The sequence below is a fragment of the Numenius arquata genome, chromosome 7 (assembly GCF_964106895.1).
Source record: "Numenius arquata chromosome 7, bNumArq3.hap1.1, whole genome shotgun sequence".
NCBI lineage: Eukaryota > Metazoa > Chordata > Aves > Charadriiformes > Scolopacidae > Numenius > Numenius arquata.
The window spans coordinates 14,431,438-14,553,333 of record NC_133582.1 but is presented as its reverse complement, the minus strand read 5'-3'; the positions used below and the strand labels follow the sequence as shown (position 1 = coordinate 14,553,333).

General features: G+C 39.2%; 1 protein-coding gene across 1 annotated transcript; it reads left to right on the top strand.

Annotated features, from left to right (window-relative positions):
• Positions 1-913: 913 nt before the first annotated feature.
• Positions 914-118,356, top strand: PDSS2 (decaprenyl diphosphate synthase subunit 2). Its single transcript, XM_074150787.1, has 8 exons — positions 914-1,143; positions 50,330-50,461; positions 74,721-74,919; positions 92,138-92,212; positions 100,840-101,010; positions 102,453-102,584; positions 109,224-109,259; positions 118,198-118,356. Exons 1-8 carry the CDS (start codon positions 914-916, stop codon positions 118,354-118,356), a joined length of 1,134 nt encoding a protein of 377 aa, XP_074006888.1.
• Positions 118,357-121,896: the final 3,540 nt, after the last annotated feature.

Here is a 121,896-nt window from a genome sequence, read left to right as displayed (position 1 = left end):
TCACTTTTTATGTTAACCACTTGGTAGAAAGTACCTCTTCAGCTCACAGAGGGGCTGTTCATAAACCCCTCAGCTGCATCACAGAGAAGCACCACAGGAACAAACCTACAAGGAAAAGCAGAGAATGCAGTAAATAAGGCTTGCTGGTGCCACATCCCTAACAACTACGGGAAAAGAATGCTCATGCAGAGAGCACTGCAATAATAAATATAAAACGTGACTGTGTACCTAAAGACTATGTGCTTTATGTGGGAACTTGAACTCTCTTCCCCGTTGGTCTCTGTACGCACCACTGGGAGCAGACAGCGCGTATCGCTTTCTGTGGGGCATCCCCAGCCAGCCCAGAGACCTGGCCCAGCCAGGGGAGCCCTCCCCCTCCAGCTGGACCCTCTGCCATGGCCGGGCTGGGGAGGCCGGCCCATACACGCCGCTCTGGGGGGCAGCGTGGAGAGGATTAGGCGGCAGCCCTTTGCCCAGTACAAGGGCTAAGGGTGAAGAAAAAGCGGCGGGATGAGAGGGCGGGGAACATACCCAGTACACACCAGAACCCCTCCCTCAGGAGCCCACCTCCCTCGCCCATGGACCCTCAACTCCGGTACCGCCACGGCCGTCAGGCGAGGAAGCCGGGTGGGCGGGGGAAGAGAGAGACCTGCCGCCCTCGCTTTACGGCTCGCCGTGTTTTGCGACGCCCAAGATGGCTGCCCCCAGGGCACAATGAGCCCGCTCCGGCCGCCGCCGCGCCGCCGAGGGGGAGGCGGGCAGGCAGGGCGGCTGCCGTGCGGTCCCGCCGCCCGAGGTTGAGCCGGCCGCTGACGGCGGGGTGCGGGGCAGCGAGCGAGGAGGGAGGACTCGTCCGCGGCCTTCTTGGTCTGTGGGGCCCCGGGGGGGGCGAGTAAGCCGGCGCCCAGGGGGAATGTGGGGTGCCCTGCTGCGGCGCGGGGGCCGCGGCGCCGCCGGCGGCCTGCGGGGGCTGGTGTCGGTCGGTCCGCCCTGGAGCCAAGTGGTGTCGGAGGCCGAGAAGATCGTGGGGTACCCGACGTCCTTCATGAGCCTGCGGTGCCTGCTGAGCGACGAGCTGAGCAACATCGCCATGCAGGTCCGCAAGCTGGTGGGCACCAAGCACCCGCTGCTCGACACCGCCCGGTAAGCGCCCGCCCGGGGGGTCCCGGAGCGCTGGGGCCTCGTCGCCGGCCTCCGGGGTGGGAACGGCCGGCAGCCCTCGGGAGGCTTGTCAAAACTTATGGGAAGTTTTGGGGCTCCGTTAGTCGTGGGGAGCTGGCGCTCGGGTCGCTGGCGGTGGTCGGTGTCCCTTCATGGGGCGGGTGGGCTCCTTGGTCGTGGCAGGTGGGGTGGCCCGGAGCAGCCGTGGAGGTGACATAACTGGTGTGTCCCTAGGGAAACCCTGCGGTGAGCCGTGAGGTTTTGTGTAGGTGGCCAGCTCTCTGCTCCAGGATCTTCATTTCGTTGCCGCAACAGGTTTTCCTTCAGTCATCTGCTGTCATTCGGAAGTTACTTGGTTGTAACGCCACGTGTGATGAATGAGTTTCCTTCCCCATGCAATATGCAAAAAAAAAAAAATTCCCTTGATCATGGAAGAAGTATGGCCGTCTCACTGACAGTTACATATTTTTTAATATTAAGGATTGTATTGTGAGGAAACCAGTGGAAAAGCGGAGGAATTAATTAACTCAAAAGCTCAAAGTGACACTGCTGTGAAGTGTGTGTTTTGTTACTAAGAGCTTTAGAAAACATTTTCTGTTTTGGAATATCCAGCTGGGAGCTTTTGTATGTTGTTGAGATTTTTAGGGTTGCTAAGTTGATTATCCACTCTTTGGATTTTTTAAGGCAAACTGGTGGAAGGCTTGCATTTCTGCCAATAAGTAAAAGTTGGGATTTTTGGGCAGCGTTTTCTTTGAGTGTAAAACAAGAACTGATTGGTGGTGGGTTTTTTAAACAACAAAATGCCAGAGACTTAACAAAAAACCCCAAACCAACAAACGTATAGTGCAGTTTTCCAATGGCATTAGGCTGTAGCTTTAGGGGGTTTTGGGTGGTGGGTTTTTTGGGGGGTAGTTAGTGGTTTTTGTTTGATTGAACTGTGTTTGCTATGACTACAAGTAGAGCAATGTTAATAGAACCCAAGTTTAATATGTACGGTATTTTTTGAACAGGTGTAAAACAAAAATTAGCATTTGTTCAAAACAAATGCTGTGCTTTTCTTTTAAAGAATAAAAATTGTAGCTGCGTAGTGGTCCTTGGCAACTCCGCAGTGTTGTGTAATGTTATAAAAACAAGATTTGTTTTTTAGGCTTTCTGTCTCTGAATCTAATTGTCTTGAGTGAACAAAAGAAGTAAAGGGGACAAACATAGCTTTTTAAAAGAAATACTATTTTCAGGGAGGGGGATTTAGATATGGGCTTTAAGTAGACTTTTCTGGAAGAAAATCAACTTGTTAATAAAAATGGAAAATACCTGATTTCAGAAAATGCTGGTGGAGGGGGTTTTGTTGAATTGTTTATAAATGCAGGTTGTGATATTATGGTAAGCTTGGCAAAGATTTTGGTTTTTCTTTTTTAAGAGGAGGGACAAGAAGAAAATATTTTTCTGCCTTTGGATCCAACTTTAAGGTCGGTTGATGGAATGCAGGGAATAGGAGGACCGAAGTGCAGTGTATTTGGGCTCTCAAGCTTCCACTGCAGCCGCAGAGGTATCAGAGACCCCCAAGGCTGAAGTGGGACTTCAACATTAGCTTTAGATAGTTTGTTCAACGTGTAGTAGTTGCTGGTTTATTTGTGAATTAAGTTTAAATACGGTATTTTGGGGCATGGTTGGAGGTTTTGTGGTGGAGCTGTGATGTGTGATGAGGCTTTTTTTGTTGTTGTTTTAAGTGGGCTGCTTCAGGCTTAACTCTGTAAACCTGTGGCTTGTGGAACACCAGTAGGAGTATGATCATGCACAGGGTCAACAGCATTGAATCCATCCATTTTTTAAATTCATATATATTTCAGACTATGCCACTAACCTGATGTGTCTTGCTGGAAACAAGTCAGTATCTACTCACATAAAATCAAAACTGTGTGTCCTTATTTTGGATGTTCTTATTTGCTTCGCTGGTATTTCCAAAGGTTTTGTTGCAGGTGCATTTCTAATGGCCTTGACCTTTGTATTATAAGAAGAGTTAATTTCCTGCTGACAAGCTTTATTACAGCTGTAGCAATGCGCAAATTCTACCTCACCTTGTTTTATGGTATGATTTTGCAATAAGGTGAATTTTGACCTTGTTCTATCTTAATAATTTCTTTCTGAATTTGACTGTTGTATATAAATTTGACTGTAAAGGAGATTGATTTTTGTTATGGGTCTGAGATCTATGCTCTGACTTACCGTAGCAGTTTAGGAAACAGGTCTTGATTATTCAATACCAGACAGATGTTTTAAATCTCTGGCTCATTACCCATGCTTATAACATAGCATAGGTTTCCTGTTGTGTATTCAGGCAAATGTTTTAAAGCATGGGTATCTAAAATTATGTTCTTTGGTGATTTTTTTGAAAAACTGAAGTGATTGATATGTTCCACAACTCTAGTCTTTCAGACTGTGAGTACATAAATACTGTATACGTCTATTAAGTACTCTAGCACTTGAGATTTTTCTATTTGTGGAAACATCTGAAAAATCTGTGTAGTAAAATTGATTAATTGCACGTGCTGTTTCTCAAGTTTCTACTAATTTATTTTTGAGGCTGTAAGTGGTGGCAATCAAATTATGATTGCTTGCTGTCATCTCTAAGTGATACTCATTCTCTTTAACTTCTTTAACCTTCTCTGACCGGTGGCATTTTGTCATTAGTGTTTTTGTGTCTGCCTTCCCTTCCTGTCCAAACACTTTGCTAGCCTTTGAAGTCTTCCTTAGACCATTGGGGTTTCATAAGCATTGGTAGGAAACCTTCTACTTTATCTGTGCAGAATAGGTTCTGAGCTAAGACAGCATAAGATGTAATTGCTGCCACATTGAAAGCCGTTAGTGTAACAGGAGTACTGGTGAGCATTTTTAACCTTTTGCTGAGCTTTGGGTCGCTAGGCTGTTGCAACGCGTAGCCTGTGCTGAGAACCTTAAAGAAGGCAGCTTAAAGATAACTGTCCACGTGAGCCAGGACATGTGGAAGAACAGCTGTTGGGGCAGTATACGTTGCTCCGATGATCCCATCCATTTCTTCCTCTCGTTTGAATGCGGCAGTGGCAGCTCCTGGGTGTAAGTGCCTGCCATGAATCAGGGCTGCAGCAGGTGTTCTTCTGGGATGATGTGCGACCCTGATACCTCCTACCGAGCCTGTGCCTGGCCAGCAGCTTTAAATCTGTGAGCTATTGCTGACTCTGCGCTTGGGAGGGCAGAGATGGGTAACTGAGCCCTACACTGAGGGATTTGGAGTTCTGTAATCCCTGTGGTAAAGTCAAGTTTATCTTTTTTTTTTTTTTTTTTAATTTTCTTTTTAGGTTTTTGGTTTCTTGAAAGTCAGCCACATGAAGTGAACATCCTCAGTACTAGCTTTGCCAGACTTGCTAGAAAGAGGGTGAAATGTGAGGGAAAGGTTACATTTCACTTTAGAAAGGCTAATGTTTAGTGGTTAACAGATCATTGGAAGCTGGGATATCTGGATTATATTCACAGCTGTGCTTTTGGCTCTCTGACTAGGGCAAGTCACTTAATTTTTCATATTTGCATTTACTTATCTGTAAGATGAATAATATAGCATCTGTTTTCTGAAGGTGTTACACTTCGTTCATTACAGCCTATATCAATCACTGTGATCTTTGAGTGGAAAATGGTGCATAAGCAATATTAATAAAGAATACTTTAAACAAATGTTATCATTAAAATACTTACCACTAATGGATACTCTGGAAATCTGACTACTTCTGGATCTTTCTGTTTGTAGTCCTGTGAGTCACTGTATGGTTCTTCAGAGCTTTCAGTTTTCTTTCCCTATAATGAAGTGTTTTCAGCAGCTACTCAAAACTAACCTTTAAATTTTTTTTCTCTTCAGGCTTTGTTGGACTAAAGGAAAACTTTTTCAATGCATGAACGTATGACCTCCTTTTCAGCTGGGAATCAAACAAATCTCAATCTTCTCTCTTCTCTCCCTCCCTCCTTTCTAGGCTAGCACACATCCTTCTTAATATAGGAAAGAATCTGTAATTGGCACAGCGGTCTGCTTTTCTCAAATACATAGTGTGAATAACGTTTTCTTGATTATTTAATCTCCCTTGAGAAGGGTATAGCTTGCTGCAGATTGTAAACAGTAAATGTTATGGCCAATGCATCACTTTTATAATCTCACTAAATGAAATGGAACACTTCATACACGTAAAATTATTATGGGATACCGTTTAGCTCTAGCCATTCTGTCATTAGCACATGGGAGGAACGATTATATTTTAGTTCTGTCAGAATTGTTTGTTGGTGATAAATGCTTAAGTAGACTTAGTTATAGTTTTCCTGGATTGTTACAGAAATAAAAAGGCTCAATAGACCAGGTTTTGTGCTGTTGCAGCCTGCTCCATTTAGATCTCTAGCCATTTTAAGCACTGAACATAAAATGCAATCCAGAGTAGCTTCAAGATTGTATGCTTTTTGGTTAAAATGTCTGATAGCATTGGTTTCCTGGTAGTTTTGTTTTTCCTGTCAGCTGGAAATGGCTTAGTTCAGTAACGCATATCTTGTAACTTCAGATGTGGCGTGCACTTGCCCTCCTGTGCGGGTGACTGATTTCAGCACAGACCTAGGGATTTTTTTCCAGCCTGATGTTGACGGAATTGTTATGGTCAATTTCTAGTTTGTCTTAACAGAATGGTGACCTCAAAACTATCACTTTTTTTTATAATTGTACATGCTGTGATTGATTATGAGTTGCTTTTTAGCAACTTCTTTCAAATGTTAATTAATTTTTTTTTTCTGGGCTAGAAAAATGAAAGTGTCAATTTACTTGGCAGTGGCTAATGAGGTAACGTTCTCTGAAAACAACCAGCAGCTGGATACTCAAAGTGACAAGCAGCGTCTGGTCAACTTACAGCTTCTAAAACTAGAGCTTACTACAGTCTTTTAAGTTTTACTGAATTGCTCCATCTGTAGTGGACCTTGGGGGCATAAATTCCCTCTCCTGCTGTTGCTGGATCAGAAATTGAAACATGTTAGCATTCACTAAATTTTATTATTTTTTCAGCCTGCTGTAACACTTTGTAAAAATATTTTTTTTGTGGTAGAGAGATGTGATTTTTATAATTGTGGTCAGAATGCCTGTGAGGTTAGCAATGAGGCAGGAGTTGTGTCATTTCCTACGTTTACCGCAGAGATCTGTTGGACTTCCTGGAAGCACAGGCCACCAAAGCACGCAGGGCACCTCTGCAGAAAGTCTTAGTTGTAATGTCTGAAATGTAGAAATATTTTACCTGCTTGATATGTCTGATGCTATTTGCAAAAATACTGAAATACTGGTGGTTATAGCAAGTTTGCCTTTGTCCGGGAAGACTGTTCCCCAAAGCACTCTGTATAGCTGATGGAAACAGAGGTGCTCTCAGGAGAGCTGCAGATGAAGCACCAGAGTTAAATTCTTGCTTTGACTCACCTCATCAAGAAACTTCTCTCTCTCAAGAAAGGCTGGTCTCTCTTAGCTAAATTAGATTTTGTGAATAATATTTTTCAGTCTATTTTGATCGACTTGAGTAGGAACTTCAAAAACCTTCATCATGTTATGTGTCTTATTTTTAAAAGGAAAGAGGGGTAGATTTAGATTAGATATTGGGAAAAAATTCTTTACTCTAAAATTCTTTACTCTGAGGGTGGTGAGACACTGGAACAGGTTGCCCAGGGTAATTGTGTATGCCTCAAAGTGTTCCAGACCAGGTTGGATGGGGCTTTGAGCAACCTGGTCTAGTAGAAGGTGTCCCTGCCCATGGCAGGGGGGTTGGAACTAGATGATCTTTCAGGTCCCTTCTGACCCTAACCATTCTATGATACTGTGATTGTACATGTTAGTACTTTCTAGGGTTTCTGTTATCATACTCACCATCAAGTAAACTATTCTTAGACACCAAAAGTCAGTTTCTTGTGTGTTTTAGCTGAATGAACTTACAAAGAGCGGAAGAGTTAACCTTAGCAGGTAAAAAGACATGGAGGAAATTAAACTGTTGTAGGTTCTGAATATATGGACTGAAACTTCCTTCTGTATCTGATTCCTTCCATGTTCTTCCTTGTACCTGTGGCTTTCGCTGTGATTTTCAGTTAGCTGTTACTTAACACTGTCTTGTGTTAAGTAACAGCTTAGGGGAAGAGACAGTGTTTTTGTAGGTCGCACTCATCCTTTGTGCTGTAGTAAGGTGGAATGGAATGAATAGATGTGTGCTGTTTGTTATTTCTCCCAAATTTTGTTTTTTGTTTCTCTTCCTGCATAAGTTTCGCCAGTGTATGTTTTTATTAGTTTTCTCCACCAGCAACATTACATTAATATACTTAAATGCTCATATCTGTCAGTTATTACTGCTCTTTTGAAGACATGTCGGCAGGAATATGAGAGTTGTATCAGAATTTGTACATCTGGGCTTGAGGTTCACATTTAAGGGCCCTTAACTTTCCTTTTTTTTTTTTTAAAAAAATAAATTACATTTTTAAACAATTGGGAACCTAAGACAAAAAAATCTGACATACCTTGCTCAGAATACTATTGTATGTAAGTTGACAGTCTTAAGTTGTAGTGCCCCTCCTGTTTGCCACCTCTGTAGTGGGAAAACTGTAGTACAGTGATGAAGACATCCCAAAGGAGTAAAAGAATTGTCTACTCAAGTTTGGTGCTTTTATTCTCAAAGAATAATTTTTATTTTTTTTTTAAACTGTATTAGTAAACCCTAGCTCAGGAAGTAAAGGCAGTCATCATCATGATCATGGCTTTACTACAAAAGTTGGGAGAGGCTAAATTGGTGAATAAACAGTTAGTTTTCAGCTGTAGTGGTGCTGAGTTCTTGTCTTGCCATTCACTGATAGTATTTGTGTGGAAGAATGTATGCAAAGGGTGTTTAATTGTATGGTACAATACCCAGTTTTGCTGAATATTTTGCCACCGTAAGCAAAGTGGGATCAAGTAGCAAATTTGCAGTATGGATGTGCAAAAGGTAGGCTGCAAATTAAATTATCTTGCATTTGAATAGAATGGTTTGGGTTGGAAGGTACCTTAAGGATCATCGAGTTCCAATCCCCCTGCCATGGGCAGGGACACCTCCCGCTAAACCAGGTTGCTCAAAGCCCCATCCAGCCTGGCAGAACTTCATGTGCAACCCATTCTGATTAAATGAAAGAACTTGGAATTTGTGAAGCTAGAGTTTCAAGCATGTGGAAAAGAAACTGAATGTATAATGAACAGATCCAAGGGCCAGTCAGTCCTGAAAGGATGTAGTATACCACACCTAGAGCAAACTTGGTTTTACTTTCGGCACACAGTAGCCTAAGCATCTTTTTAAAACACAGGTAATTTTCAAATCTGCTTTTTTTTAATGCTTTCAAGTGCAATTGATTTGTAACACATGTAAATATTGAATACCAAGTTTAATGTAGCAGTGAATGACTGTTATGTCAGTGTTTGCTCTGCACAGGAAAAGAGCACTGAATAAGTGGAAATAGTTTCAAAATAATTATTTCTGTAGCCCAGAAGAGGGTCACCAAATACGCCTTTATATAAAGTGCAAATCAGAACTGATGTCATAGAGTAATCAAAATTCATATTTGGGTCACTGGAAATGGTTTTCACTCAGTGAATCTTCTATTTGGCTATGATAAGTTAACTTCCTTGCCTTAAAAGAATAAGGGAAAAAGTACTTTTCCAAGGACTTTTACTCTTTCTGAGGTTTATATTTTGTAGCTTGCAAAAAGTGTTATCTGCTACTCAAAGTGTTTTCCCCTTCCACTGCCTTTTTGTTAATGGTGCCTCCCAGTTGACTTCTCTCCTTGTTTTGGAGGCTGTGGCAGTGGCAGGAGACCCTGTTAACAAGTCACCATGAGCATTTCAGAACTTCTCCCCAAACCATGGATAACACAGTATCCTCTACAGCACTTTGTAAATCTATTCAGGAAAGTACAAAGTTCACAAAGGACAAACCTTAGCTCAGGAGTCAGATAGTTCTGTACTTGCGCTATTGCTTTCTCCTAGGGGTGGCAGACCATTGTCTTAAATTATTAATATTTTTCCTTTACCCCACATCTGAGTGTCTTAGTTTCCCTCAGGGTAGGCAGACTGTCTGCAGTGCTTGCCCTAAAGGAACTAATGCTAGAGACAAACCTGACAGACTATAAAGGAGCACCATGAATTTAAAAGTCGGATCTATTACAAAAATTAAGTTTAAAATCTGTAGCAGCTGCTTTGCTGTCCTTGAATTGTCCCTGCCAATTTTCTGGCCTTGACAATCACTTTAGCTTAATTTTTTTTCTTCTCTCTTGCTGACTGGAAGATTCATTTTAGGAAAGAAAAACTGATCATATAGGAAAACTGGTGAGACTCACTTTATCAAACACATACTGTGAACTAGCTAGATTTTACTAATAGCGATAGGGCTTAGTCAGGTATTGAAGCAAATTTCTAAACTGAGAAACTCTAGGACCTGTTCATCCCGCTGGAGGTCCTTCAGGTGAGCCACAGTCATCTTTTCTTCAATCCTCAGCTATTCCTAAAGAAGCATCAGGGGTTCCAGCTTTTATATTAATCTTTCTTGTTTCTTTTCCACTTAAATTACATGTGATGGTTGTTCCCATTTTGCTTTCTCATTCCTCCAGTTCCTCTCCTCAAAATAGCAGTAGTTGGTTCTTCTCCGTAGCTGCTCTTCCGTTTTGAGGAAAACCAAAGAAATGCTTACAGGTAATCTGTTTTGTAATAGAATGAAAATGCATAGTAAACATTTAGTTTGTTCTGTTCCCCTTGACTTCTTCCCAGCCAGGGAAAGAAGTCATACCTAGGAATTATTGATTCAGCTTTATTTTTCTAGTTAAAAAACAGGTACAAGCCAACCCCATAGCCTCCACCCCTAATTTGTTTCAAAAAGTACTCCCTTTAGAAGGAGCTTTCTTCAAGATTAAATAGAAATTATTTTTTGTTGTTACTTAGACCTATAAATATGAATTGATTGGCTTCATATCTGCCTCTAATATACTAAAAATTAATTAATTTTATAGAATTTGAACTCTTAAAAAAAAAAAAGTTCCTTCTAACAACTTCCATTGTCTTTTTTCTAGACCTTCACACTCATGGTGCAAACTTGCTGGAATGGCAGCTGTCTTTTTCATTAACCACCTATTCTGTACACCCCACAAAATAATTGTAATTAAAGGATTAATGCACCTATACGCTGTCACTAGTCCTTGAAGTAGATGGCATATTGCACCTTTTACCAAATAAATAAATAAATCTGTATTTCAGTCACAAAGTAGATCTGGGTCTGCAACAGGATGTGCTTGTGTAGACCCGTCCTGCAAATGCTCAGTCCTGATTAAGGCAATCTGGGGGTAATGGTCTGTGCCAACAGGCTTTGTGTCTGGTTGTCATCTGAATGATTAGCCAGTACCAGAAGCACCCTAATGAGTTGATTTGGTAAGACTGCTTTTAATCAAACTTAACAGAAAGTTCAAGTTGTGAAGAGCTAAATGGAATACTTGTTAGGTCAAATACACAAGGCAAAGCTTTGTAATCGCAAGTGGAAAATCATCTCTTTTGCGTGTTTGAAAAATGATTGTGCTAGCATGTATATCAGTGCAACCTGTGTTTTATACAGGGGAAAGGTCTTATGCCAGTAACCTTCTTCTCTGATTCCCAACTGCTTTTCATTTAATGTTGTTTGTGAAGACGAAAGTATACTGTGTGTGTATTTTAAAAGGATTTCAGTGATGCTAAGGCTACATTATGAAGTTCATATTTGGATCATTCTTTTAGAAGTTGACTTCTGAATGTGAATCTGTCTGGTATGACATATTTCAGTAATTAAAACTTACTATACAGGAAAAACACATCTTCCCTAAACCTGTGTTGCCTTGTAGAGGGGAAGCTGAAGTGTAAAGGGCCAAGAGATCAATTAATCATCTGTTCTTGATCCCCACTTGTTAGAGCCTGAAGTAGCGGGGAGGGTGTCTACTCCATGTTTTATTGTCCACAGGAAGAATTTGTCACTTTCTAAACTTTTATGAGTTTGGATAATATGGGAGTCATTGACAGGCTCTGCAAGAAATCAGATGTCATCGATCAGTAGGAGTAATAATGCAAAAAGACCTTTTTCAGAAATAAGACTCAGAAGACTCGAGGAAGCTGGAAGTACAGAGACCTTTAGGGTAATTGTGGGGGAAGCCCTTCTTCCAATATAAGTTTATTCAAGGAATGATGGAAGGCATTAAAGGACTTTCAACTATTAGAATTTATAGTATATTTTATGTGTCTTTTGTCCATAATATAACTTCATAAAACTGAAGCAAATAGTCTTGCCAGTTGGAAAGTAGGAAATGAATCCCTGTAACGACTATAATGTGCCGTAGCAACCAAGTTTTAAAATAGTCAAATTCCAAAATAATGTTATAAAAATGACATCAGAGGAAAAAAGAGTATTATGTGTTATGTTATAACAACAGAAACATAGGCTTGTTTTTTGCTTGTGAATCACTTAGGATCATATTGCTGCTTGTGGATTTTGGGGGGCTGGAGGGGGAGGTTTATGTCCTAACACATAGCGCACATTCGGGAGGTAGGGGGAACATATTTTTTTGGCCATCCTTGTTTTCATTTGAGAGCTTTGATTTCTAATTTTGATTGCTGTCATGCTCAGTCAATAGCGTTCTTTCAGATATACTCTCTTCCAAATAGCATATTTATAAAAAAAAAAAAAAACCAACCAAAAAAACCCAAACTTTTTTAGGCAACTGCTGAGAATTAAATGTGAATTGTCTCAAGAAGTTGAGGTGTCTTCACAACTGGAATTGTTTCCCTCTCTTTCCCTCTTCTTTTGTAATTGCCAGCTGACTTACTTGCTAGAAATATCAAGCCTGGACTAATATATTGTCCCTGGATGGTACCACTGCTTCAGATTACCTTGGTGTGCATGTAGGTATTAAATATTGAAAGGTGTTTTCATGTTCTCATGTGGTGAAGCTCTGTGTAAACAAGTCTTATTTACTGAGCAGTTTGGGAAGCGTGTACACACCGGTATGCCTTAGGAAATCTGCCATTTAAGCCTTTGTCCTGATTTTCTCTGGCTATGATAAATGGAGTGGTAGAAAAGGAACCACGATAGTGAGTGTTATTGAAAGGAAGAAGCATTGTCCTGAGAATATTTGTGATCTTAAATAGATTTCTTCACAACTTAAATGCTTACCAACTACTGTCACTAGTCCTCATGAAACATTTTCAATCTGTTTTTCAAAGGATTTTGAAAGAAAAAGTTTCTGATGTTGTAAAAATAGCATCTTTGTACTTTAAAGATTTGTTCCTTGTGTTAATCTGAAGACAGACAAATGCAAGTCTTCCTTGTGAATGTAAATATTAGGAAAGCAATAAAATACATTGAAGAAGATTGAAGATGACATTAATACTTTAAATCTACATGGAATGAATGCTGACATGCTATAGAATGTAATGCAAACATGTGAAACCTGTGAATGGTATTGCTAATTACTAGAGAGAGTGTAGTTGTGCACTTCACACTTAAAAAAAAAACCCAAGAAAACCAAAAAAACCCCACTTCAGGAAGTGATGATGTGCAAGTTTTGTTTTCTACCTCCAAATATGTATTGCTTAAGACAGCAGATGTTGAAACCTTATATATGTTTAACCCTTGCCTTATTATGAGTAATTTGGTGGTGTTTTTACGCTTCTATATCAAGAATGGAAAAGCCTTTCCTTCTTTGAGTGCTAAATAAACCTTTCAGAGCTGGTCTAGCTCTAGAAAGAGTTAGAGGAAGAAATAGAGCTAGGTTTTGTGGATTTTTGTAGCTCTAAATTCTCTATTTATGATTTTTATGGATTCACAAACCACTGATTGGTTATTTATTTATTTATTTTAACTACTGAGACAAAAGGCAGAAACTTGCAGGCTGGTTATGGCGAAAGGAAGTGTAACTGCGGGTAGCCTATTGTGTTTCCATACCTGATGTCATTTTATTTCAAAATGGAATTTTGCATTAAATTACCTCAAAAATGTCATCATTTGTTGAAGTGAATAGTTTTAAATTCTTCCCTCCCCTGTGAATGATGAATTATTCTTTTGTGAGACATCTAGATTATTTTAATTAATTACTTGGGGCTTTAAATCTTTAAATTTTAAATTAGGTTACAGGTGAGTTAAGCTCTTCCCTGAGGAGCTTTTACTGTGTTAGCAGTGGAGAAGGATAATATTTGCTGCATAATTCTCTAATAGGCTGTTGTATGCTGCTCCGTTGAACGAGACTGCTGTTTTGCTTTTGATTTCTGGTCTGTGTCCAGAATTTCAGGGAACAACTTGGACAATTAGAAGATATCACCAGAAACATATTTTCCTGTCAGCTGTGGAAGAGAAAGATTAAGACCCATTAAAATATATTGCTTTGGGAAGTTGTTGAGGACCGCAGAAATTTAATGTAAAACTAAATGTGGTACTGATAACCACATATATGAAAATTCTGTAGACCATGGGCAAAATACAGAAACAGGATTATTGTTGTTAATTTCGTATCCTGATTTCATTAGGTATTCCCCCTGCCTTGCTTTAACTATTTCTTGTGTATATATACATAACTATATACAATATATATATTATAAAAAGAGGTAACCTTATCAGTTGTTTATGGGCTGTGGGGTTTGAACCAATGCTTATTTTCCTGTTCTCGAGTATGATTACTTGTTGAAGGTGTGGTAAATTTGGCTCATATTTGGCATGCGTTTAAACTGAGCCTGAGACTGACTTATGAAAAAGAGGGAATAACAAACACAAGTTGTGTGTTTCCCCTTGTGTGGCTATTGCAGCCAAGCTGCAATTTATTTTGTAGCATCTTAAGTTATAATAAAAGATACATTCATAAAATAAAGTAGGGTAAAGAGTTCAGTGATTAAGCCTTCTTTTTTTTTTTAAGTTAGCTTTCATCATTGTGCCTTTAATTGTGTTAATCACTTCAAAGAATTTTCTTGGAAGCTAGTCGAAGAACAGAATCAAAGGGGAGGCAAAATTGCCTTAAGCAAAGACTTTTGTGTGAGAACATTCTTACAGTAACTTATGGGAGATACATCACTAAAACAGTCACTTTTAAATTCTCTCCCCCTCCAGCCCCCCTGCTTTTTTTTTAATCTTAATATTTTTGGTTTCCTAATAATATTCCAGAATACCATATTTCAATGCCTGCAGCCAACAGTAGAGAGTAGAGTGTTTGCCTGTAATTAAAATTTTCCCATGTATTTTGATTTTTGTATCTGTTGAGGACAGGATACTAAGTAAGATGAATTTTTGTGGAATTCTGTGTGCTCTCTGGGCTAGTTGTTTTTCTTCTTTTCTTACTCGCTCTAATATTCAATGGTTAAGGTACCAGCCTCTCATGTAAGAGGCCCAGATTGGGTTCTTCACTCTGCCCCTGTGACTGTCAGCAAGGCTTTTATTCTGGGCAAATATTGGCAACTTCATGTGCGCAACACCAGTTAGGGGTGCGGGCTCAGAACCCTGGGAGAATCGTACTGACATCTGTGTCTCCCAGTCTACAAACTTTACGTTAGCTCCTTATTTTCCAGAGCTAACCTGGTTATCTCTACGTGCGGGACTCCCCTAAAGGCGGTATAGGCAGAGGCGGTCTGAAGAAGACACCCCCGATTACCTTGAGGTCAGAACATGTGTGTAATGGATATTAGGAAATATTTCTTCACGGAAAGGGTTATCAAGCATTGGAACAGGCTGCCCAGGGAAGTGGTGGAATGACCATCCCTGGAGGTATTTAAAAGACGGGGATACGTGGTGCTGAGGGACGTGGTTTTGTCAGTTGATGTTGGACTTGATGATCTTAAAGGTCCCTTCCAACCTAGACAGTTCTGTGAAAAACAGGTGCTGTGGCCTGGAGCCACTGCTTGTCAGGGTGCAAGAGCTAGAATATTAGCAGAAAAGTTTGTGGAAAAATTTAAATGTAGGTAACTGCATTTTGTAAGTTTAAGTTGTTGTGAGGTTTTTTGGTGTAATTGGGTATCCTAGGAGGCAAGTGATTAGAACTTGCCCATGAAGTTTTGCAAATGATATAATTGAGGTTTTTGTTTGGTTGGTTTTTTTAAATTTATTTTTGCTGTCAGCTGTTGTGAAGTCCTCCATTCAAACACTGCTTGCAGTTAACTGCTTCTTTGTCATGTTGTGGGTTTTTTTTTTTTACTACAAATGATGCAAGATTGCTTTGGGTGTTACAAATTCAATATTATTCTAAGTTATTAATATTGAAATACAGTAGCAGTTTGGGATGTCAAATAACGAAAAATTATTTACAGAAAATGTTGAAATTCATGATGCCAAGTAAATGAGAACTTTTTATTGGCATCCTGTGATACTAAAAAAAAAATTCTTGTTTATTTCATGTGTAAAGAAAGTTACATCCAAACCAATTTATTTATTTTTTTGCTTCATGCACAAGTGGTCCTAACACGTTTTTAGACTGAGGCAGAAAGTAATCTCCAGGTAACAATATTCTGTGCTATTTTAAGGATGTATGCCCTACTGATGATTTTTAAAGCACAAAATAATGATGACATACCATGCAGAGGTCTTGCTTGCCTGAGGCAAATGATCTGAATGCACTAGATGCAGACTTCTGTTTGCTGATGAAAGTGTTGAAAAGGAGCTGGGTTTCCTTGTTTTGTGGTGGTTTTTTGTGTGTTTGGGATTTTTTTAAGTGACATTTATCTTTTTTAGTTTGCCGTTAATTATACTGCATTCAATTGACAACTGAAATATTTTACACAGAATAAGAAAAGAGGTGGAAGGGCTTCTGGGAGAGGAGTTTGGAGCTCAATTTTGGCAAAAGTAAGGTTCAGTTGATTGCTCGATAATGGCAAGAAGAATGCCAGGCAGTTTGGACCAGGTGTACCAAGCCAGGGGCAAGGCAGCTTTTCATGCAGAGGATAAGGGTCCTGACAGATTTCCCAGCAAGTCGGGAATAGTATTGTTACCACTAAATTATTAGAGAAACAGCTAATGAGAGAGGAAGGAGTCAAGAAGGCTAAGAAACCCACAGATTTCAAGAAGAAAAAGTAAGAAGAGTCAGAAGTCAGATTAAAGAGTTGTTTGGAGTGTGCACGCACTAAGTGTTGATCACAGGGAGGTTGTTGGGGATAAGTAGGAAACAACTCCAGTTTGCGTCCAGAGCGTTCCAGTGGTTTCAAGAGGTTCTCGGCTGTGTAGTGCTTTTAAAAGATAAACACTGTATGCTCCTTTCATCACTTTAAATTGAAAACAACAGAAAGACATAGTTGAGTGGACTAAAAGCTCCCCTTACGGATGGTAGTTTGTGAACTTTGTCTGTCTTGCAGTCCAGGTCTGTATTGTGCATACACGGTCTGACAGCCTTTTTTCAGCATCCGTGTGTACCTGTCAAGTAAAATTGGAAATGCTTAGCATTTTTCATACTAATCTTCAGGGAACGTATGATACTTAGAGTAATGCAGTGACTTTTTTTAATTGAAGAGGTATGTGAATAATGTACTATAAGAGCTATAGGGAAGGAGAACCTTTACTAATTAAAACTTTGACATAATACAGAAGTGGTGGTGGAGTCTGAGCGTGCAGTGACCAAGCATTAGCTTATTGCAAATTTATTTGGACACAGGAATAGGAAGTGCTTTCCTATTCTGTTGGGACTTACAAATATTTAGTGTAATAGCTTTCCATTTTGTAGTGAAGTAACTTTAATTTTAGTTTCATGATTTGCTGAGGGATTTAATAGTTCATCTGAAATCTTGTATCGACTTTTGTAACAACTCTTGGAATTTGAATCTCTGTAATAGAAGTATTAAAACCCTTAAGGCTTTTGCTTTGGCAAGGAAAGTTCTCAGTTATAGTGGTCTCTGGAAAGTTTTACTCCCGTTGCCTTAGTCGTTGCATTCTTGCTTCTCAATCTTCTGGTTCAAAAGAGCTCTATGGAGGAAAAAAAAACTCTGTAGCAAAATGAGAGAGAGCAAGAAAATCCCAAAGAAATGTGAATCTCCTTTTCCTGGTGGACAAATGAAAGCTATACTGAAATTGAGGAATTTTGTGGAAAATGAGGTTTGTATCAGACTACCGTGTCAGAAATTATAAACCCATATAGTCACCAGAGTTCAGAAATAAATCAAACCAAATGGTGTTTTTTTTCTTTTCCCAATTGAATATCAAGAACATTTGTTCTGTATAGGATTAGTACGTAAGATGTATTTATTATTGCCATATTATTGTTATTTGAGTTTTAATTGCCTCTTTTGAGGAAGAAAATCTTTGCACCTACAAGATGATGACTAATACTTTTGTGAGCTTCTAAATAGTTGAGTTTTTAATTATTCGGGGGAAACTTGCAGATAAACACTTTTATTAACTGGAAATCTTTCTGGATATATTGCATAGTTTAGTTCAGAAAACATGCAAGAAATCCTTTTGTTTTGGTTGGCTGCTAAGTGATGCAGTAGGATAGTTTCAGCACGTGGGTTGAGGCTCATTGTGTTGAGTGGAAGAAGTGGAATTGGCCAGAGAGAGGTCTTGGGTTGTGGTTTCACAAGCAGCTGAGTTGGTCTGATGGCTGTTGCTGTTGGAAGGGAGAGATCAGGCTTTTCTCTTCCCTGCTCTTCCCTGCGCAGGTCTACCCCTCCTGTGCATTGGCAATAGTGTTGGTGTTTGCCCTTCTGTGAACTACTGTAACTTGTTAATCCAGGAAAAGAGAAAAACAGATGTTGTCATCATCGAGTTGGTAGGGGAGCACAGCTGTTGACGTTCCTTGTACGTGTCTGGCAGGAGTGATCCTTCTCTATTTCATGCTAATTTCATCTTAATACAGAGCTCAGCGTAGGAAAGGATTTGTTTGTATTTTATAGGCTGTATAGCCTTGTGAGGTGAATAGGTGTCAAAAATGCCTTGAATATTTTAACTAGATTTGTCTCAGCCATAAAAAGAGAAGATTACAAGTCTGTTTTCCTCTTAAAGATAGCCAAGGTCGTGCCGAGTCAGCTCTATATGTTTTCTGAAGTTTGAGTTGCCTTAGGAACTAAATGCATTTCAATGCTATTTTTTTAAATACCTTGTGTGAAGAATCTCAGATAAGCCGAGATGAGAATGGCTATCCTCCCAGACGGGGTAAGTGGGATGCTTAAAACCTTCCAGCTGTTTGTCAGATACTTAACTCCCTGCTCTGAAACTGCTGTACCATCTGTCTAGCTAAAAAAGGTGCACTGAGCAAGAAGAAAAGCATCTTTCCAATTCAGATGAGTCTACTGCATCCTGTGAGATAATCAAGTCACAGATGATTACGGGAACAGTGAATTTTAAATTTTATAGGAATAGCTTCATAAAAGACATGAAAGATGAAGTTTGAACGAATTCAGCTTCTGGGTATCTCAAAGGAGCAACATGATACTATCCTAAGTTTAAAGTCACATTTTTTGTTTGCTACATGAATTTATTTGTTATTCAACCTTGCATGTAGATAATGGGGTTTGTTTCTTCTCTAAAATGTTCTGTTTTATTTAAATCAATGGTGCTAGCTATCCATTATTTTATATTGTCTATTACAAACGCCTTATATTTGATGAATAAAGATTTTTTTTTTTTCTGAAATTTCTGAAGAGATCTGAATGGGGCAGCGGGAGTACAGCGTAAATTTTATAGATTTGAAATATTCAAGTTGCTTAAAAGATGGGTTCTACAGGACAATTCAGTGAACATGAAATGAATGAAGTGTAAAAGGCCTCCGACAAGAAAAACAGGAAAGAAATTTCTTAGCCCCTAGTGCCATCTGCAGGATTACCCCTGGAACAGTAGGGGAACAGAAATTTGGGTGGCAGGTTGCAGTGTCTGATAAGTTAACAAGAAAGTAGTGTCTCCAGCAAAACCTGATGAAACACGATTTCTTTGTCACACAGAGTTTCATAAAAATGTTTATGTCAATTTGTTTTCAGCTTGTGAACAGCATTAGGTTTGTTGGGTAGGGAATGCGCCTCATCATGAGGTTTCTCCACACGTTTTGTTTCCTGCTTCTGCAATAGCAGGTGGCTTAACGAAGCTTTCTTTCTTTAGTCGTCTTGAAAGAAACATCAATTATTTAAAATCATACATTCACTATGAGCCAGTTTTGGGATGACTGGCCCTTTGGCTCTGCTTCCTTCCTTGTTGAAAGGTGTCTCCTCAGAGAGGAGTAATGGATTCTAAATATTTTCCTAATATTCCTTCCATTGGCATTTATATAAAGGTGTGTGTCAGAAATCATGATGTAAATCTGCAGTTCCGCTGCTAGGTCTATTTCTTCTGTGGTATGAGGACTGTTTTCCTCACAGACCAGTAGGCACACTGCGCGTAGACTTGCCTGCTAGCAGTAGGCAAATGATGTATACATAAAAGGATATAAATAACAACCAAGAAGAATCAAAGTTGGGATTTTGGGAGAGGGTGGAGTGTAAGCTGAAACCAAATGTGGGTAGGATGGAGGTGATAATGGTGATGGTATCTGGAAAATTGTTAAGCTCCACAAAGTGCCATTGGTTAACAGTACATACTTGCTGTTTGGCATGTGGCTTCAGCGAGACATCTGGGAGTGCTCCCATGTGCTCTGTGAGAGCTTAGCATTCCCAAAGAATGTTTTCTCTTGCCTCTTGCTGAGAGGGGGAAATGCTCCCTTGTCAGAAGTTGACCTGACCTCAATTACTTACCTATTCATCACTTTCCTCCAGACCATTGCAATGTGATACTCCTGGGCACGGAGGCTGCAGTTCCTCAGAAGCTCCAGCTGGTTTAGGGTCTTGTTGTGTGTCATCTCGGCAGCGCTGGCTGCCACAGGTTGAATCTGATCTTCCTTTCTGTGTTGACATTCTGCAGAACAGCAAGCGAAGGTATTGGTCCTTAATCTTCAGGGTGCGTGCTGGTTGGGGTTCAGCACCTGTAAAAAGCTGCAGGAAGCTGCAAAGGGAAAGCTGTGGCTGCTTGCTGGGCCTTCTGGCATTTGGGAGTCCTTTGGGGTGAAAATTGTATGTGGCAGAACATCCTCTGAGACTGGTCTCTTGCCGGAGAGGTAGGTCCCTTTGGGACTAAGGACCTCTTCAACCTGCGTTGGGCAGTTTTTTGATAGGTCTCTGCTGTACACAGAAAGTTAATCATGTAAATTTTTGGAGTATCTTGGACTTGGGACAGAAATTTCAGCCTGTGTGTTTACATGTCTGTCAGGAGTTTTACTATTAAGTCAGTGTCTGTATCTGAGCTTATTGCTGTGGACAGGCTTTATAATGAGCATAGGGGAAATGAATGCTTCAGAAAGCACAATCTGTGGCATCCTGTGCTATGTTACTAACGTAAGCTCGATGGATGTCTTTTTGAGGAGCTACACAGGAGAGAGGTGAATGATGCGTGCTGACAGTGTTTCAGGTCTACAGGCACCACTACTTCGGCTAAAACTGTGTGAATCTCTAAAATTCACTTTGTTTGAAGGAGTCCTTGGATCAGGGTAGGAAAGTGGATATGGGAGGGGAAGATTTCAAAGTGAGATCAGAGCTCCATTGAGGACTTTGCTGCAGAAGCAGAGATCAGGCATATGATGGTAAGTCAGGCGTACAGGGTTGGTCCTGTACTTTTGTCTTGTGAAAGCCCGAATCAAGAGAGATTCTCTTAATCCTGGGAGAGCAGATTTATTTTTTTTTTTCCCTAGATACATGCACTACCACAGAAGGGACACTAAGACTTGCACAACAGAAGCTGGGTTAATAAAGCAGCTTCAACAGTGAAAGAGTATCTTTACTCACGAGACTGTTCTGGTGATCTGAAAGCGAGGAAGAAGCACTCTAGCAGGACCCGCGATAGGAAGAGGCAAAGGCCTTACAAAGCAAAGACCTTCTTTGTAAGTAAGCCTTTCCTTGTTTAAAAAAAGAAAAAAGCTGTAGTAGAACTGTATGTGCATGTGAGTGAAACAGTACGCCTCTCTGGCCTGATTAACCTGCCATTATGTTTCAGAATTGTAAGAAGTTTGCAATTTCTGAATCAGTTCTTTGCTTGGACCAGAGCAAAACTGAAGTTCTGAAGTGAGTTATTGCTTTTAGAAGCCACCAGAGGAAAGAAAGCAAATAGGAAAACTAAACTGTATTCTATGTGCACAGTCTTTGTCAAGATGCACATTAAACAAGTGGACTCCTGGCCTTCAGTTCTCCTAGGAATGCTATGCCTTTTTTATTTTGCTGTTTTTTTTAATGAAAAATTGAATATGAAAACAAACTTCTGATGTAGATCAGACATTATCAAGCAAGGATGTGTAGAAATGATGCTGATGATAAATGGACAAATTATGGGAAGGTTGCCATTGGGCACTTGCTCATTCTTCACATTTGAAAGGCAAGAGTCTGCTCATACGAGAACATCTGGAATGAGATGTTTCCATACAGAAGCATCAGTCCATTTCTTGTAGCAGTAGTATTTTAATCTGCAGCATAATGCTGGCTTTCCTTGTCATTTGTGTCCTGTTTGTTTTGATTGTGTCTTGGTTTAGAATATTATTGGTGTTTAGAAAGCATGCAGGGGTAAAGAAAAGTCTCAAACAGCAGGTTGTAGTATGTGACATCAGTTCTGCTTCATTAAAAAAAAAAATTGTCCCTTTATATCTTTTAAAAGTCTAAGAGAAATTGGTATTTGCTGTAGCTTATTAAGAACTAAGTGGTAATCATGAACCATTTGAGATCAGTGGAGCAGTTTGGACCAAGCAGATGATGTTTCATTGTTTAAAGGTGGATGCTAAATGGCATGTCGTGTACTGTTCTTTAGCTGAACGTATATGTATATAAGCTCGCTCTCAATAATTTATTTCCAAGGGCCTGTGGAGAAGAGAATAATTCCATTAGGCAAGTTCTTGTAATGAAAATGTATGTACTTTTGGCCCAGGTTCTCTAATTTAAATGATTTTCTTCAAAAAGAATTTGCCTATGAATGCATGTGCACCGAAAAGCAAGGTTAGCATTAGCAAGAAAGAGTAAAAGCAGATGCCAAAGTTGATCCTCGATTAGAAGAGCTTTCCTCTCGGTTTTAAGTGACATGATTAGTCCTTCACAATGACACGGTGGGGAAGGTTTTCAGCGCAGCCTGCAAGAGTGCAACAATGAGTTCCTGTTCACAATGGGAACGGCGTAGTTAAATCCTCACACGTCGTGCTGAATGTCTGTCACATCATGTCAGTTATTAAGATATGAACCTACTGGGCAAACCAAAGAGCAAAACTTAAAACACTTCTCAGGATAGTATTTTTACAGCTATTGAAAACTTTTATATTAGCAGGGCACCAAATTTATGTTAAGGTATTTGTGTGAATATTTTTCTTTCTATGTCCCTTTATATGCAAGAACTTCAGAGGTTGCTGTAGAGGTTATTAGGACTGATAATTAGTTTTGTAAGTTAGCTGTACATGTATAGTCATCGCTTGTTCTGTGCTTGGATTGCAATGAATAAAGTGACACTTAAAAAAAATCCATACAGTAGGGTGCTTATGTCCTTGCTGCTTAAGTAGTCAACATTTTGATATTTCTATTCAAAAGCAAGGGCATAGAAGGAGATAGATGATTTTTTTTTTTTTTTTCTTTAACCCTCCTAAGATAATTTGACAAAAAACAATTATTATTCTTCCTTTCATGATAGTGAAAGAGCCTGTCTGGACCATGAAAATGCTGTGTTCCAGGTTTTGGTTTCATCTCCTAGCTTCTTTGAGCCTTTTCTCCCCTCTTTGTCTTTTCTTGTTAAAGAACTAACTAGCTGCCTTTTTTTTTTTTTTTTTTTTTTTGTTATTTCAGCTGGATTCATGGCTGCAGGAATCCTGCTGGTGGTGAAAGTCCTGAAAGTGAAATTGTTTTTCTAGTGTAGGGCCACTTTCTTGACACAAAGCTTACACTCCGCTTAAGTGAGAAGCACCAGCTCATAAAAGCTGAAGATTTCTCTGTGGCGAGGAGTCAAGAAAAGCCCTGGAGCCAGAGAGAACAGGGGGCTTTCCCTATATGGATTCCTAGTTAAAATGTAAATTGTGGCACTCCTATTTCCTCTCGCTTTCTGTAGAACCCTCCAGGAGACCCTGTACCTGTAGAGTGGTGGCATGATGGGATGGTGCTTCGCTGCGTTTCTGAGAAAAGAGATAACTTCCATGGGAAGTCAAGTGCCTTTTTAGGGAGGATAAATCAACTCCTTTAGGACTCCTTTTGTTTCCTCATGTTGTTGGTGGTGTGTTTTTCCCCTCTCCTCCCTATTGTCTTCACTTCTTTCTGTGGCACCTTCCATTGTTCAACAGTTGCATATTGTTCAAAATGTTTCTGCAACAGCTTTCCAAAAGGAAAAAGCGAAGAGCTCTGACCAGGAGCAGAGGAGATTTTCCTGATTGTGAACTACTGTGCTTATCTTGAGAACTCCAAAAACATGTATGGATCCATACAGTTGGAAACACTTATAAAATGGACATTTGGATCTGGTAAAGTTAAAGGATACTTTTGTGGAAAAAATTCTGTTCTCTGCAAGTAACTGGATCTTTCCAAGCTGTCATAAAATTAATTTGGGTATTCATTTGGGTGCAGATTGTAGGAATATCTCACTTTAAATGGTAATCTGCACTTAACAAAAATGGTGTTGTTTTTCAACCCTATTTAACAACAAAAAAAATAAATTAATTTAAGTCCTACAGGAGAAAGGCTGGGCAGATATTAAGCACAGACTCACAGTGGCCCTTATAGTGAAAATTTTGTGAATTCCTTCCATGGTTTTAAAATGTAATCAGCTGCACAAGAGTGATTTTATTTTATTTTATTTTTTTGTGTGTGTGTTCACAAAAGCAAAACCATGTGCTAAGTTTTTGGGTTCTGTCCTTTGTGTTGCCAGTGGTAGCACACTGTGACTGTACAATGTTATCTCGACACATGGGATTGAGTCTTAAAACCAGAATTGTTTATAAAGGGTGTGCAGTCCGGTTACTGCTCATAAGATGAGCTGTGAACATTGAATAATGTGCATTCACCTAGCCCAAAGCAAATGCAAAATAATGCAGTGTGGCTTGACCTTTTCTCATTGCGGGTTAACCTGCGTCTAATTATCTTGGATTTGCCTCAAGCTAAGAGTGGACAGGAATCACAGCTTGGCTGAGTAGTAACTTTTTAACTCTTAGTAACTTGCTTTTGTGTTTACATCCTGTGCTACCATGGAAGAGACAAGGAATTGGGAGTAGAATAAAGGAGGACAAACCAGAAGTGCTTGTAGCAGCAGTGGTAGTCACCTGCTGTAAATCTTAACTGAAGTTCAGGGTGTTGGGTGTTGTGCTATAAGAGTCTCCAGTAACTTACAGTCCAAACAGCTTTAGGACCAATCCCAAAAATAAAAAAACATCAGTAGCTTTGTATCAGCAGCACTGGTTTGTGGGGAGTTTTTTTCATATTTTTTTCCCTTTTTTATATTGTGAGAAAATGAAGCCGAATTATAAATATGTAGTGTCGAAACTTATACAGATGTCTAAAGTGAAGTTCTCAAGTTTTAATTTTATTTGGCTTTGTGGTATTGGGAGAAATACATTTTAAGTATCACATTGATTTCTTTAAATTTGTGTTATTTGAATTATGAAAGTGGTTTTATTTCATAAGTCTGTTTTCTTCACTGACTCCAAATGAGACCACTGAATTGGAGATTCCGTGCTCCAGGTTTAAAGTTTGGAACAAAGAAATATCCAGTTTTGAGAGGCTTTTTTTTTCTGTGCCCTGTAAATTCATAAATTTGCTACTTTGCTCTGAAAGTACTCTAGATAGAGTTAACGAAGCTCTTAGTCATGTGCTGAGGTAGCTGCTGTGTCAATGCACTAACAGAACTTTCCCTTTCAAAATACCACTAGGAGCTTTTTACTTTCTTTTGAATGGTGAGTGGTTTCCTTGCTGTGTGTTCTGCAGTGAGATCTTGGTCATTGCATCTTGAGATACCAATTGAAAAATCTGTACCTTATACCATCAAGTCACTTCCAGAAGTTCATGTGGATTTTTGAAGGTTGTACTTTTGCCAGTGTAGCTGAAAACCAGGAATTTCACTACCTCATTGCAATTAACGTGTAAGGTCATGAAACTGAGAAATATATGGCTACATTCTAAATTTGTGAAGTGCCGTACAGCTCAGCATGAAATTCTCTTTCACAAGTTATCAAAAAAATCCACTGTGTAAAGCTTAAAACCCCACACTTACAAATAACTTAGTTAAACTAGTGATGGTATGTGCCAGGTATTCTCAATGTGTTTATGCCTTTATTTTGAGTGTGGTTCAAAATCTCCAACGCTTCAGTCTAGTTTTTGTAGCTAGGAATAAATATACCAAATAAGCAGCTTCCAAATAGGAATGGATTTATGCCACAGCTTTTCATGTAGCCATAGCAAAATGAGAAGTGAAGTAGGGAACTCTTGACTGATGAATTGGACTTCAAAACTATGTTAGCAAGTTTGCCATGAATTATTTGAAAATGCTGTGTATCTCTGGACATATGAGACTTTTCATAACATGATACGGACGATTTAATGCTACACTTGCCATGTGTGCAGCAGCTACAGCATCCCTGGGGAATTGTTGAAAAGATTAAGAAAAACATTCTAGCTTTATTTTGAAGAAACAGTAGTCTTTTTTTTTTTTTCTTGTTAAGATTATGGCCAACATCCATGCTATCCTGTTTCTTGACTCTGCTTTGAAAAAAAATAGTTTTGGTCTGGAAAATGATCGGTTTTACCCTGAAGAAAAAGGTTTCTGTAAGACTGTAAGAAAAAGGGTGAAGTCTGAATTATGGTACACTTGCAATTTTGTTGTATATTTTTTTTCTTTTAACTCAAAAAACAGTCTTCTGTTTTCATCTGAAACAGCTTTATTTGAAATTATTTTCAACATCTCTTCAGAATTGTGTAGAGTCTATAGCTGAAGAAAAAAAAACAGTATAAGCCCATTCATTGATACTTTCAATGATAATTTTGAGCCAAATTCTGCTCATTTTTTTGGACATCAGGAAAAATTTTTATTGTACTTTGCCATTGACACAGCAATGTACAATACATCTAGTAATACACAGTATGTTGCCATTGACCTAGGAAACAGAAGGATCAGCCAATTGATTGCTTAAATGGAAAGGTAACCTGTTCACAGCACCTGCTCCCTACATAAAACTAACACACTAGACCATGTGCATGTTTTGTTGGTGGTGGTTTTTTGGTATTTTTTTTTAATAGGAACCTGCCTAGCAATGGTGGTTTTTATACGCACAGAATTGACTGGCACAACTATAGCACAAGAAGCTATTCCGGAATAGGGTGTAGACTCTCTTACAGGTTAGAAGTGGTTTTATTCCAGAAAAATTGTGGCCCTTTTTGAACGGTGCGATTGCTTAAAACCACTTTCTGACGTGGTGTTTGCCTATAGTTGCTGACATGAGTACTCTAAAGACCTGTAGCTGTGGTCCCCAAGCAGCATCTTGTGAACAACATCTTCCTTATGTGGTTCGTTGTAGCCCTGGGAAAGAACAAGTCAGGACTAATGCTGCCACTGCTATATTGAGATGGTGAGCAAGTTATGGTGGTAAAAGTTTGTACCCCAGCTTGCTGAACATTTTCCCTGGGTCAGCAAATGTTCTGTATTACTGCTTGTAGTTATTGCTAGAGAAGCTAGCTAGAGAAGCTTCATCCTTCAACTTACTGTTTTCTTGTAAGAGAGAAAAGAGTTGTCATCATTTCAGTTGATGCCTGGTGATGCTCAGGATGTGGTATGTAGTTCCCTACACCTAGCTGAATTTATGCTTTCTGCATATGTTTCTGCATATAAGAAGCCTTGATGAATGGTGGAGTCTGTGAACGGGGTTAAGGCTTCTTGAGGAGGAAAGTAAGGAAAGCCAGTGAACATCAGCTGTGCTCTCTGGTATTGGATATTTTGGTCTCCCCCTGAAAAAAAAATAATCTATTTTCCTGACTCCTTGAACAGTGCAGTAGATCACCTCATCCCATATGCTTAAGGATGTAATGCTTAAGGACACACTTAACTGCTGTCCGGTCTCTAAAATTTTAATTATTTTGCACAGAAATGGGATTGCTGATCATTGACCTGCAGTAGCATGTAACATAAGCCAACATCGTTGGATATTCATAACCCTCATGTTTAGATGAGGACACATTTCTGGAGGCATTCAAAATTATTAGATGGCTATGAAATCATGCGAGAGCTCGGTGCTTATATATATACATAGCTTTGTGAAGGGTTATTCAGCTTCCCTGTGGTGCTACGTTAGGAGTGAGTGACCCAGCACTGTGGTGGCTCTGATCCTCTTTCTTAGCAGAACCCAGCACAGTGACTTAACAACAGTTATTCCCTCGCACTCTGAGCTCCAAGGATGGCTTCTGAGTTCCTCCAGGGTAATGTGCTGCTTGGAGAGATATATGAAAGTAGAAACCAGGTATTGTTAGCTGGAATGTTCTTGCTGTGAATCTTCTGGGACTTCAATTCCAGAGGAGATTTAGGGAAATTTTGTTTTGTTGTTCCTAGATAATAGCAAATACCGTTGTTGAAAGATCCTTCCACTGAAAGAATATTAGTAACAATCATCTTTCATTAACCTTAATAGTCAAGGGGGAAAACATGCTTCTAAATCAGTTGAAAGCGAGTTGTATTAATTGGAAAAGGAAAATAAAGTTTTTCTCAAGCTAAGTTTTGCCCTAAAATGTAACAGGTGCCAGAGACTGAATGTACGCAAATATGGAGTTTCCTGTTGATTCCATGTGAGGGGTACAAGAAGTAGTGATGGACCTCAGGCAGTTATATCCTAGGGTCACTAAAAGAAAAGAATGCAAAATTAAGAGTTAATAAACATTTCTGCCTTTCACTGTTTTCCAGTGTACAATGTTTTTTCCCTTCCCTGTGTGCTTGATGGAATCATTTTGACTGTAAAACTTAATTGGCTTAATGCAGTTTGGCATGACTGCCACCTTTTCCAAGATGAGACAGGAGACTGCCTCCTGAAGGCTGCTTCAGCAGCCAACCTCCTCCTCCTCCTCCTCCATTCCCAGCTTACGCAGGGCTAGGCTGTTTCTGGAGAAGGAGCTGGTGACTGTTAATCCGCCTACACGTAACCTCGGCCACAAGAAGAGCAGCTTCAATGGGTGATGTGACCTGTGGCATGGCCGCCAGCCTGGCTCTACCCTTTAGTTTTTGCTTTCCTTTCAGTCCCGTCCCCCTCCCCTTGGGCTGTAAGAGCAAGGACAGGAGCTTTAGCATGTGTGGCAGGAACTGCTGCGGTGAGGAGGAGCACGGTTAATAGCAGCATGACGTGGACAAGGAAAGGGGACGTTGGGCCAGCACTGCTGCGGGATGCACTGGAGAAGGGTCAGTGAGAGAGTAGCCCAGAGCTCTGGTGCAACCACAAAAGCTGCCAAGATTGTGTTTTTTCAAGGGCCTCCAAAAAGGTCTCCTGTAGCCTAGATTAAGAAGTTGTTAACCTTAAACTGTATTGTATTCTTTGCTAGGGATTGAAGATAGTGGTGACAGAAAATGAAACAATAATAAGAATTATAAAAAAAATCAGTTAGGCACTGAGTCACATTCCTCGGAACACCACCTTATTGGTACTGGTGGCGATACTAAGTTGTATTACATATCAGACATACATGCTTCGTGGTGTATACGATGCTGCATTAGCTATGATTCTTTTATTAGGTGTAGTTTGTGTTGGGAGAGATCCAATTTGAGTTGCTGTGTGCTTTAGTACATATCATTTACAGGGACAGTATCCTGGTGACATCTAGTTAAATAAGTTGTTGCTCTCCCCTCTATCTCGCCCTTCAAGAAAACTCTGTGAATTTTTTTGTTGTGGTTTTTTTTTTTTTTTGTTTGTTTAAAAAAGAGTAAATAGTAAGATACATGTCTGGACCATCAACATTCAGGAAATGCTGATGTTGTGTTTGTAGTCTTGCGTATATATTCTTGGAATAGTTGTTGTACCCTCTTACATGAAAGGATAAAATACAACAGATGTTTTTGGTTTTCTTTTTGGCTGCAGACTAATAGTGGGATTTTAGCAGATCCCTAGGAATAAGAGAGTGTACCAGAAGCACCTAGTCCATGGTATTTGAGATAAGAGCTCATTTTTTTTTTATTAATGGCACTTTATCCTTTAGTTAAATCAGTCCTGCAAAAAAGTAAAATCATACAGACTTCATCACTCTGTTAGAGTTACAGGATACAGCTACTCTCTGCAAAATTGGAAGGAAACACAAGATTAGCAGGGAGTACTTTTTCCCTTCTCTGTTTATCTCCTAAGTTACATTGAAGACTTCCCTAGAAAGAGAGAGAATTCTAAGAGACTGTCAGAAGAACTTTAATTGCACAGTCCTAAAACTGGGAAATTAGTATTCGCTACAAACCATTTTTCACATGAAACTGATGGAATATCATGATCAAAGGAAGAATTAAAGTCCCAAGACAAGTTTCTTTTGCATTAGCACATTGTATATTTACTATAGAGGTTTTAATACGAGAATATAATGCAAAACTAAAATTCTCTGTTCTGTTTATGTTCATGGCTACTATTGTGTTTGAATATAACAAGCATAATCTATGCAGATATAAAAGTACTGCGTAATTTCTATATGATGAAAAAGGGAAATTATTTGAAAAGAATGAAGTAATTTAAGTCATCAGAGTCTGACATCTTGATAATTTGGATATACCTGGAATTACAGATTATGTATGTTACTTGTCATTTATACAAGCTAACTTGGATTTTCTGCTTGATGCACTGTCTCAAATGCTCTTCTTCACAGCTAAATCAAAGTGTTATAAATTCCTAAGTCTTCATTTTTATGGATTTTGAAGATATGTTTGGTAAATTTGATGCAACATTATTGATTGACAAAAAAGAATTTAGATGTTCCATGTTTAGGTGTTATTTTATATAAATGCTGTTATATACTACTTGTATTATTTTTCAGAAAGAATGTTTTAAAATGTTGTGTTTTGATACTTATACAGGCATAATAGGCCTGATAAGACTGGAACACCAGTAATACAAAAACATTGCCACATGTGGTAGTAAGAACTTGAAAATATAAATTAGAGGCAGTGGGATATTTGGCTTATCTTAATGTGGAGTCTTTGAAAGAGGGATTGTCCTAATAGATGACTGTGCACGGGAACCCTGGTCAAGGACAGTATATTCTAGTAAATTTAATATTAAAATTAGCGGATAAAACACCAAGAATTATCATGTCTGTCCTCCCTTTTATTGCCTGGAAGAAGCATTTATGTTAAATCATGACATTGTCATTCAAGTCTCTAGGTGGCATTAGCAATGTCCTCTGACAGAGTCTCCAAATTTCTGTCTCATATGAAGACTGAATACACTGTTTTTATTCTTTTATCAAAATAGGCTCCGTAGAGTCAATTCTAAAAAGGTCAATAAGGGGAGCTAATTAAACTTTACTTGTTGAGAGTTTGCACCAGGATTGACATTTTCTATATACAGTCTATTAACATTTACATGTCCTTATTTTTAGATTTCTGACTTATCTATAACTTTGAGATGCACCCTTGACAGTTGAATTATCGTTTTCAGTCATTAAATCTAGAGAACAAGAATCTGATTACTTAAAGGCTGCAAACCTGGATTTGGTCTCAAGTTCTGCTCAATTGAATAAAACTAGTAACTACTGTTGTCATTAAATTCAGTTATCACACGTCATTCTAGATCCTGCCATAGTGTTAAAAGTGCCATCAGAAGTTGCTGTGCTTTCAAAGCAGTCATTTCAGTATGTGAAGAGAAAGGACTTCTCATGAATGGGTGTTTCTATATGTATTTTTAGTGTTTCAGAATGTGAAATACTTCTGCTTATGGACGTCATTCTCTGTATTTTTGCTCTTTGTAAGTTATTGAAACCTTATAACCTTCTCTGTGAGATAACAGACTGCCAGTAATTTGAAGTTTATTCTCTGTCCAAGATGGCCAAAACTGAGGCTCTCTCCAAAGATGTTATTTTTGAGAGTTATCCTCCTTATAACTGTCACTATGGTACTATCATTCTGTTTTGTAGCACTAGTCAGTAGAAGTGTATTTTTGTAGAGAGGACAGTGGTCTTCCAAAAACGTGCAAATGCCAAAGTGGACCTGAAGGTTTGTTACCTGAAACAAAAGCTCTCAAAACCAGAAGCAGTTTAGAGAGGAGACGTTGCTTTATTCGATGTTGGGTGCTAGGTGGAAATCCACAAATCCAGTGCACCTTATCGGGGACATTCAACCACTATTTATACACAAAAGATTCTCATTATCCTGCCTACCTAATCCGTAACTCCACCTAGGCTTACATATTCATTAGAATGACCGAATAGCCCTTTTGCACATGCATATTAGATTTTGCAGTGTCTGCAAAACAATCCTGCGCCGGTGTGAGTTCCTCGGTGGTTGTTTGGGGAAGGATAGCCTTCCTCACATTATCCTTTTAAGGTATTGAGTCATCTCAGGACAGTAGAAGTTTACTGTAAGTTTGCCAATTTCTTGAGGATGATAAGGATGTCCTTTGAAGTAGCCCCAGCTCTGACTTAATTTGTGTAAGAGGACATGCTTTGACATATGAGAGAACCTTGAGGTAATTAACTACTACTTGTTATCCCATCCTTATCACTATCAGCTCAGTGACCAACTGTTTTCTCACACAGTAAGAAGCTCAGTAATTAACTCATTTTAGTTAGCATATGGTTATAGGACTGCCTTTGGTAACAGGATCACATTTGATTTTTATCTGCTTCGCTCTGTCTTGCTTCTAGTCCTGAAAGAACAGGAACCCTGGCTCATAACTGATTGCAAAGTTTGGGGGTTTGGGGTTTGTTTTGGTTTTTTGTGGGATTTTTTTTTTTTTTTTTGGTTGTTTGTTTTGGCTTGTTAGTAAGAGCCTGCCCTTCTCTAGTTTATAACGTGGTGAAAATGGAAGTAATTTGGGAGCTTGTTGAGGCTGAGGTGGGCACTGCCTGGTCTCTGGTCTGCTGACACAGCAAAGCTCTTGCAAGTTTGCTTTTGGAGCGGAGCCCGCTTGGAGTGTGCAAATAACTTGTTTTGTTCTTTCAGTTTTTAAAATTGGGGAAAGTTAAGGATGCTGGTAAGCATAAAATGTACAAGAAAGTTTACTGTAGTGTTATCAGGCTATAATTAAAGTTGTACCTCAGTACTTTTTAGTAGTTTGGGGATTGAACTGAAAGCTTGCCTAGCAGGTTGGAGGGAAGAGTCAGGCTACCCTCAATGTATATTGATGGCCTGACTTCCTCAGTGGCTTTTGCAGATTTATCTGAAGAATTATCCAGTTTGTGAAAAACAGTATGTGTGTTCTTGGGTGTTTTTTTGCCTTCTGAGAGATTGAATAATGTTTGTGGCAGGAGGTGAAGGATCCACAATTGTCTTTCCACATAGGCATCTCTCCTGAGGCTTGGCTATTAAGGAACAGTGTAGATGAGCAGGAGTGCGTATACAGGAGTATTTTCTGAATTATGTCTTGCCTCTGGGTCAGACTGTTCATTGTGTCTGCAGATTTTTGTACAGCTTCTACTTTCTTTTTTCCAAAGCGTTTTCAGTTTCCTCACAGCATGGTTGCACGTCTCTGCAGAAATGTGTCATGAGAGGAAAGACCTTTATGATTTTTATTTTTTCTTGAGGAATGAGTAGCCAAGATAGAATAAAACATAGAAACCGATACTGGTTTTTAGGGGAGAATCCAATTTGTTTGTTTTCTGCCTTTTCTTTATTTCTTATCACTGACACTTCACCACAAAATACTAGTTGCATTTCATAGAAACCTCAGGATCCGCTGTGGCTGGCCTCATCTGCAGAAAGGAGACATCTGAGCACAAACACAGAGGCACCAAAAGGTTCTAGCATTCTAACTGGCTACCTTGGAGTCTGGTGAACAGATAAAATGAGGTCTCTGAAATTTTTTTTGAATGCCATCTAACAATGCTAAAGGCAGTATATTGCCAACTGGCAAAAGCAAAGTTGATAGGTAAAGAAAACTGTTGAGAATACTGTGTATTAGAATTGTAGTGGTACTGTTTTTGGTTTTGGTTTTGTTTTTTTTTTTTTTTTTAAAGCTCTAATATATATATTTCCAGTGACATGCTTCTTAGATATCTGTACATTTTTCATTTACATTTTGACATTTAAATTTACATCGTTTTATGATCCTGTAATTTTGCAGCTCGTCTTACATACGCTTTTTTCAATGGCAAATTGAAATCACAGATGAAGTGCTCTTAACTGAGTAACGAAGAAAAAAAAATGTTTAGTAGGATGGGGGAAAAAAAAAAGTCATAGCACACAAACATATTCCTTGGCTGCAAGCTTGTATGTGCAAATTAGGCTCACTTATGAGAACGACCTTTTTCTTTTTTCTTGTGCTAACAAATCCCAAGGAAAGTGCATATGGTTCCTGAAAGTATTAGAATGTATCCCGCTGTTGGCATGGTAGGGAACATAGTTTGTAATACTCGAGAACTTGCCAGCAAACTGCAGTAAAAGTATAACTGGACTATTGGATTTTTGGTGAAAGTTTAGCAAGCTTGCTAGAAGTACTTTTACTGTGATCCAAACTTAAGTTCTATCCTTCAGGTGTAAGATAATATAGGAGAGAAAAAAAAAGTTCTTTGTTTATCTCTTTTGTCATCTCTTAATTCTTTTTGAAATATGTTAATTTTGTAAGTCATGTATCTTGGAAGCATTTTCTGCTGAAGTATTTGCCCTAATATTTGTCTTCTAAAAGAAATGGAGTAATTACACATCTATACATTAGAGATAAAAAACAGCACCATTATATGCAGTGTAGTGATAAGAGAAAAATATTTGAATGCACAGTATTGTTTTGACTAAAGATAGCATAATGGAAGACTAGAACAGGCTGGCACTCATCATAAATTTAAAATCTGGAGTATGCAATCTTAGTTTTTTTCCTCGGAGTGGAATTGTATAGAGAGTATTTAATTCATCATATCAAGCTTAATCAAATTATTTTATGTGTAAGTAGCACAAAATGGCTATTTCTAAAATCTTATAGAATGATGTAGAAATTGAAGTGAGAGTTTGAAGGCTGTTCAGTTGTACTGAGATGGTAGCTCTCCTCAAATTCGTTCAGACTTACGGGAATGTTTGTAGTTGCATGTCATAAGCAGAATGTAGTTAGCAGCCTTGTAGTGATTAATCAAGTGAGGGCACATCAGGCAATGTGTATATTGGATTTTGTCTTTTCCACTGTCTCATGTGAACTAAATGAGGTCAGGCATAGTTGGTGTTTAGCTAAAGTAACAGCTGGAGAACTGGTGAAGGGAAAACCAATGTTAACAGGTAACTTGTTAACTTGTTTCGTTTCTGCAATTGGGCACTCTACTAATATTGACAAAGTATCATTCGGGAAAAACTGTTTCACAGAAGCTGCTAAATTTGGGGTGAAAGTTTAAAAAGGTCTTGAAATCTGAGATTTGATTTTCGTATAATTTTTTCTGCAGATGACATGTAGCACTGCCAGTTCTGTGCAACAGTCGAAACAGGTTTTCTGGAGCATTTTTGGTTTTTCAGAAGGTGGTGGTGATTTGTCTGAACCACTTTGTGGTTTTTGTTTTTTTTTCTTAAGGTCTTGCTTTAACTTTTTGAGTGAATTGCTAGAGGTAACCTTGAAATGGTATTTGTATTTCATTCTAGAGGTGGCTTATACGACAAAAAATATAAAAGATAAAATAATGGGATTCTGGAAATTGTTGTCTTTTTTTTTCATGATTGTATTTGTTGATTTTTATTTTCTGAAACGTCTGTACACTTGAGAGAATAAAAAGCCTGGGAGTTATCGTAGTTTTCACTGAGTTATATCTTTATGTGGGTTCCTTTTGCCATTAGTAATAGTAACAGTTTGCTTTTGGTGTAACTAAAAAATAGTTGAAATAAATGCAGTATTACTTTCAAAAGCATTTGGCATCTTTTGTCAGTAGAGTGTTGTTGGTTTGGATAATGTTACATAGTGTGGCTGTAAGCAGCTTTTTGTTGATCTTCATTCCAGACAGAATAGAAACCGTTCTTTTTTTTGTTTGTTTTGTTTAGATATTTTTATGACAATGTTGAATTTCAGTTTGTGAATGAAAGTATTAAACAGAAACCTTCTTTCAGATCTTTAAAGAAGAAATAGGTATTCTTCAAAATAAGCTGGACCTCCTGTAGCAATTTGAGTCCACACTTTGCATATAACACAAATTCTATCATAATTTGTCAAAGATTGAACTACTGCTGAAAATGCCAGTCCTATTCTGAGTTACTGCGAATGGGAACTTCTAGTGTTGTGAGCTACATGGCAAGATGTGCGCAAGGTTAGAATAAAATATCAGGTTCCCCTGAATAATCTACATAGTTTTATAAATCGTGTTTAAAAAAAGAAAAAAAGAAAAATCAGTTCTCTTCCAGCATGCACAGCAAAAGGTTTCTCTTTCCTCACACCCACTCCACTTTTTTCTCAGCAAAGGTTTAATATCAGTGCTGTATTCCTTTGTCAGAGCCTGGCATTTCATTTTTCTTTGCCTCTGTATCTCTTGAAGGCAGGATCAGATCAGTGACTTAAATTTCCTTCCTTGTGACTCTTAATTCTGGGGTAGTTTTGCCACCCCAGAAGCTTTGCCTTGAGTTCTCTTCAGTTTTCTCTAGGTGAGAGACCTTGGAAAATATTTATTTGCCTGAAGAAGATTCCTCTCTTTTCACCTTTCCCATTATGATGTTTGTCTTGGAAATTTTTCCATGGTTGCCCAAGTTGTATAGCGAATAACAGTTTTCCTTGTATGTGGGCACTTGAAGTGGTAGATAAGATTCTTTAAAGCAAATTGACAAGTCTGGCATGTCATTAATTTTTCATTTCTCTTTTCATTCTTGCTTCTACTCCAAGAATGACATTTTTAGTAAGGTGCCCTCCTTTTTGGCAGTTCTGGCATGTCTCTCTCTTTCCCTCTGTTAGCAGTGCTGCTTTCCACTTGTTTGCTGCGCAGTCGAAGCCTCTCCGTTGGGAAGAAATGAGGTTCCTGCTTCACATTCCAGCATTGCTTCCTCTTGCCAGGTTTTTCTCGTGGACGCCAGTAATTCCTACAGGCTACGTTCCTTAACTTTGCCCTCTAGACTCTGGCACCAGGCAGTCCAGGAAAAATTGAGGTGGTCAGTACCACCAGCGCCTTTCCTGAATAACTACATAACTTTAGTACAGAAGCTCCATCTCTTCTTTATTTGTGTTGGTGTACTGTTTTGAAATTGTGGTCGCTTTTCATATTATGTTTTATGTTAAATAAAGCAGTCAGTGTGAGGGCTGGATTGTCTTATGTTACGCGTGAAGCCTAGAATCCTTTTGAATGATACTAAACATGTTTTTGCCTTTCACTCACCATCCCATTCCAAATTTGGTGATGTTCTGTATACTCACCAAACTGAAGTTCAGGCCCTTCACACAATGCTTGTTCTGGTTTGCCACCCCTTTTAAAAGGAACTCTTCTAAATTGAAGTCTTTTATTTGGAATGCAAGTTAAAGGTTTTACCCCTACCTGTGTATCTCCAGCTATCTTTGTAGCTTTAGTTGCATTTTCTGATTGGTCTTAAGTGTATTCTCTCTTGTGCAAAAAGAGAGGACACACTTACTGCAGACCTGCTAATATTAAAGTCGAAATAATTTCTTCTTCTAGTCTCTGTCAGCTGTAGAAATTGCAGATTTTTTTTCAAAAACCTTAAAACATTTAGAGAAAAATAAATAGGTAAGCCACAGGCAGTGAAAGAGGATGAAAAAAAAAAAGCTTATACTCGAACTTAGTAATCATCCTGTTTAGAATCATTTTACCAACTCACTCTGAACCTGCTATTCCAGCGCAGTTTAACACTGATAGCTGCGTTGTGCTCATTCAAGGAAGAATGGGATTACATATCCTGTTGTCTTCATTTCCTTCCATGGGTTGACTGTGCGCATCGATTTCCCTGAGCTTTCGCTTCTTGAGGTTAAACAGCCCCAGCTCTCTGAACCTCTCCCCTATGAGGAACATTCCAATTGCACAAACATCTTTGTGGCTACTTGCACACAGTGTGTCTGTGTCTGCTGTACTGGGGACCCTGGACCTGGTCTTAGTAGAGGGGAAGGATCATCTCCCTCGACCTGCTGGCAGTGCTCTGCCCAGTGCTGCTCAGGAGGCTGTTGGCCGCTTTTTCTGTAAGGGCACATTTGCTGGCTCATGTTCATCTTGGTGTTCACTGGGACCCCAGAGGTCCTTCTCTGCAAAGCTATTTGGTCTTCTACCTGTACTGGTGCCTGGGGTTATTTGTCCCCAGATGCTGGACTTTGCGTTTATCTTTGTGGGACTTCCTGAGATTTCTGTTTGATCATTTCTCCAGCCTGTCCACATCCCTCTGAATGGCAGAACAACTCTCTGGTGCATTAGTCACTTGTCCCAGGTTTGTATTGTCTGCAGTCTCACTGAGGGTGTGCTTTATCCTGTCATCCAGGCTGTTAATGAAGGTATTAAACAATATTAGCCCCAATATCAACCTCTGGGGTATACTGCTAGTCACTGACCTACAGCTGGACTTCATGCAGCTGATGGTAACCCTTTGAACCCAGGTGTTCAGCTGGTTTCTGATCCACCTCATTGTCCACTTACTTGTACTTCATCAGTTTATCTATGAGGATGCTATGGGAGATAGTGTTGAAAGTCTTGTTAAAGTTGAGACAAACAACATCTGCTGTTCTCTCCTCATTCACTGGCCTAGCTATCTCACTGTAGAAGGCTATCAAGTTGGTCAGGCATGATTTCCCCTTCATAATCCATGCTGACTGCTGCCATTCATCACCTTGTCCCTCATGTGTTTTCAAAATTGTTTCCAAGGATACTTGCTCCTTTACCTTCATGGGACTGAGTCTGACCAGCCTGTGATTTCCCAGCTTCTTCCTTGCCATTCTTGAGGGTAGGAGTGACACTTGCTTTCTTCCAGACCTTGGAAACCTCCCGTGATCACCATGAGCTTTAAAGATTATGAGGTGACCTGGCAATAACATCAGGTAGTTTCTTCAGCACTTGTGGATGCATCCCATTGACTTGTTCACATCTGATTTGTTTAAATGTTCCCTAACCTCATCCTCCTCCACCTGATATTGATAAGTTTACATATCATACATAAAAGACTAACACTGGATTTATCTTATGGTGGAACTAAATCACCTGGAGCATGGAAATGGTGGCTTTTGGTGTAGCCAGCAAGTGAACAACATTATCCTAAAATGACAAAAGTGTATTGGCATTGCTGGAATGTTGGTCACAGCAGTGGCTTGATGCTTGAAAGCAAAGACACAACAATAGGGACTTCCTTCCGTCTGAATGTGTACTTCTGAATGGGCTTGGGCAACCAAGTCAAGCTAGGAATCTTATGTTAAGTAGCATTAGGTATATACAGTTTAAGCACTGTTGGAAACCGTTGGCATTTTGGCAGAATGGACCCCACTGTTAAATTGTACTTGTGTATCATTTGGCTGGTATCAAACGGATAAATAGAAAACTTGCAACATAAAAATTGAGTGTTGAACTTGTTGCTTAATCCGGTCCCATTTGATGTGCAGGAAGACTTCTCATCCATACCCTGGCACATTTCTGGCTCCTTTGTGTATATTGAATCCTTGTTATCCTCTTGATCTTTGCGAAACAGATACACATCTTTACTAGTTCACATTTAGGAAAAATGTATTATTGGTAGCAGATTGGATAGGAGCAAACCTGGAAATTTGTATTTGAGGTAAAGAAAAGATAACTTCTTAGGCATTACATTTGTCCTTGAGATGCTACTGCTTAGTGGAAAACCCAGCAGACTTCACAAATTCCCCATTGTTTATTTTTGTTAACTATTTTGTGGGGACTTCATGTGCAAGCACTGGTTGAAACTAGAAAACGGCATGAATTTCAGTGGGAGTTGGATCAGAATTACTGATATTTTATAATGTAATTTGTAATCTTGTTAGAATACAGGTGATACTTTCATCTAAAAATGTGTAATTTGGACTTCTGATACAGTTGGTAAACCCAATGGGAATTCTGTTTCTGCCTTTCTTCTTTTTTTTTTTTTTTTTTTTTTTTTTTCCCCCCCCAATTTATGGCATGAAACCTTTTAGCTAAAACACTGGAGGAATAAGTTGAATGTGCACTGCTAGTAGTTAGTGCTTCAAATTTTTTCAGGGAGGTATCAAATCAGATTCTCTTGATACTTCCAGACGTCTTTATAACAAGAACACTTGCACATGGTGTAACATGGTGTAATTGAAAGGTTAAAACATAAGAAATCGCCTGCAAGAGTAGCCTCTGCTTATTGCGACATGATGAAGGTGAGCTTACAGTTTGCTACATCTTCTCTGAATAATTCTGAATGTAATACAACAAAAACATAATTCTAAAGCAGACTTTAATACCAGTGGGTGTAAATATAGTCACATTTCTATTTCCTGTTCGAATTCATTATTTTAATCCCTGTCAGGTCCATATTTGTGGTAGTAATGTACCCTGCATGGCAAGTGCTGAGAAAACATTTATAAAAAGCTTTGCCAGAGAAATCTGACTATGTAGACTACAGTGACTTTACTGTTGAGAATCTTCATGTGTTTATGGAAAAAAAGGTACTAGTTAAGCATGTCTGATTTGTAGATTTTGTTGCTCAAATACCTAAGTTTCTTAATAACTCTAATAGATGAGATAGAGTAGTACAGCAGTTCTATTGATATGCTGGCAAAGAAGCAAACATGACCGGTCTTTACCATCTGTTTATAATGCTATATAAAGAAGACCTTACTGGTTGCCATGGAAACCAGCATTTCCAAAACCACAAGTGTTTGCTTAAAATCTCAAGCCTTCTAAAGTCTTGTCTTTTCTGGGGGAAAAAGAATAGAAAATTTTTAAAGTTTTCCAGTGATATTTTCTTTTTTTCCTAACAGTTGCTTTGCTGTAAAATGCTTTCAGCATTTTTGCACTCTATCTTCTTTAATGACTTCATAAATTTAAAGCATGCCTCCGGTAACTTAATGAGCTTATTTGATGCTTAGCAATAGTCCAGGAAAAGGGATTGGTTATTTGTTGTGGTTTGTGTTTGTCTTTGTAAAAGGAGGTTTTCCTGTTCAGAGAAACTTGCCTGATTGTGATATTGACAAAGTGGAGTGAAAACCATGGAATTTGGGCGGAGGTCACATTGAAAATACGTCTTTCCTGAGCAAAAACCCAGGTTCATCTTAATTATCAGTGTCAGCCACCTGGGTCTCACTGAGAAAAGACTCTCTGGAATCTGTAATCTAGAGAAAAACATCAAAATGAAGATTATACGGGTAAGAGTTATGGTCTAGGTTTGTCTGTATTCTCCATTATTGGCTTAAAATTGATTTTTTGCTTGAAATAAACCCTTGAAAGGCCCTCTGTGTATAGTATTTAGAAATATATACATTTGTCATAGTGTCTGGAAGTATTTATATTTCTTCCCATTTGTGACCATATGTACACATTGCCGCCTTGCATTCTGCCTTAGTTCTCCACTGTGTTATAAGGTGTGGGTTTTTTTTCCTCCACCAGTTTGTGAAAGGCTTCTGCTGTGTATAACCACTTAACTTCAGTAGGTTGTGACAAATCTGTAGGGTCTTTAGAAGAGGTGCTGCATTTGGACTAAAGGCGCTGGTTGATTTTTCAACCACTTAAAACAATTTCTATTTCTTTCTGTTTAAAAGGAAGATTTGTATTTACAGGACTCTTAGTGTGTATTTGGCTTAAGCTACTTTAAGTGAAAACAATCCATTGAAGCACAGAACTTGGAAGCTCTTTTTCACTACTAGTACAGAGCCTTCAGTGTTTTTAAGGAATAAAAATTTGTAATCTGAATAATGCTGATGATCAGTTAAGTTGCTATGTAGAAATGTTGTTGAGTACAGAAGGTTAAAAGAACTTTTTAGATCATTCTGTAATGACAATACGTATCCTAACATTTTTGCCTCTTAATGTTTCATCCGTTTGTAAAACACGCCGAGAGCACTTTCAGTGTGAGATAATGGCCAGGAGTTGACCTATTTCATTGTTGCGTTTCCCTAGTAGAGTTTATTTAACGCAAAATACATTTTCATGACAGGCTTTACAATTACAATATTGCTGAAGTGACACTGGACCTCCAGAGGTGTCTGAATTCATTAGCCTTGTGAAGCTAATTGTATTTCTGTCGTTCACAGAGCTCTTCAGAAATATTTGTATTGCTTTCACTTTGCAGAATATTCCTGCGTCCGCGAGAGCCTGTTTTCAAAAAGGTAGTCTTGAGCTTGAGTAGACCTGTTGATATTGGTTGACAGTGGGGTGCTAGACCTCCCACAAAGTTTAAATAAAGTAAATATTGATGGAGAAATCAGACACACAAAAATTGGGCTTCTGTCTAAGTATTTGTGGTTAGAAAAATAAGGGTGCCAGGCCTGCAAGCTGCTGCTGGTCAGAGTAATTGCACTCAGACACTAACTGCATTTTTTGGTGTTAGCTTGCCTGCTGTCCACGTTGCATTCCAAGATCAAGTCAAACACTGACCAGGAAAAACAGTGGAGACTGGCAGTTGATTTTAAAAATACATTTTGGTGGTTTGTTTGCTATGTGGTGTCTTCAGTGTCACCCTTAAGGTAATCCTTTTTGCCCTGCCCCTACCACTCGTAAGATCTGATGGGTGCAGGGTGGAATTATTTAAAAAAAAAAGAAAAAGTAAAAACCCATTTTTTTTCTGAATAATCAGTATCTTTTAGATAAATTTCTGATTATAGCTGCCCTTTATTCTTATAGTGCTTTTTTTCCATGTCCATAATAGGCTGTATTCAGCACTTAAGTAACCATGCAACAAAGCTCTTTTGAAACTTTAGTTTCAAACTGTTGCCATGTATCTTCATTCAAGTGAAAAAGTTGCTGGTTCCCTCCTTAGCAAGCAAAACTTTTTCCTCTTCATCCTCAGCTGGTCATAAGTTTTGCAGTAAAATGGGAGTTTAGAATGCTTGTGTTTGGTTTTGTTTTTTTAACATCAACTCCTCCCGTTGATCCTAAGGGATAACCTATCCTAAAGAAAGTACATACATCAAAAAATGTGTAAAATAATGTGCAACTGTGTAGCTGATCTTCATGACAGTGACTCAAATAACCTCAGCTTTCGGGAAACCCAGTAAACCTAGGAGTAGTGTATGGAAGATTGATACAAGTGTCTAAATGTTGTTCTGTGGGTTCCAAGGAAAGCATTATTTTTCCTTTCAAGAATTTGAAGGCTGTATCGGTTTCTAGGAGCTGTAAGTGCTCAAGTACAATGAACTGCAAGTAACCAAGGCCAAGCATCAGTATTTGCTTTGCACCTGCCCAAAAGCCTGTAGGTTCTTAAACTTCATCTTTATGGTAAGATTTGATTTTTTTGTGAGAACTCTTGTGATCGTTGCTGTGTTCAAAAGGGGGTTGGAATTTTCTTCTTGAAAGTGCTACAATATGTGGGATATATATACTAAAGCCTGAAGAAATAGGTACATGTAGCAACTCCAGAAAGAAACCAGTTTGTCTTCTGATCTTGAAGGGTGATCTGACTTTTCCTAGAAATCCTCCAAAAAGCTATGTCTTAAGACTTTCTCTTGTGATAAATTATTTCTGGGAATGATGTGATTGACCCCAAGTTCTGCATGCCTCCTGGCATTCTAAGCATAGTTTTTTATGCTCCCAGTCCCTGCGAGAATCACATTTAATAAGCAATGGAGTGATGAGGCTTTTCTTAACTAAAGGTCAAAAATTCCATGTGATGTTTCTCCCTGTAAGTAAAATGGTGTGAAAACTGAACAGCTATCTTCTACTCTCATGGAGACACTGAGATTGGAAGGGACCTTAGGAGCTCTCCTCCAGGAGCTTCCTGGTCTAGAAGGTATGCTCCTGCAACCTTCTTCTAAGATAAAGCAACTAAGATATTCTTTCTTATTTTTCTATTCAGTTTGTGAAAAATATACTTCATATTTTTAAGACACACCTGATGTGGATTTCTGGGACACTTGAATACCTCTGTTTCATACAGGCTGTATTTTAAGTGTGCAGTTGAGTGATCTTTAGTCGCTCTCCCCCGATGAGCCTGAGACTTCATAAATACAAAAAAAGTTACCCAAATCTATAAAGTCCTTTGCATCCCAGAAAATGCTGTGGCTTTTGTAGAACTGAGCATTTTGAGGTCTGTTTTTCACTGAAGGCCTCAGTTGCAATTCATAAAGTATTGCTAAGACTGGTAGCCAAATGGAAGCACAGATACAGCATTGTCTGTATAAGTTATTCAGCGACTGTGCCTATAGAGGTGCAGCTGTGAACCCATAATTTTCAGGCAAGCGCTTTCTCAGTGGGCCACAACCATTCTTCTTTTGCACATGATTAAATTTACCATCTTGGCTTAGTCTTAACTAAGCATCCAAGCATCACACCATGTGGTGGTCAAAGTTATGCAAAAGTTGCTTTGTATCACAAGTGAAGGCCAAGCTACTTCCAAATTGCCTTTTTTATTATTTTGGGGGGGCTTTGGATGAAGAGCCAGTGCATCCCGAAACATCAATGCCACCAAGCCTGGCCTGACCCATTGCCCAGGTCAGCTTACTGGATAAACCCTTTAATTGCTAGACAGTTACATAAGGGTAATGAGCATCATCCCCATCACAAGCCTGTTTCCTAGGTAAAGAAGTTCCCCCAGCTCCCAAACTTATTTTCCGTACCCGAAGACATGTTTAGTCATCCAAGCCCAGGGATAAGTTTCTGAAATGCACGTGTTCTCATCTGCGGCCTCCAGTGGGCCTTTAAGTTGAGATTGCTCATGGATTTCAGAACATCCCTTCTTCTGTCATATCTTGTCAGCTGGATATTTAATCAGAATCCCTTTCTTAAATTCTGTTCTCCACATGTGAAGTAAGTTTGTCTTCTCCCTTCTGCTGAACTGTGCTTAAACATGTGTCATGACAAGGCTGAGCCCCCTCTACAGATCTGGTCATGGATGTTGGGATGGACCAAGGTTTTTGTGTGTTTTGAAGATATGTGTGTTGTGCAGAGGAGTATTTAATATATACTTGAAACTTGAGTAGCAAGTGAAAGTAAGTCGCTCTAGGCTGCTGTTAGTGTACACCAAATATATAAAATTGAATGCTCTGAGGATTTAAACGTATGCATGTTTGAGTGTGATCATACGGTCATATGGTGAATCCTATGATTCAGGTAAGTGCACCTATAATACAGTGGCTTAACATCCGTTTAAAAAATGAGTATGTCAGAGAGTTTTCTCTTATTTACTTCTGACAAGTCATTAATAAAGCAAATTGGATAAAAGCCCTGAGGCTGGTAGAACTCTTGCATTTCTAATAAGGAAGCCGACAGTCTTGCCAAATAGCTCCATGCCTTACCTCTAGTGCTAGATATAGAATTGTCAGTTATAATTAATTTTGAAAAAGTGTTAGTTTTTTTTTCAAATGTACCTGCACCTGTAACCATGAGTGCATCCTGATAACTCTTCTGTATTGAGCAAAATAGATGTTACTTTCCTGAGATGCTACAGATTTAAAACTGTGTTTATGTTGTCACATTTGGGATTGTCAGTTCGAATAGAGGGGTTTCTTTTTCAGAACAGTTTGCATTTCAGCCTAAAACTAGCCTGTGTTTTCAATGACATTATTCAAGGCTTATAAATTTTCTTCATCAGCATAATTGATTGTGGTTGTGTTACAGACTTTCCCAGCTGCTTTTTATTAGAGCTGTGTGAACAGGTGATTATTTTTTTCCCCCCTCCTTTTGTTTGACGCCTGAAGCGGGGAGCAGAGGAATGGCTGATCACCACCCCGTATCTCTCCCTGCTTTCCTTCCCCTTGGAGCTGAACAGAGCTCGCATGTGACCTGAAACAAAATGATTGATCTTATCAGTGGGACACCTTTTGATAAAATGCATGGAAAGGAAGGGCAAAATGGCCAGCACAGGTGAGGGGGACAGTGATCTGTTCACTTCAGCCCCTGCCAGCAGGCTGGTGGCTAGTAGAGCACACACCTGGGCGATGGTGGAGGGGCTCTCGTTGGGCTGTCGGGATAATGGATGAAAGGGCTGCAAATCCAGCAGCTCTTGTCTGCTTCAGTCATGAGCGGAACATTTGGGAAATACTAAAAACATCTGACTAAATATTTAACAACCTCTTTTTGACCCTTCCGAAATACCTTATCGCATCTGCTTTGGTGCGAAATTTGTTCTGTATTTTTAGTGGTTAAATTTGAACGAACACCATTACCCTTAAGTATGTGCTACACCCACTTGCAGAGTCAGTTGACTTAACAGTTGCCTGTGCTTTTTTTTTTTTTTTTAACTCCCATTTGGTACCATGAATTTTTCCCCCATGTACATCTCTTCCATACAGTAACTGTTGTATTTGTCATGTTTCCTCCTATTGTTTAATTTCAGAGTTTAATGAAAAAAATAAAAGGGGCAAGAACACTAGCTATTTCTGTCTTATGCAAAGAATATAAAATCTTTGCATTATTTAAATAAAATTGCTCAAAAATACACATGGTGCTTGCAATAAATAGCAGATTTTTTTTTTTTTTTTTTTGTAATGCAAGTGTAAATTACTGATGGAGTTAAACCTGACAGTTATTGGAGGTGAATATTTTAACTGCAAAGTCTACTGAAATGGCTGCACGTGGAGAAGTACACAAAGCATTGAGTGAAATGCTCATGTTTGCTTGATTTATTCTCTGCAGCAGACGAACTCTGGTAGTAGGAGGTGTAATTTGCAGCACATTAGCTATTAGCCAGTGTCATTGCTTGAGTGGGTGGTGTGAGTCTCTTGTGCCTGTACGGTGTCACACTGCGCATGTGTCAGAGCCAGGCGCTTCTCCCCTGTGCTTCAAGATGAATTTTTTGTGAACAGTGTTCTGTATTTAAAACCGTGAGCCTGCTAGTTTTCAAATGGGTTGTTCTGTCACACAGATAATATCTAGAGTAAATGCCTTTCTCCCCAAAATTTTTAATGTTTTGCAAAACTGAATTGTTGAAGTGTTTTGACTTTTCTACCTTTCTTGGTGTGCGATCCTTTGGGGATGAAATACATAGTTCGCAAGATACCCTGTAACTTAGAGCAAGGAAAATTGTGTTAATGTTTCCTTTTTGGGTACCCTGTGCGTGTACTTGTGGTGTTCAGCAGAGGTTTTCCAAAAGACTTTCAGCTTGATGCGTCTTTTTTTTTTTGTGTGTGTGTATGCACAATTTCACTTGGGTTGCTTTTAGTTCACTTTTTTCCCTAGAGGCACCTGTCTCCTGCCACGTACCCATCAAGACTAATTGCACCATCTGGAAGACTTTTGTGTAGCTGTTACTTGTGCGGAATATCTCTTGGGAGCTTAACTCAGAATGTGAATGTGACCCCTGAAGCCATGTCAAGTAGCTGCAGTAGTTTCTAGTGTCTAAAGGATGATCACCGTAGGCTTTATTTGTTTCAAGTCTAAGGCGGTTTGCTTTAGTGTGGATATGGTGCATGTCAGTAACGCAACTTCAGTCATGTTTTGAGTGGGTTTAGACTTTGACTACAGGTTTGGTAATTCATGGAAAATCCTGTCTAAAAATTACATCCAAACCATATGTAAACATGTAGGCTATATAATTAGGTGTAGAAATGACAGACCTGTTGCTCCTTATTATTACGCTATTTGATTTTTATGTCCTGTTCCCCCCCCAACTGCACTTCTCATTAATAATTTTCTGCTAAGAACGCCAGGCGTTTGTCGCTAGTGGTGTTGCAACCCCCCTGAACAGCACCCAGCACTTGCTTTTGTTACTGCTACAAAACTGATTGATTATTTTCAGCACAGGTGATTTTCTGCTTCTGCTCCTCACCTCGTCTGGATCAGGTAGAAGTGCCATAGTGCTTCACTTCCAGTGCTCTCTGTCTAGGCAGGGGCTTAGTTAAAGGACGGCACTTTATAATCCTGCGGTGAACACCTTTCTTCTCTACTTCTGTAATATCCTGTCCCTTGGCAAGCTGGAGAGCACTGTAGGGCATGACAAGCCAGAATGTTCCAATTGTTAAAAGTATCACCATAATTTGCAGTATTTTGGTTTCGTTTGTTTTGTTTTGTTTTTAAAAAAGAGTTATTAATTTCTCATGGGATCCTGAATGTAGTAAGGCACTCTGATTTTTATGTGGGGCATACATATATGGGGAAAAAAGCAATTTTTTTTCTTAAAACCACTTTTCTTTAAAGATGATGGAGTTGTAAATAATGTTGAGGGAATATAGTTGTATTTAGTTGCATCATCTGTGTAACTTGTGTGGTTGTGAGTAATGTGGTCAAATGAAGTTCAAGCCAGAGAATTACTTACACCACCACAAACAATTATGAATTCCGTATACAGGATGCATACACACTATATATTATTCAGTATATGTATTTTCTGTTTTTTTCTTGGTTGTTCAGTGCTCGTTGTGGCTCTGAGTTTGGAAATCTGTGGACTTTAAAGTTTTAGTTTATGCAGTTCTTGGCTGCATTCTGTAAACTGTATTTTGGAACCTTGTAAGAAAAGGTGGGGTTTTTTGTGTGCTTGGTAAGAATAAAGGTATGCAAGTTATAAATTTACAGAATGCTGAAGGCAAACTGTCCCCTCCTCCTTAAAATCCCTCACTACACATACGTGGTAAATACAATAAAGGTGCACACTGCAGGACCACAGGGTGTGCTCCTGGGAAGAGATCTGAGCTGCACAGGCTCTCCTGGGTTTTGAGTGGTTGGGAAATACTGGGGGGCTGATCTAAAAAAAGAAAACATTTCTGCACTGGAAAGTTATATGGTATTTTCCTTTCCCTGTTTTTTATGCTGTTTTAGTCAGGGTTGTGTTGTTGGAGGAGTGGGTTTGTTGGGTTTGGGGTTTTTTTTAAGGCTCTTTGTGAGAGCTGGTAGGTCTGTGGCCTGGTTTCTCCTCAAGAAGTTATGTTTGAATTTCATGTGCTAAAACCTGTGCTGAGCGTCTTCCGTTAAAATATTGATTACCCATGTTCTCCTAATTTTCAGAAACATTTTAATTGGTTTATTTTAAGATAATTAGCAATGTGATGTGTTAATTGCTATTTGCATTTTACTGCTCTGTTAAGAGAGACTAACATTTAATTGCATTATTGCAGATCAAGATTGGTGGCTTGTCCTTGCTTTTGGCTTGTTTTCAGCTTTGACTCTGAATGTTTGGTGTCCACATGGTTCTTAAAACCTCAGCTAAGTTGAACCAAACTCTGTTACTGTCTGAGGCCATGCACACTTGTCTCTTTTGGAAATTTAGCAGAGGTTGATACCTGCTGTAACACCACAGCCACCCACGGATCTGAGCGTGGGGTGTAGCACCACCGGGCTCTGTACACCTCACTCCTACCTTGTCTTGGGTGGGCCAGCCAGTCTACAGGAGAAGCAAATGGGATGTGGGTAGATTAGAAAGGCACAGAACAAAAAGCCATGGCCTTGTTTGGCTCATTAGGCCCTGCCAGAGCTGAAAATGTTGTGGATTATGGTAGAAAGCCATAGTGGCCTCCTCATATGTTAATCATTAGCGGTGTTTGTAGGCTGTAGCTGCACTGAGTGTGAGCTCAGGGCTTTTCTGGAGGGGGAAGTATTAGCCTGGAGTGAGGAGAGATGTGAAGGTCAAGCCCAGTAGTTGTCTAGTACCAGAACCTCCTCATTCTCCTCCTAGAGCTTTTTGAGACATGTAATTTGGGCTGTTTCCCCATCACTGTAGGAAAGATTGTAAAGACTCAAGAAGTCAATATTATTATTTTTTTTTTTGCAGTAGCATAAGAGCTCTCACACAGAAGGGTGCTATTTAAATTATTTGTTTTTTTAAATGTTTGTGTCTTTGTAAAATGAAATAGTATACTGAAGATATTCTTGCGTTGTGAAGTGGTGTAAATGTAATGGAAAAAAATCCAAATGAAACTTGAAGGTTGCATCTACCATTCTCTTTATTCAAACATACAAGATCAACATCTTAGATTTTCACTCAGATGTTTTAAAGACAAGTTCTGTTTTGATTTCCTTCAGTTATTAGGGCTAAAATGATACTCTGGAATAAAATTACTGGAAGTGCTTAGTAATCTATGATGTAGTTCTTCATATGATTTGTTTAACAAATATTTAGATGATATCGGAGATATGGGCTCCTATTTACTGGAAATTAGTTTACAAATTTAGTAGCATCTGGAATATATTATCCTTTCTTCTAGCTATTTAGCCTTATTGATGAACACAGGAAGTAAAAGCAGCTTAACAAGGACAGGAAGAATACAACTGGAGACGTTGCAGTCAAAAAGGAAAACTAAGTTTGCTTTAAAACAAGTTGATTTCTGAGACTGTGTATTTAAGTGGTCATTTAGAATTGCCTTCAAAAGATAAGGGGTTTGGGGCAGTTTCCTCCTGACCCCAAATTTAAAGGTTCAGCATGTGAAACAGTTACTTTGTTTAAAACAGCCCATCTGTACTTCATTTATCTCTTTCTTTATCTGTCATCAGTTTCTGCAAAGTCTATTCCTAATATACTGAGACCTGTTGTATGTATTGTGCGGTCTGTTCTCAACCACTCTGATCTAAACAGTTTTCTTTCAGCCGGTGTGAGAACCCGACAGCAGGTTACAGATTTTGGTTGTACCTTTCCTCCTTTCCCTTTCTTCTCTTGAAGTACGAGGCTTCTTTTGGCTTTTTTATACTTCAAACAACAAACTGAAAGCTCTTATGTTCCCGTTACAGTAGAACACATTGAATTATTCTAAAATGTTCCTGACATGAAATGCAGGATATATGCTGCTCCTTGGAAATAAACAAGATTTAATCCTTAATACTTGCTTACTGCAATAGTAGTATTTAATTGTTTGGGTAAAGGATGACAAAAGATCATGATTAACAATTGCACCCTATTTCCATGCAAACGTGATTATTAAAGACTTGATGAAATGATGGCAGCCTGAGATCTGAGTCTGTCTTTCCACTTCAGTATGACCAGTGAAAATGAACTGTGAAAACATGCTTTTTTTTTTTTTTTCCCTTTCCTTTTTGCAGGGGTTTTGTCTACGATAGCCGCAATAATTTACAGATGCGAGGTTTGGTCGTATTGCTTATTTCCAAAGCTGCTGGACCCAGCACAGCAGAACTCTCTTTCCAGCACAGCATGGTCAGCGGAATTTATTCCAGGTATGTATAACTTTCTTTAACAAGGTACACCAAGGTACATTTGATGGGCAACTTCATGGTGGTATCAAAGCATCTTAAATGGCCTGCTCAGCTGTAAAGGAAAATACGCTTTGTATAGCATATTTTATAATATCCACGCCTATATCTTCATTGTGGCTTTTGGGCACAACCAAATTAAAAACATTTGGATCAAGATAGTTATTTGAAAGTTTATGTTAAGAGGTGCTTGGAATCAAAAAAAGTAAAGAAGCTAGGAAATATTTCATAATAGAGTATTTTCATTTTGAGTTGCCTAGGTGTTACCTGATTACATCTACTTGCTAGATATTTCAGAGTCAGATTGCCAGTCTTGTGGAGCATCAGTTGGTTTCACTGAGCACATAAGTTTTGCTATAGCCCCTTTGAAGGATATTTTCTCATGGAACAGCAGCATAGAATAAAGTTTTTACCTCCCACCTGTCACAGCAGAATTACTGAGCCTACCATTAAGGTTCCTCAGGCTCTCACTGAGAAAATACAGCTTCATCGAGTTCCTAAATATTTTTTTAAGTATTTAAACTAAATTGCTTAATTCTAGTAACAACAGCAATAAAAAATAGTGGTTGCTCGCCTTTGCATATTTGACAGTTAACTGTTCCACTGAAGTAATAAGTGAGATCTGGCTGAAAAATGGTAAAATTTGAATTTTTGAAGTCCTTTTGAAAAATTATGCGTGTTCCTTGGTTGAGGGAACAGGCTCACGTATTTTCAGTTAATTGTGTTTCTGATCACTGTGATGCATTAAGTGAAAATGCACAAACTTAGTGACATGTTTGTATCCTGATATGTTTTAGAAGTGCAGAGATAACATTGTAAAATTGAAAAGACCAAACAAAGATGTTAAAAAAATATGCAGTATCTTAAAATAACAGAGAAGGAACATAAGTATGAATGGTACAGACAGAAATAACAGTAAGTAAGAAAAAAGACGAGGCTATAAAAGAGGCTTGTTATGGAGGGCTGTGTTGTCCCTTTAGCAGTTTAATTCCATTCTTGTTTTGTTTCGTCCTTAATGTCCCCTTAGGGTTGTAAAATTTTTATATTTATATGCAAATGATGCTGTATGAAAGCATAATTCTAGTTAGTTAATTATGGCACAGGAGGCATTTTAGTTTGTTCTGTAAATGATTAAAAAAGTTTACCTTAAGTATGCCTCATGAAAGGAGAGAAAAAGCGTTATTTTTTGATAACTAAGTTCTTGAGTATGATGATTCTGACCATAGAGGTAACGTGTGAGCGTTTAAAGCTGCCGTTGGGAAGGTGACTAGTGGAAGTATTCATTAAGGAGCGAATAAGACCTTGAATTAATAATGAGCCAGTTGGTGTAAATGGACATCATTGGAACTATGCCAGTTCAACCAGCTGAAAATCTAGCCTAATAATCTGAGTTTGAGCAAGTCAATAACCATTATAATATCTAGTTCAGAGTTACAAAGGTACTCAAAAAATGAAGCAGTTTTGAATACTCCCACACAGGTTCACTTAAGGTTGATTACTGTCTGCAAAAGTGATAACTATGGAGTTGTTAATTTAAACGGTTTTTCAATGACGCTTTAGCATGGTGTAAATGCGAGGAGAATGCCGATGCCTTGTTTCATTTTGTGCTATAGTGGCCGGTTCTTGCCCTCTGCTGGAGTCACTGTGGGCTTTGACTTTGAACTCCTTTCTTTAAGGTACTTTTCCAAACACGCTCTTAAATGTGAGTCTAATTTCTGATTTTGATTTCTCCATTGTATAAAGCTAAGAGAACAGGCAGCTTGTAAAAATGTGAACTTAAAGGGCTTTTGTGGTTGTTTTATGTATTACAAATAGTGTTTTACAAGCTGCTTTCTCCTGAATGAGAACAAAAGGACATCATTTTCCATTAGTACATTTTTGTCTGCTGTCTTGGTTACAGTGCAATTATATATGTTGTGTATATTAGACATACATATCAAAAGCAAAGTATATCCCTCAGTGATATGAAGTGAAGAAGTATGCTTAATCCTTTATTGTTCGTGTATGTCTCTAGCTTTGGAAAGTATTTTTTGGAAATAGATTCTTACAGATTTTCAGCTCAGCTGTAAACTATACAGCTCTTTTTGTTGCCATGCCATATAATTACTTCATCTTTATATATAATATTTTGCTGGAAATATTATTTCTGGCACTGTAATGAGCATCTTCATCGCCTGATACGTGCTGTGAATGTTATACTGTGGACTATTAGCTGGGATATGGCTCACTTGATTTTTAGGGTACTTAGTAGTGATTAATTAATTGCATTCCTGAAATTTGAGCATGAGCTAAGTTGTTCCAGTACTTGTCAGCAATTGCACCAGCCCAATCTTTCTTTTCCCACTGTTTGTGTTGGAACCAGCTCTTGTGCTCTCTTTAAATATTCAGTCCCACAGTGGATAGCTAGGCTACATCAGTCCACTGTATCTGGTACTACACTAAACGTACAATCTGTGACCAGGAAGATCTAACACTGCATTTAACGTAGAAAACCACAAAAAACCATGGTGGACTTTTTCATCCTGAATCTGACATGTTCTGCATAACCTCTTTTCTGTCTTTCCTATTCCTGAATCACAATATAAGCAAGCAATACAATAACTGTAATTAAAACAGAAAAACACTGAGAGCTGGATTTGGAATAGCCAAAACCTTTTTTTTTTTTTTCTCTATTCTCCTGATCTCTAGATATGTCAATTCATGGGACAATTGACCTAAATGTATAAAAATAGATTAGCTAGCTGCTTAGCTGGCATCTGTTTTTTTTACTGGTACACAATGGAACAAAACTGATGCCTGCTACCAGAGAGCAATTTTTTCCGGAATAATGAGGATTACAATTTAGGTCGCTACAGGAACAGGGGTAGTGTAGTTATATGGTGCTGCCTCTGGCCGGCATCGCCTCCAGCTTTAGCACTTCATAATTTGCAGGAGACGTGATCTGCCCGCATTAAGCTGGGAGTGTGGGGGTCAGTGTATGCAAGGATATCATAGTAACTGCTGGTTGCCTTGTGAGCTGTGCTGAAGATAAGGGGGGGAAGTGTTATAAAACTCTGCTTGGCATCCTTTACTCTGTACAGCCGCCTCCCTATCATGTTGCCAGCATCCTGCCTTTATTCCTATTGGTGGGGAAAAGAACCTGGCTTTACTTCCAGCTCAGCACCAGTGATCCCAAAAGAGGATGAAGAGGAGAAGTAGCAATGTGATAAACAGCTCCATTTCAGCTGCTGGACAGATTTCCTGAAGTTGAAACTTTCTGCTGGTCTCTTAGCTTTTAGGAAAATATTTCCTTGGCTACAGAAGCATTGCAAATGTAGTGATGAAGTGCGGTGCTCACTACAGAGCATGCAAGCAGTATCGTGTAAGGGTCATGATGTCATTGCCTGTACTCAAGCAAAGCGTACATCCCAGATTCCCTTGAAACTCCTTCCTACTCCCTTGCCAAAGAGAAAGCAGGACTCACATTTGGGTTTAGGCAGAATGTAAGTAATGATAATTTATCATGCTAATAGTATCAGAGAACACATCAGACATGATGCAGGCGCCTAGATCTTCATAAGACCTTTGAGACCCATTTCCGAACTGGTGATGATACTAGAGTCTCACACTCCTCTCTGTTTCCTTCTTTCAGAGCTAAAACTCACTGGAGTAGTCAAGTATGCAGCTTGCTGTTCTTTTACTTTGCTGCTGGAAGTGAGGTTTTTAATTGAAGCTCCAGGATTATCTGTTTCTGAACACTTACAGCTTCATGCTTCGTAGTTGGAGCTAGATTCTCACAGTTGAAGATACCAAGACTGGCTTGGGTCCTCTCACTAAATACCCAAAGGGGTATCTTTTTCTGTTCATGTCTGGCACTGCCAGACGCTACTGGCTGGGGACTGAGGAATCTCCTTGGCTTTATATTGAGTAATGAATTCCTCACCTAGCCTCTATATTGCAGCTTAAAATGCAAGTGACGCCAAAGAACAAACTTACGCCATCTCTTCAGACCTCAGTATCCTTGGCTCTAATGCAGCAAGTTATTTTCTTCTCTCTCTCAAGATTTGCATCTTTTTTTTTTTTTTTGCCATTAGTGCCAGTTTCAAAAATACCCTCTAGCACTGACATCCATTGAGTCAGCTCTGCAGATTTCCTTGGATGCTTGTCAGAGGTTTAAAACAAAATAAATCCTTTTTTCAGTCAAATCTGCCTGTGCATTCACACTGGTGAACCCTACAGTCATTGACAAGCAAAGACCTTTCTATTCTACCAAACTCAGCCAGTGTGTGTCTATGTGTGTTTAGAGTGGAATATAGAAATTACTGTTTCGGATCTATACTAAAACCTGGTAAATCCAGCAAACAGATTGCTGGATTGGTACTATCAATACACGGCTCTGTCCCTGCCTCTTTTCCCTCAGAATGATGCAGCTGACCTTTAAAGCTCCAGAAATCCATCTCTTTACAAGATGAGCATGCTTTTCTACAAGATGAAGGTACTCAGTGGATAAACTTTGCCTCTGAATCAGAATACTTCCTGCTGCTGGGAAGAGTGGTGGTAATACTGTAGTGCCAATGATCATGAACGTATACTCCTTTTACTTAGTGTTTTAGTAATGATTTTGGAACCAGCATTGATTCTGCTTCCAGCAAAAGCCCAGTTTAAGTGGAAGTTAGCAGTAGATCCCAAGTCCTTGTTGTGGTGATGGGTCTTTTGCTCATCAGGCTCCAGTAGTAATTCTTACTAAGTGCCCTGGGTACCCTTTTTTGGAGACACACACACACAGGTGTGTCCTTTAGCCTCACGCTCTGTGTTTAATGCTGTAGATGGTGTGCATTCACAAATATGTAGCTCACAAGAAGCCACACTGACATTGGCATAATCTAGCCTGTTAGGTGTCCTTAAGGTCACTTGAGAGCTGAAATACCCAAAGAACTTACCATTGTAAGATTTTCACAATTAGTAATGTGGGCTGCGTGAAGGCCTACTATGAGAACACAGGCATAAAAGTCTTCTGTGTTCTAGGGATATGCCACCAAAAATTGTTGTGTATTAGTGGAGACACTAGGAATCTCTTCCATTTCTCATAGGTGACAGCTCGCCATCTGCAGCTCTATCTGTTCTTTCTCCAAAAACCATGCCATGGCAGGCATAACAGAGGTGATGCTGTGCTTGTTAGAGCAGTCTTTAATTACTGTATGCATGCAAGGCAGTCAGGCTGCCTCCAGGGAATTTAAGCCATGTGAATGATGATCCTTGGACAACTTCCAGTCTGTAAAGGTAAATATGGACTAGTGTAGTCAAAAGTGTAGAGGTTCTATACTTGTTATAGTATGCTTTTGAGACTTGCAGTCTGCACAAATTTACACAGACGGACATTGGTTTGTTGACTTTATTTCTGCGTGTGTCCTGGGCTGCTGTTGAGCTGGGATTTTATGGTTGAGAGGGATGTGAAACAGCAACACCCTGCTTTGTGTATTTAGCCTAATAGCATATGAGGTGTGAGCACACCTTCTCTGGAAATTGAGAAAATGTGTAAGGTGTTCCACTTCAACTGATAAACAAAATAAATACTCCATGAGGATGTGCACCTTGGGCTCTGCATTCCCTGAGAGCTCCAGTTATTGGCAAGTAGCCTCTGTCCTGTCCATGTGAATGCAACCAAACAGCTGAGAGGTGATAATGCTGTTCTGGACTCGGAAGACTGTCACATCTCCAGTTGGAGTAGATGACTACAATAGCAAAGGGCTGCCTTCTGGTTTAGGAACAGGTAAATGTTACTCTGGCAAAGGAGGTCTTTCACTGTATAAGCTGTATCTTCACTTGCTCAGCTCACCAGTGAATTTTTGCCAGCAAATTGCTTCCACTGTAGACAAGCTTAAACATGTTTGTAATTTTTAATTGTTTAAATGCTTTCCAACTGAAATGTGTCTCCACATAAATCTGTATGTGATTAATTAATAGTTTACACAAAGAAATCAGATAGTCTCCCTTTAAAAGGAAGAAAGGAAAATGCAGATCCATTCGTTACAAAGCCTCTTGGCTAATAAACCATGGCAAACACGAGTAAATTTTGGTGAAGGTGAGATTAATTGCATGGTTACAGTGAAAGTGACACTTAGAGGTTGTCTTGCTACTAAATTTTATAAAAGTCGTCTTCCTACCTTGCATGGTGTAGGCTTATCTGTGGACAAATTATGTATGACAGTTAATTATGTTTGCCTGTAAAAGACAAAACTCAGATGAAATAAAATCAAAGAATGACCATACAAATGATAATTTTGGTACCTACGAAAATACAAAGAGCGTTAGTGTGTGACTTTTCACCTCATCTTCAGACCTTGCCCTTCTTTCCCTTTCTGTACTCTGAACCATATAGTGTATTAACTTGGGAGATTGGATTTGACTGTTTCTTCCCTTCATGTTTTGAAGTAAATAAATGATGCCTAACTCTGTCGTGGACTCCCATCATGTAATGAGTACTTCCATATTTGTGAGAAGTTGGGTTTTTTTTCCATTACTATTTGTCTGAGTTTACAAGTAATGGAAAACTGAGATTTACCCTGACCTGGTGCAATGCAGAAGGAGTGGGTGTGAACCAGAGCTTGCAAGACTTCATGCTGCGTTGCACCTATTCCCATCAATGATGTAAATCTTGATAGAATATGTTCAAGCAAAATAAAAAGCAAGAAATCAGAAAAACGTAGTAAGACCAATAGTGTATGTAGGAAGTCAAGACTCAAAAGAAGGCAGAGCTTTTTTCTTTTGTCTAGTGTAAGTATTCAAACCAGGAGTTTTAGTGCAGAATAGCTGTTGCACTTTAAATTCACACTGGCTTATTGCACACAAGCCCTGGGTCTCAGCTGCAGATATTGCAGAGATTAATCTTATTAATGGAACTGCTAATTGGTGTTTGACTTCTAATTATAGTAACAATAGGCCATAACAATCAATCCTCACCTTTACTGGGGCACATTAGGACTCTTTATCATAAAAATGATTTCCTTTGGGACTTACTGTTCTTATTCCTATCTTCTGGAAGGCTGGCTTTAGTGAAGGTGCAGTATCCCAACTAGCATGTGCTTTGGAAGCTTAGCTAATTAACTGGTAGAGAAAATGCATAGTCCTAAAATATTCAATATCTGAGTGCATTAAGAAGTACAATGCTCTTGACAAAATTATTTGTTTGAAAGATAATGGGAAAGGTCTGCCAAAATATGAGCAGTGATGTCTTACACATTTCTTAAAGATTATAAAATTTAGTTTCCCCGTCCTTGGTAGCTTTCCCTCAGCTTTTAGTGAGAGGAAATCTTAAGCGATTATTCTAAATTATTCTATTTAGTTTTTGCTCTCCAGGATAAATCCTGTGAGATTCTCCATCTCATTTACAAGACGAGTCTCAGGAGACAAAAAGCACATACAACTTGATTACATATTCCTATTGATCATCTTCCACCCACAACAATAAAAATCAACTCCAAATACAAATCTAACAATATTACTAATTCATTACAACCACTACTTTTCTTCATTAACTTTTTATTGTTTTCAGCATACACAGCATGTGCAAATACAGCAATTACGTGTTGAATAAGAAAAGGTCCTCTCCTTACGCTGTAGAATAAATCAAAAGGCGCTGCATTAAAGCTAATCAAAGACTCTGCAGAGATACGGACTCAAATCTTGTTCAAAATAAGTCTGTTTAGCACTAGAGAGTTGAGTGAGGTAAACTCAGAATTTACATTACAAAGGGGTTTTGGTTTTTAAAAAGGGAGTAATTTTCAGTATCATAGAAAGCAGGGTAGGGATGGCTTACCTTGGAGAAACCATGGCGCTGCTGGCTGGCTGTCTGTCCAGCCCACCCTTTTCCTGGAGCTCCCTCCTCCCACCGCTTGTGAAGCGAGTACTGGACTGCCACAATGCGCAGCGTGGCATGCAAAACCAGAGCAGCACTGATGGAATTAATTCTGCAGTGGGTCAGGAGCAGCTGTGGGAGCAGCAAAGTCCTGCCTTCACCCTAGTGGGAACTTTTCAAAGAGAGGCCGGGTGACCTGTGGGTGCCAAGACCTACCACAGCCTTCCTGGGGCATCTCCACGCACCAGAGCATTTCACCAGAGCTGATGTTTGGTGGTTTGCTGTAAAAATCTTTCCTTTGAAACAAATCTCTGCTTGAGAACTTTCACATTTTCTTAAAAAATAAAATAAAATAGTATTTGTGAAGAGACATTTTCCAGCCATCAGCTAAGCGCGGTTTGGTGCTGTGATGAAAGCACACAACAGCTCTGGGGACCGCTTATCCCCTAGAACTATGATGTCAATATGACCAATTGCTTCACAGCAAGTTCTTAAGTAACTGTATCTATGTAATTTATTTGTCCTACAGTCCCAAAATATCTCCCATGCTTTCCCATCTGCTGAAGTACCAGCTGTCCTCTTCCCAGGCACAACCTATTAACTTCTCCCTTGACAAATTTTAAAATGCAATTATGCAGTTTCAATACAAAATTTCTGTAATACTTAGAAAATTGTAGCAATATGAAGTTAAGTATTACAAGGCTTACTGTACCAATTAATTTCTTTTCTTAATATGATTCAGTACTCAGATATAATGTAACTGAAGATACTGCAAAATTTTTCATCTGCTGGCATGGAGTTGAGGATAAGGTCTTCATTATACTCCACATGTATAGACAAACATGTACTGATCTTTGGCATATTTGGATACCTGTGGGGAATATGTTGTTTCTAGGGCGGTAACGGATTGTTTTGGGGTTGAGTATAAAGAAGAGTGGGCCTGACTGCTAATGAACGAGGCCCTCCTAACTTGGAGACTACCCTTTTTTGCTTCATGAGACTTTATAAAGACAATGCAACTCTTCCACTTGAAATAGTGGCGTGTTCTGGACCCTGATCACATTATATGTGAAGTGAATGAATATTTCCTATCACTTCACTCATATTCATGCGGAATTTGACGGCTCTGAGATGCTTCTTAAAGCAAACAATAATAAAAAAAAAACCCAAACAGCGTATTATTGCGGGTGGTGTAGAGGGAGCATTGTGCTGCTAGAAGGAGAAGCTTGGTTATCTGTAATATATTCCAATATAAAGGTGGGCATGTGAGTACAAACGCCAAACTTCTGATCAGCACTGACAGCATGATTATGGAGCATGTTCAGTGCACATGAGATTTTGGGAGCCTGATTGCCCAACTCTTGGAGTCCATTGATCTATAGTTCTAGTTTTTAATTTTTCCAAAGACTTGGCCAAATTTGTGGAATTTTTTGTGGAGAGAGCAGATAGAGCCAAATAAATTATACATCTAATATTTCCAGAAAGAGAAGAAACATAAGAAAGCTTCAGATACTGTAAAATATTTCTGATTTCTTTCTTACAGTTGTTATGTTTCATGAAACCAAGGTTCTGTGGAAAGCTTGCTTCAGTCTGTTGTAGCTGAAATTTCATTCTGGGTTCTGATATCCATGCACCAAAACCAGTACAAAAAATACAGCTAAATTCATGTGCTGTTCCAGTCAACAATTGAATTTTAGCAGAACTACAGTAGTGGCTGCGATCAATAACTGATCCTATATTGTGGACTCAGGTAGGAATTCTGCAGAAATTAAGTTTGTTCTTGAAGGTGGTTTATTAGCATGTAGCTGTCTCTCCACCATCACTCACTTGGGGTTAATGTTGCTTGAATTGGTTGATGTCGTTTTACCCCTTATTAAAATGTATAGATTGAATCATTCTGGGATGAAAGGACCAAAAAAATGAAAGTGTGAGATTTCAGATACCTTATAGGACTGATGTAAATAAGGTAAAAATAGATGGAAATTATGCCAATGGTATAATAGTAGGTAGATTTTTTCATCAAAAGACACACTTTCTCAATATCACACGGTACTCCATTTGCATAAAATATATACTAATAATAATGATAAAACTTTGCAGACGTCAACAGCACCAAATGCGTGTTACTATGCTGATATGGTCCCAGAAGCAGCAGTCGTTGCCTTGCTCCAAAAGGTTTATTATCCTTTCCCTGCTGGCAATTCTGTCAACACACCTGGTGTAAGGGGCAAGGTCTCGGGGAAGTCTGCCGTCTCCCTTTAGCTATTAGTCTCGTTCCTTGTACGCGGCAGGCAATATCCATCTGCTGCACACTTCTGCTTTGCGAAAAGCAAAAACATTCCTATAATAAACCATTTTAATATATGGTATTAATGTCCCTATCCAATTCTGAACATTGAAAGTTCAGGAGGGGAGAGGAGAGCAGGTGTGATAACCACACTTTTAATTGCTGACTAACGTAAATGCAGTTACAGCTGTTCAGAATAAGGCAGGTTTCCTTGATAGTATGAAGTATCTGTGGTCGTGCAAGCAGTGTACATTTTTGATTTTTTTTCCTCTGCTAGTTGGATATTTATTGATATTTCAGAATATACAGTATGCTTTATGCTTTATGTAAGCATGATAAAAAAATACATATATTTATATATATATAAAATAAAACCCAACCATACCTGGTACACTGTATTCCGGTGATTCACATTTTATTTTTTAATGCCTTTTCCCTGTGCAGTTAGACACATGAACAATCTATTCTCTTAACAGGACTGCTCATTTATCAGGTGTTCGTTCTTCACTGCATAAAAAAAGGTTACCTTCTTTTCTCTCGCATAAAAAGGTTCTGTGTATTTCAAGTGTCATTAGTAGCAGAGCTTTAATGTCAAGGTTACTGCACCTTAACTTTCAGCTACATTGAATACAATTATAGACAAACTCTTCAGAGATATTTCAGAGAAGCACTTGCAGTGATAAGTCATGCTGGTGGTCTCTCCATAGTTGACAGTCCACAATAATGGGAATTTCTGTTATGTTGGTTCAAACTGCCTCCCATAGTCGTTGCAAATAAAATGATAGCTATGCTTCAAAGTCTTGGAGGGTGAGAAACAACTTATATAAGGTAAGAGAAAGTGTGGTCATAAAATTAATTGTTAGTAGCCTATTTCTTCCATTTACTTCCAAGTGAGACCTTTTATTTCCCTTCATATCCATGCAGTTGGTTTTAGTGCAAATATTTAAATAAAACACACAATAGTAAAAACTATTTTTAAACCATGATGTGAAGTTTGTTATGGAATAGATGCATGAGATATAACGGGAGGATACTTGTTGTCGAGGGCCTGAAGTCTTGGTAATCCTGTCTGGATGGGCATCCTGTGTGGCATCCAGTTGTTCCATAAGCAGCCTGGCTGACACATGCTGCTGTCGTAAGGGAAGGAATCTTGGGCATTTCCAAAACAAAATATGTGATTTTCTCCTTCACCTTGTTCCTTTTGATACCTGCTTTGGTGACAGCACTGTCATCCAATCCACAAATTAATCCTTTAGTTCATACCTCATCTTTTGAGATTTTTATCAACATATATTCAGTTCTTACTGTCTTTCCTTGCATTCTGTATCCTACCATCCCATTTTTTCAAAGGCCACGCTACAGCAGCTGTTGCCAAAGCTTTTGATCACCTCCTGTCTTGCCTTTCTTAGACTCCTGTTTACGCCACCTGCAACTTGCTCACTTCAGTAACCCAAAAAGATGACCTTTATGCTAGCTCCATTTTAATATTCTTTTGGTTTGATTGGATTCCCAGACTGGAGATGTGCTGTTAACACTGCTCCGTGTTCTCTGGCCACTGACTAAGCATTCACCGAGGCTGCAGGAAGTCCAGGCTTGGCTCCCTCAGGTATTTGAAAGGATGCAAATCCCCAGTACTTCTCTGTCTGAATTTCCAGAGCAAACCTCTTTGCACAGGGATATAGGATGCTGAGGTCGGGAATGCCCAAATATGTAACGTTGTTTCCCTCCCAGTAACTTTGTGGAGCAGGAACTGGAGTCCAGGTGTCCCACCTTTCTCTCCCATAATCTCCTGGAGAATGACTGCCTTTTTTCACTCTCTTGCCATCTGGCAGAATGAATAATTCAGCATTTTGTGTAATGGCAGAATAGCTCAGCAGGAGTGGTCGGGGAAGGAGGTGTAAGGACACGCTGGTCTTGTGAGCCGTCTGGTTGCCCAATGCAGGACCCAGGTTTCCGAGAGATGCTCTGCACACTTCAGACGAGGAGCTTGGGTTGAAAAGCCAGTTCTCTGCATTCATGTTGTCAGGTGGAATGTCCAGTGCTCAAGTCCTCCCCCTCTCTTGCAGTTTTTTGACTTCCAAATGCTGGCTGTCACTTGGAGCTTGGGGGACATCGGTGTGTTTTTAAGCGATAAACATATCCTTGCTTGTGCTGACAAATATTCACATTTGCCCCGTTACATCTTTTTACCAATGTATCTCCTATAAACACGGAAAGGCAGGAAAATAAATGTCTCCAACAGTCATTTTAAAGTTGGATGTCAACATATGCAGCTGAGTAGAAAGGTACTTTCAATCATACCTTGTAGGTGTTTTCTCAGGGATGGCACTCTAGTTACTTGAGACAAGTGTTTTTCCAACCTGCTGTGAAGGATGAGTTGCCTTTTGGACACTTAAATATTTCTGTGCTGCTAAAGCAGAAAATTGAAAAGCAGATGAGAAAGTTCAAAGCCAAGGCTGAAAGTTCAGTTTCAACTTCTAGTTTTATGACTTTTGTCACTTTGTGTCACAACCTAACCATTGTTTTCACTTAGTGTTATTAATGAAATAATATAGAGTTTGCTCATTTAAAATAGGCTATCTTTCTTCACTGCAAATGACAGTGAATTTCATTCTTTTTAGTATCCCGTGTTAGATAATAGTTGAGGGAATAATAGATTCTAGGGACCTTTGATCCACCATTACTGTAAAATAAAAATACAACTTAATTTTTTTTTCCGTCTGACCATAATGATTTTAACCTTGTGTACTAATTTGAATGGGCTTGTGGGGGCAGAGTCTTAAATGAGACACAAATGAAGGAAAAATTGCTAATGCTGCCACTGTATATCTAATGAGCACTGTGTAATAAACCATAACCTCTTCAACATTTCTGTGGAAAATGGTGTGATTATTTTGGATGGCTGGCCCTTTGTGTATGGCTCATTACCATCTGGCATAATGTGTATTGATATAGCCTGTAATTGTCAACTCTTACTTGACATGCTGCCTTTAATAAATGTGACTTGCATGGTTAGAACCCCCTAATGGTTATATGAAAAACTGTAATTAAAGAAAATATGTATACTTAGGTAAAATACACACCCTTATATACATAAAATAATTTGGTAGATGGTCTCTGTTTTTCTTTATCTCCTGTTTTTTGTGGGAATGCTTGTATGTAATTCCCAGGTTAGTACGGTGTCAAATACATTGCATTACCAATGTAGATACCTGAATGTGTAAAGGCAGACATGCATCCTGAATGTAAGGTGTCTTCTCTTACAAAACTTGTTTAAAATGAATTTTGAAATGTTTATTCTCTACGTGCATTAAGATAGAATTAAATTCATTGTACCTGTGGCTTCCAGCCTGCTGGTGGCTTTGGGTGCTCCTGTGCTGGGAATAGGAGTTGACGGTAATGGGCAAAGTGGCTACGGGTTTGATGTGTCTCCTGAATAACGTGTCCGAAATAAATGCATTCGGAAATCCCAATGCTGAAAGCATCTCTACCTCCTTAAAAGAAAATGGGCTGCTGGCCAATAGTAAGTTTTCAGATACAGGGACCAACATTAACTGTTGCCAAATCTGAGTTGTCTTTTGTTTATTTTCTGAAAAGTTTCCTTCCCTTGGCTTTGTGGTTTATTAATAACTAAGAGACATCATTTTACTAGTCGGATTGGCTTGCAATACAAAACATACCATGGGATTTCCCCAACTTTAATCGGGTCTAATACTTGTGCTTAAATAGGATTTCATCAGATACTGTCTTTAATTGTGCCATTGTTGGAGAATCCATCATTACTCTTTGTAACAGATTTTGGCAAGTGCCTTCACCTTAGTCCTCTCTGGATGTGCTTAGGTTCAAGCTACTGGAACTTATTTTATCTTTGCTTGATAATCTGAGTGTTTTCTTCCCTTGATTTTGTTTTCCTTGTAGTGTAGATACTTAAAACCTTCTTTAAATAACTGTGACTGAGTCAATCTACAGATTCAATGTCAGCCTTCTCTACATTAAACAGGTTTAGTTTCTCACTTTCTGTGTTTTATCTTACTCTGATCATTAGTGTGACTCTTCTCTAAACGTTTTTCTCCTTTGCCAAATTCTTCCTGAATTAAGTTTACCAGGAATTATTTTTGCTGGCATCGGAAACCCAGGGGTGACAGAAACGCTACTTTTGCTGGTATTCCTTCCTTAAATCATCAATGGATCCTGCTAGCTTTTTTGAACGCAGTTGTATCCTGTATTTTAACCGATGATTTGGGATGATCTGTTCCTTCACCTTCCTTCCACCTTTTTCCAAACCTTCAGTGCTTTCTTGCCGAAAGAGTCGCTAGTCCTGTATGTGTATGGTCTGCTTTCTGTAATCCTAGCTGAGATCTTTTGACTTACCTTTTTTTGCAATGTATATTTTTTACTTGATTAAAGCATATTGAGCCAGCTCAATTGACTCTGTATTGAGGATGATTCATTCTCTTTGCTGTTTATCAACTATGTCATTCCTTTTCTGTTGCCTTCCCTCCAGAGTGCAAGTTCTCTGACCTACTGGCTATAAGATCTTAACCACCGCTGCTGTTCATGAGCATTATTATTCACTACTAAGCTAGAAGGTATTTATATCTGTGTAAATATATTGCTTAAAAACATAACAGGCTTTCTAAAGTCCTTTGCCTTTTTGTTGTTATGTTTATGCCCACCCTTACCTAATGGACCGATGCAGTTCTTAAAATTCTTTTTGGCTTTCAGGGTTTTTTAGTATATCCTTTTAAAATTACCTTTGCTCAGGTTCTTGTCCATCTCTGCATTTTCTTGTTTGTTGTTTTATCAGTTTTCTTGGTTGCCTAGTTTCTCTGATTTGCATTTTTTGCTATCAGTTTTCCCATTTGTTTGAGCTAGAGAGGGAAGGAATTATAGCTGGTTTGATTGTCTAAGCCACGATTTTTTGGCTTTTTGTTTTGTTTTTTTTCAGCTCAGTCTTTTTAACTGAGAAATTGTGGCTATTTGGTCATATAGCAAAATATTCCTGAAGAGTTTCCAAAAAGTATTCACATTTTTCTGATTAATTTATCTAAATGATTCAGCTTGTTTTATAATTGAAAAAGTTGCTTATGTATAATATTATATGCTTCTGAATATTATATATCATATTTATAAAGAATGTTTGTATACTGCTATGGTTTTGATTATATTGTGTTTACACAAATATATTGACACAAACAAATATATTGAGATGATGTTTACTTGTACCTAAATTTTTTGTTCTGATATGAACTCTCTGTAGCAAATTAAATTTTTAATAGAGAATTCAAGTTGAATGCAACATTTCTTGAGGTAGGAAATTTTCTTTTAGAAATTCAAGAGAGTGACAATACATTACATTGCTGATATTCATTATTTGGAGTATTCAGTATCAGCATCATAATTTACAAAATGAGAGAAGTAACTCTTTAAAGAAGTAAACATCTTAGCTCTTGCTATGACTTGATGTAATACTTGACATGGTCTACATAGCTGTTAATATAATCTGTAGCAAACACCAACTAGAATTTAAACTTATCTTTTATTTATTAGAAGTTTAAGTCCTGATAATTGCCTTATAAAAGGACAATATTGCATTTGACAGTTTTACTTCATTTTGGAGATGTGAATCTTCCCATAGGGATAACCAGTGATTTTAAAATGGGAATTATGGTATATGATTTTTAAAATGCCAAATTTTAATAAACTTGACAATATGCATATAAATGAGTAGTTCCACTTTTTATTGCCCGATTTCTTAGCATCATTGTTCAAGTAATCCAATAAATCTCATTTTCCAGATATCTTAATAATTTTTTTTTCTTTACATCTTCAGGAATATTCTTGGGGTTTTTTCGTCTGGTTTGATTAGTTAGCTTAAGCTATGCAGCCCTCCTATTAAAAAACCAAACCAAACCAAAACCAAAAAAAACCTCAAACCCCATAAAACCTGAACTGTAAAGCCACTTTTTTTCTTTAACAATACTTACATAACTACTGGCTCTTCTAGAGTCTACTTTTTCTTCCTTAGCAGTGTAGAAAGGGTCTATAAGAAAAAGAAAAGTAATGAATATCTCCCTCTTTAACACTTTCTAGTGCTTATGAAATCTGTAATAAGGGAAACAAGATGTGAAGCTATCTAAGCTTCTCATATCCTTGTCTATGGGGCTTTAAAAACATACATCAGCTTGCTACTACTCCTCAGATCTGGTTTGAGCAATGCAAATAATCTTTTAATTCCTGTCCCTTGCTGAATGGCCTTTGCATCCTTCTCACTATAAAAGCCCTACTATGACAAGAACTGTCTTTATGGTGAGTTTCTCTGGATTCTTACCTTGTCAGTGCAGCTTTCCTGCTCCTCATCTGTTCACTCATCTGGATTGTCACTGATTTTCTAGGTCTTGCAATGATCAGAATCAGAATCAGAATCAGAATCGTAGTGGTTGGAAGGGACCTCAGAGATCATCGAGTCCAACCAACAGTAAAAAAAAAAAAAAAAAAAAAAAAAAAAAAAAAAAACCACCACAAACAAAACCACCACCCACCACCTGAACACACAACACAACAACCAAACCAAAAACCATCACCCACCCACACAGCACCCCACCACAAACCAGTAATCTTGGACACTAGAGCATGCCCTGAAGAACCATGTCTACACGTTTCTTAAATACCTCCAGGGATGGTGACTCCACCACCTCCCTGGGCAGCCCATTCCAATGCCTGATAACCCTTTCAGTAAAGAAATGTTTCCTAATATCCAACCTGAACTTCCCCTGGCGCAACTTGAAGCCATTACCCCTTGTCCTATCATCTGTGACTTGGGAGAAGAGACCGACCCCCGTCTCTCTACAGCCTCCTTTCAGGTATTTGTACAGAACAATAAGGTCTCCCCTCAGTCTCCTCTTCCCCAGACTGAACAACCCCAGCTCCCTCAGCCTCTCCTCATAAGACTTGTGCTCCAGACCCCTCACCAGCTTCGTTGCCCTTCTCTGGACCCGCTCCAGCACCTCAATGTCCCTCAAATGATGAGATACTTCTTACTGTGCAGGCTTCCTCTTGATGTTCTCTTCTTTGTTGGTCCCAGCCTGCATGTCTGCCTCCCAAGTCCTGGAAAACAGCAGTTTGACTTAGTGATTCTGGTGTTATTCTTCTGATGGCTTCTTCTCTGATTAACTTTTTTTTTTTTTTCCCAAACCGAATGTGGGGTAGTGATTCTTACCAGCTCTTTGCCTAGATTCTCTTCCCTGCTTCCCAGAATTGATGCTTTTGCTTCCAGGCTGGGAATATTTTTCTTTTAGCCTGGGCACTTTGGAAGGGGGATTGCTGTGATGGTGCCATCCAGCACAAGAAAGATGCACTCTGCTATAGGCTGCAATCGCTGTTACTTTGCTAGACACTGGTACCAAATATAGGAGTAAGCCAAGACAGAACCTTCAGACTCTGAGTTCACCAGTTAGGGCTTCGTTTTGCCTGGAGATGCTGCAGTTTCAGTGCAGGCAGCTGGCTCCAAGGCTTGAGGGCTCCTAGCTACACTGTAGTGACGTGGTGGTGGCCCTCTTTCACATCAGTGGCACTAGTTGGAAACTGATACAAATTGGTTAAGTTTCAGGTTGCTGTCTGGAGTGCAAAGGGTGAATTGGTGGTTCTGTGATAAACCTAAATTAATTTTTAGTGAAGTCGAGACTGCCAAAACCCTTCTTCATAATTCCTACACTAAGAAAAGGAACAGAAGCCTGACTTCAAGTGTCCCTCTCCCCCACTGTCGACCACCCGCAATGCTTAGGGACTGGCTTGCTGAATTCAAGTGAGCACATGCCCACTAAAAATCAGAAAACATTTTCAAAAGCTATAATGGGCTGAGGGAAGAGCTTACTAAGACAAATTAAGGGGAAAAGAAATTAAGCTATATTCAGTGGTGGGGGAGGTAAACAAAAACGTAAGATCTTTTCAAGAATAAAGAAGAAAAAATACATGAAGGAGTATAGGTAGAATGTTTACTTGAAAAACTTTGTGATTCTAGGAAGGGAAGGAGATGAAAGAAGTAAGATATGTAGCCAGTTTAAAAATAAATTGATTGACAGGGATGCAGTTAAACAGCATACTCAATAAACTTCATAAAATTGTTGTCTTTCAACTTTGCTTATCCCTCGGGTGGACGGTGCCCCTGCAGTGGCTTAGTGACCAAGAGAGAATGAACTACAGAAGTCTTAGTCTCTGACCTTGTTAAAGGATAACAGCGGGTAGATATTTTCTGCTGGATAACAGCTACACGAGTCATGATCATGCAATGACTAATTGGTGCTGCGCTTAAGTCTGCTGCTTTATTGTGAGCGTTTTTGCTGTTAGTGAAACCACGGCGCCTACCATACACGTTGGCTGGTTTAAACACCTTCCCCACCCTTTAATTTCTTTTAAAAAAGATCATATACAGAAGATGAGAATGAGAGTTCCCATCACCATGATGCTATTTGTTACTCACTATATAGTGTTCCTTGAGTCCTGCTTTTATTAGTCGTAGTGTTGACTTTGACAGGTGAATGGAGAAAAGAACTGTAAAAATCTCAGCCCTTTCTTGCTGTGTAACTGAGTGGGTTGCCTTGGGGCAGCACAATGACTAGAGTAGACAGGATGAACTTGAATTTAGCATATGTACCTACTTGTCTTTCCAAAGGTTCTTCTTTCTGTACATTGGTCACAAAAAAAGTAAAATCAGATACCAGGCATTGTCAGTGCTTAAGATTATTACTTTAATTCTTTAGTTAATGCTTTTTTGTATATAATTTTTCAGATTCATAGGTGTATATAGAGATTATTATAGTTGTCACTAAAATTGAATGGATGCTGGTATTTTTTACATATTTATATTTTTTTAAAATCCCAAATGTAAGGCTTTACGATTAATTACAAATTAATCCTTTGTGTACTGAAGGGAAACTAATGGATTGACAATCACAGAGAAAATGTTCAAATCTTGGGTGTATACGGTTAGTCATTTCAAAGGTTTAATGATAAGAGTTCTTAAAGAATTTTTGATCTATCAGTTCCATTGTCTTTGTTCATTGTAGTTACTTCCATTGCCTAAAATTTCAGGATATGGATTTTAGTGGGTAATTTAAGTCTGGTCTATTTCTGTGAAATAGAATGTCTACTATTAACATTTGAAGTTATTAAATGGTTCTTTGCATAACCTATCATCCTTTGAGAGGGTCAGTAATTTCTGACAGTTACCTGATAGTGAAAGAAAAACTGACTCAAGTTTTCTTGCTGTTACTGAGAGCTTGAGTTTCCATCGCAAATACTGCAGAGGAGTTTTTCAGCTGAAGTACTCTTTTGTTCACAGCAATACAATTGCACTGTTTAATGTTTCTATTTTATCATATGTTTTGCAAAATGGTATTATTTCTTTTTAGGGACTGAAGTCACTTATAAGAACTTTTAAAGAGATTGTACTGGCTAATGTTTCGTTCCTGCAAGTCCTTAAGGATAACGCGAACAACAAAGAGAATATTCAGGATGCCAGGAAGGAACACTGCAAAATTAATTTTAAGAAGTTGCATACGAAATTTTTTATCAAAACCTATTTTGTTTCCACAGACTTTTGTTTCAATATTTTGCCAGTCCCCCTTACTGTTTCATATAGTTTTGTGTAGGCTTTAAATTTTGTGTTGAATTCTGCGTGAGATGTTCATCTCCATAAAAAGACCATTAGTAACAGCGATACTGTGCTGAGGCAGACTCCAGGCATACAAATAGGAAATTTTAATCCAAAACGAAATTGTGAAATGCACTTTTTGAGATTGAAGCGTATTTACAAAGTTTCTCAATTAGTTCTTTATTTTTCCCTGTAGATGTGGTGCCTGTATGAGTGTGGGGTTTCTACAAAACCTGTTTTCCTTACTTCAGCATCGCAGGAGCAGGATGTTGCAGCTACTGCATTAGTTTATAAGCGCAGATCTAAAAGATTTCTTGAAGTATTCTCAGCAGTTTATCAAAGTTCACCAAAACATACTTGAATGTCAATGATCAGTGTGACTTCATTGGGGGAGAGGAGCAAGGAGGAAAAATAGAAACTGCACTTGTTTTTCTTGTTGCAGGATGCCTGTATTACTTAATTTTACATTTCTTTAATATCTTCCTGCAAGCTGGTGTTTCGCGGTCCTAGAGTCAATATAGCTCCAATTGATCTTGCTGAAGAGTTTTTTAATTACTCATGAAGTTAGTGTTTTCTTTGTACTTTCCAGGATGACATTTACAGCTTAAGGAACTCATAACCTAAGGGATACTTTATAGCAAGCATTTTACAGAGATTTAGGTTAGTTGCACTGGTACTGAACTTGCAGGAACAAGAAGTCAAGAGCAGAAAAACAAGAGGTGACTTACATGCTGCTCCCTTTTACGCACTACAGGCAAGAAAAGTCTGTAAATTCAGATTTTTCATAGAGTAGAGAAAAAAAAAGAAAAGCACCAAGAACAAGTTTGGAGGATCTTATCAAAGACTGGAAGAGGGGGGGGAAAGTATTCACTGAAGTCGTACATAGTAATTGGCTTGAGATGGTAATGAGCCAATATGTCCTGTTTACAGGCTGCCCAAAGACGTTGCGGAGTCTCCATCCTTGGAGATATTCAAAAGCCGGCTGGACATGGTGCTGGGCAACTGTCTCTAGTTGGCCCTGCTTTAGCAGGGTGTTGGATCAGATGGCCTCCAGAGGTCCCTTCCAGCCTCAACGATTCTGGGATTCTCTTAGTTGAGAGGGTAGAAGGCAGAAGAGCTGTGTTTCACAATTAACTCTGCCTTAAATAATGCACCTAACAGCGGAACTTGTGCCTGTTTGACTGTGACCCACCAAAACTTTTTAGTAAGGTCTCCCTGGTACTCTCCAAGCTTCTGTACCACTCTCTTTGGAATGATATTACTGCATGTAGGTTGATTTTTGGAAGGGGAGAAAGGCAAGGAGATTAAGGGACATGTGGAGCTCAAAACGTTGTCATCTCTTGAAGCGTGATGTCTGTACATGGAGCCTCTGGGGCAGTCGGTGATGGTTTGCAGGGAGTTCTTGCTTCAGTGGTGAAGGCCGTGAAAGACAGATGGAAGGATGTTGGCATTTGGTGAAAAAGCATTCCTTATTCTTAGCCCATTTCCATTTGGAACTTGAAGTGTTTTAAAAATATTGACTATTTTCTCAATACTACCTTGCTATGCAAGTAATTCTTGTGGGAACCGCTTCTTTGTTGTGTGAACACAGGCTCTGGAGCAAGAACAGGATGGAAGCAGTAGGAATCTGTAATCCCGTTGCCGTGTTTTTTCTGCTTTTGTATGTATGTATGTTGTTGTAAGTCAAGCATTGCATAAACATTAATTTTTTGTATTCTGGGATTAGCTTCTTTCAAATACAGAATTATTTAATCACTGAATTGTGCTTCAGGTCGAGAAAGCTGTATATATAGCATTGCTTTAGCCATTTAACAGCAACTTCCTAACAGTGTGCGGGGGGGTGGTTGTTGGATGCTTTACAAAGTTGTGTCGAGAACCCCACTGTATCCGTAGCCACACTGTGCGCTTCTTAGTTGCGCCTGGTTATTATGGGGGTTATCACAAAAAAAAACCAACTTAGGAAATCTGTTGCCTGGGATTTCTAAAATAGCTTTGGTTCTTAGATTTTTAGTTTGCTAGAGAGAGAGTGTGGAAGAGCCAGCGTATAAGATCAGAATTAGACGATTATCTGCCTAATATGGTTCTCTCGTTAGCACAGATGATATGAATACCGTTTGGAGAACAAACGGATTAGAGAAAAAGAAATGAAAACATCCAGATCCTGAGCATTTGGAAAGCATGACACTGATGTATTTGTGTAACCTTTTCATGAAGAGCGATGCTGAAGTCAAAGAGGGGATTTTGATTTCCTTCATTAAAAGCTTATTAAATGAAGAAATAGGACAGTCGTTGTTTTGCTTCAATAGTTGGGGGTCACAGAGGCGGGCCTGATCTCCTCGGGATATTAATGCCTGCTTTCAGCTGGGGGAAATGAGCCGTCGCTTGAGTTAGCTGCAGCTTTATGTGCTCGTCACTAGGGATCCCCATATGTCCTGGGATCTGCGGCAGTCGGAAATGGCAGAGCTCGGCAGCGGGGAGCAGAGGGCTCTCATTGCTATTCATAACAGGTAGCTCGGCTCAATCTGCCCAGAGCAAGTCTGTTTAATGTTGATCAGCTGTCCATCTGATAAACCGAATTGATATGGACATTTCCTCCAAGGGCTGCCCTGACAATGACAGCAGGAGCATCGGGATGTCTTGTTAGTCTTTTTCTCCGAGCTTGAAATTTTATTAACCCTTTGTTAGAGCCGAGCCAAGTGTGATTACAATACTGCGGCTGTAGGTTCTGTGCCTTTCTCCCTCGCCTCTTTGAAAAACAGCATCAACCTTCAGTTTTGTTGTCTACATGGGGAACGGCTAGCTGTTTTGTTTTCAGATTGTTTTTCTCTACGTGGAGCAAAAATTGTGAATTATAAAGGCAACTTTCAAAACAGCTTAGTTTTTTGTGTGTGTGACAAAATACATTGGGAACCTCTATTTATCTTCTCCCTCCCAGCTCTTCTGCCTTTTGCATGCCTGCCCAGGCTGTGTGGCTCCGCTGGCCCTTCTCTCTTGCTAATTGGCACAAATCACTGGCCTGAAACAGTTGCTGCTGGGGCTCTTTGCAGGTCAGATAGATTTGGGGCAGAAGGTTACTTTAGATTAATATCATCCGGGAGCAGTTGCAACACATAAGCACTGTCCAGAGGACACAATGTTAATTTACTCAGTATTGTGCCCCTACAGAGGCAGAATCTAAGCTGAGCAGGTATCAGCAGGTATGTGAATGGATGGAGCAGTTCAGTTGCTCAGTGAATCGGTGTTTGGCTACTTTTGAATAAGCTCAGGGAACATAACATGCCTTTGTACTAGGTTGCAATTTAATTTCAACTTTAAGGCCTTTGTCACCTGTCTAGTTGAGGGCATGCGTTGTGGGTTTGCTCATACATGTAGTCTCCATGACATAAAGGGAGCTGCTTGAGTCAGAAAAGGTGTGAATGTGCTGGAGATTTCAGAAGAGAGGGGTCTGTGCATATCTAGGTTTGCAACGTTAAGAGGATGCTCCAGTGCGTTGCTCTGTTCCCCCCTCCCCTTGTCCCTGCTCAGTTATTATGTCTCTTCATCGCACTGTTGTAATTCTGAGCTAAGGTGACATCTCCGGGCTCCTTGGAGTGACAGTCCCTAACTGTTGGGGGCTACAGGGTTGAATTGCGGGAGGAGGGGAGGAGAGGGCTGTGCTAATGACGCTTTTCATGCCTTTTCAAAAAAATGAAAATAAATAGAGGGCAAGCCTCTATGGGATAACCTCTGCAGCAAGCCTCTCACAGGGATTTGAAATCCCTAAATTCAGAATGTAGCACACTGTGTGTTGGAATAAGAAGTGATTTGTAAACCTATCCAAATAAAATGAGGTCTGCCCTTTTGCTGGACAGTTACCTTTGCTGCTTCTGACTAAAACAACCAGTGAAATATCATTAGTACAGAGTTTTAAAATGCTCAGCTGTGTCCCCTCTCCCCCCTGTGCCCTCCCTCCTAGGTATTATTGAACTGCAAGGTATCCTGTTATTAATTTAACTCCAATTTAAGCAGTCGTTGACTGCAGCATTCTTAAGGTGTTGAGATTGGCTTGCTCGCAACTCCCCTGCTGATGTGTCCTTTGTTCCTTCCCATCAGTACTTTCTGCTTGGCATTTTCTTTATGTCAGTGTCCCTCAAGCTTCCAGAAGACAAAACAAAAAAAGAAAGCACCATGAGGACTGTATTGATTACTTAGCTTTATTTTGTGAAAGAATTCAAACAAAGGGCAGCGTTCCTTCAAATGGAACCTGTGGTACCCGTGGCTTACCTGGAAAAACTTAGTGCTAGTTCTTTGTGCTTAACACCTTGCGGTTGTAGCTTCTAGAAGTGCATAGAAGAGCTATATGATAATTCATAAAATACCTGTTTAGCACATGTGGTTGGGTCTTTTTCCCCTAAGAATCTATGTTTTATTCATAGCATCAAAAATAATTGTACCTTTTCTTTGCTTTCAGCCAAAGAAGTCTGGCTGAGATTACGGAACTGATCCACACTGCCTTTCTGGTGCATCGAGGAATAGTGAATATTGGTGAGCTCAAGTCCTGCGATGGCCCGCTGAAGGATATGCAGTTTGGAAATAAAATGGCTGTTTTGAGTGGAGATTTTCTTCTAGCAAATGCTTGCACAAGCCTTGCGCAGTTGCAGAATACCAAGGTAAAAAGAAAAAAATTCTTCTACTGCCAGAGCAAGTAACTATTAGTGAATCTTCTGACAGAGAGGTCCTTTAAAAAAATCAGCAGTTATGATATGTGTATATATGGAGCATCATTTGACAATCAGCTTGCTTACGTTACAGCTGTAGATGGATTGACAGGCAGCTACTGCTGCTGTGTACATGTTTAGGGACATGGTTCAGTGGTGGACTTGGCAGCGTTAGGTTAACTGTTGGAATCAATGATCTCAAAGGTCTTTTCCAACCTAAATGATTCTATGATTCTACATTTACCACTGTCTTATAGAATTACTGTATTGAGGCCTCTAGTATATATTCGAAGCAGTGTAGCCATAGGTAGTAATGGATGAGTGGTTCATTTGGTGAATTTAATGTATATGCAATGGCATCCTCATGACATGTTGGACTACAATACAACTGGCAGACTGCCAGCTGAAGGCACATTTGGTTTCTTGTTTTGTTTTACCTTGCGTTTTGTGAAAGGTTTGTCTGTCTTAAGGAATTCTTGGGGGAAAAAAGCTTCATTTCTTTTTCTACACAGCGCTCAGGTGACTTTTTACTCTTAATAAAATTATTTTGTTAAGCATTTAAATGCCCCTGAGTATTGGATTGCCCTATTAACATGGATGTACTGGCTTCTAAAGGGCAGCTGCAATCCAGCTGCTCAGCCAAACTGTTTGAAACTTTACAGGGAAACGTTTTTCATGACAAACGAATTGTATATATGTATGATCTTAGAAAATGAGACCGATGGAGACCGTAAGAGATCACCTCTGTAGGTGGTTCTTCTTTTCCCCAGGCAGGATCAGCTACACCAAATCATTCTTGACAAGTGTTTGTCTAGCTTGTTCTTAAAACCTCCCATGGTGGAGAGAGATTCCTGGGCATCCCTGTGCAGTTTGGTGTAACGCCCAACTATGTGTGTGGCTGAAGAGCTCAGTGTGCCCCTCCAGTGGAAACAGAGAACAATTCTTTGCAGGGGTACTTTTTACATGTCTGAAGATCACTGCCATATTGTAATGTAAAATAAATGTTTGTCGTATGTGCAGCTCTCAATAATCAACACGGTTTTAATCCTTGGACCTTAAGGAGTCTTTTGGTTTTAGATTCTCATGCTAAAGCTCCTCGTGATGGTAGTTGAGTATTTTTGTACTGCTTTGATTGTGACTGTGACAGTTTCTCTCAAAAGTGGTGTCATTTTGTAACATAGAACTGCGATTCAGGAGAAGAGACAGAAAATTAGATGTCAATCTGTTGGAATAGTGGGTTAAGCCAGAATGGTGATAACCGGTAGTAAGTATTAAAAAAAAAAAGTTTCAAATAGTGCAAAATTTTAGTCATACCATAACCAAAATGGGGTGCAATTTTTTTTACTAATTGTTACTGATTTCTATCCATTCTTTTTTTTTAAATGCTTAGTAAGATTCTCAGGATAGACCAAAAGATTTAACCCTACATCCGTTTTTTGTTTCAACGTAAGAGGAAACTTTTATAAAATGTAGCACCTATTACTTTGCATTTAGTACATCATTAAGTATTGCAGCAGCAGTGTATAATCCCTGAAGACTTGCCAGGAAACAAGCCTACAGTGAAATGAAGCACAAGTGCAAAGAAATTCTTTTTTTTTTTTTTTTAAAGCAATCATTATACTGCGTGTCGGAAAATTCTGCCAAAACATTTTAGCACTTTTTTTTTCTTTTTTCTGACATCTAAATACTTTCATAGCTTCTACATACGATAAGTGGGATGCCATTATGGAAACTGATTGACTTAGTAAATTATTCTTTTTCATACGTCTAACCCTACTAGCAAAGTTAGAAAAATTGAAGTACAAGCTATAGAAATCTCTTGACAGGTGCAATGATTTAAACATACTGTATTTATTCTTTTGTAAATGATGAATTTTCAAATCTGGCATCTGTTTTTCAGCAGTGTGAAATAACTGTGACTTTTTTCCTTCATAATGTTTTGTTTTCTTTGATGTAAAAAGTAAAAATCACAGTGCTGCTTTTTTCGTGGCATTTATTTGGTAGCTCAGCAAATTGGCTAATGAAATGAGCAGCGTTATATCGTACGTGGTACTGACCATGGGAGGCTGTAACCTCTACAGACATGCAGAGCTGTTGTATAGGCTAGAATTTAAACTGAAGGGGGCTTTAACATTAACTGAAACCACTACTACCAAGATAATTTTATTGTGCTGTTAAACTCTTGTCTAAGCTTGTGTATGATGCATTTATCTCCGTGCTTCTCTCGGGGCTGACAATTAGATGTGAAATTCTGTAGTCGTAATGAAATGCAGAGCTATTTTATAATTGCCAAGGGTAAAATTAGCAAAGTCAATTATTTTCCCTTAGGCTTTTCCCTGTAGATATTAAAAGGCTGCAAGGTAATTGCCTTAGGTAACACTTTGATTTTTAAATAACATTAAATATAGGAATTGTTGTTGTTAATTCGTAGTAATTTTCCTCTTCTTGCTACTGTTGTAGAATATAGCTGTAATAACGTTAACAAGATTCAAGGCTCAGGGTGTATGTTTTGGGGGGGTTTCTTTTAAACTAGTGCTCATACTTCTCGTGTGTTTGCTAAAGTTATGCAAAAGAAGGGTTTGGGGGTGGTGTTTTGTTTTGTGGTTTTTTAATATCTGAGGTACAAGGAGTCAAAAATTCTTTAGATGTCAGTTAGGGAGCCTCCTGTAAGATAAATTCTGCTGTTGTGCTATTATAAAATAATCTCAAATTTTGTTGTTTGAACACACATAATCAGAAGGAAGCATTCTCATTTTCCACTTTGCGAAATTGAGACATTAATTAGAATTTCAAAGTTGGTATTGACTGAGGCTTAAAATAAAGTACTGAAGGGCAGATGTAACTGCATGCTGCATTTCTATAACAGTGGCAAAGTTCTACATTTATTCAGATAACAAAAACTGTTTAAAATGAGCAGTAATTTCTTCAAAGAACTTTTACAGCTACAAAGCCTTAAATTGATTCAGATCACATGTATTCAAAATTCTTCTGTACATTCATGGTAACTTTTTGATCACCTTATATAAACTATCTTTTTTTTTTTCTACTTTGTATTTTGGACGGTGGCTTTTCTTGGGCTAAATTCTTTTGTTGATTTGAAGACAATATCAATATAACCTTACTTCAGAACCACATCCTGTGGTAGACTGGCTGTTCCTAATCCATAGATTTTAGGACAGAATTGAGCCCAAAGAGGAATTGGGTTGGGATCTTTGAGTAGTTGATACATCAGCAGTGGGTATAGGAATGGTGAGCCTTTGCCAAGGTTAGTTTTTGCTACTTAAATGACAACACACTAGTGCCTGGTGATGCGCTGATTTATTGTACTGGGGTGTGTTTATGTGGGATGATGGGGCTGTTCTGATAGTTTTTCTCGTTTTGAAGTTACAGTGATCTGATACTAGGATTGCAATATTTGTAAAAGTCATCGGAAACATGTAGGTACAAGAGAGATGGAAAAGTAAATGGTGTGTGCCTAACAAAATGATACCTTCCAAATATGTTGTGAGATATGTGATCGTATACAGTTTTAAATAAATATGTGAATAAATTATTAGGAAATGTAAAAGGATGTGTTTAAGGGTTGGTTCATTGTTGCCATCTGAAGGTAACATATCCTTAAAATTTGTTATCTCCCTTTGCCTAACCAAGGATATGGGGATGAAACTGCTAACAGCAAGTTCCATTGCATGGAAGTGCTTCTTTGACTCTGGTAGCAAAAAGTGTTAGTTTTGTCTTTGATTTCTGCTTAAGTAACCTTCACTTCTCATAATATTTTTAGGGCATTCAGATGCAAACATAGCAAAAGCATTAATTGGCATTTTTGTCCCCTGTCAGCCAGATATGTCGTATGGACATTGAACACAAGTGATGTGTGAATACTGGCCACCATATTATCAAATAATGTGCTTTTTCAGGGTATATCAGAGATAAGTTGGAAGAAACCTGGTGCAGCATTAAAGCTGCAGCTTCCTAGAGCATCTAAATCACAGAATCATAGAAGAGTTTGAGTGAAAAGGGGACCTTTAAAGGTCATCTAGTCTAACCCCCCTGCAATGAGCAGAACCATCTTCAACTAGATCAGGTTGCTCAGAGCCCTGTCCAACCTGACCTTGGATGTTTCCAGGGATGGGACATCCCCCACCTCTCTGGGCAACCTGTGCCAGTGTTTCACCACCCTCTTCGTAAAAAATTTCTTCCCTATATCTAGTCTAAATCTTCTCTCAGTTTAAAGCCATTACCCCTTGTCCTATTGCAGCAGGCCCTGCTGAAAAGTTTGTCCCCATCTTCCTTATAAGCCCCTTTTAAGAACTGGAAGGCTGCAATAATGTCTCCCCGGAGCCTTCTCTTCTCCGGGCTGAATGACCCCAACTCTTTCAGCCTGTCCTTGTAGCAGAGGTGCTCCAGCCCTCTGATCATCTTCGTGGCCCTCCTCTGGACTCGCTGCAACAGGTCCATGTCTTTTCTGTGCTGAGGACTCCAGATCTGGACACAGTACTGCAGGTGAGGTCTCACCAGAGTGGAGTAGAGGGGCAGAATCACCTCTCTTGACCTACTGGCCATGCTGGTTTTGATACAGCCCAGTATATCGTCAGTTGTCTTATGAAACTATGGAGAGGGTGCATAAAAGATGTAATTGTGGCCAGTTTTGAGCCATAAAACTTTAGAAGGATGAAAAGATGCATATTAGTGCAATGCCTACAGTAATGCACTGATGACTACAGAAAATTATAAAATAATCTGTAAATGCATTGCTTGCAACTCCATAAACAGATAAGAAGGCATCCCTTTGTATTTAAAAACAAATCACCAAAACCCAACATATCCAAAACAAGAAATAAAACAGAAAAAAGAAGAGGGGGAGGGAGAGGAAGAAAAGCCTAGCCCAAAACCCTGAAATACGTTTAATGTTGGTGTTCTCCATAGTTCTTACTGGAATCTTAAAAATTACTCTATTTTTCCCCACTATAATTCAGTGAGCTCTTGTTGGAATGTTAAACTGTTCACAGAAGTACTTCAAAATTTACAGCCTGAAAGCTTGGAACTGAATTTAAGAATCTTGTCTGTCAATGCAGAGCTCTGCCAGAAGACCACATTATAGAGCATTGTTTTATTAAGCATTATTTGTTTATAAATAAACAGTAGCACAGATGTAGTACTTATATAGTGGATGCATTTCCTTATGTTAAGTTTATGTATTCCTAAAGGCATAAATGTGTTGTTTACAAAATAGGCCTTGTGTTTGCAGAAACATCAACAAGTTATTCGCTAAGTCTTCCTGTTGCAATAATCTGAACGTACACTGTCCTTCCGAAAGGAACTGCTTATCTTGAACTATGGTTTCTACTTCAGTGGTATCACTTGTGGCCCTATGGGGAAGGCTTAGTTTTGAACTCGAGCGACTTGGTACCTTGCTGACCAGTGAAGGATATGGAGAGTATCCCCTTTCTGGAATTATGCCAGTTGCTTTTTCGATGTAAATTGACATTTTTTTTAGAATTGATAAACAAGTCAGCTAGACTCTACAATTTTAACTTTTTTAATGTCATGTTAGAAAGGTAGCACTCGTATCAGGCTTTTTATTTTCCTGAGTGATGTCAAGAGAAGAACATAAACTTTTAAAAAAATATTTTAAGTATTAAAACAGTAAAAAATCATGGAATGGCTAAAGAAATGATTCCTAGGATCAGTGGCAGTTTTCTGGTCCTCTCTTCAAAACTGAAAACTTATTCTAAAGAACATGGAGAGTGCATACCATCAAGAATCCTGTAAGAAATATCCTTTTTAAAAAGAAATGTCTTGTTTCCTATGTAAAGGCAGTCATTAGCAGCCACTGACTTTTAATAGGTCCAAATTACTGTCCTTCAGCGCTTTTCATTTTGTGAGTAGAAGCTTCTTGATAAATGTAGTTTTGAAGCGAGTTATTTTCAGAGCAATGAAAGTTATTTTGAAAGAGCTATATTCATTGTTGTTTGGTGGAAAATCTTAACAATAAATACCCGCTAAGTGTATTTCCACTATATTTTACATAAAATAAACGAAGACCCTTAACCTGAATTTTCCTTCTGAGATTCAGTAGCTGTATTGATCAGAGAAGGCAGGATGAAAAAATCATGGAGAAAAGGTGAGAACCAGATGTGTTTGCTCTCAGTTACAGTGTTAACACAGAAAACTGAAGCTGATGAGAAAACCGTTTTCAGATTCTGTATATATTTTTAATTATTCTTAACTCTTCACCTCTGCTCACTTACCTACTTCCTTTTCCTTCCCCGATACAAGCTGCTGTTAGAGATAAGTACCTTTAAAACGACCAGTCCACAGGGCAGGTAGGTGACACTGAGGCATAAATTTGGTAAGAGACAGAGATAAGATTGGATTAACAAACACAGGTGTTATGAAGTTTGATACTGAAGTTGAGTTCTTGAGAGAAGAAAAATGAAGAAAACCTTCAAAACTTTTTCTAGAGAGCAGGATAAAGAGCTTTTTCACATTATCATGTCTGTCTTGCTGTGCCTTCCCTTGAGGCGCCATTTGATGGTGATGTACTGGACTAGATAGGGAGTAGGACAGTATCTATATTGGTGAGTATTTTTATTCTAATTTAGTATTTTAGAGTGCCAAAGGGGCATGCCTCAAAACCAGACACTACTGAAAAATACATACAAGTTTAAAGAGCTCTGAACTGATTTATGGAAAAGTACACTAAAGGAACACTGTTTTGTCTGGGTAAAGGGGGACAAGAAAACCAAGGAAGAATTCTATTGTCTTTGAACCTTTAACCTAATATGAGATGACATAAGACAACATAGCCATCGTGATTGCATTGTTATAGAATAAAGCTCTTGATTGGGCAACTCTAAATAAGCAGTTCTGTATTTTAAAATCTTGAGATACATACTCGATACTGGCATACAACTTAGCATAGATTCTGCTGGAGAACGCAAACACGCTTTCAGTACTGAAAAATACATCGTTATGATTTATGCATAATATTGAATCCTTGAGAAAGCTGTTATTTGTTTTAATAATTATTTTTACGGTGCACCAAAATTTACTAATTTGCATCCACTTCTGAGAGGTAAATTTGGTTTTAGTTTACCTTAAAGTAAAACATAAGAGATTGTAATTCAAACAAACTTTACGTCCATTTAATGGACATGTATTGGTTGTTCTGCCCAATGTTCTCAAACACTGGATTTTTAATAAGAAAGTTTCTTTAATAAAGTTTTCTTGACAGTCATGTGAATTTCCTTTGGTAGCAAAAAGACGCTCTTTATAATAGTTGCTGAAAGTATTTAAGCATTGGGGGAAAAATCCTGTATGTTACAGATAAAAGATGAAAATCTGTTGGAATCATACTTGGTAATCAAATTTTTCCCACACTACTGCCTTAAAACATTTTTCTAGCGTTTCTGCTGACTTTAGAGGTAGCAGTTCTTGTGATGATGATAAAATTGTAGAATGATGGTAGTGAATCCCCTAATTACTGCGTTGTGCTCTTCCCATTGCCCCTTTCTGTGTTTATGTCAGTGGAACAGTTCCTTGGCAAGTGCATCATTTGCCTTTGTTTTCAAGAAGTAAATTTATAGCCCCTAAAATAATACCTGAGCAAATGAAGCATTCAGTTTTCTGAATCTTTTACAGATTTTTTTTTTTCACTTTTGCTGTCTATAACTGGTAATATAATTAAATATTTTTAAAATTTCATTACCTTAATGGCTGCGGTTATATGTTTGAAAAGTAATCTTTTGGAGAAGTTAAATTAGAGAATTAGGTGACACATTAACTTATTAATTTAATTGAAATTCTAAAAATTAGACAATCTGTAATTGTGGTAATAGGTTAGAAACAGTCTCCTTTTTGATCTGTAAGAGTTCTGTTGCTTTGCAGTGAATATCAGTTTTGAGATTACAACCACTTAACTTTGTTTTGATTCTTAATCAGTGCATTCCTCAAATAAGTCTCATCCTTTACCTTAGTGGCCTTTTGCACCTGTACTGTTTTTTTTAAAGCTAATGCTTGTGTTAAGCTTTCCCAAAGCGAGACTCCACGGGGGTAAGTGTAGGTCTGTATTGAAAGAGTTTATTTTTCTGTGGTTCTTGGCCATGGTACTGCTGGAAAATTTTATGTTTAGGTTTCAGTCTGTTTTCTGTCCTCCCACTTCTGCATGAAAAAATGGTTTTGAAAAAAAGAATGAAAAAAAAAGTAATTTGTACCACTTCCTTATGGACACATATGATTTATAACCAGTGCCTTGTTAGCAGCATGACGGCTGCAGAACATGGAAGGACTGAGTTTGAGGCTGATATCAAAAACGTAGTCATAGGTATCACTGTGAATCATCAAGTCTAAGACTGAAGCTCTTTCCTAAAAATATACTGCAAGAATATTTTGAAAGCTTGGAGCTATCAGGAACACAATTGTGAGTGTTTGAGGTTGTCTCAACGCTGGCTTGACTGATGAAAGTAACAGTCTCAAGAAAAAGTTGTCCACTCAGTTCTGATGATTTTTCAATGGAATACTAATGATTTTCATACTGGTTTGCACAAAGTCCATTTAATGTTCTTGCCTCTGAATTGTCTTACTAACAATTTCCTCAACTTGCATCTGAATTTGTCTTCCTCCTAGCACCAATCGGACATGTGTTTATGCTTCTCCAGCCTGGCCAGCAGACCAAAGTCAATGTTTACTGCTTGAGTTCCTGAACCAAATACATGTCTTTATCCCAGGTATTGTCCTCCTCAGAGGTAAAGCACACAGCTGCTTCTAACGCCTGGTTAAGTAGTTCTTTTTCTGATAGAACTACTGTATGCCTCGTTCTAATTAACCGAATGATCTGGAAAATACTAATATGCTGTCTCTATGTGAAAGACAGGGGCCTTTTCAGAGATGACAGTTGAGCACCAGTGAAGAATAAAGTGGAAACTAATTGGAAGAAACTGAAGAAAAAGCTGATTTTGTTGAGAGGAAAGTGAGAAGTCATCTAAGATCTCAAGATAATCGCTATACCTGGGAAATGCGTTCTGGATAGTTGGGGTAGTGGTGTCGGTCCCTCTGCTGTTTGCTCCCTCAATGTATATGACACTGAATTGGCAGACGTCTAGTGATGAAGACAAATGGCAAATATTGGCAGGCTTTGATATATATATATACGCATATCGTGTGTGTATATATATGCATATAATAAAAAAAATCAATTTCATTGGATGTTAAGGCCAAATTATAGAAGAAGAGTTCTTATTATATTTTTTTAAGAAAAAGCAAGCCCCCCACTTTTCAAAGAAGAAATTGCCTTTCAAAGATTTGAGGCAAACATTAAAAAGTGGCTATATTTGATATTTCCTTAACTGTTACAAGAAACTCTATCCAAGATGTTGATCTCTGCCAGAATATGTAGGAAATGGATATTCAAAAGAAAACAAAATTTATTCTAAGAAATTGAAGTAACGAAAACTTGTGGGTATGTGATGTTTTATTCTCATGAAACACACACTGTGAGAAAGGACTCTCAAGAGCCAGCAGTTCTGTGGCTTCATTCACTACCTACTTAGAGTAGACATTGCCGCTGTCTGGGTTTCTTGAAGCAGAGATGTTCATTACAGCTCTTTCTTTCACAGCCATGAATATAATCATCATGGGGAGATTCTTTGCTAAATAGCTTTAGTTCATACACAAATTGTGAAATGAAAATTAATGTTCATAAAGTTGCAGAAGGTGATGTCCTCCACAAGTGATATTTGTGATGTCAACTTCATTCTTTTTATAGCTGAAGCAGTGGAAGATCACAAGTTCTGTTTTCTTGGCTTTATTTGAAGTCTGTTTCTTAAACATAATACGATTCATATTGAGAGTGCTTAGTAGGACGAAAAGCAATCAAATCTGTTTCTGGTGATATACTGTTTTAACAATATTTTCTCAAACAGCTTTTTAATATATTTTTGAGTGAGGACTTAATGCATATTAACATCCATCTTTGGGTGGGTGGGATCTTAGGACATATTTGGTTCTAGAGGTGGATTTTCATGATAAGGTGGTTAATAAACTGCAGAAGGACTGAAGGTCACAGTGCTTAATATTTAGTCAGCTGTCCTCCTGGAGCACAACTTCATCAGACGATACACTTCTGAAGTGTTAAAATAGATTTTTCTGAGGATTCAGTTGCAATTCAAAGCTGTTAGAAATAATGATAAGAATCTAAAATTTGTCTGGATTACGTTTCTTAATCTCCCAAGAATTTAACTATTTGTAGTAGGTATATCTGTTCCAAGTACAATCAGTAAACTTAACCCTTCCCAAAGAGAGCATTTAGCACCAGCTTTGTAGCCTTGGCTTTATTATTTCTAAGAGGAGAAAAGTTATTCTAACTGGTGCTGCAGATGTGCGTATTAGAAATCATGTCATCCTCCTCCACCAGCTGCTAGTGTCACAGAATGGTTGAGATTAGAGGGGACCTCTTCAGACAATCTAGTCCAAACCCTCTGCTGAAGCAGGGTCAGCTGCAGCAGCAGGTTGCCCAGGACCACGTCCAGATGGCTTTTGAATATCTCCGCAGATGGAACCTTCACAACCCCTTTGGGGAACCTGTTCCACTGTTTGATGCCCTCACAATGAAGTGTTTTCATGTGTCCAGATGGAATTTTGTGTTATAATTTGTGCCCATTGCCTCATCCTGTCAGTGGGAGTGAGAAGAATTTGGCTCCCTCTTCTTCATTCCTTCCCAGCAAATGTTTACACAAGTTGTACTACTACGAGAGGTTAAAATATGTGTCTTGTAAATAGAGCGGTAGGTTATGCTTCCCTCTTTTTGCACTGCAGTAAAGCTCATCTTTAACCTTCCCAGGGTCAAACTTTTAGTAAAAGTTCCTTTGCATCTGGTGTGGCTTCAGTGCAATAATACAGTATAGTGCAAAAAATTATAGCAGTGATGTAGATGAGTTAATTGTATTTTTAAACAAAACACTGAAGTATTTCACATCTTGTTGGCTACCAAGAAGATCGAATCTTTGGATGGACTGGAAGTAGTGGTTAATATTAGTGTTTTGAAATTCAGCAGCATTTCACGTGGAGTCTAGATCTGATTGCTGCTGCTCCTGGTACAGTGGGTTGTTGATTTGATAGTTTAACAAACATTTGAAGCTTCGTTTAGTTGATTCCATCTGTCAGATGCTAAATGGTATTACTTCTGATTCACATTTATTCGGATACAGTCTATGCAAAATAGTTAATACCGCTTGCAGGTATAATTTCTGTCTACTCAGAGCTGGTCAGATTTTTAAAATTCAGTTTAATCCGCAATTCATTTGTGAACATATCCCAGTTTAATGGTTGTTTGCACCAGCATGAGTAGGAATAGTGTTTTATAGCCATGGTCTTCTGTGTCATTTATTGATGAGGAGGGTTTTATAGCTGCAGAGCTCTGTAGTCGCGATGCCTTCTTTGTTCACCATTTTATATAGAAGAAAGATATGTAATGAAATTACCTTGTCCAAAAGCGTCAATCTGGAGAAATCACATACTTCTCTAACCTGACTCACTCATCAGTGGTTGAGTGTTTCAGTGCACAGATCTGCTGCATTGGATCTACAAAGATGTTAGTACTCTGTGTAAGGTACCATGTGGAGGTAGGGAAGGGAAAAAATTCTTTCTGTTGGTTAAGTTATCGTTAAGGGAAATGACTGAATTATGCACTAAAAGTCTTTATACTAGTGAAAACCTCTTCTGTGGATAGTGTTGCATCAGCATAAAAAGGGTAACTTAACACTGTTGAAAATCCTTAAGGTAGACTAACCTTAAGGTAGATATTTGACAATACCAACAATATTTAAATTGACTGCAGCTGATTATTTTGAAGGATTTTTTTCTGTCTATGAAGTACCTTTTTATCAAGTAGTGGGTTTGGGTGATGTGTTTACATTGCACATTATATTTTGCTACTAATTCATCATTAACAGACTGAAGAAAACCATAAATGTGTTTTCCGAGAGCATTTAAAACTTGCTAGAAAGCAAATCACTGTGAGGAGTCTTTCCTGTGTGTTTCAACTAAGAGAGAGGAGACAGCTTAAAAAAATAGTAAGGTTCAAGGTATTTCCAAATAGTAAATCCAATAGGATTCAATAAACATTACATTAAAAAAAAATCTGTAGGCTGGCACACTTAGTTACCTGTATGACTAATGATGTTTAAGGAGACTACCAGGAAGGAAAATTGAATTCCAGTTTTCTTGGAACTCCTTGGAGTTTTTGCTCCTTTCTTTTTTAGATATTATTGAACAATCAAAATCCAATTTCAGCAGTTTACTGAGTTTTGTCTTTAGCTTCCTAGTGTTACAATGTTTCTGTGCCAAATGCAGAAGAATATTTCATTTTAATAACTTTCCATGGAATTTTTAGGTGTGGAAGTATTTTCAAAAATTAACAATTGTTTGGGGGGGGAGAGAGGGAGTCAAATGCTAGTTGAAGAAACTTTTATATGTATATTTAATGTTTCCTGACTGTCTAATTTTTCTTCTTTACTTGTATGGAGAAATCTTGCTACGTTTTCAAGTCTACGCATCAGCAGCATGGAGTAGGGTCTGTCATAGCAGCTGTGTGAGGAAAGGATATTGTTTCAAGACCAGCAGCCCAAAGAGACAGAAGGAGAAGGACTAAGAAAGGAAGAAATTACTTGTGGTCCTTCTTGAAAGGAATTTGGCAAAGCTAAGGATGTTTGTCAAATAGAAATTGGGGAGAGAAGCAAAGATAGATCCATTGCTCTGTTCTTCCTAGTGCTGTTTCCTGTCTTCCCGCAAGAGCTTCATCCTTTCCCTGATGCTCCTCTTGAAAATATCTGGTGGAGTGTTTAGAGACACTGTATTACTACTCTGAAATACTGGTCTGTGTAATCAATTCCATCTCAACTGCTGAATTTCAAATAAAACCACCACACATTGAATGGAGCTCAAATTCATTCCTTTTTTTAAACTAGCATGAGAAACAGGAAAAAATACATATGCAGTGTTATGTTGCAGTGAACTTTAAACAAAATATTTCAAAGACAAGCAAAGGGAACAAAGTGCTTGAGTTGCTAAACTGATGGCAGCAATGTCTTCTTTTCATCCAGGGTGTTGAGAAATCTTGTGAAGGATGAGTGGGGCTCAGAATCCATTCTTTTTACTGTGCTTGAAGGAGTCTGAATCTTATCTTCTAACTTCAAAGAAAGCGTTCTACCAAAACGTCTTGTATTCTGCTGTTTTCCTGTAGACCTTCTAGCTTTAAAGTTTCACTTCAATTAAAATACATGGCTGTTTTTTACAGGCAGAGCTAGATTTCCTCGGGTGGTCAACTGTAGGCAAGAGCCGGGCTGCTGTACCCGTGACAGCGAACACATGGCCCTCTTCTGTGTCATCATGTACGCAGAGTGCTTTGGGAATTCCGAACCCTGAAATATCTTATAGGTGGGTCCCGAGTAAGCTACCTGAAAGATTAAGTCTGAGTTTAGGAGAAGGAGGGAGGAAATTCAATGTGTGGTTAGTTGAACGTCCCGAGTAATTTTCTGAACTGCTAAGAAAATTACCACTGCTTTTATTTCTTCAATTGATATTTAGAAAATCTGAGTTTGGGAAAGTAGATTCAAAGTAGATTTAAAGAACCTTGAAGGGCTAAAGCTGTGCATTTTTGACAACTAAGTTGCTGTAGCAGAAAAGGGTGAATAAAGTTTCACCAAGCTTCTGATCTTCAAACCTACAGACCTCTTCTGGCATTGAAACGTAGCACAGGCTTCTGGACTATTTCATGTTTGCACAAATCAGAGAGGTCAGAGCATGAGCTCTGTCTTGCTATGGAATCAGGCATCACGTGCTTGTGTCCAGAATTTACATCATGTTAAACACTTAGACTGCCTAAATAGTTGGAGAGATTTTAGCTTTAACAATCCATCTCTTCCCTATGTTCATCGTATATTGATGGCCTTTGTGTTGACCTTTTAAAAGGAGAAGAGATCACATCTTTGCAGAAGGTGTTGAAGTAATACCTCCTTAGGAGAAAAAAAAAAACAAACAAAAAACAAAAAACCCAAACCCTGGCAGAACTGTTGAAGAACATGTGTTTAAAGGGCGTGAAATTATTTGCATGTGATTTCACCTATCACCTGCAAAGAACAGGTCATCCCCTGGGCTGCTCTTAGCCCTGCAGATGCTCCAGGGGAGCAGAAAACACAGCGCTTTGGAAGATGCTGATGCAGAGTGGAAAATGAAAAATAGACTGGAAGTTTGTTTTCTCTCAATATGATGTTACTCCTGCTCATCTTGAGTACCTGAGAGGGACCAGGCTTCTCAAAAATGTGTAGAGGAGCGGAAGGACAGTGGGAAGAGGGGTTATGAATAGGCTGCCTTTGGTCTCTTTTGAGACACCGCTGTTTTCAAGCACTGATTCTGGCAATCCTTTCTTCTCTTTCCCCATCTTTGAACTTGTTTAAAATGGAGCTCAACCTTCAAATGAGAAGAAAGAAAAGCAGTTGAGAGCACTTGATTTTTCATCTACCTTTCCTGTTCTTCAAACTTGCTTATCAGAAACATCGAGTGGAACAGGGCCCTGGTCAGGCAGAAAGGCACCAGTGAGAAGAGAGATGACTTGGATACTGTTTTCTGCTCTTCCACTGGCATACCGTATGATTTTAGGGAAAATCAGTTCCCTATCACTGTTTTCCTCTTATATAAAACAGGAAGGAATAAATTTCACAGGGGATGTTGATTGCTTTCAAATTTTCTGATGAAAAGTGCTGCATAAGAACTAGTCAATGTATCATTGACTGCATGAATGCTACTGAATCTGTAATAATTTTTCTTCCTCTATGTCAGTTTTGGATACAGAGGAAAATTACCTGGTTTCCTCATTTCTCGTTGGTTTCCCCAGTGCTCAGGACCCCAGGCCACTGACGTTATGCAGCAGATGCTTTTCATAGATTGGATTAAGGGTTGATGAAGTAACAGAGGCTTATGCAAGCATCCCACTGTGCTCTTGAAACTGAAATTTCATTCCTGGTAGTGATCTGTATGGCCTTGCATTTACCTTAGAATTTTTTTTTTTTATTTTTTTTTTTAAAGAGGAGACATTTGGAAGAAGGGAGGCAATATTAATACTAAATTCTTGCTAACATATAGTGTTCAATATGTCACTAAAGGCCTGATGGTATTTAGTATGTGGATTCTTCTAAATAGTGGATATGTAATTCTCCTAAGGTGTTTTATAAACTATAGGAGGAAGAGGTACAATTGTTCACAAATGTTTCACCAAGATAGTTTTAAGTCAGTTAAAATTGCCTTTGAGAGTAGAGTTGCACTAAAAAGAGAGAGGAGAGATGGAAAAAAGAAACCCCAAAACAGGGTCCTGCTCAGTCTAGAGTTTCAGGCGAGAGAGGAAAAGGTCTAGTTATCCAGAGCCAGATGCATTGTTAAAAGTTCATACTATCACTTTGACATTTAGAGTAGGACTCAGTGTCTTTGTAAATTCCTCTTCGTATTACCAGTGTAGGTCTCTGAGCTCAGGCCATTTCACAAACCATAACATTTTTTAGTGAGTGATTGATCTGTATTATGTGTCCTAGCCATCAGAAGAATCTTGGGATGTTGCTTGTATAAACTGTAATACAATCTGATCCTGGGCATTTAGTTACAGACTTTCATAGACCTATTGGCGATACTCAATCCTCCTGGATTTGGGAATAGGGCTTATCTGATACCTTAAAAAAAAAAAAAAAAAAAAAAAAAAAAGAGGGGGGAGTGGAAAAAAAAAAAGCTCGTCATTTTCTCTGTTCCCCACTTAAATAACTCAACACATCTGGTAACACTGTAGGATCATTGTCCTTTCAGTTCCTCTGCAGCTCTTATTGCTACAATATTTCTTCGGTATCTAGTTTCCTAAAGGGCAACAAGATTTTTCTTTCTTTTTTTTTTTTTTTTTTTTTAAGGCTGTTTTTATAGGTCTTGCAAATTAACCCATATGCATTGCAAGAAAAAACATGACTTTTAATCAGCACCATTTCTAAAGTTAGCACTTGCTCTGTGTATATGAATATGTATATGAAACAGTGTTTAAAAAAAAAAAATACAACCTTTCTGCTAGTACTCAAAACTAGCATACAAATGTGTTTTTATTATCAAATAAAGTATGCCTAAATGTTAAAGTATCTTTCTGTCAGGGGTTTTATCATTTGACTTCTTGTCTTCAGTTACAAGAATGATAAAAATTGAAACTAAATATTTTAATTCAATAAGAACTGCGTTGAATTGTAGGAAGCATAAAGAGGGATCAGATATAAACTCATATGCATAGGAAATTAAACATTCAAGAAATTAAAACTTTGTGAGGAACTAAAGGGGTAGCCTTAAGGTGTGCTTATTTGAAATGCCTGTATTTAATTTTACAATAAATCTGAGTATTTTGTTCCAATTAAGACAGTTTGTGTGCACGACTTTAAATTGTACAGTAGTTCCAGGGAGACCGTGGACTGCTTGTTTTACATTCTGGATCAAGTTCAGATTTTTAGGCTTTGCTTGAATAAAATAAAAAGTCTGAACCCTGAAGATAATACAGATTGATAAATCTGATTTAAACATTCCCGTGTTGCAGACTTTCAGTGTATGTGGTACAGCTGAGCCTCAGGCCATGCACTAAATACATCCACAGTGCATTCCCAGGGCACCCGAATACCAAATGATCACATTTGAAAGGTTACCTTTCTATGGATTCTGACTTTTCTGTATTAGCCACGAAGATTAGAATTTTAACAGCTCCCAATGAGAGGTATTGTGAGGTATTTACTTGGCAGGAAAAAAACAAAACAAAACAAAGCCCAGATGAGGTACTGTCTCATATTCATGAACTGGGATTTATTAGTTCTGTGAACGTCCTTGTGAGAATACACTCCATAGTTCACACTTTAGGAAAAAAAAAAGTCTTGTTTTTCATTTATATTAACTTAAAACTTTGATAGAAGAGTTACTGTAGTAGAGGTTTTAGTGGAGAGGCAGACTCGTGCTTGTGCAGGATATATCCCAGTAAATCCTGTAGCCTTTCACAACTAGCTTTCTGCAGGGAGATTTATGACCATTTATCTCTCTGGAAATCTGGCAGTAGCTTTGTTAGTAAATTTGGTAATAAAGATGTAAGGCTTTTTCTCCTTTTCTTTTACAGGTTGTGGAACTCATTTCAAGTGCTATTGGTGACTTAGTTCAAGGTATATATTATGAAAACTCAAAATCATCTGAGGTAAGAATTTCAGTAGTTTTACATACCCAAGAAGTTTGGTGATATTAGTGTGTGACTACAATAAATGTGATGACTTTCTCATCTGTTTAAAAGGAGGAGGGAGAGGGAGGAAGAGAATTAGCAGCAGTCCTAGTGAGTGTCAGCAGTAACATCGTTATGACACCTGTGAATTCTGATGGAAGTTTCTAGAAATGCTCAAGGAGGGACTATTTTATTTCTATGAGTGCTTAATAAAATGATATCATGTGTCATTACCGGGAGCTCTAGACTTGTCTTGCTATGGGCTTTCCAAACACTTCCAGAGGTTTCTAGTCAGGGCTCTGTTAGAGGCATTTATTACAATGTTGTCAACATCATTAATATTTTCATGTTTAAATCTCTCATTTCCAAGCTTAAAGATGTTTGCGAAATGCTTCATCCCAAACTTAGATCAGGTCCTTTCTCCTTCTGAGTGTTCACCTTTTGACAGTATAAACATGAGTTTTGTCCTGAAGCCGTGGGAGTGTAGCACCGTGCTCTTCTCCAGCAGAAGTCACCATGCACGCGTTGCAGGAGTCGGCGTAGGCAAAGGCGGCGGCTGCCACAATACTACACACAATAGTCTTGTATTTCTTCAAGGGCAATTACGGATGTCCTGTGCTATTCTTTGGCAAGAATTGTGATGAAAATTGGTCAAATTTAGATCTAGGTTTTTTTGTCTTTATTGGAGTATTTAAGGAAATTTGTAGAGACACTTCTTGAAGTAGGCTTGCTTGGGCAGGGTGTTGGAACAAAAAAGAATTCTTTCTTTCATTTACTATGACAGTATCTTAGCACATGCAAAAAATTGATAATTTAAAGTCACCGTGACCTCTACAGGTTTTATGGTAGCAAGTTTTCACTGTATGGGAATGATGAGCGGGGTGTATATGTGAATATCTACCTTGAAATCCACTGAGGTAGGTAGATTTGCTTACAGTGACGTTATCTCATATGCCTACTTTGCCTCGGAGACCTGAATCTTAATATTCAGTAGGTGAAATGGCTTGAAGATTGCAGAAGCACATTAATTCATTTATATTCGTTATGTATTTAGACTGCAACTCTGGTTTACTATTGCCATGTTGTAATATGTAGCAACATTACTACCTTAGTGGAAGCCCTGATCGCATGGGTTATTGCTACAGGAGATACCTGCACCGATGGCCCCGCACCAGCCAAACCGCAGTGGGCAAGCAGTGACTGTCAAGCTGTGGATGAGCCATCAGCTAACCGTGGCTGGTCCTGCTGCACCCAGTGGCTCTGCTGGTCGGTATCTGTCTCTCCTGCTCTGCAGCAGCGAAGACATGTTACTAAAACTAACCTCATTGAAGCTTATCCCTCTCGTTTAGATTGAAACCAGTGAGGTAGGAAGTGGTCACGCTGATGAGCTGAGCTCTCCCCTCAGAGGAAGCGAGAGCCTCCAACAGGAAAGCTATAATGCCAGGCTCGGGAGACGCCTGGGGCCGCAGGCTCGCCAGGCAGTATGGCAGAGATGTCCTCTGGCACCTCTCGGCGGGGGGGGGACCCCGGGTGGCAGCGTGGCAGCAATGCAATGTTGGGAACTTGGCCATCCTTCTGCACCTGATGAGTTTAACCCGTGGATAAACAGACTGCAGCCTTCGGGGCTGCTCCCGAGTACTGTGCTTAGGGTTACATGCTAAAAATAGATGAAATCTTTGAGACTTTTGCAAAGAATCCTTACATTTTTTTTTATATTCAGGCAGGTTTCTAAATACAGATAGATCCCAGAAGTATCACATTTTAAACAACTACTCTTTTGTGTGTAGAAGCAAAGCTCTACAAGTTCATCTCAGCAATGAAACTGCATTTTAACTGTGGCTGCTGTATAAATGAGAAATATTGTGGGCTCTTTTGGGTTCCTACCACTGCAGAAGGTCTTAATCTTTTTTTTGGTCTTTCTTTTTCTGTTTATTTTCTGTTGCATTACTGAATCACTCCACATGTGTAGATTGCAAGGGAAGTGTGAGATAAACTAAGCACAGCTGCGCGCTGTTTACACTCCCCTGGCCCAATTACAAATAGCAAAGACTTGTTTTGTTTCAGTGCCTTTTTCTGTCAAAGGAGAGTTGAAGGTACAGTATACCCTTCCTAAGAGGAACCCAGTTAACTCAAAGCACAATTAGTATGGTGGCGTAACAGATACCGAAAATTACATGACAGTGTCTGAAGTTCAGTCCTTTTAATGGGTAGTGCGTGGCTTCTGACGAGACCTAGAACAGACAAGTGTGGGATCTACTTTAATTACTATTTTTTTATCTTGTCCTCTGACAAATTTGGCTCCGTGCTGTGGCATGAGACACATCCCTGCTGCTTTCCTCGCAGTGTTATTCTGAGGCAGTGTCCCATTCGTGTCCCTAGCACCTCTTTAGCAAAGAATGCCAAATGGACTAGGTCAGTTGTTGGTCTGTCGTATTTGTATCCTTTCTGCGTCTTGCCTCCATCCCTAATTGCAATTTGACTGAAACAAAAATGTGAGCTACGTTTCCTAGAGGTAAGACAAATGCTTTAACCTACTCTGCAACTAAATCTCAAATGTCACACTTTATTTCTTTTTAAGAGTAGGGCATCGGGATGTTAGTAATGGCATTTTCATTGCTGGGAATGTCTGAAATTTGGAAAAGCAGAAGGATATCTTCTCACCTTTTCTTTTTTTTTTCCTTTTTGAGGCAGAAAAACTACTTCATATGTTAAATGTCTTTAATGCAGTTGTTATAAAGCTCCTCAGTACCAGCAAATAGACTAATTTAGCACCAAGTTGTTTTGAGCTTTGCTAGATGTCTACGTAGATGGTTTTATCTTTTACTTTAGACAAAAATAACTCTGAAGAACTCACCTTTCTCCTCTGAGACCCTAAGTTCATGTTTACCCAAAAAAAATTTCAGTTTGCTTCATTTGTATGACCCAGTAGGAAAATTGAAAGAATCATTTGACCTAACAAGACTGACCTTATTTACTCCTGAAGACATATAATGGATTTAATTATTTGACGGCTCTCGTTACCACATTTTTTTTTTCTCTGTAAAACCACGTGCAATCCTCCAGCCGTCCCATTTTAGTGTGTTCTGTTTGGTCATTCTTCATCTTGTCTGCATAGTGAGTCATTAGATCTGTGTGAAACAGGGAAAATAAAGATAATATTTAACTTTTCATCTTTATTTGAAGTGACAATCCAAACTACAAAGTGTAGGTTTTGGTTGCAAAGACAGCCTGAAGGTTAGGGCTGCCACTCAACGTTCAAAGCAGCAAATAGCTGCCGTGGTTTAAGGCACTGCATTAGTGGCTTAAGCTAATATTTTGGACAGTAAGCTGGAGCAGAAAGGGGTGATGTGATAAACCTTTGCAGCTTTGTGTGCTAAATCCCCTCGCAACTCAAAACGCTGTAAGTGAAGGACACGCTTCCCAGTTCCTGTCTTTCTTCCCAAAATCTAGGTCTAATTTGGGAGTAAAAAATGGTGCCTTCAGTGAGTGCAAAGATGAAAGCTGTCTAATCTGGCCCTCAGTCATGATCGTGGTACTTTTAGGAGACTGAAGGCTTCTAAAACCTTTGCTAACTCACAGAATACTGTTGCACTTTTAGAAACCTTCTATCTTAATATCCCAGATCATTTAGCAAATATTAATGAAGAATGCTTTGACATCCCTGGCAGTTCACTGGGATGAGAGAGACAGGGAAGCTCAAGGACAAATAGCAGAATCAAGAGCAGGACTTGAGCGTGTTGGTTCTTCTGCTTTACCTGCCAGACCGTTCTTGTAATCTTAAAATATTGTGGATTTTCACAGGAAGCTGCCCTGGGCTGCTTTTTTCCTCACCTCCAGAATATCTAGCTGATGCTAAATGTGCATTACCAAAACTCATTTTTAGTGTCAGAATGGGACTGTTATGGAAGACGAGACCGTTTCCAACATGTTCCACTGATGGCTGGAAGAGCTGTCAGGTATTTTTGAAATTTTCAATGCACTTGTGTGAAAATTGTGTGTAACTAATATGTAAAACAAGTTGAAAAAAGAAATACATTATTGGCAAGTACTCATTGTACCAAATAGTGAATTAACAGGTATTTATTTTAGAACAATATCAGGTTTTTAAGTGAAAATAACTGGGTTTTTTTCCAGCAAAATACAGGCTACATGCAGTGAGTTGTAACAGTTCTTGTTTAATGTTTAGTCACCAGTCCTGCTTTGAGGAGTAATGTTTTGGATACTGCGTGTGTCCTTCAACTAGACTTCTATGAGTCTATGTTGTAAGTAAAGGATTTGCTTATAAATTTTACCATAGGAGGTAAATCAAATGTATTTTGGGTCATGTAAGCAACCTTTTAGCAGGGCAGCAGTCAGAGCTTTCACTTTTTTTTTAAGCAAATGTTGCAAGACAAAAGGGAAGGATAAAATATGGAATTTGAGTAAAGAGCATCTGTGAAAAGAGTGGGTAAATGTGTCAGAGGGGAAAAAAAAAGCACAGCTAGAAAGAAGGCCAATGCTATTTGTTTTCTGCTTTTGTTCTTTTAAATACTAAGCTTTTCCAGAGAGATTTAAAAGTAACAGATGTGGAGAGATATTTAAATTTATTATAATTTTTCAAACTTTTTTATAATCTTGTGTTAATTCTTTTACAGTATCACAATAAAAGTATTAGGTAGTCAGTGGCATGTTTTATTGACCCATTTGCAGACCCCCTGTTTTTTCAAAAGCAGTGATGACATGTATTAGTAGACCAATAAAACATGCCCTGTCATGTTCAGCAAGCAGAAATACATCTGTTGAAGGCTTATGTGAACCATGTGCAAGATACTTGGCTACTGGTGGAGAGATTTGTAGTTGCATTGGATTTTATTTATGTAAAATGCAAGTTCTTGAACTACCTAATTTAAAACTTTAAAATGCTATTTAAAAATATTCCTGTGTGTTTCTGTGGATTATTTGCCCATTGAGAACTGAACTAAAGTTTGATATGAGTGGTTGGTTCAGACTTTTCGATCATTTTGTGCAACAGCAGATGGCTAAGAAAGAGCTGCCGTGGTATGGAAATAAAATAAGGGCTCCCTTACAAACTGTAGCTGAAGTTTTACAGTGAAAAGTTTCTGACTTTTGCTCCTTCCTGGTTTTGCAAATGATTTTGTGCACTTTATGACACAGTTTTCATTCATATTTTCCTTAATAAGTTTTCAGCTGAACTGCCTATAAACATCTTCTTAGTGTGACAGACTGAGTTATTTTAAGTGCCACTTCTGTAGTGGGGATCCTTGTTACCATCACTGAGAGCTGCCCTTCCTGATGGTTATGATTGCATGTTTTGTCCTGCAATTTCATTTTCTAAAAGTTTTTTGTTTCCTGTTGCCCGAGATGATTGTTTCAAACCCGATTTAAATTATGGAAGTAGCTTAACAAGAAAAATCTCAACTAGCCAATTTCTTTCTACCTAAACAGTAACCGACCTTGCCATTAGTAAAATGGGAGCACCCTCAGCTGTTCTTAATTTCCCGTAGGAAATGATGATCGACAGAGCTGGATTTGGGTGTTTTGCCTGTACTCCCATGCTGACATTATCCAAACTGTGTCTGGAGTTGGCTGCTTTCTTCCAGGGATGATGAGGGAGGGGTTCAGCTCTCTTCATCCAGCTTCTGCTGCCCAGACAGCATCAGGGTTGGTTGTGATTTGGACCCATTTCTTGGTGACAGAACTTGTGAATGAGGTCACTCCATAGGCATTAGTTAATCAAATGCCTGAGCACTGTCAATTACAGCTAGAATTAATTTGAGTTTAAGAATGTTTTTATATGAAAAGCTTCTAGGAGTCTTCTTGGCCAACTAATGTCCACTTTTATATTTATCCTTTTAAATATCTACTGCTGGCAAAGTAAAACAAAGCTTGCAAGAAAGTGACAATTTCTCTAAAAATAGTAAGTGCTATCTTGATGTCAGATTTCAGACTTTGCAAACTAGAACTAGTTTCATTATTTGCCTTGTTTTAAAATAGTGTTTAGATCTTGTCATACATACCCTTGTTGTAAGAATCCAGTGCGGTTGGTGGACAGTTTGTATATAACATGAGAGTTAAGCTTGGGAAAAAATGGCTTTTGGATTGTTGGAAGTTTGCTGAAGAAAGGTTGTGTCTGCCTCTGCTGTCTTAAGCAGCAGAAGCTTTAGGGGTCTGTGGTCATAAGACGTTCTGTGATTAAAATCAGCTATATCTTGGCTTTCAAGCTCATATGCTAAAACACATCCATATGGGTGCAGTGCCTTTTTACAACTGGCTTCTTTCTGTAACCCAGGGATTAACAATACCTATATTCTTAAGAGTTCAATACCATAACCTCAAATATGTCTCAAATTTTTGTCAATTTTTTTGAAGTTAAATGTCAATTTTAGATGCTTGAAGCTCCTGCATGCTGCTTGTGTAGTGGAGAGTAGCTTGCTGTACCATCGTTTTCGATCCTGTGATGAAATTCAAACTTGTATAAGAAGAATATATTTATGTAACAAATCATAGAATTAATTTCCTTGTATACATTGAGTTTAGTGACCATTTAAGCTTCTTCAGTTCCTGCAGTTGATATTTGATAATGTCTGCATTTCTGTAACTGCTCAAAGGCTCCAGCAAGCAAACATTTTCAACTTATGGGTCTTCTGAAAGATTTTTTTAACTTCATAATTTGTTTCAGGGTACTTTTCTAGAATATTTTTGTCTTGGTTGGCTTTAAAACAAATAATTATAAAAATCACTGCCAATTTTCAATATCATCCAGCAAATTTTAGTAAATACTGTTTTTTCGCTGAGCAGATTGGTTGTTAAGGAAAAGATTGTGTTGCGTCTTCCAAGAGCTCCTGATTTTAAATTTAAAATAAATTGATCTATATCTGAGTGGAAAAAAAAAAAAAAGACTTGATATATAGGAAACTACTTGAATTAAATGCTCATTTTGACATTTTGCCAGTCATGGGAATTTGCACATGCTCTGGGCTGAGTTAGGATATTAAAACAAAAATACTACAGTAAAATGAAACACGAGGAAAGTTTAGGCTTGACTTTGTAAGTTATCATATGCATAATAGCAAACATGTGGTTTCTCTGTTCTTCACTTTCCTTGTATAAGTTAATAGTATGTCTGAAAGCAAAGGCATTTTGATACAGCTCTGTGTTACTTGGCATTGCAGAATTCTCCTACTTTTTCCATTAGTCTCAAATTATCCTCTCCCTTGTAACGCAGCACTTCTGGGTGATATCCATAAGGGAGGAAAATTAGAGCTGAACGGATGGATTCTATTTCATTTGTTACCGATTTCATGACAGATAATACCTTACTAGAAAACTATAGGGTCACACAGAATTTTTTCTTGCTCATTTCAAAGTAATTTAATTGATGTCACTTTAAGGGAAAGGGTTTGTTATATAAGAGTTTTTTTACATTTTGAATCAAGAAAGAAAAAATGACTACCTTTTGGTGTAATGTATACTACAGGTTTGGCTAAAATGAGAAATTACGAACTTTTTAACGTTTATATGCTTGAATTTTTTTTCTGTAGCTTCTCATTACTGATATTAGTTTTTTCTAAGCAAAAACAACTGTGGTCTTTTCTGTTTTTTTTTTTTTTTTTTTCCTCTTTAGAGATTACCTAAAGGTGTGACAGTAATATGTGTATGTGAGAAAGGTTACACAGTCATGTCTAGCTTTGAAGGCCAGTTAGTAAAATAGTGGCGTATTGACATCTTGTGAGCCAAAGGAGCTGCAGTTCACTTTGGAGTTGGAGGGAAAGGATTGGATTTGTGTTAATTAAAACACTTTGTGGAAAGTAATCCAAAGTAATATTTTGGATACAAAGGATTTTGAGAACATTGAGCATTTCTGACCTTACAGTCAAGGTGATAAAGTTCACTAGAGGCAACACTGGGATCTCTGTCAGTCCCCTGGGAAAGTTAATATTGACTTTTCTAAATTACAGCATTATTTATTTATTTTTTAATACTTTCCGTCATTCCCTGTCTTTCATATGAGGGTGGAAGAGGTACAAATCCTCCATCACAGCCCTTCATTTCTCCAGCGCAGTTCTATAAAGATTTTTAATAACTTTCGTAATTACTTTTTCCTTGACTGCAAAGGAGAAATTGCAGGGACTTCTCAAGTTTGTTTGGGATTGTTGGGATCTTGGTAACTGGCAAAGGGCTGAAGAGCAGATGTACTCTTTTTTTTGGGGGGGCGGGGAGGGGTGTCTTTTTTCTTTTACTTTCTCCTGAGTCCCTCATGAGGAATACAGTCAGCTGTTAATGTTCAGTGTAATGATACAGTCATTAAGAAAAGGATTTATGTTGAATCTGTTGACAGCTCCACATATTTTGCATTGTTCTTTTTGATCAGAAAATGAAAATGTTGTTTGAAGCTGCCTATTTACTAATACTATTTGCCTAATACTAATTATTCTGATACTTTTCTCTCCTTATCCCCAAAAGAATGCCCTTCTTTATTTGGCAGTGTGGCACCCAGAGTTTTGTTACTGACCATGTGTCACCATGTTATCACCACTGCGTGTCTGTGAGCTGGCACAGCTGCAATTTCGCTGTTTTCATGTTAGCCTTTGTTTCATTTTCAGGAGAACTCTCTTACAGACGATATCGGCATATCTACGTGGAAGGAGCAGGTTTTCCTGTCACATAGTGCCTTGCTGGCAAAGAGCTGCCAGGCTGCGATGGAGCTAGCAAAGCACAGCGCTGAGATTCAGGACGTGGCATTTCAGTATGGAAAGCACATGTCTATGAGTCATAAGGTACACCTTTTCCTTTCGTTCTGGGATCTTAAAAACAGAATGACTGGTAAGATATGTTGCTCTTGAGCTCTGTCGTGTGCTGCCAGTATGCTGTAGGCTTTTGTCAGCAGGTCAGTGGTGTTGAGAGATTTGCTGCCCTGTGTGAAGATGTTTGCAGAAACTGCTGGTATGAACAGTGCTTATGAAATGGAAAAATCACAATTCTGGCAACGTAGCTTATTTCATTCAGGGCTCTGTTAACATCCCTCTGGAACATCTTTCTGTAGCAGCTTAAAACATTACCTTTTCTGCTCCTACCTTCTTCTTGAAGCCACTGTCCCAGTAGCAGGAGTTGCAGGAGAAAGCATAGGTTGGGTCTCAGCTGCCAGCATGCAGAGGTTTGTACTGAGAGGCTCAACTGCCTGCAGCAGCACACGAAGCTGAGGCATGAGCTGTGGTGGCTTAAGGACCTTCATACGTTCCCTTCTGAATAATCTGCTGTGGAGGTAACTTCCAGAGGAGATGGTTGGGGTATAAGGAGGGAGTTTACCAGATGCGGACCGGAGCAACCTGCACCTCTGCAGCAGTAGGATTTCCCAGAAGAAGGCCTTTGATCTCCATTAGAAGACTTTAAGTCCACAGCTAGAGTTAGTCCAAAGGAAAACACAGTGTGGAACTCGGGTCCTTGGCGCTCTGTTTTTGCCCTAAAGGTCTGCTCCTGCTGTATTGCAGTGCTTGCAAGGATAGACGTAGCTTGAGGTTGGCAGACAGACCTCTCATCCGCTTCAGCTGTGTTGGTTTAGACAGTTTCTAGTTCCTCCAGGAGAAGGAAGTGGTTTTATAAAGCACAGCTTTACTGCCGTAGAAATGCCACTGTATGCTATTACTAGGTACGCCTCCACCAGTAAATTGCTTCTAGTGCAGACTATAGCCTTAATATTTTGTGTATGCTTTAATATTAATACATTCATCATTGACATATAGTTGTGTAGAAACGATTGCATCATTTTCCTAGAAAGCTCCTAGCTATGTAACGTTTCCTTTGTCAGAAAGAGGGTCATACTGCATCAGCTTTCTCAGGTACTGAAAATTAGAATGTATTACCCATCACAGATTAAAAATTATATTCTTCCCACCAAAGATTGGATCATTCTTCCCTTTATATTTTTTCTGCTTCCTGCCTCTCAAAAATTGCCTACCTGACTGTGTCCCATCCCTTACTCAGCTCTGCAAGCTGTCCTTTATGCATTTCTTTGCAGATTCTCTACATGCTTCTCTTTACCACAACTTTCTGCCTCTTCCGCTCCCTTCCCCAAACTTGAAAAAGTGCAACCGAAATACAAGTGTCAAAGCAGAACGTGGCAAAGTAGGAGTAGGATCAGGATATGGACCTTGATTTAGTGAGTGAATGGATATGTATAGACCGTTCCTGGGAACTAAAGAAAGATGTTTTTCTCTTTCAGCTACATTCGGACCTCGAGCCATTTGTTAAAGAAAGTTCTAGTGACACCATGGCCTTCAGTTTGAATTCAGCTCCTGCAGTCCTGCATCAGGAATTCCTTGGGAGGGAGGCATGGATTAAACAGATCAGAGAGGTAAATTAAAGCATTGTTTAGAATTTCGTAGTTCTGCCATTTATATCTCTCTTCCTGTCCATACTTTCAATCTGCAAAGAGATACTAACAACGGACAAGACAATATAGAGGTTACCAATGCTGTCCAATACTTAACACCTCTCTCTTTTGTGCTTTCAAGAGGGGCAAGTCTACGAACCTGACAGTCAAGCTCTGTCAGATTTGTATGTGTCAGTGTAACAAACGGATCCGTTTGCATGGAGCATGGGAACTTGTGCAGTCCCATGTCTCAGCTTAAAGCTACTTTCACTGACAACTTCAAGCAGAGAACTTCGTGTTACAGTGGTTGAAAGGCAGGCACACATTTCCGTCTGCCAACTTGGCTCTGGGAGCAGTGATTTTGGATGGAGGGAAAAGATCTGGGGAGCCTGACTTCCTGACCACTAGAAAGTATTTGTGAGATCTAGCTGATCGATGTCCTTATTCTCAATTCTCTTAATTCAGCTGTCTTTAACTCTTAGACGAGGAGTCAGTAAGAATAAGATAGCTGGGTGGTGTAGATCTGTTCTACTTACCATGTAGCACAGCAGGGTTCAGATCCGTAAATAGCTTCCTGGGTGTTGTTGAAACACAAAGAGAGAACTGTACAAGACAGAGGGGGAAAAACACCAAAACTGGTCAAAATTAAGCATTCTGTTGAGATCCTGCATCAGTTGGACGTGTTTTGCCTGTCTAAACAGCTGTGATGAGTCCCATTCCGAAATTCCTGCAGTCATTACACAGATTCTTCAGTAGAAAGGCTGCTGCCTTCAATAAGAAGCTGGCTCTGTGCAAGCGTATTCATTGAAGACATGCTTGCTGACGGCTTGTTCCCTTACAGGTTTGAAAGCAGGACTCTTGGGCAGAGGGCATGGAGTCTTGAGCCACTGCCTAGTTGTGTGTTGATGATGGCCAGGTTGCAGCCGGCCTTCGCATACCTCAAGCAAGAGGCATAGTCTCTTCAGCAGTGAAATTTTGGGAAGTATATGGAGAATTTGCTACCTTACAGTGGTATGGAGTTGAAGGAGCTTAAAGTGAAGCAAACCTTTTGTCATTTTGAAATTAGGGGCTGGTAGTTTATAATGCGTGACAAGGAATTTTGGAATTCTATAATCTCAACACAAGGCTCATATGTGAGTTGAATATAAATGGACTTGGATGATTGCAGTTGGAGAATAATGGTATTACCACAGCACAGTTTATAAAAGCTTTGAAACAATTTCCTATCTGCGGAATCTAGAGGAGATTGCGGGACTCCAGGAGTGCCGTCTGTCTGCTTACTGATTCCCCTACCAAAAATGGGCATTGTGGAAGCAATGAAGCAGTTTTCACTGAAGGGAGGGGAAAAAAGAAGGAAAAAAAAAAAAAGAGAAAGAGGGTGGGGGCAGTATTCACTATGCAAAAGTATCTACTAACTACTACCTACTACTTTAGCTAAATACAAAGTGGAACCCTAGCCCAGGAGCCTTTCTTGGCTTGTGTTGATTTAGAACAGAAAATTGCCTTTCATTAACTACAAGCTCTTTGAGGTGTCATCCATAGTCACATTCACCATGTGACATTCAGGATAGGCCAAGCACTCAAACCAGAGGCTTTCTCGCGTTGGCAGTACTAGTAAGAGGATGCTCATAAGCCACCCTCTTGTGCAATGTTGTTGCGTGAAGAGGCAAAATAGTTTTGGCAGAAAATAAACCCCCTTGCGTTCTAACACTCCTCACCGAGGTGGGAGGCTAGGGGTGGCTGGGTTTAAATTCTGAGTGATGCCCAATTCACCACTATCAGTCCAGTCACATTTAATATATTTTAAACTATCACGATTCTGGATGCACTAATAGTGGACTGCACCTTCAGTCTAGTCGTGCTCACGAACTAGCACGGCCGCACTTTCGTGTTTGGTCGCGTTCAGTGAGAAACCGAAACGGCTAGCTACTTAAACAGTGCAGTTTATTTAAGCAACAGATATAAAGGTTCTTATGGTTTGCTGGTGATAAATACACTGTCTGCAAAGCACGTGCAAGTAAAAGAAAAAATGGTACAAAGCGTGCAACAAAGTTCCGAACGATACAGCCTGGCTATAAATGTAACAGGTAACCCTCTAGAGAGATTTCTAAGTTCCCCGAGGAAGCACTCGGTATAGTCTGAGTCTTACCCACAAGCGTCCCTATCGGGGGGGAGAAAGGCTCAGCCCGTCAACTGGTCCCGGGAGTCAGAAGCAGTCCGTGATGAGGTCCTCCCTGACTTGTTTACGATAGTGTCTTCCCTAGCATCCCCCCTTTCTCGGGCTATTTTTATATTATTTTTTACCTTCAAGGTGGAGTTTGAGTGACTCTAGTCATAAATACCTTTATTATGATTGGTGTAAAATTCTCTCGCCTCGCATTTTAAGGTATAGCTTACGAAAAATTCAGGGCGCAGACTCAAGGAGGAGTACTCAAGGCACCTTGGAGGCGGGCAGCCTTCGGGCTGGAGGTGTGTTTTGGGATTATAATGACATTATAATGAGCAAAGTTCGCACAAAGGACAGCATTTTATCAAAATTTGACAGACTGTTGGCTCAGGGTAGCAAGCATGCCGCTTATCAGTTCCATAGGATCACCTTGTTCCCATATCTGCTGTGTAATCACAGAGCTTGGCCGTGGAATCTTCACTCCACTCCATCCTCCGTGTTGCTTTTGCAAGCAATATTGTTCAGGGAGTCATAGATGTAGCGGTTTCCTCGCATACCAGCTGCTGCTGCGTTCCACCCTGGAAACGTTTTGATTTTATACCTTTCCTTAATGTGTGAACAATGCTATATATTTTTAATAAAAATTATATTTTAGGAATTATTCCACAAATGTCATCTGTAGGGTTTAAATAGGCAAAGCACGCATGGTGCACTCACTCCCTGGCAGGTGGAATTTTTCTTAGTAGCTGAGTTATGACTAGGCATATGGAAATCACATTATGGACCTGTAGTTACTGCTGAGTAATTTGACTTTCTCCTTTCACTGTTTGCCCATGTAAGCATTCATGTGATGGATTAAAGGCAGCTCCTCCTCTTGGCAGCTTCCTCCTCCTGCAGGAAGGTCTTGGAGTTCAAGAAAGTGGAGGTAGAGAGCCCCATTGCACCTGGTAGCCTCCACAGTGATACACTGCTCGGAAAGCATGTGACTGGGACTCAGTGCCTGCCATGCATATCTTCCGTGAAAGCATGAAGGTCTTCAGAGAGGTCATGAAGGATGCCTGAACTGCCGTGAAGTACCCAAAACCTGAGTGATTGTCTCACCAGAGTTCTCTTGTCAGAGGTCTGGATACTGTTCCCAAGGTAGCCTTTTAATGGAGGTGGCCATGTGCACCTTTCTGTTGCTGAGCTGAAGACCTTTTAAAAGCCCCCTTGTCTCTTCATTTGGAAAGAGCAAAACACATCAGATATCCAGGTGCAGGAGGTTGCATCAACAGTAAATAGATGTGTTTTGAGAAGATCTGATTTGATGAAATTTAGAGACTACCTTAAAAGGGACTTAGGATGTATATAGCGGGAAGCCTTGTCACAGGAGGAAAAAAATGTGTAGGTATGTGTATGTGTGTGTATACATGGAGATACATATATACACACACGCATACATGAATGAGTAATCCATAAAGACTCTGGTTTCTCCTGTTCCCACTGACCTCACCACCAACACCTTCCACCTTTGTGCATTTAAAATTAAAACGCCCAATTAACTGTTTGGTCAAGTGTCTATTTTAAAAGCACTATAGGCCTGAGTAGTGTCCTGAAATGTTTAAAAAACAAAAACAAACCCAAACCACTCAATCTTAAGTAGCTCCTAGGAAACACTGTGGTAAACAGACAAAAAAATATGCTTGAATGCTCTTCTTCAGATGAAGTGTTGTTATGGTTACTGAATGCAGGCCCACCGAACTTTTGGAAAGCCTTGTGTTCTGAAAATTCAACAGATACTCCAGGATTATAGGATGGAGGATTTCCTAGGGGTCAAAAGACAGAAGAGTTGGTCACACTTAGCCACTTAAAGATGCCTCTCACTGGATAAGAGCAAAGTTTCTCTGCCTTCAGGCATCCAACATCTAAGCAGTGGGGTACAAAAGATCAAAGTTTGAGTGAAGAAATTAAGTGCCATCCCTCAAGAACAGGTCTAGAATATATCTTAGCTCATAGCATCTGTAATTTTAAAAAGGAGTAAGTCAGGAACTAGAACCACCTCACCTAGGCCAGAGAAATCCATGCAGCTTTCACCATATCTTTCTGAGCCTTCTCAGAAGCAGCAGGGCTGGAAGAAAAGCACTTATCAAATGCTTTATCAAGTGTTTCTCAAGTACAGGTTTTAAGACATGTAAAAGGGACCATCTCATCTGAGAAAGAAAAGTAAGTCTTTGAAAACATTGTGAAAACCTACTCCAAAAAGCATCGTCTTAAACCATCCACTTGTGGTCTGCTTATCAGTTGCATTTTGAATAATTTCATGGGGGATTCAGGGATCCTTCTTGCTGGCAAGGTGTGTTGATATCACACAACCTTATTTATAAATAGAGAATGTCATGGTATAATTGTCCCTCGTTACTGGCACATGACGAGCTTTGATGTTCAGGAGGAAGGCTGGGCTGAGCTGGCTGTTAATGTCTCTAATATGCAGGCAAGCAGCTGCTTTTCTTTGAGGGCCCACATCCACAGGCTGAGCTCCTCAGCCCCAAGCAGTGAGACCTAGAAAGTTATCCAAGTTTGATGAGTGTATACCTTTTGTAAATCAGGCTTAAAAGCTTTGAGGAAACTAAACCAGATGCAGAAGCCTGATGTAAAAGGAAAAGGAAAAAAAAAAAATAAAATCTGTGTGTCTGAAATCGGGGTCAGTAACAGTCAAAGAGCCAAAGTACTGTGAGGATAAAAAGAAAGGGAAAAAGCAGAGGTGCAGTTGTAGTAAAGAAGGTTTAGGAAACAGATGAGATAAAGTTGCTGCTTGGAGAAGCACAACTGCCATTGACTTGAATGCTTGAGAGGAACAGAGCATGAAAAAATATTCTTGCTGTCTGTAACGTGTATTATATGCGGGAGGAGGCGTGCTGAGCACACCTCTTCTGCTATTGCTAGGGCTAAAAAGCATCTTCCTCAAACATGTTGGCAAATTCTCCGCTGCAGTGTGAATCTGCGTATAGGCAACCATTTGTTAAAGAACATATTTCTGGTGTGTTCTGATATACAATATAACTACTAGATTTATCTTGAAGAAGCCGTAAGATCCAACCGGTATGCGTAAAAGTTGGCAAACCAAAGAGATGGGAATACACAAATAAGGAAGCAGTTATTGGCAGTGGTTATGCTACTCCCAAATGCTATCAGGCTGTTTTCTTAATATGCATTCCAGAAAAGCTGACTCTTAAGAAGTTTAAAGAGAGTAGTAAAGAGGTTTTGTGGATCAGCCTCCTTTCTCCTTCAGTGAAATCAGTTTTGTTATCTACTGTTTTCTTTTCTGTTCTTGCTTAGTCTCTCATTGGTTCTTTTCTCTATTGTATTTTTCCTCCCATACAAAAAATAATTTATTTTGCAAATCTGTGCCATCTTGGCAACATCTCTTCAAAGATTTGCTTGCCACGTAGTGTTCATTCCTCTTCAGTGCAGGCCTCAGCTCTTCTCCTTATGCCAGTTGGCTGCTCCTCTTGGCTGCTCCCTGAAGTCCCCTCAGAGGATGCAGAGAGGTAGCGGTCCTAATCTACATCCTAACAGGAGACACATTACAGAAGAACTGAGGTTTGTGGTCTTCGCTTATGGAGGCTATAGGAAACGAAACAGTGGAGATTTTTTTTTTCTCAATGTACCTGAGAAGAGAAGAGCCAGATTTGGAGGAGGTGATGATGATACAGTTAGATTTGACCTGAAGAAAGGGCTTCAGGTTGGTTAAGCAGGAAGCTCTGGGTCTGGCAGAGCACTGCTGCTGGGTGAGAAAGACATAGGCATCTTCTCTTCTGTATCACCCTGTGACAAAATTGAGGAATTTCGTCTATGTACTTTCTGCAGCTGGGCAAAAAGAAATTTAAAATGTATTCATACTTCTTTCTGAATGTGCTAGGAGTCACAGGTTCTATGTATCTGCCGCTTAAGTAAAGGCTGATGCTGTGTACTTAAATACAACCCAAAAGCACAATTAGCATATCTAGCCTAGGTCTAATAGCTCTGACATGGTCCTGACATCTGCTTTTGAGAGCTCTAGACTATTAACTGCGTGCAAATCACTATAGATACAAGGAGAGTTCTCTTTTTAAGAAATTAAATCCTGTTACTGCTGATATGAAATATAGTTTATTTCAGAATCTCATGGGAGAGATTAATTAATGAAACAGCAAGATTTCTTGAGACAAAATCATTTTGGATTCAACGAATGTTTAACTACAAATCATAATAAAAAACCTAAAAATTACATTGAGTATCTGCATCTCTTACCTGAACCAGAACCATGATGTATAAGCTGGTAAGACATTTGCTTGTATTTTAGATTTTTCCATATCAGATTCCTAAAGAAAGTTGGTTATGTTTAAAGTAGTAACTCTTTTAGTTGCACGCTCTATTCTTGCAAGTCTAATTTGCAGTATGTAATGTCTTATATAAAATCTCTCTTTCTCTTTAAGGCACAAGGAAAAGGAAATATAATGGACTACAAGAAGGTTGGTAAATTACATTTAAATCTGCTTATTACTTTTAATGTTTTCTTGTAATGTTTTTAAGGATATTCTTGACAGTTGAGAGAAACTTCCTTATTAAAGTTAAGTTATAATTTGTGCATACATGGAGAGAGAGAATGGCTTGGTGTTAAAAAGCCAGCAATAGTAAGCTGTACTGTAAGTATCAAATGTAGTTATTTAATAATAATTTTTGCCGTTATTTATCCCATTTACTTCCCCAAACTTGGTTTTGAAACCAGACTTCTTATGGTGTTTGCTGTCTTCTTTTTCCACAGTCATTTGCAGGTTAGGTCCTATCCGTGGTCTCTCTATATTGACAGAGTATGCTGTTATATTTTTAATCTCACCTTAATGCCATGCCATCTATTAAAAAAATAGGCACACACACGTTTAATAGTAATTTGTGTTTCTTCCAGTCCCCGTTACAGCTTTTAACTAAGTCACCACTGCATTTGATACTGGGACTGCTCTACAGTAAAAGCAGATCTCAACTACAGGTTTATCTACTGAAAGTAGCTGGGACGCCGTAAATCTCTTAGAGAGCTGCAGGAGATGGCTGAGAAGGTTCCCCCATTAAATACTGGGGCACAGCTTTCTTGTGGTGGAGAAAAAAGATGAGGATGTGTCCCCAACTCGCTCACTGAGCACGAGCCTGACTTGTTCTGAGTCTTAAGTAGATCATGAGGCCCCAGTTAGTTATCTCCAGCATCAGTGTTTCCCACTGGAAAAACTCAAAATAAAATATATAAAATGTTGAGCCACACGCATGATTGAGAATTGCTTCTTGAACTGGGGCCTGAAGAGTGTTACAGCTATAACTGATTGCTGCTAGTACATAAGATTAACACAAAGGTACAGGTCAAACTTTTTTATTATAATTTAGCTATATTAAGAAAATTTGTAATTTGGATTATTTTAAAAAAGCTCTCTGTCCTTCCTATAAAAAAGATCTCAACCTTAGCTTGCTGTTTAAAATAATTTTTCTACAATAGAAGAAACTGCTACAGCTGTGCCTTTCTAAATCACCACTGGGAGCACTAATTTTCTTCTTCAAATATGTCTGAGTATGTGAGACACTTCTGTGAACGTTTAAGTTAGGCTACTTGCTTTTGTATGTTCTCTTTTTAATTGTTACAATTGTGATCTTCCCAATATAATTTCCATAATTTAAAAAAAAAAGAAAAAAAAAACTAAAATTGTTTTAATGAAATAAATATTTATCAATGTATTTTGACTTAAATTATTTCATATTTTGAATCCTTCTGATTAAATTGAAGAACTTACAGCCAACTAGCCAACTTGGACACTTGAATAAAAGGAAAGGAAAGGGAAAAGACCTTCTTCAAGTGTTGTGTTTTGCACAATTGACTTCAGCCAGGAAGCATGTAATTTTACTAGCTCCAAGTAGTCATCTCTTACCCAAGCACACATTATGAGTTTAGTAATGATAGAGAAAAATTCTCCAGTTTTTGTGAGCTCAAACTATAATCAGCTTTGCGTTTTTGTAGAAGTCGATCTCAAAGCTGTGATGTCACATCCCTTTGTTTTTATGTTTCTTCATTTAAAATAAAAGTGGTCATTAGTTACATCCATGCTAAATGAACCCAGTAACCTGTAGCTCATCCCGCCACAGTAGCTTGGCCAGTACGTGCACACAGCCAATTAGAAGGTATATTGTGCAGTACAAATTAGTATTTCGGTTTTTGCCCTTTGCTGTGTAGACTTCATTTCTACACCACTAGAGTCAGGGTTTTGCACATTTGCTCAGTCTTTTCTTCCCAGCATCAAGGTCCCCTCTCATCTTTCTGTTCAGTTACTAGAATTATTTTAACATTCCTAATCAAATTTGGGGACTTGCTTCTCATTGAGTCTCTGAAACATCTCCTCTTTAATTTTGTAAAAGCGAAGGTCACCAAAACTAGCTGTAGAACTTCTGAAAATTTGTATTATTTTTGTTGTCTTAATTTTTATTGTGAACTTCAGTGTGCCACTTAATTGAGATAAAAATGTTGTTGCTTTAGTTGAACTAAAAAATATTTGTATACAAAAATTGTTAGTTGTTTAGCCTGCTTAAGAATATTTTACCTGTGGATTTTAATCAAAATAATGCATGAAGGTAAAATTGAGAAATCGAGATCCACCCATTTAACATGCCTCCTTAAAAGGCAGAGGTCTTATTTTATTTCAATTTTGAGACTGTTCAAGAATTTTGAATTGTTCTTTTGATGCATGTTCTATTAAAATGCTATCCCTGATGTTTTTCACTGACAAAAAAATATCAAGATGGTACTAGTAAATTTAGAATAAATATAGAAGTGAAAAACTTTCTATTAGTTTAATTAGGTCCAAGAGTGTCATGTCAATAAGGTCACTATGTTCTGCAAAATTTTTTAGTATTTTTTTTCTCCCAGCTTTTCTCAATCTTTTTATCTGAAGGACTTTGATATCACAAAAGGCTTATTTTAAGGTCTGTGTTTCTGAATGTATTTTCTCACATTAGTATCTGAATGTTTCACTCTCTTCTTTTTTTTCTACACCATCACAACACATCCAGACAAATTATTGATCCATCATTGTGGTGTTTGAAAGTCTCTTCCAGAGATGAAAAAGAGGTTTCAGCTCTGTTTTAGTGGTGTTTCTCAGATAACAAAAGAGAAAGTACCAATATATGGCAGGGACAGAATTCATGTGTGTCATTGAAAGAGACAGCAACTTTCCTCTCACCTTCATTTGTGTGTGGGATTTTGGCAAAAATATCAGACTTTTTAAAAGCTGTTATCCATTTTACGTCTACTTTTCATGCAAGATAAGCTATGCAATTCTAAACCAGCAAATTGAGATTCTCAATTTATTTGTTACTATTTTATAACACTGATTAAAAACTCTCCACTGAAGTCAAGGCCTTAATGGTGCTTGACATTACACAGACTTGTGCCTTTGTTGCACTCATTTAACAACTAGTAACAGAAGCTAGGAATAATTCTTGTTTTCTGGCCAGAGCTCTAGAAAAATTATAAGATAGGGCTAAACAAAGAAATAAATCCTGCATTTTGCAGCCAGTGAGTATGCTACTGCAAGGATTTGTTGTTTTTCTAAATGTAATGTTCAGAAAAGATAGATTTAGTCAAGTCGAAGAAGATGTAGCAAAACTTTTTGGTTTTTTTGGTGGTTTTTTTTTTTTTTTTTTACTGTTACCCTGTCCGTTTGCTTTGCTGTCTGTTAGAGAGGCCTTTCACCCAAACTGGCACGGGAAATACGGTACGTCAGCGTAGTATGCTGTGACATACCCTGTTGGTTTGTGTGTGAAACACTGTGCATGACCTTAACGCAGGGAGCAGGTTTTGGGCAGCACTGGCAGTAGCAGGAGTCAAGAAGTGGTAGATCCAGCCATTCATACGCTGCACGGCACTCATGTCTTGACTTCCCAGATGGTGGGAAAGAGAGAAGAAAAACGGGAAGGGCCACATCCGGAAACAAGGAGGTTTCTCAGTGGTAGCCTCCTGTCACCCAGCTAATAAATACCAGTGACGCAGTGCCACCCAGGGCGTTAGCAGGAGCCAGGTGGCTCCCCTTCCCCAGCTCACCACTGGCTACCTCCCTTACGGCATTCCTCCTGCTGCAGCGCCGTTTTCCGGTCCCGTGGTGTAAACGACAGCGGTCCCGCAGTTCCGTTTGCTCAAATGCCAGAGACTCATCTTGAGATGTGTCGTGGGACCACAGGCCATAGACTGTTCACTCTCTTGCTCCTGAAATGCAGCAAAGAGTTAAAAACAGAGGATTGTTGTTTGTAGATGCTGGTGACCTGTGGTGGTTTTCCATGAAAATTTGTCTTGTTTGTTTTGAAGCAGCCACTGCCATTAGTTCCTTTTGTTACATACATTAAAAAAAAACCAAACAGAATAGTCAGTGATTTAATGAATATAGAGTTTTTTTAGCTGTGTTAGTAATATTACAAAAGCAGCCAAAACCATTCAGAAGAAGCTATTTTCTCCTCTGTTGGAATTAACCATATCTGAATTATCAAAAGTGTACATCCAGTACTGATAATCAGTTGCATCTTTGTTTTTAATCAGTGGGAATTTTCCATGGCTTCTTTGAGGTGAGAATCCAGCACAAATTTTGTTTCATTAAAGCAAACTACTATTACATCTTTTAACATAAATAACGAGTTAATTGCTTGTGTATGCTAAGATGACAAGAAACAATCACTATTTGCATTAATGTGATTTAAGAAAGTCATACTTTTTGGTAAAAAGACATCACTTAACTACCATTGTTTAGATTTAAAAGCTAGTGGGCCTTGTTAAGTTCATTGTGAAAGACATGGAAAGGCGTAAGGAGGAGGAGTTGGTGGGTGTCTCTTCTAAAATATTAAAGGGTCTGTACAATCAGTCAGTGTCTCAGGATGACTTGTAGTAATCTTTGCCAAAAGAATTACAAGAGCTGCGTAGCAGCTGGAGTAGCAACATTCCCTTTCCTCTACTGCTGGGAAGTCTCTTCCTAGATAGGGTGGGTTTGAGTTTAAGGAAGAAGAGAATTTTTTCTGTTTGTCAGATGAGTAGCACTACTAATGGAAGTTTCTACAGCTTGTTTCTGCCCTCTAAAGACACATTTCTTTACCTTTTGTATAGAAGTTTTGCCGAAAATACTGAATGATACTGAATAAATACATTTACTGCTAAGATTTCAAGTGATGTATCATTCTACATATATAGGCAACAAAGATTTTTAAAAGATAAATATATTTTATGACATTATGAAGTGATGCATTTACATGATTGTCTGGCCTGTTTTGAGAAGGAAGAGCATGACCCTGTGTCCAGCCACAAAAACTGTGAGAGCAGATGCTGATGCATTCCAAGGTACTTAAAAAAAACAAAGAAAAAAATTGACTAAAGTTGATGTACCAGCTGTGAAACATGTCGGTGCCTTTTCAAGGTAACGTTTCATCAGTCTAAAACATCAGTGTTTATTGAACACGGTGTTCCCACAAGAGTATAGCTTTTAACGTGAGAGATGGAAGCAATCCTGAGACCAGTCTTGAACTCAGATCCCCCTTTTCATAGGAAGTGGTTGCTGTTCTGGTTTTTGGTTCTGTTCTTGGCCCAGCAAACTTCAGAGGGTTGAGTGGAACATGTCCCAGCTCCAACTATTTGGTGCTTATGGTTGTCTCCTGAAGGACAGGAAACGGAAGCTTGAAACTAGGGTGCTGATATAAAACTCTCCTTTCCAGTGGGCAATCTCTTTTCCAAGAGGCAATCTTCAAGGAACAATCAGTGGCCTCTTACCATTTATTTGCAGAGACGTGCCTAGAGCTTGTGGGTGCAGAGAGAGATAGTGGAAAGCAGCCTTAAAGTTGGAAGGGCTCAGAAAGCATCCCTTTCTCCTCCTCTTGGTTTGCTGCTGTAAGGTGTCTGAAGAGATGGAAGTGATGAGAAGGGAAGGAGGAAGCTGGAGAAATAGAGCCCAATCTCTCACTCAGCAGTTTGTCCTCCTGTGGGTATTCAGAGCATTCAGAATGAGAAGCCCTCAGTGCTTCCCTCCTTTCCATATATTTTTTTCTTTCGCTCTTTCTGTAACTCTTGATCAGAGCCATCCCTCCTTCCAGCCAAAGACTAGGGAATGAGAAGAAATGCAAATAAGGTCAAATGGATGAGGCTGGCCTTAGCGCACATAGAGCAGCTGAATGGAGCAAGGCTCTTGACGTGCTCTTTGCTCAGTGCCCAGCCAGGCATCTTTTTTTTCCCAGACCATGAAGATTATGATGTTCTTGCTGCTTTCTCTTAGATTCATAGGGCAACCTTCAGACATAAAACTTTGTGGTTCTGAGCTTCGTGTGTTCCAGGCAAAGCTGTCAAGCCTGGTCAATATCTGAATAGATTGAGGAAGACAGAAGGTGCTGAAGGAAAACAGTGTTAGTGTGTTGGGGGGGCATCACTTCCCACCTGAGTCTTAGCTTGGCTGCACTATTGCAAGACTGTTCTTTAAGCTGAATTTAAATAACCAAAACCCAGTCAGTGATTTTTCAGATTCTTGGCACCTTTAGAATGACGCAGGGCTTTAGCGCCCATGGCCTGAACAACAGCTTAAAAGTTAGAATGCAGTATTCCAGCATATCTGGCAGCTCAGCTGGAGAAAAGTGTGCTGAAGCAATCTGTATTTTGACTGGTATTCGGTTTTTATTATTGAATGCCACTCTGAAGAAGGTTGTGTTTTAATGATGGATCAAATCATTCCGACAAGTGGAAATATGTTTGCATGAAATGATGCCATTAAGTAGAGACTAAGAAAGCAGATTCCTTTATTTAGAAGAAAATAATGAGGGAGCATAGTTAAAGTTTATAAAGTAACAAATAAAAGCAGTTCATTTGGCTTTTCTCTATTTGCCTCAAAATTTAGCAGCTCCTATCCAAATGAAATTAAAAAATAATGCATCTAAACTGGATACATGGATTATTTTTTTTAATGTGCTTAGTTTGTGAAGTTCATTACGAAAAATCATTGAAGCTCAAAAATTAAGAGCGAGCATGAGAGTGTAACTGTGTGATACAACTGGCAGTATAGCTAAAGGCTTAAATCAGGGGGTTTTGCATACAGCAGCGCTACTGAAGCCTGGTTTCCTATGGAGCTATATCCTGTATTTCTTTAATAATTATCCCACTACAAGAAGCCCAATTTGTACTCTTCCTCCCCCCCCTCCCCTTTCACAACCCCAGCTGAGACAGAGGTAGCATGCAGTCTGGCTAATCCAAACTGCTTTGCCTCAGCCTACGCTTATTTGAATTGACCAACTGATTCAGCAAATGGAATATAAAACAGGTAAGTTTTTAAGGACTATAAATTGTTCATTACGTAGGATGATCTCTAACTGAAAAGCTGAGGAAGGAGGTAGCCATATTTTCATATTGAGGTTCCTCGAACCTTTGCGTGGAAACACTCAGCAGCAGATTAGTCTGATTTTTGTGTAGTGACTCCTCTGCTCATGGTTTGACATGAGCTTTGTGATTGTTTTGGCTTCAAGGCACTACGTGTGTCTAAGGGCTTACACAAGACAAGCGTGTAAATGGATTGTGTCCCCGCGTTAGAATTCTCCCCCTTTGCAGTAAATCATAGTACATATATGCAATCAGACGCTTAAGCTAAGCTGCTCTCATCTTTGACCAGTTTGAAGACTACTTAGGAGCTATTTTCTTTCCTGTTTACATCTCAATATATACTTGCATGAATATTACGGGGTATGCTAAACCTTTTTAATGAGCTTTAGCAAATCAGCAGAGTTTGCTTCAAGATGTGGGGGTTCTGCCATCTTGCCAAGTCATGCCTTTTGAGGCCGCTTGCGCACCACAGCTCACCTGTCCCCGCCTTTGCCGTAGAGCTGTGGTTCTGCGGCCGATTCCCGTTCGTTAGAAGACGTGTTGAATTAACTATGCAATGCGTTTGTGCCTCGGGGCAAGTTCCTTTCCAGTGCACAGTGTGGGAAGATTCTAGCTGAAGTGGAGAATAAAATTTTTATGAACTGGGACTGGCACACTCAAGTGCTGTAATATGCTTTCAGCTAATTTCATCTTTAAATACCGATAATGAATCCACTTCGGTTTGTATTCAGATAAGAAATGTCATTCATTCTGTATGAATGCAAGTATCTGTAAAAATGGGTGGCTTTTCCAATTTGGTCATGGCTTAGATAATTTTACATGATTTAAAGTAGATAGATAAGGTTATACTGATGAATTTGTAAACTAATTAGGGCATTGAGCTGTGTTTTGCAGGAAAACATAATTTATAAACCACTGTATAATTAGTTACTGTAGATAACCTGTCTTCAAGAAAAGCCCTTTTTAAAAAAAGCCAATTCAGTGATGTAACCCACCTATGAAAGCCAGGTGGGACGTGTTAAAGATTATTAAATTCTGTCATGCTTTTGGGATAATCAAATCCCAAAGATCCACCTGGCCTTGGTTCCCAGGCTCTGGCATGAGGCATCAGGCTGGAGTTGGTCTGGGAACACCTGTGTTTTAAGGTCGAAAAAAATAACAGTGTTTCATTAGTCTCATGATGTTATCCAGGATAAAATAACAATTTTTTAAAAGCCCTTAATAAATGTGATTACTATTTAGAGCTTCAGCTAAATTGAGGTACTGGGAAAAAACAATATATTTTGTTTGACATATTTGTTCGTATTGTTTCATAGCAAATTAACCTGTCATTTACCCAAGTTTTTAGGTGCCAGATCTTGCCAGCAGCTTGTCATGAAATATCTCTTATTCCATGAAAATATTTTCTTTCTCTTATGAGGTGTGTCTGAACCATCGTCAGATTCCCTAGCCCTACTGAGAAGATTGAGTTTGCATGGATATAGCTCAGTACAAGAAAGTTTAACACGTCCCATTGTACTGGCAAAACTTGCTTTTGTCCACTGTAGCAAATGTAATCATATGGTATATAAATAGAAGCCTGTATTACAAAAGACAAGAGTTCAATGTGTGTCATCCTGTGCCTGATTCCAAATACAGGGGATGGAATCAGTGTTCATAAAATCCAGTTTTTTGCTGCAGAAATCGAGAGGGCGAGTGAGCTGCTGGTCTGCCAGTTCTGCACAAAAGCTCTCAGGCAGTGGCCTAGGCATGAAGTGCCCAGGTATTTCAACAGTCTCTATCATTTTTTTAATTATGTGTGCCCTTTGGAGAGCCAGCATCTTTCAGGCGATGAAGTAACGGGCGATGTAGTTTAAATTACCTGCAGTTCTGTTGTAGAGGGGAGCCAAAACAGAGCATCAGGGAGCATTTCGAGAGCTTTGTCTGATGGCTTCGGTTCTTGCCTTTACCTCGGGAAGGGGCGGTGGGAGCCCTGTGCTCTCAGAGGCGATTGTGCGCGCCGGCCCCGCCGAAACCCACCCCCTTGTGCCTGTGTTTTCTGACAGCTGCGGGAAGCCATCAAGGCCGGCAAAGGTGTGACTTCTGCCATCGACCTCTGCCGCTGCCACGGGAACAGAGCGCTGGCGGCCCTGGAGCACTTCCCTCCCTCCGAGGCCAGGGCCGCCTTGGCCAACATCGTCTACGCCGTCACCAGGTTTCCCTGACCCACCGCCCCGGGAGCAGCCGCTCTCCCTCCGCCGGCTGGAGCGACCCGCTGGGGACGCCGAGGATGCCCCGTGCCGCTGGTCACCTCGTCCCTCCGGTCCCGACGGAGGAACATGCACCGGTTGCCGCCACGACCAGCAAAATTCGGGAGGGGGAAGAAAAAAGGTCACAGCCGGCTTTCGCTTGTCGTGCCAGAAGCGCACTTGAGGCTGCACCGGTAGAAATAATTAATGAGTCCCGTTTCCGTGACCTCAGCAAATGGACAGGAAATAAGTCGGTATTGATTGGGCACCGGCGGGGACGGCGCCAGGGCGGAGGCCGGTGGTTTTCCTGCCCCAGGGATGGAGGGAGGGAGGGAGGGATGGATGGACGGATGGATGGATGGATGGATGGAGGGGTGTGAAGATCCAGGTGTCACAAGAAACCCGCTCAAACCTGCCCGGAGAGAGCGAGCTGCCGAAGCCGGGAATTAACGTTCCCGCTAATCAAGGGGAAGGGCAGTTTGGGGGATTAATGGGGGAAAATCCTCTCTCTCTGCGTGCAGTCATGTCTCCTCACACTGTTTTTGTGTATTCAAATGTAAAATTACCCTGTGCCTAATGCTTTCCGTATTTGAGAAACTTGCTGAGAAAATGTGTCAAGCATGGTAAGTAGGAGCTTTAAAATATTTAATGAAATATTAATTTGGCTCTGTTAAGGGAAGTGACTGCCTGGGTTTTATACTGTGCATATAGAATATGTTGCTCTGGGTCAAAGAATGAGGTTTTCCAACCCTCCTGGGGGAGGGAATATCCTTCCCTCAGATCAAGCGGTTTGTTTCAACACAGTCTTACGCAAAAGCGTTTCCTAGGTTTGTGACACTTGCGTTTGTTTAAGCCAAATAAATGTTAATTTGTAAGGCTAGACTTCGGCCCTTGGCAGAAAGGAAAGAGGAGTGCTCTTCTGTGAGTACTGTCTTTCACCGCGCTGAATAAAATGCAGAAAATCCTGGAGAAGTTTTGAACCTGAGTGTGTTGAATTTTCAAGTCCAATTACAGACAGCGTCTAAGGTGTATCAGAAGCCTGCAATTTGAGACCGTCTCTGTTTTGTTCATAGGAGATGATTTCTGTGGTTTGCATGCGTGCAATCTGAGAGCGCCGTTGACAAGAAGGCTGAGTTTACATAAATGATCTAGATTGAGACTCAGCTACCTTTCTTCCTCCTGTGGTGTAATTACAGCCCAATCTGGAGACAGCTAGCACAGCAAACAGATTTCATTACATCGCTCACTCAAACACTAAGTGGAGTTATTTCTGTGGAATTCTCTCCTCCCTCCTTCTCCCCCTGCACCCCTTCCCCCTGCCACACGGCTTGTTTGTCATAGACCAGCGTGTTGCATTCCACCGAATGCAAAATATAAATAAAAACTTTATCCACTGAAAATACATGCTGCATAATGTACATAATAGTCTGTGTAATATATGCCTATATTATACCATAATATTGTATGTATAATAAGCACCCTTGAGACACAATCTTTGTATGGGAGCAGCATCCAGAACTTGGGACTCGCTTTGTTCTGGAGAATGGCTTCAACACCGGACCGCTTCTTGCTTGCACTTTCTTTCTTGTGCCTCCCTGGCATTTTCTCTCTTGCCGGGACTCTGGCACTCCTGCCCGAGGTAGCGCTGTGGCTGCAGACAGCAGAGGAGCACGGAGAAGCGTGGCCCAGGCAGTGGAAGTCACAGGCATCTGCCTTTGCTAAACACCCTACGTTTTCACCTGTGAAGTTCCCTGAAGTTCTGCTAATGTAAAACGTGTGCTTGAAAGAAATACCTGCATTCAACCAGAGTCGTATTTCAGCTTTTTTTGGCTCTGGTTGGGAGCCATACATCGTCTTTTCTTTGTCTTACATCTACGCCAAGGGGTTCATAATGATTTAGGGCTGCAAGAAGCTTGGGTCTGCTGGAGCTACTCTGAGCCATCTCCCCTCAGTCACCTCAGTTGTGTGATGGAAATATCAAACATATTGGAAAACTGTGTATGCCTGGTTTACTTCTTCATGAAAGTACAATTTTTTTATTTGTACTTTTTACTAATAAAGGCAAATCAGCAAAAATTAATGACTTTTTTTTGTATTTTATCACCAGAAAGTTCTGATTGCTCTTGAACTATTTTTGAAATTTAGTTTAAAAAAAAAAAAAGAATTGTCCCTTACCGATATTATCAAGTAATCTTATATTTAAGATATTTGCCTTTAATTATTGAGAAATTTTTGTTGTCTTGTTTCCTTCAGGTAAGCAATAAGCGAAGTATTATAGCCTTCTGTCAAACTCTTGGTGAAATAACCACTGCTGTGTATTAATATACTCCCCACACCTTATGCAATTTCTGAGCAACGGTGGAACCTTAAGGCTGTTCTGGTTTTATTTTTATCTCCTTGATTCTTTTTCCCCCCACCACCTCTGTAAGGAGGTTGGGGAGAGGGAGGCCTGGGGGTGACTGAGGAAGGCATTCGCAGCGTTTGCTGCAGTCATCCAACTGCTCGACCAGACGTTCCAATCAGCTGCTCCTTTGAACTTATCCAAGGTATTGTGTCGCTGGACCATTGCACGGGTGCACAAAATACAGGACAAGGTCCCAATTGCTTTTTAAACCAAACTGAATTCATCTCCTACCAAGAGCACAGCTGCGGTGGCTGGAATTGCTGTTTCACAGGTCTGCGCTGGAAAGTCATTTAACTGCCAGCTGAGTATTTCCAGCTCCACAATTGTGATAACGCTATATAGGAAGGCTGTTTGGAAAAGGTTGAGGTACTTAAAAGAATAGAAACGTTGGCTGGAAGGGACTGCTGAAGGTCATCTAGTGAAGTCTCCCATGTGAAGTGGACTGTTGCCAACATGAAGTCCGGTCTTGGAAGCCACCAGTGATGGAGCTTCCACCGGTTCCCATTGCAACCTGTCCCAGTGCTGCTCCACCATCCATGTGAAAGAGTTTTCCTGATGTCTGGCATGAACCTCTCTCACCACAGCTGGTGGCCGTTGCCCATTTTTTACCACCTACCACTGCCAAAAACTGTTTGGCTCCACTGCCTTGCTAATTCCCTGTCCCGCAGCTGTGTGCTGCAGTGCAATTGCCTGTCAGCCTCCTCTTGCCGGCCAGAACAGCCCCAGCTCTGTCAGCCTCTCCTGGTGGCCATCTGTGCTAGACCCTGACTAACCGGGTTGCCCTCCAGTGACCCGCGTGACTTTCAAATCATCCCTGTTGGGCTGTGAGCCCAAACCAGACCAGTTCAGGAGCAGCCTCCTGAGGAAGAGAAGAAAAATTTACCGGGGTGTACTGGGTCGTGCTGCGATGGAGTTAATTTTCTTCATAGTGTCCCATATGGTGCTGTGTTTGGATTTGTGACCAAACCAGCATTGCTACTGCACCCCTGCTTTAGCTGTTGCTCAGCACCAAGGCTTTCTCTGCTTCTCGCTCTGACACCCAGCCAGTAGGCTGGGGGTAGGCAAGGGGCTGGGGAGTGCATGGCTGGGACAGCTGCCCTGAACTGACCACA

Excerpts from the sequence above, each read along its gene's own strand:
- PDSS2 (XM_074150787.1), top strand. The coding sequence starts at position 914 with ATGTGGGGTGCCCTGCTGCGGCGCGGGGGCCGCGGCGCCGCCGGCGGC. Across the intron at positions 92,213-100,839 it reads AAAACTCAAAATCATCTGAG|AACTCTCTTACAGACGATAT; the intron begins GTAAGAATTTCA and ends CATTTTCAGGAG. Across the intron at positions 109,260-118,197 it reads ATATAATGGACTACAAGAAG|CTGCGGGAAGCCATCAAGGC; the intron begins GTTGGTAAATTA and ends GTTTTCTGACAG.